At 41.6% G+C, this 141220-nt stretch overlaps 11 protein-coding genes and 1 non-coding gene across 14 annotated transcripts in view; 6 read left to right on the top strand and 6 right to left on the bottom strand.

The window, feature by feature from the left end:
- Nucleotides 1-1588, top strand: part of LOC114433709 (very long-chain acyl-CoA synthetase) — a 6060-nt gene extending 4472 nt beyond the window's left edge. Inside the window, exons 6-10 of the mRNA XM_028402363.1 lie at nucleotides 1-69; nucleotides 173-371; nucleotides 548-645; nucleotides 764-894; nucleotides 967-1588. The exon at nucleotides 1-69 is cut by the window's left edge and continues 22 nt beyond it. Of these exons, the coding sequence (XP_028258164.1) occupies nucleotides 1-69; nucleotides 173-371; nucleotides 548-645; nucleotides 764-894; nucleotides 967-1143 (674 nt within the window). The 3' untranslated portion in view covers nucleotides 1144-1588. The remainder of the gene's footprint in view (nucleotides 70-172; nucleotides 372-547; nucleotides 646-763; nucleotides 895-966) is intronic.
- A 4010-nt stretch (nucleotides 1589-5598) lies between these two features.
- On the top strand, nucleotides 5599-9458 carry LOC114433717 (very long-chain acyl-CoA synthetase-like). The gene is made up of 10 exons (XM_028402370.1): nucleotides 5599-6234; nucleotides 6471-6680; nucleotides 6792-6950; nucleotides 7173-7297; nucleotides 7386-7580; nucleotides 7956-8046; nucleotides 8135-8333; nucleotides 8548-8645; nucleotides 8820-8950; nucleotides 9034-9458. The coding sequence occupies exons 1-10, from the start codon at nucleotides 5769-5771 to the stop codon at nucleotides 9205-9207; spliced, it is 1848 nt and encodes a 615-aa protein (XP_028258171.1). The 5' UTR covers nucleotides 5599-5768; the 3' UTR covers nucleotides 9208-9458.
- On the bottom strand, nucleotides 9356-13695 carry hdc (histidine decarboxylase). The gene is made up of 12 exons (XM_028402369.1): nucleotides 13612-13695; nucleotides 13318-13490; nucleotides 12451-12564; nucleotides 12240-12362; nucleotides 12015-12152; nucleotides 11788-11931; nucleotides 11205-11271; nucleotides 10962-11124; nucleotides 10784-10874; nucleotides 10610-10708; nucleotides 10424-10525; nucleotides 9356-10250 (listed from the first exon to the last, which is right to left on the bottom strand). Exons 1-12 carry the CDS (start codon nucleotides 13637-13639, stop codon nucleotides 9495-9497), a joined length of 1998 nt encoding a protein of 665 aa, XP_028258170.1. The 5' UTR covers nucleotides 13640-13695; the 3' UTR covers nucleotides 9356-9494.
- Nucleotides 13696-16140: 2445 nt separating this feature from the next.
- On the top strand, nucleotides 16141-25279 carry usp8 (ubiquitin specific peptidase 8). 2 transcript variants are annotated; one of them, XM_028401992.1, is made up of 19 exons: nucleotides 16141-16245; nucleotides 16888-17061; nucleotides 17159-17303; nucleotides 17427-17512; nucleotides 17608-17749; nucleotides 17945-17987; nucleotides 18144-18315; nucleotides 18487-18649; nucleotides 18728-18869; nucleotides 18961-19247; nucleotides 19344-19856; nucleotides 20620-20694; nucleotides 20797-21095; nucleotides 21245-21466; nucleotides 21558-21771; nucleotides 22824-23060; nucleotides 23274-23416; nucleotides 23505-23637; nucleotides 23799-25279. In XM_028401992.1, exons 2-19 carry the CDS (start codon nucleotides 16958-16960, stop codon nucleotides 23955-23957), a joined length of 3279 nt encoding a protein of 1092 aa, XP_028257793.1. In that variant the 5' UTR covers nucleotides 16141-16245; nucleotides 16888-16957; the 3' UTR covers nucleotides 23958-25279. The 2 variants fall into 2 exon arrangements, with proteins under 2 accessions (XP_028257793.1, XP_028257794.1); XM_028401993.1 differs by having other exon boundaries at nucleotides 21558-21768; nucleotides 23799-23957.
- Nucleotides 25280-25515: 236 nt separating this feature from the next.
- LOC114433605 (putative ubiquitin carboxyl-terminal hydrolase 50) lies at nucleotides 25516-28062 on the bottom strand. Its single transcript, XM_028402249.1, has 7 exons — nucleotides 27479-28062; nucleotides 27179-27376; nucleotides 26912-27107; nucleotides 26607-26807; nucleotides 26367-26509; nucleotides 25779-25914; nucleotides 25516-25704 (listed from the first exon to the last, which is right to left on the bottom strand). Exons 1-7 carry the CDS (start codon nucleotides 28060-28062, stop codon nucleotides 25516-25518), a joined length of 1647 nt encoding a protein of 548 aa, XP_028258050.1.
- Nucleotides 28063-37760: 9698 nt separating this feature from the next.
- Nucleotides 37761-50259, bottom strand: mapk6 (mitogen-activated protein kinase 6). Of its 2 annotated transcripts, none has more exons than XM_028401528.1 (8): nucleotides 50067-50259; nucleotides 46129-46991; nucleotides 45723-46040; nucleotides 41412-41556; nucleotides 40903-41067; nucleotides 40620-40815; nucleotides 40287-40404; nucleotides 37761-40174 (listed from the first exon to the last, which is right to left on the bottom strand). In XM_028401528.1, exons 2-8 carry the CDS (start codon nucleotides 46363-46365, stop codon nucleotides 39080-39082), a joined length of 2274 nt encoding a protein of 757 aa, XP_028257329.1. In that variant the 5' UTR covers nucleotides 46366-46991; nucleotides 50067-50259; the 3' UTR covers nucleotides 37761-39079. The 2 variants fall into 2 exon arrangements, with proteins under 2 accessions (XP_028257329.1, XP_028257328.1); XM_028401527.1 differs by lacking the exon at nucleotides 50067-50259 and adding an exon at nucleotides 47697-47820.
- A 17739-nt stretch (nucleotides 50260-67998) lies between these two features.
- On the bottom strand, nucleotides 67999-74737 carry leo1 (LEO1 homolog, Paf1/RNA polymerase II complex component). The gene is made up of 14 exons (XM_028401783.1): nucleotides 74635-74737; nucleotides 73906-74054; nucleotides 73531-73814; nucleotides 72963-73171; nucleotides 72563-72667; nucleotides 72384-72478; nucleotides 72060-72208; nucleotides 71876-71960; nucleotides 71682-71776; nucleotides 71460-71594; nucleotides 69745-69880; nucleotides 68728-68920; nucleotides 68539-68636; nucleotides 67999-68283 (listed from the first exon to the last, which is right to left on the bottom strand). The coding sequence occupies exons 1-14, from the start codon at nucleotides 74690-74692 to the stop codon at nucleotides 68170-68172; spliced, it is 1905 nt and encodes a 634-aa protein (XP_028257584.1). The 5' UTR covers nucleotides 74693-74737; the 3' UTR covers nucleotides 67999-68169.
- A 771-nt stretch (nucleotides 74738-75508) lies between these two features.
- On the top strand, nucleotides 75509-75581 carry trnar-ccu (transfer RNA arginine (anticodon CCU)). Its single transcript has one exon. It is a non-coding gene; the product is annotated as a tRNA-Arg (tRNA).
- A 5163-nt stretch (nucleotides 75582-80744) lies between these two features.
- tmod2 (tropomodulin 2) lies at nucleotides 80745-93237 on the top strand. The gene is made up of 10 exons (XM_028402344.1): nucleotides 80745-80864; nucleotides 84993-85212; nucleotides 86035-86191; nucleotides 89319-89441; nucleotides 89709-89783; nucleotides 89858-89988; nucleotides 90073-90180; nucleotides 90269-90412; nucleotides 90574-90718; nucleotides 91245-93237. Exons 2-10 carry the CDS (start codon nucleotides 85087-85089, stop codon nucleotides 91274-91276), a joined length of 1041 nt encoding a protein of 346 aa, XP_028258145.1. The 5' UTR covers nucleotides 80745-80864; nucleotides 84993-85086; the 3' UTR covers nucleotides 91277-93237.
- A 5226-nt stretch (nucleotides 93238-98463) lies between these two features.
- lysmd2 (LysM, putative peptidoglycan-binding, domain containing 2) lies at nucleotides 98464-103586 on the top strand. The gene is made up of 3 exons (XM_028401899.1): nucleotides 98464-98919; nucleotides 99611-99951; nucleotides 102883-103586. The coding sequence occupies exons 1-3, from the start codon at nucleotides 98674-98676 to the stop codon at nucleotides 102932-102934; spliced, it is 639 nt and encodes a 212-aa protein (XP_028257700.1). The 5' UTR covers nucleotides 98464-98673; the 3' UTR covers nucleotides 102935-103586.
- Nucleotides 103587-103683: 97 nt separating this feature from the next.
- scg3 (secretogranin III) lies at nucleotides 103684-114166 on the bottom strand. The gene is made up of 12 exons (XM_028401913.1): nucleotides 113739-114166; nucleotides 113192-113244; nucleotides 112987-113029; nucleotides 112614-112829; nucleotides 111622-111764; nucleotides 111018-111176; nucleotides 110729-110951; nucleotides 110284-110400; nucleotides 107829-107912; nucleotides 107362-107472; nucleotides 106358-106447; nucleotides 103684-104459 (listed from the first exon to the last, which is right to left on the bottom strand). The coding sequence occupies exons 1-12, from the start codon at nucleotides 113839-113841 to the stop codon at nucleotides 104341-104343; spliced, it is 1461 nt and encodes a 486-aa protein (XP_028257714.1). The 5' UTR covers nucleotides 113842-114166; the 3' UTR covers nucleotides 103684-104340.
- Nucleotides 114167-119852: 5686 nt separating this feature from the next.
- tnfaip8l3 (tumor necrosis factor, alpha-induced protein 8-like 3) lies at nucleotides 119853-137989 on the bottom strand. Its single transcript, XM_028402838.1, has 2 exons — nucleotides 137681-137989; nucleotides 119853-120863 (listed from the first exon to the last, which is right to left on the bottom strand). Exons 1-2 carry the CDS (start codon nucleotides 137724-137726, stop codon nucleotides 120301-120303), a joined length of 609 nt encoding a protein of 202 aa, XP_028258639.1. The 5' UTR covers nucleotides 137727-137989; the 3' UTR covers nucleotides 119853-120300.
- Between the last annotated feature and the right edge of the window lie 3231 nt (nucleotides 137990-141220).

Here is a 141220-nt window from a genome sequence, read left to right as displayed (position 1 = left end):
TCAAATACGACACGGAGCGAGACGAACCCATTCGAGATGCTAACGGCCTGTGCGTGGAGGCACTCAAAGGTGAAGGCTGACGCCAGCTGTCATATGAATGACGCACTCGTATAGATGACTTTAATTCTTGACTATGAGAGTTTCAGGCTTTGTTTTTTTTTGTCTTTTGTAGGTGAGACAGGACTGTTGGTGTCAAAGATCACAGACATAGCTCCTTTTGTCGGCTACGCCCAAAACGAAGAGCAAACAGAGAGGAAAAGACTTCGCAATGTTCTCAAGAAAGGAGATCTTTACTTCAACACTGGAGACCTCATGAGGATCGATAAAGACAATTTTATTTATTTTCAGGATCGTGTAGGTGACACATTCAGGTATAGGACTAAAAAAAAAAAAAAAAAAAAATAAAAAAAATCACACATGAATGAATGACTATTGGCTGAAATATGTCCTTGAACTGATGAAACTTTAAAATTAACTCATTTATTTGCCTTATATTTGTTTTATATATAGCAGTTGACATAAAGTTGGAACTTGTTCATGCCCACAGGTGGAAGGGTGAGAACGTGGCCACGACTGAAGTCTCCGACATCCTGACCATCAGTGATTGTCTCGAAGAAGCCAACGTTTACGGTGTCCAAGTGCCAGGTGACTGTTATTTCCTGTATATTATTATACTGTGAAGTGTTTTTCATCTGGCTTCATTAAAGAGAGGCATTGAGTTTGTGAGGAATTAATCAATCTGCTTCTGTCTGCTGTTGCACAGGGCATGAAGGACGTATTGGCATGGCAGCTGTCACTGTGAAGAAAGGCCTTCAGTTTGATGGCAGTAAATTATACAAACATGTGGCGAGCTACCTGCCTTCATATGCACGGCCTCGCTTTATAAGGATACAGGTAATTTCACCCACACTTGCACTTCACCAATGACTGAAACCTAAACAGTAAGCGGGCTGTTCTTCTGCCTAGAATGCTGTGGAGGTGACAGGAACTTTTAAACAGATGAAGATGAAGTTGGTGGAGGAGAGTTTTGATACGGGACGCATCCAGGACCCTCTTTACATCCTTGACGACAGTGTGAAGAGCTACACACCACTGACCGCTCAGGTCCACAGCTCCATCATAACCGGAAACCTCAAACTGTGAGCAGAGTGTTCACCAGCTGTGCAGCATTATTGAAGAACTTCCAGCTCAGGGACAGAACTCTCATGAAATTAGCTGAGTATTATCTTTGTAAACTTATCAACTCATATTAGAGGCGGAAGTAGAGAAGGTGTTAATCAAAATATATGTTTACTAACAGATGGTGACATAAAATGAATATTTACTAGCATGATGACTGCTTTACATTATTCTATATAGGTAATAATGTTGTAAAAAAGGAGCAGTAGAGGTCATCTCATTGCAACAAAGTATGGATAAATGTGATGCGTACAGTGTTCATGGAGAACTATTTGCTTTTAGGAAAGATGTGAGTAGCATGTGATGCTTTGGGACTAAAGGGGCCTCATAGGAGTTTTACATTTTTTTTGCCAGTATCTGTAAATATAAATGATATTCTAAAAGATTAAAATGATTTACTGTAAAGTTAGAACCTGTTTTCATACTGTAAGTTTGGCGCTGCAAAGATCAGTTTCACATGACATGCACAGTATAATCACAAGAGGGAGACAAACCCTCATGCCAGAGCCTCCATCCTCTGTGTTTCATATGCACACCGGAGACAAAAGCCTAGAAATTACATCCATGTGTGGGTCCTGTTCTATGCATTAACTTGACTTGCTGCATCAGCTCCCTGCTTTCTACTAAAGTTTGTGGAGTCATGTGGCCATGAGGATTTGTTCACATTCGGTCACGGATCATGGTGACCTCCAAAACTGAAGTGGAGCAGTGAGCCCTGGCTTTAAGTCGGCATTCCAGTACATCCCAAAGGTAAAATACTCATGTACGCAGAAGGAGGCAGAAAAACAGCACCAAATGAAAAGCAGAAGTGTCTGTATATGTGTCTCCCTCATTTCTAATCAGCCTTTGGGAAAAGTACATTGCAACGGAATGCCTGTAGTGTTAGGCATGTTGTGTCTTTTATTCTTTTAGGACCAGCTTGCTGCTTTGGGATGGAAATAGATGGAGACTCACAGGAAGTTAATCTTTGATGCGATACCTCTTAAATGTTAACAAGCTTCTACTAAATGTTACTGCCAGTGACCTTAGACTTAGGGTCAAAAGTATATTTTATTTACTTACTTGTACAATACAGATAGGAGTGTTAACCTGGTTTCAAGAGAAAACAAGTTGTGCAATCCAACGTAACCAACAACAAAAAAAATACATGAAAGAACTACAAATGAAAACAACATTAAGATGAGCTGATGTTAATTGTTATTAATAACAATTATCCATATTCTCTATATTTACTTTCACGTGTAATAAACACATTTAACACATTTCCAAACATTTTATCTATGAAGCTTATATTATTCTACCTCGTACACAGAGATTAATTTATTTCCCAAAACTAGTTAAAAAGGTAAATAATAAGGTGAAACATATTGATGCTAAAAGGCAGTTGTGTCTCCTTAAGTCACTTGGTGTACTTTTTCAGCAACTTTAAGGCACATCTCCTGAGGAAGCCTAGCTTCATATTATTTGGAGAATCTCCAGATTTTCAATCAGAGGACATGAAACATTGACTGTAGTTAGCAGATACATTTAAAGGAGGAGTTATCCATCTAAAAAATATTCACAAGTTCAACTCTGTTAGTGAGGCAGGGTTAAAATAACCAGACTGCACTGACACTTTTATCAACATGTACAGTGCCATCCTGTTGAGTCACTGCGTTGGTTGGTGTGGAAGTCATACAGTAGCTGGTATAGGCTGACCAGCAATGACAACAGTGACAAGGTAAAAAAAAATTATACAAGGGAGGTCATGTTTGTACTGCCTGGATTGACATTCCCCAGTGTTGACAAGAGTCTCAGTTCCAGAAGATCCACAACATCATACCGCTACTACCATGTTCATGTGGGACAGACTTGCAATCTAGACAGTCCTCTAGCTCGTAGTGCTTTTTTTAATCTCATTATTCCTTTCTGTTGCAAACGTTTTACCAGACACCGTGACTCCTCATACCCTTTGTTCCCTTTATTTTATGACTTTGTCAAAAGCTTCCTAAACCTGGCCTGTGAAGAGCAGACCTTTGCATTTCTTCAACATTTGACCCAAATACAGGCTACAATTCTGAGACCAAACAGCTCTAGTTTTGTTTCATCTGACCAAATGACACACTTCCAGTATGTGTAATCTGTCTCCAGGTTGTTCCTATAGCATTCTTAAGTCTGGCTTGGCTCAAAGGTTTACTAGGTCAGTTCAAACATGAACTACATCTTATCATTGCATAACAGGCATGGTAGGCAGGTACTATGGCCAAACAAAGATGACATTCCTCAAAGGGGCTAGTTATATTGGCCCAGGTAGTTGTGGATTTGTGTTGAAAAAAATCTCTTACTTGCCGTTAGAAAGCACCACCAGCACCGTGAAACAAACTACACTACAGTCTCACACATGTACAAGATAAACAACACGATGCACTCATACATGCCAAACTCTCATTGCATAAAGATATAAACAATTAAACCATCTATAATTACCTCATGCTGCTTCCAGAGGGCGCTAGCTTCAACAACAACTCTTTAACTCTATGTTAACTCGTTTCTTTTCTTCTACTCAAGGCATGCCTGATACAGAGCAAAGTTGAGACAAGCTGAACCACATATTTTCTCACCTAAAAGTATTCTTTTTAATCAGACCAGTGTTGTGTGTTTTTTACCTTGACATGTTTCGACTGCTTCCTGTAGTGTTCTTCAGAAGGTTATAAAAAGGTGAAGACCAAATGAACCTTGTTGAAACATATTTTTTTCCTTACAGTATGTACAAGTAAAATAACTGATGTCATCTGCGTTTGTCTTACTGTGCAGGAGAAACCATACGAAATGCTATGAGGGTGGGGAAGCGAACGCCACATTAAACTGTTACCAAAGCTCACCACTGGGTATTGTTTTTGTTTGTAGATCCAAAGCAACCTAGAAATATACAGGATATCACACATGTGCAGCAGAGTAGCTACTCCAGCCATGGTGCAGTACCAGGCAGGACTGAATGAACATGATGTAGCACCAAATGCATGTTTAGATAGCTAGCTAATAATGGCTGAGATGCTGTCGAACTCCATTCAAGTTGTTAATTAGCAATGCTAGCAGTGCTGTTTATGCTATATTCATTATGTTGGTTCTATGTGTAATTCTATAAATTGAAGATATATTGATAATGTATTAATAAGAAAGCCTGTTCTGCTCTGTATATTATGGTTAATGTGAAGTGTTTCCAGTATAGCTTGGGAATATGATGATTTATTATTTACTTTTATTAAAGCTTTGTGCAAATGGGAGAATTATTTATTTTTAACTTACAGTGCCTGGTGGGTATTTGACTGTAGTAAATATTAGGCTACTTAAAGGAATATGTTTAGCTTTAAACTAATGTTTGTTCTCTTCTAGACCACATCCTCCCACCTACCTAAGTAAAGAGACTCCAGAGAACCCATCCCTGTGTCCTCTTTGTCCTTTTGTGGCCTTAAGTTGTGTTTCTGGCCATGAACCAAGTGACAAACCTTCCACCATGTGACACATTGGAGCAGAACCTCCATTACAAATCCAGTATGGCTGCCAGAGCTGTATGGCTCTGCAGCTGATTTTAAACTGGTTTGGTGGAGCTGGCTTAAACACTTCTACTTGAGTATGGTGCTTAAAGAAGACTTGTACTTCTACTCAAGTCATTCTTTGGTAGAGTATCTGTACTTTTACTTAAGTCTGGGTCTCTGGAACTTACATATCTGGGTGGAGCTGGTGCAGTCAGCAGAGGGACATGCTGTACAGCAGTGGGTGATACACTGGGAGCACGTGGTTCCTGTACAGATTATTAAAGGAGTGTAGTATATAGTGCCGCGCACTGATATATAGGTTAGGTGAGTGAGGTGTGCGCAGTGATAGCATCGATAAGGGGCCTAGGTGAAGCGTCGAGCGTAGTGCGTTGCTATGGTGATAAGATGTCGGGATATGTGAAATAAAGGACCCCGACAGGTGCAGCACAGACCGAAGAGACTTGTCCGCTACTCAAAGGCGTTCGACAGTAAACGTGTGGAGCGGCTACGTGAAGCAACACAATACAAACACAACCTCATACTGACTGCCAGGTCTTGTGTGGTATCACGTAAGAGGGGGGCTGTAGGCTGCCCACCTAATCACCAATAAGAAACGATGCTGGTGTGGTCTGTTCTATTTTCCGATTGGATAAACGCCCCCCCCCCCCCCAGCTTTTATTGGGTGGAAAAGAAACAAACAAACAAACAAACAAAAACAATCGGTTTAATGAAAATAAATCATGTAACAGTCCTTCCAGCATATTTCTGTTTACAAATGTGTGTCCATAATTTCACTGCTGCTGAGTGAATTGCCAAATTGCCATTATGTAACATGTGATACCAGCAGTGAAAGGCAGTCGTTGTGTTGCAGTGTTGGGGGTTTGTTGCGGTTACGTCCTCCTGACTGAGCAGGGGAGCCTTCAGGCGAATCCGGGAGTAACACAGCACAGGAGGGGGGGAATTCGTTCAAAGTTCAAGAGGCGGAAACAATGCATCTAAATGCTGCTGAAAGTTGAATCTGTCGGTATTCTCTCAGTCTAAAGCTGCAGCAGTGGGACATTTCACCTGGGTACGATGATTGCATACATCCTCTTCACCGTGTTGGCAGTTCTGCCATTAATACTTTATATGCGAAATCCCTATATTTTGAAAGATTTAATTTACGCAATAACTGCAGTCAAAATCGGGATACGCATGGGAAAAATCAAGACACATTTCTACAGCCTTTTGGATTGTTTTCTACACAAAGTGGAGAAGCATCCACATAAGAAGTTTTTAATATTCGAGGAAAGCTGCTACACTTACAGCCAAGCCGACAAAGAAAGCAACAAAGTGGCCAGAGCTCTGGCAACGCATGCCAGTCTGAAGGAGGGAGACACCGCGGCTCTTTTTCTGGGGAATGAGCCGCTGTATGTGTGGACTTGGCTGGCATTGTCCAAGCTGGGATGTACAGCGGCTCTTCTAAACTACAATATCAGATCCAAATCACTGCTGCACTGCTTCTCCTGCTGTGACGCCAAGGTCCTGATCTGCGGAGCTGGTGGGTTGGAGGGAAAAAAGAGAGGAGAGGAGATTAAATGCTTAAAGTGCTTTTAGGATTTTGTTTGTTTGTTAATCTGGAGTCTTGTGCAGAAATGTATGCATGCATTCATTTCCTAAATGCTGACAAAGGCTCATACACACGTTTTTGGAGAAGCTTTTGTTTTAAAAAGGCTCTCCACATCTGGATTTTATTTCCATTTTTAACCTCTCTGTTTGCTTCTCCGTTTCTCTCAGACTTACAGGGAGCTGTGGAGGAGGTGCTACCCAGCCTTAAGCAGCAGGGCATCCGTGTGTTTATCCTCAGCGAGCACTGCGACGTGGACGGCATAGAAAGCCTCTTAGATAAAATCAAACAGGCCTCGGATCAGCCGCTGTCACCTCAGCTGAGGGCCAACGTTAACATCAAGAGTCTTGCGCTGTACATCTACACCTCAGGAACCACAGGTATTATCTTAACCTTGACTTCTAACCATAGTTTAAGTGGAACAGGCCTTGACCAACATGGAGGAGGACAATAAAAATATCACACATTCTTATAGCAGCATTATCTTTTAGGGCTTCCCAAGGCAGCTGTGATTAACCATGAGAGGCTGTGGATGGCATCTTTCCTTCAGGCTATCGCTGGTGTGCGCTCAGATGATATCATCTACATACACCTGCCTCTGTACCACACAGCCGGGTTCGTGATGGGACTTTGTGGTGCCATAGAAAAAGGTAACTCACAAACCTGCAACAAGGAAAAAAATGATTTTCACCCTGCATACTGATGATAACACCGGTTTATTGAAGGTTAAACCAACAGGTATATGACCTCCAATAACAGGCAGTTTGACTCTGATTTTCATTGTTTGTATTTCAAAGTTCAGTCGACGAAGTTTACAACACTTGGCTCCAGTGTAAGTGTAATATTTTGAACTGTTTTTTTGTTGGTTCAAGGCATCACTGTGGTTTTAAGGCGTAAATTCTCTGCCTCCAACTTCTGGAACGACTGCAGAAAGTACAACATAACTGTCATTCAGTACATCGGAGAGATCATGCGCTACCTGTGCAACACACCGAAGGTATGATCTCAAATGAATCATCCTTCCTGTGGATATAAACATGATGTGTTTATATCTTATCTCTCCTTTCTTGCCCCCGCCTCCTTAGAAAGACAATGACAAAGATCATAAGGTCCGGGTGGCCATGGGGAATGGGATCAGGGGAGACACCTGGACTGAGTTCCTGGAGCGTTTCGGGAACATTCGTATCTGTGAATGCTACGGAGCAACAGAAGGAAATGTTGGCTTTGTCAACTATGTTGGAAAAGTTGGAGCCATTGGCAGAGAGCATATTCTCCACAAAGTAAGACACAGAATGTGCTCATTGTTTTGCTGCAGCATTATATTACAGGTTTGCATTATTTTTAGTAAAACTCTAACTAGTAACTCTAGAGTTAGAGTTATGCAGAGTTATGAGATAGATTAGTACACTGCTAAAGTGCTGTGCAGAGTTATCCACCTTAACCCACAAATGAACAAGGTGTGAGCTCGTTAAGGCCCTGGACATTTCTCTGACAGTGATGAGAGCAGAGTTCGTCTACTTCAGGCCACAAACATATCAGTAACTCCTTATGAAGTTGTACTTACATCACAACAACATGAATACATATGTAGTCTGTTAAAATGTCTAAAACAAGACCAAAATCTACAACTTTCTATGTGTTTTGTTCTCAACTAGACTATGTGTCCATATGCCCTCATAAGATACGACACAGAGAAAGAGGAGCCGGTCCGAGACTCCAGAGGTTTTTGTATTGAAGTACCAAAAGGTGAGGAGAGGACGGTCTCCACTGAAACTCTCCCTTGACCTTGTCATCCCTAACTGAAACAAACCCTGTTTGTTGCTCTTGTATGCAGGAGAAACCGGTTTGTTGGTGGGAAAGATTGGAGTAAAAGCACCTTTCAGCGGCTATGCAAAGAACAAGCAGCAGACAGAGAAGAAGAAGCTGAAGGATGTGTTTGAGAAGGGAGACATCTACTTTAACAGTGGAGACCTTCTAAGGATAGACCATGATGGGTTTGTCTACTTTCAAGACCGCATCGGCGACACATTCAGGTCTGTGGGGGAAACTGATTAGAACTAATATAACAAGCTTGGATGTGGTCTCTGGAGATGAAAGTCATGAATGTAGTTTGATTAAATTAAATTCATTTTGTGTCAGGTATTTTAAAAATAGCAAATATTTTTGACATACTTGCTATTCAAATATAATTTCTTTAAATACTTTATCACCTGTATTTATACACATTTGTATTGTCATCTGATACAGGTGGAAAGGAGAAAATGTGGCAACCACTGAGGTGGCTGACCATTTGCTGATGGTAGACTTTGTGGAGGAGGCTAATGTATATGGTGTGAAGGTGCCAGGTAATGATTACACTATCAGTTATTTATCAACGGTATAAAATGAAAGTAAAATAAAAGTGAAAGCCTTGCATTTGACCACTTCAAGTTCAATACATGAAAACGGACAAGCTTTGCCACAAAAAGAGTTGTTTATACTGATGTCGCTGATTTTTTACTTTGACCTTGACTGATTAGGACACGAGGGGAGAATAGGCATGGCAGCTCTGAAGCTGAAAGAAAACATGGACTTTGATGGCAAAGCTGCATATCAGCATGTGAAAAACACCATGCCCAGCTACGCAAGACCGCGCTTCATTCGCATACAGGTTAACAAAGTCTGCAGGGCTTATAACAGCAGAATTATAACACTAAAAACTCTTATTAAATAAGCATTTGTTTTCCCTGATAGGATGCAGTGGCGGTGACCGGGACATTTAAGCAATTGAAGATGAAGCTTGCGGAGGAAGGCTTCGACCCAGCCGCCACCTCGGATCCTTTATTCTACCTGGAAGACAATAAGGGCTACACACCCATGACTCAGGAGCTATTCAACTCCATCAGAGACGGAACACTCAGACTCTGAATGACTTCATCTTTTATTATTATATCATCAACCCCAAATAGTCTCAGATAATCATAACTGACCTGTACATTTAATTTATTCTATGTAAAACACATTTTATTAGGCATAGATTTTCTAATTGTAACTTAATTCAGTTTATATATGTTTTTCATATATTTCACATATCACGTTTTTAAATCATAATCATAAATGAGGAGAACACCAGCAACAGCTAGTGCTATCAGTAAACTGATAAAATTTTAATAATCAAATCCCTGTGTGGGTGTTATACATCAAATTTGGGATGTTCACAGGAGCTTTGGTGCAGCAGCAGTTTCCAGTGGAGGTGGTGATGGAGCTGTGTTGTCTACAGGTGAATTCATGCAGTTAATTCTTCTGCAGGTGGAGGCCAAGTTCTTTTGAGCTGTCTGCGAAACCTTGACAGAGCAGCACAGCTGGTGGCGGCCGCACTGCACCCACTGGTTGCAGAAGCTGGGCACGCTGTAGAACTTTGTCAGCTTTTTTACCACCTGCTTGCCCAGAATATTTGAAGGGATCTCTGTAATCTTAAACATGGGCCCAGATCCTGTCGGCATAGGGAGGCTGCCTGCAGCATCTCTGAGATTTGGTTTTGATTGAAAGTCGTAGCCAGACAGTGGTCCAATGTAAGTGTAATGCACAGGTGCGCTGTTGCAGCTGAGAGAGCGCATGGGTTTCCTTGGTCGATTCCAAGCTTTGTCAATCCACAGCTCTACTTCGGATTGGTCCAAACTGGTGGCGGCATCCCCGTTCTCAACTGACCTGATGTTGAGGTCTCGGTTCTCTTCAACTCCTATGACTTCATCTTCTGCAGACTTTGGCTGGTCTGCCTGTGTCTCAGCCAGAAGAGTGGATGCAGTGTTAGAGATAATGGTCCAGTCCTTCAGGATGTCATCTGCAGTAGTGAACTGTGAGGTCACTGTGAAGCGGATGATGCGTTTGTTGTAAATCTCTGCAGGAATGAGGTACATGGTGCCAGAACAGGTCAGCCTCCTCAGAAGCTCCTGGGTCAAAGCATTTCCCCCCTGTGTAAGGAGATATTCAAGTGTTGAATAAAGATAGAAGAAAGACGCTGACCTGATTTAAGCAGCTCACCTTTGAACATGGTGTAACCAGAACATGATAAGCAAACGAAAAAAGTGTTGCTTCACAAGATAACACACACTTTTATTGTTTAATGCTTGATTCAAATGCCTACCTTCAGACAGAAAACCACCAGGCCAAGGTGCCTCTGAGCCGGAACCTCAAAATTAGGGTCACTCCTTATGTGAGACTCTAAAAGCTTTGCCATCTCAATCCCCTAAAAACATTTTTAAAAAACACACACACAGTTTAACATCTGATAACATGTGATATTTACTCCCAAAAGAGATCTGCCACCTACATGTCTGATATGAGCCTGGAGGTTCTTCAGTCCAAAAGAGCGCATGACAAACCAGAGTTTGAGAGATCGGAACCGTCGGCTGAGGGGAATTTGCCAGTGCTGCAGCAGAAAAAAAAAGTTATTGAATCAAATGAGCTGCCAAGATAATGGGATTTTAGATTCAGGCAGACATACCATGAAGTCAGTGGCTGCCTGTGAGTTTTCATGCCTGAGATAAACAGGATCAACACTGAAGGTCTGTTGGAGCTTGTATTTATCCTTCACCCTGAGAAGAAGAACAAAAGCCTTTAAAGCATATCTCACATTAACCCTGTCTTTAAATACAAGGTATGTATTCATAGAGTGTAATCACCAGAAAGCTGTGCAGTCAAAATGGACCATCATCCACTTGGAAGGGTTAAAAACAAAAGAGTGTGCAAATTCAATGCCCTCCAGTGACCAGCGGAGCTCCGGACAGAAGTAAGCAGAGCCAGCATATGCAGCGTCAACGTGGTGCCAGAGACCTTCTTCCTCGCCTGTAAGAAGGTTTAAATGAAAGTAAAGTAAGGCATTTTAACAGAACAACACAATATGTCAATACACAAAAAACACATACAGACTGGTCCCAGTTCAGACAGCTTGTCGAAGGCACACACTCCTGTAGTTCCCAGAGTGGAACACAGCTGAGCAGGAGAGAAACAGAACCAGCCATGAGATTCAGTATCTGTGCATTTCCATAGAGTTTTAAAGCTACCTCGCCATGAAATATACACCAGACCATGTATACTAATCTTTTGGTTTTGCATATTTGAGTTACTCCACGTTTAAGGCTTACACAACAAGTTTGGAAGTCAACAACATTACACAGCTGGGAAAGCATTGATCCCAAGAAAGGGACATTTTCATTTCATAACAATAGATCCAGCTCATTGTTCAGACACAGCCAACAATGAGGCATGGGTCATTAATAAATACTTTATTTTTTTTAATTTTTATATAATGTCTGTTTATAAGTGTCTGTTTTAACAGAGTTTAATATACCTTATATTAAACTCTGAACAGACACTTTTTAAATGAGAAACCCCAAAATACTTGACTAATTTAAAAATGAGGAGAAACGCCTAAGAGGTAGCTTTCTGCACTGTAAAACACATTACAGCCTACTGTATGTAATATTAGTGTATGTTTTGCATACATACCATGAAAGGAACCAGTCCCCTCCTCCTGTCCTCCTGTATGGCTTTCTTAAGCGTGTCTCCTCTCAGAGACAGCTGCTCATCAGTGGGCAGAAACCTGATCTTCACCAGAGAGATCAGACCTGCCTTCTCAACTGAGGAGTGAGCCTGGAAACACACATTAAGTCAGTGCTTATCATACTGATGAGAAATCTTTGTATAATAAATACAGTAAATAAAGTAACACTGACCTGGTCTGAAGCGTAGGCCACCAGCCGTGAATTTAGGACCGAGTCATCCACCTCCTGCTCCAGCTCTGCCCTCAGCTGTAGTATCTTGTCTTTCCTGGCTGCCAGCAGAGCAACCAGTGTGCTCTCACTGACTGTACTCTGAAGAGATTTACCCAACACAGAAAAACAGTAAGGTTATAATTATCACAAAGTATACTTCATAAAGTTTAAAATAAACAGCCGCACCTGCAGAATTCCTCCACCCCTGCTGTCAGGATGGTGATGCAGGAAGAAGGAGGGGAGGCCCAGAGCCTTACACAGCCAGTCCATCACATTCATTTCCAGCTCTGTGCATGCTGGGCTGGAGGCCTGAAGGGAGAGTGTTAGTTATCTTAATCATTGTTGTGAACACACACATTCTGTGTGTTTGTGTGTGTGTGTGTGTGTATCCTCTTACCCAGGTGAATCCAACACAGTTGATGGCATCAGCCAGCATGTCCCCGAGCATCGAGGGCCATGAAGTGAGACTGGGGTAGTAGGCATGCATGTGAGGGCTCTGCCAGTGAACCACCTGGTCAGACAGATAAACATTATTCGTACTGTAACTGCAGTCTATGACGATATTAGTAAACAAAAAAGCAAAGACGTAAAAAAAGTAACGACGTAGGAATACTTCACTGTGTGAAGTATGTGAGGATGTACTTCCAGTTAAACAGTTTATTACTAATATGTTTGTTGTTCTTTTATAAATATTAGAGCTTTGTGCAAAAGGCAGAATTACCTATTTTTAACTCACAGTGCCTGGTGGGTATTTGACTGTAGTCAAAAAAAAAGCAAACCATGAATGAACCGGGGGGGGGGGGGGGGGGGGGGGGGGGGGGATAATGATGAGGACCAACCCATCTATGTCACAGCTTATCGCTGCCTTTTAAACTCTCACAAAGGCTGGAGCAGCAGCTGGGCTGTTCACACACTGGGCTTTGTCCTGAACATGTGATAGCTCTCATGGTCACACTATTCAACTGGATTAGAATCTGACCACAAGTCAAACTGCCTGTGCACACATCAGTATAAAGACAACAATGAGAAGACACTAACTTATGGATACTAATACAGCACCAGATGATGTTTATCCAAACCATTTGCTTTCTTACTTTATTATGTCTAATGGATTCAGTGTCAACCATCATTAAAGTTTTTTACTTCAACACTTACTGAAGTCATTATTTTGGTAGAGTATTTGTAGTTTTACTCAAGTCTCTGGTAGTTTACACATCTCTGCAAAAAAAAAAAAAAAAAAGAATTTCAACTTGCTGCTACTTACTCCCGGCATGATGACTTTCTCGATGTCTGTGAAGATATTGTCCCAGTCCTCCGGATCTGTAGGCGCAGCATCAGGAAGAAGCCCCCTCATGTATCCCGGTTTCACATCAGGAATGACCCTCCTCTCCCTGATGGAGCCCAGGTACTGTGTGATGTAGTCCACCAGCTCCTTACCTGATGGTAAACATACATTTAATACCTGGAACCGTATTCTTGTTATTTGGTTTCTTTGTTGTTTTTTATAATTTGCAGTAAAATATCACTCAAAATGCAGTGAAATGGATCCTGTCATTACCTCTGCGATTGTATTCCTCTGCCTGCATGTCTGAAGATGAGTCCTCTTAGAGTTGATTTGTTGTGTGTCACAAGTATCTGCAATGATGCTTTGTGTATTCAGTAAAGATCACAGAACTATATACACCCTGTCGTGAAAAACACGCCCTACATGGCTGACGCAGTTCAGCCGTCAAACATTGTTCTTTTCACCCATTGCCTCTACTAAACATTTTCCTTCCTCTCCTTATAATTAACTATTTGCTCATATCTCTGTGTTAATACACAGAATGTTACGTGATTATGAGATAAATTTGAGGATTCGTGGGATGATGGAACACAGAACCTCAATCAGGGGATTCAGTTTGATTGTGCCATGAAAGCCAGAGAGAAAAAATATCATTTAGCAAGTTGTTGTTTGTGCAAAGTAGCATTTTGTTTTGTGTGCTAACAATCTGACCTTATTCTGAGCCTTCCTTCATCTATATCACTTTGTGATCTGTTCCTTCAGCTCATGGATGAAACGTTCTGTCATTCCTGATCTCACAGTTTTAGGAGTCACTTGCCAGTTCTCTGAAAGACTGGAAACAGGGTCAAACATTGACTGTGACACTTTTTAAAGTCAAGGTTTGGTGGAGCTGGCTCGTCATTGGATGATCAAGCTGCCTCAAGTGTCGTTCAGTTTGCTCGCGCCCTGCCTCTGTTTGCTGCAAGGACAGATCCACTGAACCATACGGACAGAAGTTTGGACTGCTTTCTTTATTAATAAAATATTTAAAAACAGACTACTTTTAATGCTTAAAAACAAAAACACTGAATACTTTAATACTTCTACTTGCTTAAAGAAGACTTGTACTTCTACCCAAGTCTGGGTCTCTGTTACCTTATACACCTCTGCCTAATAATATAAAATCTTTTTTGTAATAACAGTTATTGACCTGTGGTGACTGAATTTAGTCAGTGAAATAAACATTTCATAATAACTGGCATTAGACCATTAAAAATGATACAATTGACAGTCACAGCTGTTTCCTCTTTTCTTGACAGCAAAGCAATATTTGCATTAGATGATGACTCTTCAGAAAGCAGTCGAAAGGTGAAATACAGGAGGCATTATGAAGAAAAAAGCAAACCATGAATGAACACAGAGGGAAAAGATAATGACGAGGACCAACCCATCTATGTCACAGCTTATCGCTGCCTTTTAAACTCTCACAAAGGCTGGAGCAGCAGCTGGGCTGTTCACACACTGGGCTTTGTCCTGAACATGTGATAGCTCTCATGGTCAAACTATTCAACTGGATTAGAATCTGACCACAAGTCAAACTGCCTGTGCACACATCAGTATAAAGACAACAATGAGAAGACACTAACTTATGGATTCTAATACAGCACCAGATGATGTTTATCCAAACCATTTGCTTTCTTACTTTTTATGACTTAAAGCTGTATGTATGGTATTCGGTGTCACCCAACATCAAAGTGTTTTGGGCCTTCTTTCTATATGTATATATAGTTTTTTGTATACATTGGCCAGATACAATTGACTTCTGATTTATGATTTATTACATAGGTTAAACTCAGGTTTGCTTTGAATCTAGCCAAACAGCTTATTTTAAATCTAAAGAGACTTTTGATCCCTGAGAGTATTACACCCAGCAGTATGCAATGTCTAATGGCATGGGTGTGTGTGTGTGTGTGGTATAATACAGAAATAAGTGTTATGCGATACTGAGCGTAGCACAGTGTGACTATTGTGCTCTGTGTGTGCCTTTACATCTCTGGGCCTCTGAGTCTGAGCCTGATGAAAGCAAGTTTTAACCATAATTGATCAATTGAAACCTGATCGTTGCCTTGTGACATCAAAGTCAGAGTGCTTCATTTTCTATTCTGTGTGCTTCTGTTTCAAATTAGCCGAAAATATTGTTGTGACATCATCAAACCAAAAGTCAAAAGCAGTTCATAGGAAGAAGAATCGCTCTGATGAATTATGTTAATGAAGGTGAAACGTACGATTTCCATGGTGGTAGTAATTTTATATTGAAGGAAATAACACACAAGCCTTTTTATTTCCCTTAGCTCAGTCATTGTTAATTTTAAACCCGAACTACGAGGATGAATCAGACAAGTGTCCACACAGGTTTACCAGTCAACAATCCATACATCATTTACAGTCTTCTTGATGTAAATGATGTAGTTTTTTTTAGTTTATATATATATATATATATATATATATATATATATATATATATATATATATATATATATATATATATATATATGTGTGTGTGTGTGTGTGTTTTTATTATTTTAATATACATTTACATGTGCTGGTATCCTTGCTAACATAAATATATTTTTTCATACAATATTACATATTATTTACATACAGACTTCATAACATATTACATATTATTTTTTAAAACAGACTACAGGGCAATATTCATTAAAAGAGGAGACAGCAAAGGATACAGACACAAATGCGCCAATAAGAGATGGCAGTATTGTAACAATAAAGGATGTCAGCTGTTGCAAAAACTTGAGGAACAGACGAAAGGCGGCGAAGAAGAAGAAGAAGGGAAAGCGGAAGCGGAAGAAGAAATCAGGAATCAGCTGTCAAAAAGTAGCTAAAGTGTAAGCAACGGATCAGAAAGAGGTAAATATGTAATCCACTTGTTTTTTATCAAAGGATCTACTATTATATTTAGCGAGGCGTTATTATTCTATTATATATCTTAGTGTTGAATGCTGACATAGCCATGACTGCTTCAACAGTTAAATGGTTCACAGGAGCTAACCTATCTGCGTGTGCGCAGAGCATAGCTTGCTAACTAGCATAACTCGCTGGCTAGCCAGGAAGGTATCAAAGCTAAGTTAAGTTTACTCGGCTAAACTGTCTATACTTAGCCTTTCACTGGTTGATTCGTAATGACAGTTTAGCACCCCATTGGCTTTCTGTAAAGGCAGATTGTCACGAATAACGTTAGCTAGGGAACTATATATTGTTGTTGTCGTCATTGTTGACATGTCTTGCGCTAGCTAACTACAGCTACTAGCTAATGTTGGCCAACAGATACAGCAGCACTAAGCGACAGCTAGAATCAAATTACCTTCGAGTTTATTTTATGTTTATAAGCCTAAGACATCTTAAATGCTGCGTGAAAGTGTAATAGAAAGTGAAACCATTTGGTTAAACCTTAAATAACTGATTGAGAAGCTAACGCTAACCTATATGTTAGGGACAGGAAGAGAGTGTTTGCTGTCACATAAGCGGTGTGTGTTTGTTTTGTTTTTCCAGAGATGTCCAGAGCTTGTGTACAGCACTGACTGGTTCTGTCTGTGAGCTCTGACTGAACACATCCGCGAAGATGCCTGCTGTATCCACAGGGGTCAAAGAGCTGTATTTGTCAACATCCCTGGGTGAACTCAACAAGAAAGCTGAAATCAAGCCTGACAAGACCAGCACCAGGAGGTAGTTTCACACGAATATGGGTGGAGCTTAAATACAACAGTATCCCACAGTTACACGTAATTTGATCATGTTATATTTATTATTTGCTGTGTTGCAGCTATGTTCAGAGTGCCTGCAAAATCTTCAAGGCGGCAGAAGAGTGTCGCCTGGACAGAGATGAGGAGAAGGCTTACGTGCTGTACATGAAGTATTTAACAGTATATGATATCATCAAGAAGAGACCAGACTTCAAACAGCAGCCGGTATAGTTAATGATTATAAGTTTTAATCTTTGTTTCAACTAAAGGTGTTTCAGAGTTTCTTATGTGACCAGTGGAAATGTACTGTATCAAGTTAATAATTCTTTTTAATTTGAATGTATACAGGAGTATTACATGACTATGCTTGGACCAACCAGCTTCAAAAAAGCCATTGAAGAAGCCGAGAAGCTGTCTGAAAGCCTTAAACTCAGGTGATTGTACACACTTTTTTAAATTCCTGATAAGCAAAATAGGGCATCGCAATCTGTGTGCTGCTTAATTCAGCTAGTATTTGCATTTCAAACAGGTATGAGGAAGTCGAGGTTCGCAAAAAACTTGAGGAGAAGGAGAGACAAGAGGAGAAGAAGAGGAGAGAGGAAATAACAGAGAAAGACAGTGGTCGGAGCTCCCCAAAAACATCATCTGCAAACAACAAGGATAGCAAGAAGGTGGGAGGAGTCGCCTGATAGTTATACTGACATGATATCTCCCTATTAAAACAGAGTCTTCTGTGTAGGTGGTTAAAATGAATCAAAGTCATGTACAAGGATTAATATGCTGCTTTTAATAGAGGCACTGTACCAGTCCAGTCACATTAAAATTGTTCATATATTTATAAGCTTTTTTATTTGTTTATATGTCAGGTGAAAGGAGAGCAGAATGAACTGAAGAATGTAATATCCAAAGGTAAGCTTCAGAGATATTAGTAAAGTTATATGGACTGCATTTGTCCACTTGTGAAACTCTTTGTCATTTAGTTTTGTCCCATAAAGTCTGTGAATTTGATAAGACTTTATATTTTGAGGTAGAATCTTTGTTGATTTAATGACTTTTTACTGATAGCTGCAGTGTCAGCTGGTGGGATCACAGCTGAGAAACTTTTCCAAATGATGAAGGACCAGACGATCACAATCGTTGTCATGGATACACGCAGCCACAAAGACTTTGAGGAGTCTCACATTCTGGTCCCAGCCCAGACCTGCATCAGCGTGCCTGAGGAGGCCATTAGCCCAGGGTGAGAGATAACTTCATACCATAGTGGAAAAGATTTTAATGAATCGTAATTGTGTGCTTTCTTTGTTTTCATTTGAGTTTAACTCACTTAAAAAGAGGTAGTTAATTAAAATGACGAAAGAAAAAAGTTTACATTTCTAAGCCTGAACCAGAATGTTTTGACTTTTTTCAGAATCACTGTGAATCAGATTGAAGCAAAGCTGCCAGAAGTGTCCAAAGAGCATTGGAGGCGGCGGGGATTTGTGGATTATATTGTCTTGCTGGACTGGTTCAGTTCTGTCACCGATCTTAAATTGGGCACCATACTGCAGAGCCTCAAAGATGCCCTCTATAAGGTAATAGTGCACTGACATGTGTGGGAATAACATTTGCTTGTCCAGTAATGTACAGTAATCTGTATGCACACACTGCAGTGGGACAGTATGACCATCCTGCGCAGTGAGCCACTAGTGCTGGAGGGTGGCTACGAGAACTGGCTGTTGTTTTACCCCATGTACACTACCAACGCTAAGGTTCGCCCCCCAAGGCAGACCTTTATCAACACATTCCCTCAGCGTGAGTATCCCTGGTACAATATACAGCAATTATCATTTTTCTTGGATTCTGTTGTGTGGCGCTATGAAATATTTCTGTATGTCTTGAACAGTGAACTTTAGCTACCCATCTTTAGAGGAACCAAAGCCTCCTACACCAACTCAACCAGAGCCTGTGGTTTCACCTGAGCCTCAGGAACCCTCAGCTCCTGGGCTAGTGAACGGGGTTGCACCAGCAGAACCCCCCACATCGAAAACGTACATAGTTGCTGATAAATTGCCGGATATTGTTGATTCTAATGTCACCGTCTCCACAAATTCTGGACTTGACCTGAGTAAGAAGGGCTCCTCAACAGGTTCAGCCAATGAATCACCTGCCACAGCCAAGGTCTTTCCACAGGTATGGTATCCACCTTGAAAACTGTTGAACTTAAATATTAAGAATGATCAGCAAGTGTATAGTTGTATCATTTTGTTTTTATCTTGTTTGTTCTAGTTTGACCGTACTAAGAAACCCTCAGGCTGGGTGTCAGATGAAGCTAAGCCCAGCCAGAATGGGTCAGCAAAGGACTCCACCCAGAATGGCCCGTATGTCCCAGACCGCTCCACCAAGCCACCTTTCGTCTCCAACTCTGCTCTGTCTAAAGAAGAACAAAGTCAGATACACTCTGAAGCAGTGGCAGTGATGGAGAAAGCAAGGCAAGAGCAGGAAAAACGTCTGCAGGAGCGTCGCTTGGAGGAGGAGAGGAATGCAAAGGAACAGAAAGAGAAGGAGTTAAAGGAGAGACTAGAAGGCGAGGAGAGTGAGAAGAGGAAGAAGGAAGAAGAGGAAAAGAAGCATCAGGAAAAAAAGAGACTGGAAAGACAGAAGGCAGAAGAAGAGGAAGACAAAGAGAACAAGATGTGGAACGAAAAAGAGAAGAAGGGGAAAGAGCAGAACTCTGAAGCACCCTCAAAGAGTATGTCTCTGGATTCACCTGCTCCAAACCATATTGTTAGTGAAATAAAGGTGAGTCCTCTTCATCCATTAGTGTCAGTCTGATGTTTCATTTCAGTCCTGTGTCTGTAAGCCCATTTTGTTTCCTATGTTCCACTCAGTGAATGCTGCTCATCTGCAGTTTCTACACACTTCTTGTGAACTATATAATTAACCAGAATTACACTACAGAACTGCCAACTAAAGTTCAGTTTCCCTTTCAATAGCTTGCTGTCTTATGCTCACCCACCACTGTCACTGTCTCAATCTCTCCTGAGTCAGTGATATTGAAAACATAACAGTATTTCCATTTCCATTCCAAGTTTCCATCGCTTATTTAGATGGCCACTGTCTGTGGCAGCCACTAAATTTATAATGTCATTGTTAAATTTAAAGTGATACTGTAGGCCTAAGTTAGAATGTTTTTAACACTGTGTTAAAATGCAGTTAGAATGTTTTTAACAGTGTTAAAAACGCAGCGTATCTTCAGCATACATTGACCGATTTTCAAAAAATTATAATTTTTTAGTTATTAAGCAATTTCTGCGTCATTAGTTTGATTGCTGCTGGGCAATCACACAACATGGGAGTCTATGGAGGAGCCTTCAAAACCCACCTTCAACTTTGACATGTAACTAGTTCCACATGCTTTCAGCTACGCAAACCGTTGCAGCGATCAAACTTGCATTTTCTTCAGGAAATGCCTTTTCTAGTTTCTTTTCTTATTAGAGGTGACTTAACTTCTACTTCTCATAAACAAGAATATTTGGTAAAATAATCATGTTTATCTTCATAGAGGGAGCCTCTAACCAGGGCAAGGAGTGAGGAGATGGGGAGGAGTGTGCCAGGCCTGCCAGATGGTTGGATGAAGGTAAGAGTTAATGAAGATAAAAGTCAACTAAAGCAGTTTTAGAGATGAGAATTATTTTCCTATTCTTAATGTCTTTTTCTCTTCTCCTTCATTTTCTGTTAGTTCCTTGACACGGTGACTGGAACTTACCGATACTACCACTCCCCGACCAATCGTGTCCACCTGTACCCTCCTGAGGTCACCGTTCCCCAGACCCCGCCCTCCACACCGCCGACAGTCAAACAGAAACCGCCACAACCAGCAGAGCCAGATACCAACCGTGAACGAGAGCGGGAGCAGTCCAAACTTAAACGCTCTTACTCCTCTCCTGACATCAGCCAGGACCTGAGGGAGGAGGCCCAGAAGAAGGTTACCGCCCCTACCACCACCGCTGTCATACCCACCATCAACAGAGAAAACAAGTACGACCCACAGATGCTTTGATTCACCACACAAATGTACACTTGTTTTGTTTGTGCCAAAGTTAGGAATAAACTGCACTAAATTTCTGTTACATGTTTTTATATATATTTGCTTTTGTGCAGAAAACTAACTGTATTCTTCCTTTCAGACCTGTTACTGCTAAAGTCTATTCTAAAGTGGATATTGTGCGACCTTCAGCAGCTAAACTTCGCAACCTAAATCCCACATTCGGAGGTCTGGGTGCGTCACTGACAGGCCTTCGTAACCTGGGCAACACATGCTACATGAACTCTATATTACAGTGTCTTTGCAACACTCCTGTCATGGCTGATTACTTCAACAAAAACAACTACCTAGAGGACATTAACAGGTACGGTCCTAAATAAATGTAACTATTCACCATAAAGCTATGAGGGGAATGTATGACACCTACATACTGTGTGTGTATTTCTCTTCTGCAGGTACAACATTCTTGGCCATAAAGGGGAAGTAGCAGAGGAGTTCGGTGTGATCATGAAGGCCCTGTGGGCTGGATTGTACAAGTGCATTAGCCCACGTGATTTCAAGATCACCATAGGAAAGATCAATGAACAGTTTGCTGGCTATGACCAACAGGACTCACAGGAGCTGCTGCTATTCCTCATGGATGGGCTCCACGAAGACCTCAACAAGGTAGTGCTGACACTTTTTATTCAAAACATCACCGCCAGTGTGGCAAAAAAGTCTTTTTAAAGGTTTCAGTAAAACAGAAATGCATTAAATATGCTCACTCTGAGGTAAATCCCCTGTATGTTGATGCACATTTGCCTGTGAATACAAAAAACTTAGTCTTTTTATCATTTCCTTTCTTTCTGTTTTTTCACTGGGTTTCATTTTGATGGCAAATTAGAGAGTAAGTAAATAGCTGTGTGTCCTTGGTCCTCCTGCAGCGGTGTGAGTGTGGTGTTTCTGCATCTGTCTGGTCTGATGCTCTGTCAGAACCTCTGTGCATGTTGACCCAAGACATGCTCATTGCCTGTATCAACTGATCTTTATTGGCCTCATGTGCATCTGAACTGGGGAAAGGAGAGAGAAAAATATTTTTTTTAAATATATGTGTATATAATATACATTTTACAATTTTAAAATGTTGTTTTTTTTAATGTGCTAGACCTCAAATACATTGCTTTTAAAATGCATGTTCTTAGTAAAGGTTTTTAGAACCAGCATCTCAGCTACTGTGACAGTGTCTCCACCTGGGGATAAGTTGTAGAATTGCATCCACACCAATTTACTTTCACTTTTAAAGCTATTTAATCTTTCAAATTGAGATGATTAGTAAGTAATTAGGTTGTGCATTTTTCATGACACACTCCATCTCATCACGTCCCTTCTGTGTGATGTTCAGACCTGTCTGCCATCAGGCTGGCTGTGGCCACTTTTATCCAGGATACTTAATAATGATGAATAATAATGAATAATAATGAGATATTAATTAGCAAGTGTTGATCTGCCACTCATATCTTCCTGCCTATCATATTGAGAGTGAACTGGCTGAGCTGCATGCTGAAAAAGCTGAAAGATATTTGATAGATTTTTTTTCCACTGCAAATGCAAAATAGCCAGTTTATACTGTTTATACTAAGCTCTAGCTGGATCATGAGGGCTGGTTTTATTAACAACAAAGCTGGTGTAGTTCCCGTCATGCTATGATGTTGATGTTTTTTTTTTTCCATCTCTGCTGTCAGGCGGACAACAGAAAACGGTACAAGGAAGAGGAAAATGACCATCTGGATGATCAGACGGCGGCTGACTTGGCCTGGAGCAAACACAAACTGCTGAACGAGTCCATCATTGTAGCGCTGTTCCAGGGCCAGTTCAAGTCCACCGTGCAGTGTCTGACCTGCCATCGCAAGTCACGGACATTTGAGACCTTCATGTATCTGTCGCTGCCTCTTGCCTCCACCAGCAAGTGCTCCCTGCAGGTTAGTCAGATGTGTTCCGGAAGTTTTTATTTAACAGTTTCTAAAGCTTAAAAGGCCAGAAGGTTCGCACTTAAACAAACATTATTGAGGTTTTGACATTTGCCCTTTCAGGTGTTAGTTTTCTTTGCAGTATTTGGATTTGTTGTTGATGGTTGTGCTGTCCATCAAAATCCTCAGAATTCATTCGTCAACCATTATCTGTATTCTTGACAGGATTGTCTGCGGCTCTTCTCCAAAGAGGAAAAGCTGACTGACAACAACAAGGTGTTCTGCAGGCACTGCAAGGCTCACAGAGATTCCACCAAGAAACTGGAGATCTGGAAGGTCCCGCCCATTGTCCTGGTGCACTTAAAACGGTCTGTAGTATTGTTTGCAGTGATGTAGATGTTTATTCTTTACTGCACAGTTGGAATTGATTTTCTTTATGTTGTCTGTTTACTGCAGGTTCTCCTATGAAGGTAGATGGAAGCAAAAGCTGCAGACATCTGTAGACTTCCCTCTAGACTCTTTAGACCTGTCGCAGTATGTCATTGGACCCAAGCAGGGCCTGAAGAGATACAACCTTTATGGAGTTTCTGTAAGTTGAATATATTGCTACGAAGTGTATTTTTGAAATCGCTAAATGCACTTTATCGTACTATGTTTTCATTTTTGTTCGACATTATATTATAGACAATATAGCGCCTGTGTGTCTACTGCAGTTTAAATGAGTTTAACTATCTTTTTTTCAACTACCAGAACCACTACGGGGGTTTAGATGGCGGCCATTACACAGCCTACTGTAAGAACGCCCTCAAACAGCGCTGGTACAAGTTCGATGATCACGAGGTGACAGAAATCTCCACCTCCTCCGTCAAGTCCTCTGCAGCCTACATCCTGTTTTACTCCACCCTGTGATGGTGCTGGTGGAAAGCGAAGAGATAACACTACATCAGAGCAGCAGCAGCAGCGCTCAAGCCTAGAGGTTGTTTTTTTTGCCCTTATTAAAATCACAGCTCTGAGGAACCGGGTGCACGTAGTGCCTGGTTGATGTGATCGCGTATGTGCATCGGAGGACGTACTCGAGCGGGTGGCTGTGAGACCCTGTCAGATGGGAGAATGGTGCAGGCACACTGTGCAACGCTTCAGCTACTAGAGGACCCTATAGCTGTTAAAACATGCCATCACTTCATATTACTGCTCATCTAGAGACTAACCAGATGCTCCTTCTAACCTTACAGCTACACCATGGTTTTCTTGTAGGGCTGACAGCTGGTTCACTCTCATTTCTGTTGCATTCGGTGTGGATGGCTGAACTGACTTTCAGCTTTCTTGCACTGTGTATACACAGGATGGCATGTACCGATGCTGATGTTGCACATTCAAACAATGTAAATACTTGAGGTCAAGGTGTTTATCTGTTAAGTGACCAAATTATTATTATTATTTTTTAAAAGTAGCAGCCATTAAATATCACCATAATCATACAGACAAGCATTTGTTTTAGGGGATTAACTGTATAGCCCTGTGATGTTATGATGAGGAGGGGGGCGAATGGATGAGTGATTTTTGCATTCTTCCCAATGAGAGACGGGACTTTAGATTGTCGCTTGTTCATAATAGCCACATTCTCGCACTTACACAATATGCAATCAGTTTAAGTTGTTCATGTATTAACAGCAGGCGTTAATGCTGAACATAGATCACTTTACAGCAGTACCGATGCTGAGATCTTGTCTGCCTTGCTCAGTTCAGCCAGCAACAGAAAAACCTACCTGCTTCTATAAAGTTTATTCTCAGTTAACTCTTCACATTATTATACTCCAACACTATTTAGAAGACTGGGTTCTGCTTTGCTTGTAATTTTGATTTTACAGATTCATGTTTGTGTTCAGAACTGAGCCCGATAATATGAAGACTTAAGAATTTGACTGTTAGCGTTGACTTTTGCTGCCTGCCTGACCGACCGACCGACCGACTGACCGATCAACTGACTGACAAGAGCAAGCACAAAGTGAAACTGTTTTCTTTTTCTTAATGGACCAGAGAGCTGAAGTATCAGGACGGGACTCTGCTTCCTGAGTTCACTTTTATTGCCTAGCATGAGATCATTTTCTGTTTTCTTTTCACTTCACATTTTATTTCTTAATGCTCTAAAACAAAAAAATTCTTTCAGATATAACGGATTATATTAACCTCAAACAACTCGTACGACTATTTATTAAAACCGCTTCAAATGAGTGTCTGTCTGTGTGATTTTTAGGGAATGTGTTGTCACGACCCTGTCTGATTGTCTTGTTTCTTGAGATAAACACAAACACTGATGTAATAAAAAGCACAGACGTTAATGCTAAATTGATTTATGTACAGAGCGGCAAACCACACCAGAGATGTTGCCTGCATTTGGGTCAACTGATGCACACAGTGTAGGATTAGCATAAATCCCCTCATGAGTTTGGCTCGGTCATTAGTGAACTCAGAGTCCCTGAATCGTTGGCTTCTGGAAGGGTTTGCGGCTGTAGAGCAGCATGTAGGCGTTGGGAGACTGCACCAGGCTGTCCTGAACCTCTTTCACAATCGAGTCGTCAAAGCAGTGCCAGATCCTAGTGGGGGCGCTGTGGCACAGAGCTGTGTAGTGACCCATGTTTAGATGACCTGTGTGGTTCTGGAGAAGGAAACGGCAGATTTAAATTAGGAATCAACGTGCAGGCAGAAAGGACAGAAACTCTGTTCACTCACCACAACCGCGTACAGGTGGTATGAGGAGTATGATGTGTTCCGTGCTGAGCTGGACAGAAAGGGGGTGAGGTCGAGCTTCATGGAGAACGCAACATTAGTCCTGAGCTTTACCTGGTTCTTCCCCTTACAGCCGAACCTGCAGAAGAGATAAACATACTCACACTTAAAATACGTTATTGAATTACAGCTACTATAACAGTGTCTGCAGGCTGTTTGGATGTAGTATTTCATAATAGAATACATAACTCATGTCTTGGATGGATCTATTCATATATACATTAATACATTTTTTAAAGTAATGGTCTGTTACTCGGTGGTAATACAGGCCTGAGGCAGAGTTAGTTTTGTACCTAGCTTTTTAAAGGCCATCCCTTGAGTCACGCCTACATACAGCAGCTTTCTTCACTGTGCTATTTATCCAGAGAGGTTATTTTGACTGACTGGATGTAAACACTGATGGGTTTCTTCTCAGTTGAGCCATAATGTCCGTCATGCTGCTTTCTGTACAGTGATTCTGTTGTTCCAGGTAATGGAAAACCACATAACTATTGAGTTTTTTGAGTCTTTTTTGTTGATTTGTCTACCCACCGCTTCAGGTGTAACATGAGGATCTCTGGAGGTTTATCCAAACAGGTGAGGACTGCAGTTTCTCTTCTCAGTCCACACACTGAACACAGCATCTGCTCTCCCCCAGTCAGGATAGTCTGCTCAAAGAACAGTGACAGGCAGTCCTGCACAGACAGAGGGGAGGTGAGGAAGCACAGAACAGCCTGCACAGCCTGTGTGGTGCTTTAAAATCTGAGCTCTGAAGGGACCTGTGAAATGTACCTGAATGGAGCACTTGGTGATGCCTGCTGGGATGGGCAGAGAGAGGACAGTGAAGGTTTGAGTGCTTTGTGCCTGGTGGTCGCAGTGCATGCAGAGGGTTACGTAGCTCAGCTGACCCTCAAACAGATGTGAGACAATGGTGCACTCAGGGGCGCCGCTTCTGTTCTGTTCCTGTCTTGCCTGTCGTACTGAGGAGCGCAGCTGGCGCTTTGCAACCTTGTGAACACACAAACACAAAATGATTCCTCCTGGTACAGAGTTTCAGATAAAATGATGGTGCAGGTGTGATCCAGATGTTGCTGCACCTTTTTGAGATCATCATGGAGAGCATTAATGAGAAACAGCAGCAGCTCCTGGGCGTCTTGCTGGGAGTAGTTGTTGAACTGGGGTAGAATGGTGCACAGCACAGACCTGGCCTCCACTGGGGCACAGCTGGAGCTACTGCCCAGCCACATCTCTTCCAGGAGGCGGACAAACACCTCAGCAACCCGGCACTTAGACCTGCATGAATAGATGTTTTAATATCTGGACTGTTCAAGTGAGTCAGACACAGAGATGGTTAGTGGTCTTACTTTGCCATTTCTTTGCGCGTGTCATGATGAAGGAGGTGCTCCACGAGCGGCACAGTGGAACACAGACACTGAAGCACGGCGTTTAAGTAGCAGGAGTTGCCAGAGTTGTCTAAACCACACACTCCTGGTTTGTTCCACCTGCTCGGCACCCTGCGCTTCTCATGTTTCCTGACATAACTACTGCTGTCAGTTTTTGTCCTACATGAAGGAAAGATAGAACCATCCAAAGATAAAAACATTTATCATCACACCATTTTCTAAAATTGTCAAGGCTGAAGTGTTGTAACTGACAAAACTAACCTCTGCTTGAAAGTATTTGTTGAGCTTGTCTCTTGGTATGAGCAGCTGTTTAGTCGAGGCAGGACGGGCACAGTGACACTGCAGTCTGGGGCCAGGTGTGAGGCCACACTCCTGGTGAACTCTGTCAGATTGACCTGCTTGCCTGAGCCTTTCCTCTGCAGAGTGTGGAGCACAAACGTGTTGATGCAGATGATATGTAGTGCCACCCAGAGGCCTGGCAGAAACACATCCCTGGCTGATTCTTTCAGGTCTGACAGAGGAAACAGAGCCGGTCCCGTCCAGCCCTGCAGGTGGGACATGAACTGAGATTTCGAATGCTCAGATGAACGTTGATGTTTGTGTGGCCTGACTGAAGGAGATGAAGATGATGCTGGGCACATCTTTGGCCTTTTAACAGCTGGAACAAAATGAATATCCACTCCTAATCCTGAGATGCCTGTGAGTCTGCCCTCCATCCACGCAGAGCTGTCCAGCTGAACCAGGAGTCTGTGGTTGCAGAAAGGTCTCAGCAGGTGTCTGACCACCTGCTCGACTACAGGTTTCCTATTCTGCTTCTGCAGCTGCAGCGGACAATACACATACATGTTGCAGATGAAACCCGAGCTTAGGTCACAGAGGAGGGCAAGATGGAGAGAGCAGGGACCATGCTGATTGGAGAGTCTGTATTTCTTCACAGCCAGGTTAGGACCTGGTGTGTGTAGGGCTTGGTAGCGCCGAGTTAAGTGGCTACAGAAAGCAGAGAGAGCTTCCAGCTTGTCTCCATCCTCCAGCCTGGACAGAGACAAGAGGCTGGTCTGGATGCTGTTTCTCTTCAAGACACCCTGCCACCTGTCCAGATTTAGGGTGATATCAGAGCCAAAGCTGCTATTCTCACCCACAGACAGACCACTTTGCAGGACTATAGAAAACCATGTTAACGCCTCGCCGTACTCCACCTCAGACAGGTCTGTGTTCTGCTCCCTGCTCTGGCTGTGTGAAAAACGGTTAGCTCCAGCCTTCGCACCAGCAGCTCTCCTGATCAGCTCTCGGACGGCTTCTCTGTCCAACACTTCCAGAAGAAGTTCTTTGGCTGTGTAGTAAACCTGGATGGTGGGGCAGGTCTGAACCTTGACGATCGGCTTCACTTTTTTGGACCTGAAGATGTTTGGCAAACAAAGGTTGTCTCTCTGTGTACCTCTGTGCAGCTCGTCCATGAGGTGGCACTCCTCCGACATCCAGGTGCACTCCTTCACTGACAAAGCCTTGGCCTTCATCCTAGCATCTAAGAAAAAGCCATCTCAGATTACTGATGATTTTCTGTCACAGCAGAGACACATTACAAGAAGTAAGTCACACAAAAAAGCACAGAACTGAAAGTCCTCCCTGCAGGAGACAAAGCCTGAATGCTGTGTGTGTGTACTGTATGTACTGTACAGCACGTGTGTGATCATCTGCTCTGGGCTGAAACAGACACACTTGAGAATCTGCTGTCAAGGTAAATTACTAGGGACCCATAGTAGCCAGACAACCGTGTCATGACAACCTATAAACATAAAACTTTGACCTAAATGTAGCTCTCATGACATGTTTTTGTCCTCCTGCGTGTGACTGCAGGGATTACCTTGACATTTAGCAAGCCAGTTAGAAGCTATCGGGAACCTTTTCAGTGCAGTCTAGTGCTAAGTACTGCTGTAGTTTTTTAAATGAGTCTTGTTGCAACATCATAAAGCATTAGTTTTTTAAATTATTTCACTTTAAAATCTACCTGCCTATAGCAATTTTAACCATGTTATAATCATGCTGTCAGTCAGTGGTGTCTTCAGTCATGCAGGGTTTCAGGAAATAGCAGGTGCTACTGAAACAACATTATGAGCTCCTTACTGACTTTGCACACACACGCAGTGGCAAAAGTGTGTTTGGGAAATGTTAAGTCTATCACAAATAATCATAATAAAAACATGCTTTAGAAGCTGCACCACAGGAAAAACTAAAAATACTTTTTGTTGAAAAAAGAAAGAGCTCAGTAAGTAACAGAGATAGAAATCCCTTTTCAAGGATGCATAGAAATGATGTTTATGATGTGTGTACAGACAATATAAAATATAAACAACAACAACTAACTGTAGCGTTCAGTCTTAGCAGTCTGTAGAAACAGATATGGAAGCTGATCAGTGCACATGCAGCTTCATCAGCAGCATGAAGGAAGCTGTACAAGTGCTGCCTGATTCATCATCAGGAAGGACACACGTACAGCAGCAGCATCTACATTTTAGACCTGTGGATATAAAGACAGGTGAAAAAAACATCACACTTTACCTGAATGCTGAATTGGAAACTCTGCAGAAACAAATGTCAATCATTAATTATTGATTTCTCTGAAACAAGTTTTCAGTGAAATGTGTTCCACTTAAAGGAGCATTCCCAGGTTTAAATTTTAACATGCTATCCCCAAAACACTTACGTAGACACAAACTCACTAACAATACTGAAACACAATGGTCAGTTGTAGAAGCTTTACCTCCCTGTAGGTGATGCTGCTCAGACTGGACAGTACAGTGAAGATGTGCAGGTGTGATACTTTGACCTTAAAATGTAGGATTTCAGGAAGTGGACGAGGGTGGGGTTGTTTTTTGGAGCTCCATGCATCATCGGTTTAACAAATAAAGTCGTTCTGAGAAAACGTGTATTTCACACATCACACATTCTGTGTAATGTCAGCAGAAGTATGAAAAAAATTCAATATTAAACATCACAGCAGAATGATTCTGACACCAACACTGTACATTTGTCATGCAGCAGACAAACGCTCACATCCTCTCAGTTGCTGCCTTTTATTTGTGCTGTGTTTTTCCACAGTAAATCTCCAGTCTCTGCTGCAGCACGAGGTTGTCGTGATAATACCCTGCCTTCTGTCATCGGGGGTGGAAGGATCACACAATTACCTCAAGGGCTCTGGAAGCTCTCTTGCATAAATCAAATCCACTTTCAAGCTGAAAATATGTTAATCCATTAAAATCAAAGGACATCTTCCCTCCTCCAGTATGCCCTGTGAGCTTTGTGTAATTTCTAATCTTAGAACCTTTTTTCATTTACCCACAGAAGCACAATCAGGTTGCTTCTGTTACAGGACGTTTGTTCAGCCCGAAGTGGCCGATGCACATCTCCCACACAATGAGTAAGAAGGTGCAAAGGTGGTGATTTTATTTCATGTAGGAGGCTGAAGTAAGACACAAGTAGGCGATGCACTCAAATTATCCTCATTATTCCAGCATTCAAGCTGATTCAATGTTCTTTCTTTTGATGAAGTGTTTGTGAAACATGATTGAAAATCGGAAAACAGAAGCGGATGGAGATGACATCCATCCTTCCATCTGTCCATCTATCATCCATCCATCCATCAGCCATCCATCCATCGAACAATCATCCATCCATCCATCTTGCAGCCACCCATCCATCTATCACCCATCCATCCATACATCCACCCATCCATCCATCTGTCCATCTATCATCCATCCATCCACCCATCCATCATCCATCCATTCATCTGTCCATCTATCATCCAATCCATCCATCATCCATCGAACAATCATCCACCCATCCATCATCCATCCATTCATCTGTCCATCTATCATCCAATCCATCCATCATCCATCCATCCATCCATCGAACAATCATCCATCCATCCATTCATCTGTCCATCTATCATCCAATCCATCCATCATCCATCCATCCATTCATCTGTCCATCTATCATCCAATCCATCCATCATCCATCCATTCATCCATCATCCATCCATCGAACAATCATCCATCCATCCATCCATTCATCATCCATCCATCTATCATCCATCCATCCATCCATCATCCATCCACTCATCCATCCATCCATCCATCATCCATCATCCATCCATCCATCATCCATCCATTCATCTGTCCATCTATCATCCATCCATCCATCATCCATCCATCCATCCATTCATCATCCATCCATCTATCATCCATCCATCCATCCATCATCTATCCATCATCCATCATCCATCATCCATTCATCCATCCATCTATCATCCATCCATCCATCCATCCACTCATCCATCTATCATCCATCCATCCATCCATCATCCATCCATCATCCATCATCCATCCATCCATCCATCCATCCATCCATCATCCATCCATCCATCCATCCATCCATTCATCTGTCCATCTATCATCCATCCATCCATCATCCATCCATCGAACAATCATCCATCCATCCATCCATCCATCCATCTATCATCCATCCATCCATCCATCCATCCATCCATCTTCCATCAGAATCAAGAATGATTCAGTCAAAAATAATGCACAATAACTGCAGACATTAGTAAGTTACACTAAGTTTTTTGTGAAATAAAAAAGGACTAGCTGTATATTCTTTAATGGAAAAGTGCAGTAAAGTTACAGTGAAGATGACATATTTTTTGCTGACATTCCCTCATTTCTTCTGTTAATAACCTGTGAAAAATCACGAGGCAACCTGACAGGCAAACACACCACAGGGACTTGTCATAATGACATCTTGTCACACTGTGGTGCACACTGACAAGTCTTTATACAACCATTGATTATATGTATTTAGCTCACAAGTAGCTATTTCCAAATTTTGTTCAGAAGAACACTGAGTCACTGAATGTTGTTGTACAAATAAGGGCCGATGGTACACCACACTGCCGTCTGTTAGATTCAGCAACATGCACGCACACACACCTGCCTGCTGCTGTATTCTGGATTCAGCATATCTACTAATTCACAAGCAGAGGCTAAGTAAACCAGTGTGAATACACAGTACTGACTGTGTGAAACTGCATGTCTGTTTATAGTCGTGCTGTCTCCTGGGAGTTCTGTGAATAAATACACAGCTCCATAGTGTCTTTGGCAGTTTGCTCTCTAGACATCGCCTCACACTGAAGAGACGGACAGTGACACGCTGCAGTGGAAAAGTCTGCTCTGTGAGAAAATCAAGGTTGTTTTGGTAAACACAGAATTGTTAGTTAGACAGGAATGTATGCATGTTTTTATTGTGTGGAAAACTGGTCAACAGCACGGAAAACAAGAACTGATCTGAACTGTCTGACTTTTTTTTTAGGCCAGCTCAAGCAAACACGTGAGCACAGTAAAGTGACAACAAATGCTCATCAACCAAATATTAATAAGACTTCTATCAATATTTCAACATCAACAATTCCAATATGACGGAATCACAATATATGATTGTGGCTAATCATCTTATTAAAATACAGCACAACACACAAAAAAATCTCAACAACAGAGGTGATACCCATCTATCCCATTTGTAGAAAAGTTGGGATGCCATGTATGGAAATACAAAAAGAGGCTTTCAGAAGCAGGAAGTGATAACCATTACGTGAAAAACATTCCACACATATCTAAATATAGAATCCATGTTTTCACTGGAATATCCAGAGAATCTCTGAATTATTCTGACACATTTTCTGTGGATGCTCTCATTCATCAAAGGTCACGTTATGTCCAAAATGTTTAAATCTCTTGGACATTCATGGACACATTTTTTTTTCAGAAATCACTGTCTGGAACACTTCCGGAAACCTCTGACTTACAAACCAACACCAAAAACCCAGAAATAACCGATGTCAGTTCAAAAACAGTAACACAAACACTGCAGTCAGACACAGACACAACTTAACTTTCCTACATTTGAGCTCAGAAGCTAATCATTGTCTTTGTAAAATGCCTCCCTCAGACTATAACTGTTTGTGAGTGGGGTCAGCTGACTCAGCCTGTCTAGCAGCAGTGTGTCCAGCACACGTCAGATGAGGAGAAACTTTGTTTACTTTTTGCCTTTGACGTAACATTTGTGCGCACACCATGAGCAAGCTGCACAGTGAGGACAATCAGAGTTAATTTATAACAAATCATGTTTTGATTTCACAAACCAGTAACATGATATTTTGAGGCTTCCGCTTTGGCATTCACACAAAAGAGAGAAAAACTAATTTTTAGCTGAACAGCATGAGTCAGTCAGTGTCTGCTTCCCCAGAACCAGCTGCTGCTCCTCTGCTGGCTCAGGGAACATCGTGTTATGAGGACACTGTTAATATTAACAAGCTTTTAGGCTGATTTTCTTTCAATGAGGGCATAAATTGATGTGTTGTTCATCATGTTAGCTCCAAAGTCCTTTCGCCTGATTGAGGGCTGATGCACCTTAATCTGATCACCGTAATTCATTCAATAGTTCTGGTTTTGACTAACCTCTTTACGGAAATGATGTACTGTAGTCACAGTGAACTTTATACTTAGTTATATAAGCTTACTTATGCACTGCTAAAAGACTGGATGTTCTAATCATTTGTGGTTTTGTGACGTTTCTTCTCATCAGAAACCAGAAATACCTGCTTGTGTCAACTCATCACACAATTGTTGATTCATCAATCACTAGAGAAACATCTGTTAAACTGAAAAAAAGAGAATAAAATAATCAAATCTCCACATAAATGATCAATAATTGAATTATCTGCTGTGACACTGTGTGATATAAATAATCTGCATTTGAATTCTTAAATTCTTTCTGGAGCCAAAGCTTCTGACCTTTGGCTGCCACATTCTGATGAGTTCATCTATTAACTGAAACGTTTGTACCATGTTTTAAGACGGGCATTCACACATACAGAACAGATAGACAGACAATATTTGGAACATAAGCTCTTCTTCATCCTCATAACAGCTAAACTCTGCTGTTTTTAGTTTGGACTAGCTGACCTGACTCCAGGCATTGAAGAGATTTATTCTGGGCCTAAACCATTCAGTGGTTTATAGACTAGTAGCAGCACTTTAAAATCCAATCCGTAGCTAATTGGAAGTCAGGGTACAGATTTAAGAGCTGCAGTAACACAAACTGTTTTCCTGGTAACTGGATTAAACTCCAGCAGCAGCTTTGTTTAAGGGCTACAGCTGCTTTTTGCAGGTTTGTATTTGACATGACCAGTCGAATGTGCTGGAGGGTAAAACATGGGTTAACTTCTCTGGCTCGTTCACTGGTAATGCCAGCTGTATTTGGCTGTTAAAGGTTAGGTGTATAGACCTATACCTATATATGTGTGTGTGTGTGTGTGTGTGTTATGGCCTACGGACAGCAGGCAAAGCTCAAACAGTAGATGTCTAAGCACTGATCCTTGGGGGACTCTGCAGATTTTTGCTTTTATAATGACACGCCGCTGTATGAAGTGATACTTTGATCTGCTCTCAGGGGTCAGGACACTCTGTTACTTTGGCAGGACTTAAATCTTTCGATGTGCAGGTCCCTGAGAGGTGATGTCTATTTACGAAGGCACTTTGTGTTCTAACTTTAGTCCTCTGCACAACTCTGGGCTGAATATGGACACACATTCTGACACTGAGTAGCCATAATATGCGGCCTCGAGTTGTAGCAGACTGGAGGCTTTGTCTTTGCAACAATATTCAACTGCGCTGCATCATACAAGTAAGAGGAATTTCCTAAAAAAAAAAATTAATTGGTCGACCAGAGCAGAGAATAGGACTCATGACCTTGAATTAGGAAGGCGAAGCTACCGTCAGCTGATGGGTGGTGAGTTGAGCTGCTTATCTCGGTGCGGCTGGATTTTATTTTTAACCTGACAGCACCTGACAGGCCGAGGACACAGGGAAGACCTCAGAGGGCGGCAGATGAGTGGCAGTTAGAGAAAGGAAAGGCGCTAACATAGAAAAAGTGAGTGAGGCAGCTGTAATTTACAGGAGATAAAGAAAGAAGTCTGGCTGAGGCCTGACAATTAACTCTGAAGCAAAAGTGACACGAAGAGAAAAAGGAAGCTGCACAAACAGATTTGAAACGTGGACACGTGAGGCGGTGGGACACGAGACAATGAAAATATCTTGACATTTGGATTTGAGGTACTTCCTCTTATTATGTCACTTGACACAGGTGATCAGGTGCCACAGCTTTCACCTGAGTATTCCTGCAGGCTTTAATCACCGCAGCTGAGAGTCGTTGCCAGGAAGGCAGAGAAAACAACACATAGCTGGCCTAATTTTTTCCCAGCAGGAAGCAGCAGCAGCAGAGAGAAAAAAAACACCCCAAGTGCAGCTGTAGCTGATTACAGTGAGACACAACCAGTTCCAACCTTTCCCTCCCTGTAAGGTTAGATTTAAATTACAGCCTCTACTCTGGTCAGAGAATAACAAGTAAAACAGCATCCAATCAGTTTGGCTTCTGTGGAGAAACACGTGGCTTATATGGAGAAAAAAAAACAAATCTGTAAGCATATACACTAAAACATCACAATGTTCATAGTTCAGTATCTAATCTCCTAATCTCTGGGATTAGGAGTGTGCTTTGTCTGTTGCACCAAAATATAAAAAGAGACCATTAAATAAAAAACAGACACTTAAAATGTGGTGTGACTAGACCTGATTTGTCTACAGGAAATTCTGATAAACGTACTAATGCTTTTGTATTTTTTAGATTATTATAGTTCACACACAGGTTGAGCCGCCTTGGACCGACCTTGGAGCCTTACACAGCAGTCAGTGTCACTGCATCAGTCACTCAGTGTTGACAAGCTGACTAAAAGTCAGTCATTAAGTTTGCCCACTAACAAAAACAAAGATCAGTCTATAATTTCAATGGTAGGTTTATTTAACAGTGAGAGACAGCAAACATTTTCATCAATGAAATAAGTATTTTATCTCCTATCAGTCAGCAGGATCTCTGCTTCCAGGTGTATTTTTACAGGTAATGAGCTGACACTGGGAGCCCTCTCAGCTTGTTACCTGTATAATAGACACCTGTCCACAGAAGCTATCAATCAATCCAGATTCCAAACTCTGCACCATGGCCAGGACCAAAGAGCTTTCCAAGGATGTCAGGGACAAGACTGTGGACCTACACAAGGCTGGAATGGGCTGCAAGACCATCACCAAGCAGCTGGGTGAGAAGGTGACGACAGCTGGTGGGATTATTCACAAATGGAAGAAACATGAAATAACTGCCAGTCTGCCTCGGTCTGGAGCTCCAGGCAAGATCTCCCCTTGTGGAGTTTCAATGATACTGATACAGTGAGGAATCAGCCCTGGGACCATAGTCACCAAGAAAACAGTTGGTAACGCACTACACTGTGAAGGACTGAAATCTGCTGTGCCTGCAAGATCCCCCTGCCCAAGAAAGCACAGGTACAGGCCGATGCACCGCATCAAAGGGAGGACGGATGGGGCCATGTAAAGTCAAATCTTGGGTGTGAACCTCCTCCCCTTAGCCAGGGTATTGAAAATGGGCCGTGGCACACGGCCAAGGCAACAAAGGATTGGTTCAAGCAGGAGCATATTAAGGTCTTGGAGTGGCCTAGTCAGTCTCCAGTCCAGACCTTAATCCCATAGAAAACCTGTTGAGGGAGCTGAAGGTTCGAGTTGCCAATCATCAGCCACCAAACATTAATGACTTGGAGAGGATCTGCAAAGAGGAGTGCAACAAAATCCCCCTTGTGGGCAACTACAAGAAACGTCTGACCTCTGATTACCAACAAAGGTTTTGCCACCAAGTACACATAAAGCACATATTTCATCCATGAACTTTTCTGAAATGCATCTGTTGTTGTTCTCTCTCTCACTGTTCAAATAAACATACCATTGAAATTATTGACCTATAAAATCAGCAGGATTACATCTGAATACCACAATTTAGTAAATTATAATTCCCATGGATGATTTCACAACAACACAGAATGTCAGGGTGTCTAACCACATCCTCCAAAAACCAATTATTTCCACATCATCTGATGTTACACTGCCAAGCTGCTTCAAGTGAAGCCTGTTGTATTCAGACCTGAAATGGCTTCGTGTCATCTCTGCACCCACTGCATTCAGAGAACTGCGTCACTGTTGCACAACAGACACACCAAAAAGGAAAATGTACACATTTATTGTCATGTAACCCTGCATATTTCACTGCAGTGTTTTCTACCAAAAGCAGGTGCATGTGTGTGTATATCAAGTCAACAGCTTTGAAAAAGAGTTATCTCAGCCAGAGCCACATTTAGCTGATGATTCAAAGCTCCAGTCGCCCCTAGCTCCCGTGGTGTAATTTGGTCTGCCTGCTTAGACATTAAAAGTGGAATGTAGATGTGGCTGCAAGCACCTCGGTCAGCACTTCTCCTCCACCACTGATCTTTTAGCTGCTGTCAAACAAAATTCAAGTTGCAAAAAACACCACTTAACTCAAGAGTGTGTGAGGTCAGAGTCATTTTTGAACACAATAATGATGAGGAGCAGACATGTATCTTTGCCAGTAATTTTTATTTTGAGATATTTTGTAGAACAGAGGAACCAATGATTACAAAAAAAGTCCATAAGTGTTCTACATGCTACACCTTTAACCTAATTCATCATGCTTGCCTGGAAAAAGTACATAGAAATTTAACAAAAGATGTACAATTAAAACTGACGTACATTATACTCACCATTAACTTTTTACTTTTTAACTGTACCTTTCTCTTGCCTCCATGCACACATTTTTTTTTACATTTAGATAAAAAAAATTAAGACTTTTAGGCGCTTCTTTTAACCATAAAAGGAGTTTTTCCACTAACGACAGAACGCACCTATAAATAAAAAAAAGACAAAAGAATGATATTCATTAGAACAGTATTGATGGAAAATGGAAAGCCTCAACTTCTTTTTAAAACATAACACATGAATTTGCATCCTACCGTAAAAAACGAACACTTGCACGCTCATATAGTGCCGAAATGAAACTGGAAGTCTGTCCCAACTCCTCCATCTTCAATAATCACATTGAAATAACACATTTTGATAAAATAAATATCGCACATCTGCTAGAAATAAATAATGATTACTGAAACTCCTCACTATGTTAAATGCTAAAGTGAGACAGATTTCATCTACGTGACCACTTCATTTCATGGTATGAGGATGGTCATGTGTGTAAAGCACTAGTGCGGCTTCGAGTGTCTCTCGCGGCTGTTACCTTGAGGTAGATAACACATTTACATTAACGCCTACGATAATGGTTGCTGCTGGCATCATGTGTCAGATTTACAGTATGAAAGGGTTATTTAGGAAGCTTTCTTTGGGGAAAAGAAAAAGTTAAAGAATTAAAAAAAAAATTAAAAAAAGAGAACACCCCATCCCCATTGTTTTCCTTATGAATCCCCTCCCAAGAAAGGCTGTTTGAAAGCACTTAAAAAGCCCACAGCAACTTTAGTTAGCGTCTACCATCCGTCCGTTCTTAAGTCACACCCTAAAACATCCAAATTTCTCTTCCTCTTTCTTTTAATTACTTTTCTCCTTTCATCTACAGTACGTAAGTGTGCGAGTGACATGCCAGTTGAGCAATGAGGGCGTAGACATTAACCCATGAAGGCCTGGTGATCAAGGCTCAGAGTGATGACCAAAACTCTTTAAATATAATAAGTCACCTCTCTCAACACTTAAAAAAATAATAAACAAAAACAATAATTAAAAGTAATAAAAAAGGTATGAAATGATTCAAGTACAATATATCATATTAAAAAAAAAAACTGCCTAAATTTTGCACTGTGGGGGAGGAGATATACATATTTTTATATATATTTGTTTAATTAAGATGCTTGAAGATGCTGCTGTACGTTTTGTGGGCAATTTGTGGTGAACATTTGACAGCACAGGGGGTGAGGGACGCCTGGATGGATTTTAGAGGCAAGTCATCTGTGCTGTCAAAGCCAGGCAGGGCCAGAGAGTCCAGCTGCATATTAAGCACAATCTCTGTGTTACTGTCGAGGAAGCTCTCGTCCAGCTCTCTCACCACTGAGGGCTCCGTCTCCGGACTGGCCACAGTCTCTGTGACCCCCTCATCCTTCCGGCTGAACAAGTGGTCCAGGTAGCTGGTGTAAGTGCTCTCCTTCTGCAGGTGGTCCTCTTTGCGAATGTCCCAGCATGCTTCGTCTATCAAACAGCCACTCTCCCCAACTCTCTCCCCAGAGCCAAAGCTCTCCCAGGGGTGAGCGGGCCAGACACAGTCCCCGGCAACGACTCCCAACCCTCCTCCACCTAACTGGGCGAGGTTAACCAGGCACTTCTCCTCCTTCTCCTGACTTATGGACTTGGACATGGAGCTCGAGCGAGGAGCCTCCAGCTGGGAGACGGAAGAGTTCAGCTCGTTCAGAAGGCCAACTTCGCTGAGCAGAGTCACCTCTGGGCGGGGCTCTGGCTGTAGGCTCAGTTTAATGGTGCTAGCAATGAAGGAGTCAAAGTCGAAACCTTGGTTCTGCTGGCCCTGAGGCTTCTCAATCTGATGTTTCTCCTGCATCTTGTCCTTCTCTGCTGGACTCTGGATCTTCTCAGCCTCCTTCAGTGCGATCTGTGCCTTCACTAGCCCGTTCTTCTCGCACTTGCTTTTGGCCTTGCGGTCTGCCTTCTCCTTGCTCTGTTGCTCCTTCCAGTTGGAGAGGTCAATGATGAGCTTAGGTTCATAGTAGTGATTGACTTCGCTGTCTCTCCAGATGAGGTTGTCTAGGTAGGAGGGTGACACAGCCTTGTAGTTACAGGTGTGGCTACACTGCAGGTCACAGTATTTGTTCTCATGGTGGTCCTCCTGCCAAGATCGCTCTGATGGGAACAGAGTCGTGTAGTCGAAGGACGGCTCATCCAAGAACTTCTCTCGATCTCCATCAGCATATTTACGTGGATCCACCTGAAAATACACACCAGACTGTAAGTCTTTAGCTTCACATCAGGAGTGGGACATGTTATCCTTTTACACATATTATTAATACAAGAGAGGTTTGTCAAAACAATTTATGCACCTGGACCTCCTCCTCATCAGTTACATCAGAGAGTGCCCGTGGGTCAACTTGAACTTCGTCTGGGTCATGGGTGCTGTGCAAGTGCCAGTCTGCCTCAGACAGCTGGCTCTCATGATACCTAATAAGAGAGACAGGATCGACTTTAATATACAGAACTGGAAAATGACAACGAAAATCCTAAACTACAGGGTGCAGCTTGGTATAGCAGCATTGTTAGTCCTTTACATAGAATAAAACAAACTTTTCCAAAGGAAGCCAACGAGAAAAATGTGAAGAGTATAACATTTTGGGTCTCAGCTGCTTTAGAGGCAATAAGTAAGTAAACATGCACACCTGTCCCAGGTATGGCTGTGGCTCTGATCCATGAGCAGGATATCATCTACTTCATCCTCAATGTGGAAGGGGTGCAGAGAGACGGGCTCATCCAGGGGGAAGGAGTAGTCAGCCATATAGGGGTGGGCCAGGGCCTCCTCTGCAGTCAGACGATCCATAGGGTTAAAGGTCAGGATCTTCTCCAGAAAATCTAAGGCTGCACAGGTGGAGGAAAAGAGGGACAGTTAGACCATCAAGTAAGAAATAACCCTGAATCTGTGCAAATCCATAACATGGTACTCACCCTGTGGACTGACGTCAGGCAGCAGCTTGGCCAGCGGCGTGTGAGGCTTGGACATATCGTTGCGAATGAAGACGGGGATGACGCTGTGGAGCTCCTGCCGGTCTTCCTCACGCAGTACGGGGATGGACTCCAGTATCAGCTGCATTTGCTCCAGCTCATGGGCTCCTGAAACACCAGGACGTACACACAAACCCACACTGTAGGTACTTTCTTGGAACAGTTACACAACATCCAACATCTGCATGACTGAGTTCAAGCAAGAATAAGCGTGGCAGATCATGGGAACAGAGAAGTTGTTTGCCTTGTGTTTAGCTCATGGCAATTTTAAACAGAAGAGTCAACACACCAGTTGGTGTGTCCCAGCACCAGCTGAAATAGCAAAGTCAAAGCAGACAGATTCTAGGCATATCTCCTTTGCTCTAAACAGACAGGTTGACTATAACATATGTCTAATCAGATGTATGCTTCACATTCACTGTTAAGCTTGCAGACAGGGTACCAACATTTACCTGCAAAGAGGGTTTTGCCCGTCAACATCTCAGCAAAGATGCAGCCAGCAGCCCACATGTCGATGGCTTTGGTGTAGTTGTTTGGAGAGAGCAGCAGGCGAGGAGATCGGTACCACTTTGTGACAAGACCTTCAGAGAGATGGCCCTGTGATAGAAACAAGGGGAAAAAAAATGTAATTGCAGGACAGTGCGACTTAAACTCATATTTTCCTAAAGGCAATCTCTTGCCCCTGAATGACCTTTTATACATTTCTGGTACATTTTGACACATTAAAATGCTGAAGAAGTCTGCAATACTGCAGATGTGGCCCATGCCTACTGGTCTGTGCTAAACTCCGTAAGCCATGTGCCATCTCCTTGGCAAGCCTGCTCTGTGCTGGTCACGTACGCACCATGGAGACAAAGCCCCCCGAAAGTAAAGACAGATGAAAGGGGGGAAAGGGGGGGGATCAGACACGTGCAGGCCCTGTCAGCAGTCTGAGAGAGCAGGATAATCCCACCCTGTGCCAAACACTGCCACACCAGTGACACCAACCTGCTCCACACTGTAACACAGTGGGTCGCAGGGACACTGAACACAAAGGAAACTGACCTCTGTATGAGTGTGTGTGTGTGTGTGTGTGTGTGTGTGGGGGGGGGGGGCACTGGGGGAGGGGAAGTTGTAAGATAACACTCTTGCTGCCCTCTCACCTCCACATGCAGTAGTCATTTGTGGTGAGACCAAAATGGCCAGCTTACCACTGAGCGAGGCTCCTGTTTCTGCCCTAATTTAGCCGCAGACACTTGATGTCACACTATCCTGTAGTGTATCACTGCTCTGCAAACTCTTGTTTTGATAGACCTATAAATGACACGTAATGTTGACTGCAGGCAACCATGCCCAGAGGTCAAGGGGAATTAGAAGTAGACACCTGCAAGGCAGTCCAACACACATTCTGGGAAATAGCTAATAAAATAAGTGGAAAAAAACATGCATCTACCTTAAAGTGTTGCAACAGAGATGTAAATTAGGTTAGCTTGAAAGAGTGTCGGGTCATTGCGTAAGGATATTTCTGTGGCCGATGGACTCTGAACTCAAAGGAGCAGATTAAACTTTGCCGACCAGCTGAAGGCATAAAGTGCATTAGGTGAACATTCCAGCTTGCCTCTTTCACTGATTTCTAAATGGGCCACAGACAGACAGGCATTAAAAGCATCAACCATCTCATTACCTTAGGGCAACAGTTGGTGAATAACTTGGCCACCTGATCTAGATAAAATCAGGCTGACATTTAATAAGAGGCTCACTAGCGTGTCAGGCTGTGGTTAGCAACCTCAGGCAGGTCTGACCAGATATCTGTAAAGGTGTAGAATTAGGACGATCATCCTCTGCCTGGCCTCCATTTCCAGGATGAATGCCAACACAAAAGATTTCCTTGCTACCACTGAATGTATTTTAGTCTTAGCCACCCACATGAATCACTTCACCATTTAACAACCAGACTATAAAAAAGGGGATAAACAGAGCTTCACAGCATTCCCTGACACACACGGTTGCTACAGACCAAACTACTACAAGCTACAACAAAATACAGGATCTTACAGATGTGGGAAAACATGTGAAACCCCCTCTCTGAAATTAATCAGAGCCTGTATTCAACTCTCTGACATTTTTCTCCGTAGATCCCTGAAGTCTGGGCCCAGACAGCCTTGTTGCTGGCTTAATAACTGGGTCAAATGTGTGCGTGTGTTACTGCAGTTGCGGTTTGGAGCTGTGTATTGTGCAGGATGCTTGTGTGACAGAAAGGACCTCTATGAACCTTTATAACATTCCTGAAAACCTCAGTTTTCCCATCTCAAATTACTGAAGTTTACAGCAAACCACGGGCAGGCTCAGGCTCTTACAGTTTACTTCAGTGCAACTACTTTCAACAACACTTACAGAAGAATGAATGCAGTTCTATGTATCTGTATCTGTTTAATTGTCGTTTAAAACTTTGATGCAGTATTTTTTTAAAGCAAATGAAGTCTCTTTAAAGTAGTATATAAAAACTAAGCTAAATTTCACCACTATGCAACATGAACACTGAGCAGATGTGACATGTCTTGACTTAGACACACGTTAAGTCTGCTGCTCTTATGAGTAACAGATCTTTCCAAGAACAATCAAAGTGGTTGCTGTATCCATATATCTACTTTCTCCTGCCATAGGGCAGGCCACAACTGGAAATGAGCACAGGCTTTAGATTAGCTTCAAATAACGCCCTGAGCAAGGCTCCCACAACGAGACAAAGAACCGGCTGGGAAAAGGAGGGGAGCAGGGGTTGGAGAAGTTGGATGGGTGCACGTGAATTCCTGTCATTCTTAAGCACGAACACCACTACTGATCTTAAAGTTCACACAGGCAGAAATGTCAATAGTACAGATACAAAGGTACGTGTACTTAAAACAAAACTACGCATGGTTAATGAAAGTCTATAGTGAACTACAGTGTCTTTTGTTAACACAAGTATTAGAAGAAAAAAAAGATATGAATGTGGGAGTGAAAGGTTAAACAAAAGCCCTTCACCACTGATGCATGAATTCAGATACTACATTACTGAAACTATGCCAGAAACTGAGGCTCACTGGAAAAGAGCCCTTCTTTATTTAGAAACGACGTTATTCAAATAACATGCACTCAGTCACCCAGCTGCTCTGTCTCACTCTACTCCTACTAGAAGGGGAGAGTGGTCGTGAAAGAATATTGGACCCTAATGCTTCTATTATAATGTCTGGCCAACATTAATACCTACTGTTTTTTAACACTACCACACTTCAGTGGGCTCCACAGTGTCATGCAGGGGTGATGGGTTCATTTTTAAACAAGGCTCATTTAGTCTGCAACATCAGAGGACTACTGGAGCAAGAGCTGAGCAAGAGTTATCAGGTCTACCTCACCCCAACATGCCACTATTGTTATCACAGAGGAGACAGACCACACACACAACAGAAAGAGAGCACTAAAGCCTGTTAAAGTCAGCAAGTACAACTCTATAGTGTTTGTATCCTTGACAAAAACTCAGTACAAGCAATACAATAGACACACACCAGAGCTGACCTCAGGCAAGCTCATTTTCTGCACATTTGCCTGTGTGTTTCCCATCAGGAAAAACTGCCTATGCAGAAGGAAACACCCACATGAAAACCCAGTTAAAAACAGGGTGGCTGGCTACAGTCATTTTACTGTGCAAGAAACTCTGTCTGGTTCTCGGCAACTATGAGACCTCACCTTCCACTTCCTATTGCATAGTGATCTACTATCTCCACTAAAGGCATGACTCATAGGAGAACACAACACTTAAATTGTGCTGCTGAAATGTGAAACAGCAGTGTATGAAACAAGCAGTTACAGTAAACAAGTGTGTCTCACAGTGATGAATGATGAGGCAGGATCCTGGCTGTGTAGGGGATATGAATTAGTCTGTGCTAGCCAGAGGGATCACATCACGTGAGCCCACTTCAGCCCCTCCACTGACTAATCTGAGACACGTGTCAGCATCTGACTGCTTCTGTGCTCAAAGGAGATCCAGCAACTACAGTAAAGGAGAGGGGGGAGGTATAGACTTCCCAGCCTACATTTCATTACTTCACTCCACCATATGGCCTTCGAATGGAATTTCCTCATCCCTTTAGAAGGTGACAGCAAGACACCAAGGGCAACACAGACCTTACACCTGGCTACAATTAGACAGGGTAATCCATACTCTAATACTAGACCTACTTTATTGCTGCTATTATACTGCCTTTCAAAACGCAATACAGGTTTTACAGAGAGCCTTAAAATATGTGCATTCAACATATGGTGTGTCAATTTTAAAGCCCATGTTCACAATGGACAACAAATGAGAAAAAAGTCTGAAAACAGCTCTTTAGACCCAATTCTACAACCTCTCTCCCTGATTCTATAACTTGTGTATAAAAATGTTCTATATTTTAATGTAGCATATTCATATTAGATTGACTGCAGCCTCTAACTCTCAACATCACCATTAGACACCACCCACTCATTTATATATTTAGACCTGAGATTAAAGTCATTTTCTTATTGTCTGACACAAAAAGGAGGAAAACTAGTTCCCAGGGTTCTGTTTTTCCACCCTGACTGACTCCTGAGAAGGGAAACAGAGGCGTTACCTCAAGGACCACATCCTGTCTTGTTTACTTCCTGCTGTGAAAACTGCGTCACTCTGGGGAGCACCACATTACTGGGCAACAGAATGTTCACACTAATCGTGAAAAATCCTTCTTCCCAGAACTGACACGGGGCAGCTACACAACACACTTGCCTACCTTGTGGGAGTAGTGGGGGTCCATGATGCGGGCCAGCCCAAAGTCTCCGATCTTTAGTACAAGGTCCTCTGTGTTGACAAACAGGTTGGCCGGCTTGAGGTCACGATGCAGAACATTGGCGGAGTGGATGTACTTAAGGCCCCGTAGGAGCTGGTACATGAAGAGTCTGGCGTGGCCCTCAGACAAGAGGCCCCGCTCCAGCAGTTGACACAGGTCCGTCTCCATGTACTCCTGCACAATGTAGACCGAGTTGACCTCTGTCAGGGACACCACATCCTCTGTTAGCCTGCGCCCATTGGGGCCCAAGGTCTCAAACACCTGGTGAGAGGCAAAACAAAGGGGTTAGTACTGAAGGCCTGATTTCAACTTGACAATAAGATCTTTGTCTTTGAGTTTCAAAACTTACCTTAACAATGTTGTCATGGTCAAGGCGTCTGATGATCTTGATTTCCCGCAGGGCATGCTTCACACTCTGGGGGTCGGTCAAGATAATTTTCTTCACAGCTACACGCTTGTCACAGTCTGTGTCAACTGCTGAGAACACCAGACCATTTCCTCCGTAGCCCAGAGGCTTCAAGTCCATGTAGCGAGAACCCAGGTCAAAGCCATGGATGTTCATCAGGGACTCAAACTTCTCTGCCATGATGACTGTCTACACCAAGCTGCTGCTACGCCTGCCGTTTGTTCTCTGGCCTGCTTCAAGCCTGACTTTCACACCGATGGAGGAATTTACCTGAAAATTCCTCCCACTCAGCTTTAGAGGCTGCGCTAACTAACCCCTGTACAGATGACTACCAAGTCCCCCCTGGCTAGCCGTCACTGTCAGATGCGGGGCACTAATATGTTGTCAAACTTTCTTTCCATCTTGAAGGAGAAGAAAAAAAAACTTAAGAGTGGAACTCCTCCGGCTCCAAACTAATAAATGTATTGTTTTAATGTAAACTAGTGTTTATAGGCTGCAACTTAATTAACTCTAATGCCAATTAAAAAGCACTGGGATTATGTTGAACTATAAAAGCATGTAGTTGCATCCTCACAGTGCAGATACATTCAGTGTATGACTGGTCCTGAGCAGCTTCATGTGAAATGTGCCTAATGCACCTTGTATATGTATGTTTATCTTTTCCTGTCGATATAAACCTGATCTATAAAACTGAAAATGAGTCTGGCCTAAAAGTCTTTAAAGTAACTGTTCACCCTCAATGATCAGGTGGCTCAAGCTCGCCACAATCACAATCAAAACTATCCTCCATTTTAGTTGGGTATAACCTGAAAGACAAGAGAGAAAAAAAAACAAATTAAGAATGAGAAAAATCTACATAGACCTGACAGTCATTCCTCCCACCCGTTATGAGTGAGACATGTTGGGGATTTCACCAAAGCAACGAACCGTCAGCTCTGGTTAAAACGCGGTGTCGTTGTGAGAAACAAACCCCTCCCCCGCCCGGTTTAGGCGCTTGCAGGTCCGGTTTCTGAGTATCGATAGAATTAGAAGAACCCCTCACAAAGGATTTACACAGATTAACAGCCACAAGAGTCTATTAACAGCATACACAGAGACAAGGGGCATATTTTACTCCCGAGTCAGACCGTCTGTTTTTGGCCTCCACCGGCTGACTGGCGGAAAAAAAGCCAGAAATGGAAGCACAACGGCGGCTACTGACAGTCCTCTTAAATTATCCCATAACCACATCCACAAGGAAACACACACATAAAACAGACTACATACAAAAACAGTTATCTTAACAGACAGATGATTTCTGAAAAAAATAAACATAACGTTTAAGAAAAATTAGCCGACAGCGCGAACAAAGGAGCTGTTGTTGGCGGAGGCTATTGACTACGTGGTACAGCTTTCCTAAGCGCAAAGCGGCACAAAGCCGACGTCGGTAAAACCGCTCGAAACGACCGCAAATCGGCGGAGAAAGACGGAAAATAATACCAGTGGACATCCACGCATTACACGCTACTTACAGTCTTTATTCGTCGCATTAGTTCGGTTATGTTTCGGATCAAACCCGGACAAGGTTTGAGTGTGCTCCGCTCCCCGAGCACAGCAGATCTGTTGCAATCGCCATTAAGCCTGGGCGGAGCTAAGACAGACAGTGTGACGTCACATGTCGCCTTCACAGGCTGCCGGAAACAACCTCTACTACAGTAGAAAGCCCGTCACAGACTTTTTGTCTATCCTAATTTTGATCCCATTACAATTATTATTTTTAATTAACTAATGTATGTAATGTTCTGAAGTTTGTGTTTACTATTCAGAGAAAAACAATAATTCGATTGTAATTTTTATACTGTAAACTAGTCATGAATGTTTTTTACAAGTAGTATTATGTTCCATGGATACATTTGTTCACTTTATGGTCTGTTTGATATTTAAATATGCCAGTACTGAAAATTAATCATCGGTATGTATACTGCATAATAATATAGAGTTAAAACAACGGAACGTTCGTGGCACTTATTAAATTATAACACACCACCTGTGAAATTAAGAGCTCCGAGCATCACCTGAAAGCAGCAGGAGTCATTCAAAATATTTGTTTAAAACTGGAGATCACGCGACAGCGGTAGATTCAAAATGCAGCACAGTGTTTACAGGTTTGTGGAGCGAATGATAACAACATTATATCAATTATGGCAACAATGACTGTATCGTATTAAATCAAAATAATCTGGCTTACATACAAGTCTTTTAAGGATAGGCTACTAGGATCAATATAAAACACAACATAAAACGTAGGAACATTCTGTGCCCTACCTATCCTATGCATGCTACAGAAAACTACAGACCAGACAGCTTGATTTCATCTCTGAAAAAAAACAAGCCTGTTGTTGTTATAATTGCAACCATTACAGGCCATTTACTATCTCTGTTTTTCTATTCCAGCCTTTGATGGGAATTAACGCTGTTTTCAGATTATTGCACGCAGCTGTACGCATTAGTCGTATCAGTGAGAAAAATCCCCCGTCAACACTCACTGCGGCTTGCGGATTTAGAAAGTCCATCTGGCACCTATATGGTCGCGCTGCGCAGGCTGCTTGTCTTTTTAGCGGCCCGTCCTCAAATCACATCTCGAAAAACAAAACCAAAACACAAACATAATCAAAGCGATCAGAGCAGCGGGATGTGCTATGTTTTTGTCAGATCCCTCATTCAGACTGCGGCTGGTGTCCTCCCTCACTGTGGATGCTGTGAATGGATAAAGGGATGGGTGGGCGGGCAGGCAGGCAGCATCACAGCCGCAGCAGCCTACATCAGCATCCGCAGGCAGACCATGTGAAAACCCATGTGTCCGAGAATGCAGATGCCTCTCACAAGCTGGGATGGGCTCTGCGATGGAGGCTGCATGCGGACTGACCGGGGATGCGACAGAGGTGGAGAGAGACTTTCTGTCTCGGGTAATAGAGCATGGGGGGTAAATTGTTCAGACATGATGTAGCTACATTTTCTTTATTTTAGGGAGTTTGAGTTTGTCCCTCACATCAGTGCCCCCATAGACACAGACCTAGTTATGTAATAATTTTTATATCATCCAATTTAAAGAGAGGCAGTGCAGACATAGCAGAGCTTTTGGGTCCTATTATGTGAAAGACCCATTTTTATTTTTCACATGGGAATGAATGAATTTTATTTAGTTATAGGCCTATAACACTGTTGCAGCTACTAAAAGGCTAATATTTATTCCCAACCCTTTTCCTGCAAGGTCAGAGGTCAAGGCAGTAGCTTGATAGTCTTTGCTATGATGTGTTTTAGGTGAGCAGATGTTTTATGGTGGACATTGTGGACTCTTGCATCCTCTACAAATAACTGTTTTCTGTCACTGGCTGCTGGACCTTAACGGCTGTAATTGAGAATAAGAAAGAAGCATGAGTAATAACGTGCTCTCTTGCTCCATTTGCTCTTTGCTCTGAGCTGTAGATTCATGAATGGAGGTCATAAAGTTCACACTGTACCTTATTTTGGAGAAGAAATGAAAATATTCCTCATATTCTGCTTTAAATTTAAATCATTAATGATGTCCTCCTTGACATCTAGTCTCATTTTGGTACATCAACTTTACAGGTTAGTTTCTACCAGCTTCATGAATCTATGTCCCAGCACTGTAGTGTCGTAATCTGAGAATCTTGTCTGTTGGGCACAGAGTGTCTCGTGTGTGAAAACTAAAGTTCACATGGTGTAACTGACATCTGAGTGTGTCTCAACCCCCATTGTAACCTCAGACTCACTATAGTGCTACAGTATCTCTACCACATCTTCTTGCCTAAATCCTAAGCATAAATATCTCCTTTTTTCACATCTGCTTGCTCCTGTTTGAAAGTCTTATCATCACTTACCATGGCTGAAATTCTCCTGAATCCACTGCAGTAACATGGTGCAGAAATTAATAGCCAATTCAGAAGAAAAATAAATATATATCCAACAGTGCTATAGTCCGAAACAGGTGGACAGATCTGGGACGGCCCAGCCTCTGTGTGGCTTCAGTGTGTGAACGTATTCTCAGAGCCTTGGCAGTGTGTTATCCTACTCCATGTGCCTCTGGTTGTGAGGTGGAGCTCCATGGAAAGTTAATATAGGCCAGGCCACCGGAGGGGAGGAGACTGCTCTGTGTATGGTTTGGCCTGTCAGTGTGTCAGACAAGCTAGAGCCCACTGCCACCACCTCTCCCTCTCTCCCTCTCTCCCTCTCTCCCCCTCTCTCTTTCTTGCACTGCTACTCTCTCACTTTTTCATATCCTTTCCTTGTTTTCAGATCTGCTTTTTATTCTGTGCGGTGTTTTGCAAGAAGGAAAATCTTGTGCAGCCTGTGCTGAAGCAGATTTTTGTTCCTGGCTTAGACGGTCATCTCTCTTATGTCATGTCATGTCATGTCAACTTAAAAGTAAAAGATGAATTTTGTGCAATTTAGAAGCCCCCTTAAAATATAACAGAGTAAATCACATGCACACTGTACAATCTGTCTGCACAGGATGACACTCAGTTTGTCCTCAGAGGGTTTTTTATTGCTTGCTTTAATGGTCACTATCAGTAGGGGGGTGATGAAATTGTGATCTTACAAATGCCACACTCAGTGTGGCATTTGACAGTGTCTGTTCCTCTGGGGACAAAGTGTTGCCCATTTTGCTCTTTACCCACAAGTCTGATCCCTTCGCCTTGAAACCCAGTCTCTCTCAAACATGCTCTGCCTGCCAGACTGATCCAGCACTCCTTCGTCTCTTTTGATGTGCCTGTTATTGACAGACTGGCACGTGAGAGCTGTAAGGAGACGTGTTATTTGTTTGATGTTTAAACCAGACTGCTGTATGGTCGGAATCAGCTGTATGTTATCACAATATTTGGACATATGAGGGCAAGCTGTGGGTTTTACGGCTGCTTTTTTATGAGATTCATTGATGATCCGTGGTGGGTGCAGTGTAAACATGTGGCCAGAGGTGGGTAGTAACCCGCTACATTTACTCCGTTACATTTACTTGAGTAACTTTTGAGTACTTTTTACTTTTACTTGAGTACATTTGTGAGCAAATAACGCTACTCTTACTCCACTACATTGGCCAAATGTGGACTCGCTACTCCTTACATGCTTCTTTCTGCGATAAAGTTTATCTCCACTGTGGCATTAATTGTGGCATTTAGCCGATAACGATTAATTTGACGATTCATTGATGACAATTGCACTTACATGTTTTTGACTCTAAATCACCAACTTATAATAACACCTATCTTTCTTCGGCTTTCTACGTGCTCCGGTTTATGTTGACAGATGTTGAACCTCGAGAGTACGTCGCACACAAAAATGCGTCATCATGACGAGACACTAATCGCCATAATCGATAAGTGGCAAATATTAATCGGTGAGTTTTTCTGATGATTAATTGCACACGATAAGATTTTGCACAAGATAAACACACAAAAAATGGCAGAAGCAAACGCCAGGACAGAATATAATATATATATATAATATATGATAATCTCTTAATGTTTTCAAACTTTAAAATCTCATTGATATTTTTCTTTATACAGAGAGTTAAAAGATGTAATATTATTTTTGCTCATTATTTAAGTTTTGATACAAAATGACTCTTACTTGAGTAAATATTTGGAGGTCTACTTTTTACTTTTACTTAAGTAAAATTATTTTAAAGTAACTAAAATACCCTTACTTTAGTAAAACATTTGGCTACTCTACCCACCTCTGCAAGCAGCTGCAAAAACCTTTAGTTAACATTACCGATGATCATAAACAAGTCCAGTAAACAACCATTGCATAACTCACCTTAAGGAAGCGAAGTCGATATGATCAGCAGACTAGTACTGATCTGTGAAGCTACTGCTTTTGTCCTCTTAGTGTCTGCTGTTATATAACAGTCTGTCTATCTGGACCTAAAGCCAAGGTGCAGAATGGACTCATTTCTTACACCCTTGTGAATGGCCATTTGACCTGCAAAGGAGGTACATTATCCATACACACCCTGTCCACGTTAGATACTCAGGTATTTCACAGCATTATGAAAGAGGCCTGCACAGTGTTGGTGCAACATCCCTCAGCTGTGATTGTGTGCAAACATATTTGTGCAATTACATCCTTCTGCACTGACAGACAATCTTTCAGCGTTTCTCTTTTCATTGAAATTTTTGAGAAAACTTCCTCCTCGAACTCATTAACTCAGAGTTAACTGGGTGTTACACCCCATTGCTTTGTCTCTCTCTCTCTCTCTCTCTGCATCAGTACGTGCAAGATGACTACACACACCGCTGCTCAAAGGTAAGTCAAGACAAATGTGCATTCCAGCCACGACTGTCACATCCATAAGCAGGACAGATGGATGTTTTTCAGCCGTTTGAATTGATGTATTACCGGTGGAGTGTGTTAGTGTGATGAGACAGTACAATTACGCAATGCACAATAGTACCAGCCTGGCCGGCTGTTTGTTTGGTTTGTTGGGTGATGTGTGCTTTGTTTCGGCTATGAGACTCCATTGAGGTTAATATGCCTATCAGTCATACATATTGATGCACACAGATGTGAAAGCAGCATCAAGCCTCCCTCTGTGCATCAATCACCTTTTCAACCTCTCAGACATGGCTGCTTTGTAGTGACGGGCTTATGAAAGGATACAGGATATTGTACGCAAAGGCTAATAATCATATTAATCACATGACCAAAATGTATGTCAGGATGTTGGAGAGGAGAGGAGAGGAGAGGAGAGGACCATCTGCCTTTGCCTGCCTCTCGCCATCTGTGAGTGCAGCATCCTAAAACCTACAGGGCTCTGTGTGTGGTTCGTGTGTGTGTGTGGGAGCCATCTTTTCTGTGGTGTGATGTAACCTGCTTTGTCCTGTCATCACCCGCAGACGAATGATGAATTCTTGGGATATTCCAAAGAGACCTGATTAAATAATCGTGTAGGTACATTGTGGTTGTGTGTCTGTGTCTGTGTGTTTTTGATGTGATTGAATTTGTTTGTATGGGGTTAGAGATAAAACTGTTTGGTGGTGATGTAAGAGGATCAGAAGCTTTGGAATCTGGAGGTTTCTTAAGCGGACTAACACAAAAAAACCTTTCACTGTTCAATATATCCATCACGTTCAAATACCAAACACATTTTCACATGTTTGCAGAGTCAGTGTTTTAGCTCAGATTTGGTGACAGGATGTATCGTACAAATTAAATGATCACATACATTGGCAAATTGATCCCTGACTTCTGTTGATGGGCAGTCAAATGGTCAGCAGCATTAAACATGGATTCAATGCTGATTTAGTGTTGGTCCACTGACTTAGTTGCAATACTTATTACCATTAAATGAACTGCAAACTAATGCCAGATCAAGTACATAGTTACACTTGGCTGGCCAACAGCCACTGCCTCACTCTTCACCTTTACCTTTGCATCATGGATCACACTGGTGGAGGTTTCTGGCTTCCCAATATAGCAAAACAGAGCTCCAAACTGTTTTTTTTACTTATCTATGAATGTGTTTATTTTTGTTGGGCATTTTAACATAGATGTCTGTAAAGATGGACTTACTTTTAAAGCTAGCCTCAAGTGGCCATTTGAGGAACTGCAGTGTTTTCTAGCCATTGGCATAAACTCCACAAGCACCATCTTAAAATCTTTGAAATCAATCCACATGTTAGTGCCTAAGAAGGTCAAGGGAAATAAAAAATATGTCTTAAATATGACACTTTTGAATAAATGTTAAAAATCCTCTAATATATGGTGCAAAAAAGTCCTCCTCTGTTCACAATATGTCAATTGACTGGAAACTTTTATTTCTTTTTATGACAATAAAACAATAAAGATTAAAAACAAGGTCAAGGATTTGTTTTTCCAAAGGAGTGACGGAATATATGTTTGAAAAAGGGCCATAAAACTAGAACTGTCCACTGCAATACACATTAAAAATGCTGTGTATGCTATCTAGATGTGTAGTAATATTACAACTGCACCTCTGTCCTCTCACTCTCTTTTCATTGTCCACAAGGCCTTATTACTCATAATATTTGGGATTCAAATAAGATCAAGGACATCTTGTATCATAGTTATCAGCACTGCGCTGTCGGAACATATTTCACAAGTCCTGCTTTTGTCTCTCTTTGTCTGCTTTTTGCATGTTTTTGGTCCTGTATCAGATGTTTATCTACATGTGTGTTATATCAGTAAATGAATGTGTTTGCAAGTAACACAAACCATGTCTGCGCTCTACTTATCCAAGCACAGGTAATGACACTGTTCTGATGTAGGAGACTTGTCACTTTCAAACTGTTGCATAAGATTTTTTTTTTAATCTTACATTTTAATTCACTGACTCTCCAGCAGTCACAGCAGCACACCTCTTATCTCACACGGGGTCAGTGTGTAAAGGATGGATTGGCCTCTTCTCTCAGACAGTGTGTGTCACGGGAGCTGAACATCAGCACTCTCCATTAATCACAGATTAATCACAGCTGGACCTGAAACTCACACAGATTGCTCGGCATGCTGGCCTCCATCCCTCTTCAGTTTCCCATCAGCTACACTCAGGAGGACAGCAGTGGTTGGTCTGTGTCAGTGGTTCTCTGATGAGCAGCATTAATGGGCTTGCCAGCCTGCAGTGTTAAAATTACCAGCATGGGATTGTGAATGTGGCAGAAGTCAGAGGATGCTGCTGCATCTGCTCTTACTACCCTGCTTTCTTTTGCCTCTGTGTGTCTGTCACTGCAGATCGATGCAGCACTATAGAGCAGGGGAAAAGCACACAGTGTTCACATCTACAGGCAGGTCTAATGGGGAGCCTGTCTGACCAATCTTGATCAGTCCTACCCAGACTGTCACTGGCATCAACCCACCCTTTCATTCAAATTATTGGATAAAACGGTTCCACAGTACACTGTTTGGATTGGCTCTCACCATCTCTGGCTGTGACATCACTGACCAGCTGGTTCCTTATCTGAGACAAATCGTCTGAAGGTATGCCAGGGTTTGAAAGTCACGGTCACCTCTCCAGTGACCATAAACACAGATTTGAAAGTGGTATTTCCAGGTCTGTGACATCTATCGACCACCCCTCGTAAAGTATCAATCATTAACCTGTGCTACTGTGGCATGATGTGATAGGAAGGTGGAAAAAACACCTCACTGCTCTGCAGCCTTCCTCTATCGAGAGGACACTGAACTCAAGTTTGTTTTGCAATAACATGTAACCCTGTACCATGGAATGCTACAGCTCGTGGACCAACTGGTGTGTGTTTGGTTGTTGGGTAATCTGGAGACCTGTGTGTTTATGTGCGTATGTATTTTCCCAGCTGCACTACATGCTCCACAGTACACCCTAGTGTGGGCTGACTGCAAACTTTTGCAGTGGGTAGGTCATTGCAGTTCACTTCATCTCCACTCCTCTGCAGTGCTGAGGAATATATTGCATAATATGAATATAAAAATGCAAATGAACAGGATTAGGGTTATTCTTTGCATCTGTTCAACCCTTCTTTGCAGCCTGCATAACTCCTATCAGGGAGGATTAGATTGACCGATTGGAGCAGATTGAAGCAATGCAGAGGTCACCCAAAAATCCCTTTAAGAGCACATCAGAATTTGGGATACAGTGACGATCATTCTCTGGCGGTTACATAACAAGAGGGCCTGACTGCCACTCTCCCCTTTATATCCCCTCCAACATCGTGCTGTAACATTTCTCTTTCTGTCTAACTGAACACACCTCCTGTGATGTCAGAGCCTAAATAGTCCAGTAATGACGAGGCAGATCAATAGAAAGGGTCATGAGTATGTGTGTGGTACAGCTATGTGTGCATGTTTAATAATAGCAGCTAATGAACGGGTGACCCTGTTCCACAGACAAACCAAAGCGGTGACAAGTCAGGACAGATTGTATCAGCACTGGTAAATCTCGACATAAAAATAAAAAGACATTGCACATCATTTTCCACTTCTATTTATATGAAACATTTGTCTTTTGATCACATGTTTGGAAGTATATTCATTTCACCTCTTTAAGATCATACTTAGACATTTTTTTTTTAAATAAATACGTCAATATTGCTTCATTGTAGTCCTAGCAGATGCCTTTAAAGTCTTGTTTAAAGGTTTCTAAAACGAGCTGTTGAAAGCTGTTGTATGTCACACCTGTAGATTATGTTACAATATTCAACTTACTCAGTGGTCAATGCAGCACTGAATAATAATTCCTATAAATAAATCATACAAATGTAAAAAAGTGTGCTGACAGCTGAGCTTTTTTTGCTTCCTTGCACCACAGAGAACACTTTGCACCTCCCTCTCCAATGTACCCCAGGCAACATCACTTTTTCCTCCAACGTATCCTTCAAACAGTGTTAATGTTACTACAGTGTTGATTGTGCAACACCGACTCCCATGATAGAAGTAATAGACTTGATAAAGTAATCAAAATTCATTACTAACCTTAGTGCATCAGGACAGATAAGGGAGGCTGTTTTGTTTAATTGCATAACTCGTGTTAATCATGCATGGGTAACTAAACTCAGTAGGCCGTGTTCCCTTTTGAACTCCAGCATCACGAGTGTCTAATGTGAAGAAGAGCAGAAACCACAAACAGACAGAGGAAAACAGCGTCGGGATGATAGGTCTCACCTAAATGTGCAGGTGTGTGTTTTATTTTGGTACATATCTCTGAAACAGAAACAAGCACGCTCTTTTGCTGTGTGTGTAAATGCCGGAGGCTTTGTTAGCACGCCTTCTGCTTCTGTCCTCGCAGACTGTTCATCAACAAATATTACCCTGCTATAATCCCAGCAAGAGAGAGGAGAGCCAGAGTGTCTGTGGCCTGAAGACAGACTTAATGAATACATATAAGCAGATAATGGGAAAAGTGTCCATGAAAGATGAAAAATGCAAATCTGTGCTTCACAAAAACAAATGACAGCAAAAAAGTATGAAAGCTGAATTTATTTACCTCTAACTCTGCATTATCCCTCAACTCTACTGAGAAGTTTAGTATCTTTCAGCAAGTTGCTTTGGTTTGTGCAATATTTATAAAGGTACACAGTAAATGTGCAGGTAAAAAAGAAAGGTTTGTGGAAACCTATCCAAAATGCATGTATGGAACATGGACTCCTAGTGGACTAGGAGTAGTAGTATAATAGGAACATTTAATGTCTGTGGTGTCCTGGGCTGCTTTATGGATACAGAAAGTATAAATATGGCTTAAAAGTGTGACACTCCCAGGCCTCAGATCCAAGTTGGTTTTTGTGGCGTGCCTGTGGGACCTGGAAGTGGTCTACCAGGAGGATTGGCTGACACCTGGTTCACCTGATGGTTGCACTACATGTAGATGCCTGAGCTGTCAGACACGCTCTCCTTCCTTTTCCCCTGGATTTTAGGTTTTTGAGTTTGAGAGTTTTGTTTCGCAGGTCACACACACACACACACACACACAAACACACTTCCAACACTACTGATGAACTGGTTTGCCTATAATGTATTTTCTTAAATACATTTCTTGGTTAGGAACTGGGTTAGGTCTTGTGTGGTCTCTGAGTTTGTCCTTCCTATGAGCCAGGTCGTGACAAAAGTCAAACTAGTTAGTGTTATACTGTGGAAATTTCTCACCCTCAGTGGTCACCATATTGACTATGTTGCAGGAGAGAAGGGACCACTAACAAACTTGTGATAATCCTGTTAATGTATTACGACAACCTCACATTCACATGTTACACATCGTACACCTAGTAAAAAGTAGGCTATAGAAATCATAACCTGAAATGAGCATTAAGTAGCTGAACCGTCTTTCCCTCAGAGTGTTGAACAGAGCAAACAGCAGAAGACAGAGACTAAAGTACAGCTGGTTGCTGAGACACTGTACAGGTAGACACATTAGCAGTGAAGTGGTGCACATGGCGTACTCACTGATAAAGGAACAGAGCCAAAAGGTGTGCAGCAGTGGTTTTACAGCATCTAAGCCCGCTGCATCCTCTCAGCGTATCAGGCTGGTGAGTGTTCAACCAAGCAGAACTCCCATATCTCTCACATGTTACTCATCTATAGTGAAGCGTGCTTACAGATGTGACGGACTGAACAGTACTGTATGTACTATGTGCACATGCCTACACAGTGACCTTTACAGAGACACCACTGATCACAACACGCCACACAGAGGAAAAAAAAAACACATTAATTCAAACAGGCACACAGAGGAGTCCTGAAGCTGCACTGAAGGCCTCAGTGTTAGAGTCAGTGCTCTGTGTGATCTAATCTAATCTAGTCCTCATGACATATTATATCTGACACCAGACATAAGACATTTCCAGTCTAGAGCTATTCATATTAGTTCAAAGAAGTGTTGTAAAAGTAACATCAGTATTCACTGCCCTACAATGACTTTAGGTACATCTTCTTGGAAACCCACTGACGCTTTATGGTGCTCTGATAAAATGAGCTCCACAGGAGTGTCTTAAGTGGTACTGTATTGCAGTAAAATTCATTTCTCAGAATATTCAACTTAATCCAATTTCACAAGTGCATCTTTATCAGCCTCTCCTCATGACGTTAACTGTGGAATCATTATTGTTTTATTGGTGCACCACTGTTAATGTGGCACCTTCAAGGTAGACACTTCTTCTGGCATTCTGTAAGCATCAGGTGCTCTATGCAGCTCTTATTCCACTGTAACCTCAACAAAGACAAGAACAAAATGACAAATAAATATGTGCAATATTTATTATAGAAAATAGAAAATAAATACAATGAGAATTGTGATTTTTCATCACATGATCATTTTTAAAACCCAAACAAAGTGGACATTTGTTGTAAATTTAAAGATCTGACGTCACAGTGAACTTCACCATTGACCTTTGACCCTCTAAATGATTTCAGGTTATCTTTAATGTTAGTACTAACTTTGAAGAAAGCTATTGTTCCCACAATAATAATGCAGATGGGCAGAAGAGAGGTATGTAATTGGAAGCTCATTGTGTAACACACCTACACATGTTTACACATTACTGTGTGGCCAACAGTTGCTGCACCTCTAATGTGTTAAACTATATATTTTTAGTTGTGCCCTTTTAATCCTTTTTCAGACCAACAATAAATCAGCAAAACAAACTGTGACAGTAAAATGCAAAGTCTCATTTCTTTCCCTCCTCTGGGTGTATATGTTCCCATGTGCTGATACAGCACTTCCATCCTGTCCCCCCAGCTCCTATAGCTTTGTCTAAACTCTCCTGGCAGACTTGAGGACCTTTAACTTGCGTACCATAAGAGTTATTCTGAGAAATAAAGTGAAGCATAATTACCAGCCAGCTGTCAGACAGATTGGTACAAAAGAGCTCCAGACAGTGAAACAGAAAAAGAAAGAAAAGGCTTGAGGAAACTAATGAGGGGCTTTCATGGGGGAGGATCGGGTGAGGGGATTTTAGCCAAGGAGACATGTCATGGCCGACAAGAATGTGGTCTATCTGATTAATTTGGTGGCCAGCCAAGAAAAGGAGTTGAGTGGCGTGTTATTGCACTCTGTCAGTGAGTAACAGCAGAAAACAGAAAGAAAAAAACTCCAAAGTGACTCCAGGATATGAATGGCAGGGCTGCTCATTTCATAACATCTTTTCTAAGAAGTAAAACCACAGCGGTAACGCCTATTTTTCAACAACTTTCCATCTGCAGCAGTGTCAGCATAGATAAGTGGGGGGTAGTGGTGGCTTGCAGCACATTATGTGCTTTCATGAATGCTATCTGTCATCCAGTGAGCGATATTTTTAAATAAGTTATACATGAAAAAAGGGCAACTTGATAAGTGGTAGAAGCTCAGTGGGTTTAGTTCAGACAATGCGGAGTCCTCTGGGCCAGGACAGGATTCAGAGTCCTCAGCCTACAGGCCTGCTATGGGGATTCCTCACAAAGACTAGACCTCCCAGCATGCAACAGAGCCTGCTGCCATTTGTCTATTCACTCACTCAGTCTTGCCTCATTCATGTGGATGGATGCAGGTTTTAAAAAATGGTGCTGCACAATGGAAAATACTCTGCTTTTATAGTAACAGAACATATGATTGTTTTGCCTGATATCATCTGATCATGGGATTGGTGATAGGGGGACACAGGAGTCCAGGTTTTGTGATAATGCGTGAGAATGAAAAAACAAATTTCTGCTTTAAAATCAGGGGTGGAGAGCTTCTTCTGCAGTTTATTCCCAGCTCTCTTCCTCATGTCATTCTGTGCAATACTTATGTTATGTTCCCAGTGAAACGCCTGCAGCATGTGTGTGACTGTCTTAATGTGTTGAGCCATGATTGCTAATATGATGTTGAAAGAGAAAATCCCTACACAAAGGTATGTAGCCTCACAGATCAATCCTCTTAACTGATTAAAGCCTGCAGAGGTTTCACTCTACAGGTCAGCTGCCTGCCGTTATGGAACAAACTGGGATCAACACCATTTAGGGCGATTATAGCAGCCACTATCTTTACAGAAATAGCGTTAAGCAAATGAGCATTAATGAGCGAAAAAGCAATAATCAGCACTGTGTGAACATTGGAGGGTTAGACTGCAAAACTCCTTTGCACGACCCATCTGATCCCAAACTTTCATTCACTTCGGCTCACAGGAAATGCAGCCATTGAGCAACAACTTTGTTTTTAGATAGAGGTAAAGATAAATAGATACTTTATTGATCCCCGAGGGGAAATTCAGGTATCCAGTAGCAATATAGGAACATACAGCATAGCATGCATAAAGGGTTTAAGGGTACTTTGAATATATAGAGTACTATAATAAAATATATAGTGTACTATAATAATAAGCACATTAGTGCATGTGCAGAGTAGACACAGGTGCATAGGTGTAGAAATACTGCTGTTGGGTGCTAGCATCAGATGTGCAAAAATATAAGAGGGATTTACTCTATGCAAGAAGGTAAGAGGTATGTGCAATCTACAGTTTATCAAGAAAAACACTATAAGTAAGAGTCCAGGTATTTAAAATGTGCAGAAAGGTAATAGTGGTGCTGTAAAGATGGTATGAGCTCAGTGTAAAGAACATAAATTACATTCAGTCTTTCAGTCTTGACCTAGTTCGGACACTTCAGTCCATTCTTTCCCTCACATATCTGCTATGTCACATTTAGGAGACTGAAAGTGGGTCAGACCAAACGTACGAGGGGCCCTGAAAAGAGGCTACCCAGCAGGCTAGACCATTCTCCCCTCACTCCAGGTATGAAGTGTGTGTGTGTGTGTGTGTGTTTAGCTTAATGCACTGGGTGTTCTCATTCATCTGATGCTCTATTTGTGGAAGTATCCATGGTGATGGTCATGATTCACAGTCATGGAAAAGTGGTGGATGGATAAGTGGATGCATCTATTTGGTGCACAGGTGAGATCTCTGCTCTCCCTGTCAGTTTATTTACCTGTTCAAACAGGAGGGGTGTGTTTGGGGGGTGGGGTCAAGCTTGATAGGCAGTTATAAGAGTAATAGACTACATGGTTCCAGGAAAAAAAAAGGTCAAGGAGAATGCAATACAAAGAAAGTACAGAAAGGGTAGGGCTGACACAGAGTTCCAGTAGGGCCCTGAGGGAAATTCAGATTAGTAGTGAGACATGTCTCTGTACATTCCCAGCATGACTACAGGTGCCGCGTTCTGCTTTCCTTGCTTTTTCTGCAGTATAGTCTGTTGCATAACTAGAAGCTTAAGGCGGGGCGATGCTGTTTACAAAACATTTACAGAGGAGGAAAAACACACTGTTAACCCAGGGAGGAAAATGTACAAAATTATGATGATTGTGCAGCAGCAGAGTCTGTAAGGTGGATTTTATGCAATCATATCAGTTCCCAGTGGCACAAAAAGGCATTTTGAGGCATATTTACTGACTCGTTTAATTTACTTTAAAAACTTCCCATATGTCGATAAGCTTACAGTATAGAGGAGGCCTACAGATGAGCTGGAGGAGGAGCCCGGGGAGAAGGAGGTCTGGGCTCGTCTCCCCGCAACCAGATGCAGGATAAGCAGAAGAAAATAGACGGATGAATGAATGAATGAACAGATGGATGGATTGACAATCTTAAGATATCAAAGAAGGAGCAGCTGAAGTCTTTCTTTTGTGATTTCTGCTTATTTTTTCATGCAGTGGTCTCCTAAGATCATCATGAACATGCTCAACCAGCCACAGGGCTGCAGACAGGTGCTGATGGTGCAGTAATTGGGCCACACATACTCAAAGATGGTCAACATAGTGTTTTTAGAGCTCTATCCCAACTCTTAAACTTAATTCTAATCTTAAAAAGTTTTAACTGAAGGAAGGGTCTCTAACTTACCTGGTCCTGATAAAGATAACAGCACACAGATACAAACACTTTAATAATAACTAGAGTTTATTATTCTGGCAGGGTAAAGACTCCAACTCATTGCAGCAGCACTCCTACTAGGGGAGATTTTATAACTGCAGTTCAGAAAAGATGAAAGAGTCAATCACCAGCCAGAGAGGCATCTAAAAAAAGGTCCCTCAAGGGGATATATATGTGCTGATGGAGAACCAACCTGTCGCTGTTTACTCTGTTACTTTATATATTTGCAGATTTGTTCCACAGGATTGAGGACATTATGCTGTTATGACTTCAAATCAAAGCCATCAAATGCTTTCTTGCCTTGTTTGCATTGCACAGAGTGCAACAGATTTGCTGCTCTGACATCAGTGACTCTAAATATCCGTGTTACTATAACAGTTATAGGAACCATGAGGCGACTCCAGCTGCAGAAAAAGTTTAGATTAAAACGTGTGCTTTTTCAAACAAGGAAGTGACGCTGGTTTCCAAGCAATACATAAAATCTGCCTACCAAAGTGTAAATGTAGAGATGGAACATCATTATGCTGCTCTGTGCTTATCTAACGAGGGTGGTAACACAGAAGGCAGATAACTGATGAGTCAAAAGGGAAAAGACAGAGGAGAGCTTGGCTTGGTGCTGGCAGGGTGGTTAGATAACTGAAGGTCAGAAGCAGTGCGTACTGTGCTGTGAGTCGCAGCGGGCTCTGAAATACCGCGGGCCGGAGATACTGGGTGAGCTCTCGGCCCACACCTGACCTCAGCGCCTTTCTCCCATCCTCCACTCTCTTCCGCAACATGCTTCTCCGCCCTCTCAGCGCCACTTCTTCACCTCCTTTTTCCTGTGACCAAGATATGCATGCTGTGGTCAGTGTGTTTGCCTAATTTGACCTCTTAACATCACCCATCTGCTAATGGACTGGTAAACAGAACAATCTTAGCATATTCAAGTTGTGCAACAAAGTTATAAAGAACAATATCGATAAAGCATGAAAATGTTGTGACAGTCTGTTGATCACATTCCTCTGTGAAAGCCCACTTCATTCCTTTATAGAACAGACAGTCAGCTGTCCTAGTAACCAGTGCACACTTTCAAAGGATACAAAGTGCCAATGTCTAAGAGACAATCAGATCATGCTCCAAAGTAGACACCTACACCCTGTCTTATGGACTATCCAGTCAGTGTAAAATGATACATCTTCAGTATCACTATGTGATGCAGAATATGACACCGTCAGACTCTCCACCCATATTTGGCAGAGGGCAGAGGTTGTCAGGGCCAAACGAATAAGCAACAATGCCCCCTTTTTTAACATGTATTTATTACATGAATTTGACCTAGTTATCCTCCCTTAATGCCAAACGTGATGTCCCGATTAGTGATTAGCCCGTATGTATGTGCAGCTGCAGTGCAGCACAAGGCCAGACACCGGGTCAGACACTGTCACTTTATTGTGTACTGACAGATCAGAGATCATTTAAATTCTTACTTACTGAATGAAAGTAGAACGCTGAACGTGAATGATTGAAGTTAGCGGTAATTTACAATATTAAGACCAACGGATTACATAAAGAGATTACTGTTAAAATATTCATGCTGATATTTCAAAGTAAGTTTTTTAAACTTTTAAACTTAGCATAGTAGCTTACTAGCATCTGAAGCACATCTAGCTAAACAGCATTACACACTGTATAAAGTTCAGTTTGGTTTCCAACTTTGGTCATGAGATGTCACAAAATTATAAATGGTGCAACAATAACGTGTTCTTTGGGCTTTTCTCTGCTATTTTATGTTGTGAAAATATCAGAAGCAGATTTAGATGTCAAACTATTGAAATAAATCCACATGAGAGGGAAGAACAACCAGCTTATAGACACTTGAAGCACAAAAATAACATTTTTCATGAGGTCAACACTTATCAATCGGTGAAATCTTTGATTGTACTAGTCAGAGAAACAGGTATTGCTGTTAAACACTTGTTGACGAATATCATAAAACTGAAATAACATCATTACATTTTTATTTAATTCTGTTACTTTACTACGACTTAAGCGACCTGGCTCTGTACTTAATGCTGCAGTTATTAGTGCTGCATGTGAGACACAGAACACTGTTTGTGTTTAATGAGGGTTGAAGATTGGCCCTGGCCCTGGATGGAGGCTTTCAGACACAAAGGGTCACCTTGCTTATTTTTTTTTTTTTTTTTTGGTGTGTTTTTTGGGGAGAGAGCTTGAGTATAATCTGTGTGCGGAGCAGCTCACAGTTGAAGGTAACCCGTTGTTTACAGATTAAGCTCTGTTCCTTCTGCAGAACAGGCTGACCCAAATCGCTGAGGTCAGGAGCAGAAAACAGATGATACTGAATTGTTACAGTCGTGTTTGTGTGTGTGTGTGTGTGAATAACACACACCTGCTTGTGCGTAAGGGAAAATATTCCTGCTAAGACCCTTGCGGCAGTCTCTGGGCCAGTGTCATGTGTGAGTGTTTGAGGATCCTGTTGTGAGAGTAGAGTATTGTGTTTCTATTTTATTTATTAGCCTCTTATATAAGCACCAGCAGGGGGATAGGACACAGTGAGACAGGGGTAAAGGGCACCAAGCTATGAAATACAATCAGGGCAGACAGTTAGACTGTTATTGGGGTAGTGTAAAATTGTTTAGAACTAAGTCAACAAAATACATAACAGGTAGAAAAACTGAAAATAAGTAGATTTGTGTTGTCTGGAAATAACGTGACTAACTTTATGTAATCAAATGTCAACTTGTGTCATTATTTTGTAATTGCACTGGAGATTTTTTTCCAATAATTATATATAATTTTAAATGATCACCAATTTACTTCTATCTGCAGGGACCTAAACTTTAGGTCAGACTATTTTTAAATGTACAATGCTGTGAGAAGGAGCGCCCTCCTGCTACATAATCAGATTAAATGTGCTGATTTTTCCTAATAGGACAGAAGGCATTAAACTCATACCAGGAAACAAAGACAGAAAGGAAGAAAAAAGAAAGATGAGAAACATGTAGAAGATGACCTTCTACATGTTTCTCATCTTTCTTTTTTCTTCCTTTCTGCTTTGTGTCTGAGTGCTGAGGGGATCCAGGGGCATCAGTGCAGTAATGAAAACACATCAGTGTTTTGTTCGAGTAGCCCCTGTCCTTATACTGACCCAGCTGTATCCTCTCAGCCCTAATTGACAGAGCAGTGGCCAATTTAGCCTTCAGTTACATCCTCCAAGTGAGTCAGCCATGTTCCTCCTTTCTGCTCTTTGCTGCTTTCCTTACAGAAAATGTGATGTTAAAGGTTCAGGCTGGATGGTGGGAAGACTGTACCCACTGTACCCAGAGAAAAAGAGGTGATACGGCTGGAAAAAAAAGGCACGAGAAAGGAGGAGGAAAGGAAAAAGAGAGGGTGAAATGCTGCAGCCCTCCCCTCTGTCTCATCCCCCTTCAGTCAGTGCTGACTGTGTAGCAGTGCCTCTCGCCTCTCCCCTCTTCCCCCCCACCTCCCCATCCCATCCTCCCGTCCCCTCTCCTTACTGTGTGGAATTGGGTTTACATAACCTGCTGCAGTCTGAGATAACGCAGCACACCAGTATGGACGACACCTTCTCTTTAAAGGGCAACAAAGACACGCACAATGTTTGCATTAAACATTCATAGCAAGACCTATATATAGCATCAACATGCATGCACAGGCGTCTGCACACACGGGCCTTTTCTGAGTGAATGATGGAAAAGCTAAACTCGCCCAGAGCAGCGAGTGGCTCAGTCACACAAAAACCTCATTTGATTCAGGGACTGGGCACTGCTGTCCTGACTGAACCTCCCTCCTACACAGGCCTGTGAACGGCACTCAAGGTCCCTCATACTTCTTCTTGTTCTGACAGTAGTCTGTGGCTCCATCAAAACAGTGTATATGTGTGTGAGGCACAGAGAGGCTGTTGTCAAGACAGAGAATGCAGCCATTTTATGTAACTCTTATTTAATCACTAAGTTAGTGTTTTATAGTTTTGTATTCTGGTTGGCTACAGCCGGTTCTCTCTGGGCAGGGCTTCTGTCGGGGGGGTTATCTACCTCTGGGAACCCAGTTAAATGCTTCTGAGTGCGACCCTGTGCGTCATCCTGCCTGATGAACTTGAATCTGTAACCTGGACTGTTGTTCTCCACATTCTCCTCTTACTTGTGTGGCTCAAAGGGGATCAAGTCACAATACCTCAACGAATCCCATTTGCTTTCTCACAGCTGGAGCACTGACGTACCTAACTGTACTGAAAGTCCTACTACAGTTTCAGGATTTAAATTACACACACACGGGATGTTTATTTTAAAGTATAAGGTTCAAACTGTTGAGTAAACAAATAATCCCAGCATTAGGGTTAAAGATTTTACCAAGTCGAAGTGTAAGAAAAGTGATATTCACAAGCAAGCAGCAGTGGCTCAGTGGTAGAGCAGGGTTGTCCAATAACCGGAAGGTTGGTGGTTCGATCCCAACTCCTCCCTAGTCATTGTTATGTATCCTTGGGCAAGGCACTTCACCCGCATTGCCTCCAGTGCACTCACAGGTGTGTGGTGCTCTTTGCTTGGCAGTCTTAAGCAATTTTCCTGATGGGATTATTAAAGTATTTAAAAAAAAACTGTAAGTATGCTTACATTACCCATTTTGTTCCAGACTAAAATATCTTATTGGATAAATCTCCAGAGGTCCATAATGTGCCAATAACGTAAACCATGTTTAACCATGTATAACCACATATAAACCATGTTTCCCCACCAAACAGAACTGTTAAAGCTGCTTGGATGAGCAGCGAAACGTCTTCAAGAAAACTCTACAAGTCCAGACGCCTTGCAATGCTAACTCACTGGTGAGATATCACCAGTTTACTGACTAGCATACACATTTGATGGCAATTACCAATTACAACTTCAGTTGCTAATCTAAAAAAGCAACATGCACAGCATTCAGTCTTGTTTGGTGATATATTATGATATAAAAGCATAAGATCATATAGTCAAGCATCAGTGTAAAGCTTCTGCTTATATATGCCTGTACAATAAGAAGGGTCATCCCATGTTTAATGTAGGCAAATGAAGCGGTTTTAGACTATTTGAAGTTTACAAAGGATTAAAGGTTTCTTTTGTGGTTTTCCATTTCAAAACTAAAGCTGTAGTATAAATGTTGTTAAGGAGAAAGTGCAATATTTTTGTAATAATCCTTAGAGGTGGAATAATACTGTTTGAGTCAAGAAATGTGGGGCTACTGCTACAGAGCCAGACCTACACACAGGTAAACCCAAGATGTGTTGTTGTACCAGTGAAAAGAGAGATAAGAACCTAATTTAATCTTTTATCAGGTCACACACTCCCGTTAATGTTCTTTATTTGTTGAGGGACTAAACAGTATGTTTCATAATATCACAACACTGTGATTCACGCATACAGTATGATTCATATTGTTAAAAGAATACAGAGCCTTGGGAAGCTTTGGTTACATAACACAACCAATTCTTTATTTCTCACCTCTGCTGTACACAAATACACACACACACACACACCCACACACTGCTCATACTAAAATATACAAAACAAAATATGGCTGTTATATGCCATGTGGGCTGAGCACTGATAATACAGTGGAATGATAGAAAAGTGAATTATTCGTCATCATCATCCTCCTCCTCTTCATCACTGATGACATATTTCTTAGCTTTTTTGGTGGACATTTCCTCATCATCTTCTGCTTTTCTCTTCCCTGATCCCTCGCCCTCCTGTCATGATAAACATGATGTGGTGAGATGAGGTGTCAGCCATGTTGACAGCAGCAAATGCTGTTGCTGTCAACATTTTTCACTTTTGTCAACCATCAATCATTTTGGACAGTCAGTGCAGAGGTAAAACCATGTCCTCTGAAACGACTAGTACTCCCTGTCCTGGGTGCCTCACATGAAAAGTCAGCTTTTAAACCATCCATAGTGTCCTGCCTCACATTGCCCCCTGTCTGTCCATAAGAGTGCTGCACTTACCTCATCACTGTCCAACTTCTTGGCCTTCATCAGCCTCTGAGCTTTATCATCATCAGATCCTTCGTCACTGTCCGACGAGTAGATCCTCGCTCGCTCCTCTGGATAGGGAACAGAAAAGGATGACCTCAGTAACAATATCCAAAATAATTTAAAGTGACCACATCAGATGCGATATCGCTTCATCCTCACCTCTCAGGCCTCCACCTCCCTTGTACTTGCTCTTAATGGCTGCCAGGCTGATGGCTTCCTCGCCCTCCTCCTCATCATCATAGCGGTCAGGCTCCAGGTAGCTGCTGCTCAGGCCTCTCTGGTGCTGCTTCTCCCTCATCCTCCTCTGCTGAGACTCTCTGCGGATGGACGCTCGCAGCCTCTCCTCCTCTTTCTGCCATGACATTTAGAAATGATTTTAAGCATAGCGTATTCTATGTAACTGCTTAGTAATTATTATCTATACTTTTAGATATTTTAAGTATACTTTTTTCTAATATGACAATGGTTACACATAACATTATTTAGATTCCCAGGCACATTTAAAATAGTACTTTCAGTCTTTTTGACTTTCACCTATCTACTCCTTATTTGTTGTACTCTGATTCCTATTTAACTTCTTGTGTATTCATGTCCTGTGGTAACCACACAGTGAGATAAATAAGGTGCATTAAAAGGATAACTCAAGGCAAAGTAAGACCGCAAAGGAAAAAGGGGAATTGTTCAATATTGGCCATCCTGCACCTGTCAAAGTTGGCTGACAGCTACTGCTAGTTAGCCAAAATCCTTTCCAGGCATTCCTCCCCTACATAAGCTGTACTTCTGAAGAAAAGCTGCTTTTGTTGGCTCTGTCCAAGTATTAATTATAATGTTCACTGAAAAACAAACAACTGGCAAGAGTAGGTGATGGGAAAACCCCCCAAAAAATGTAATGCGCATGTGAGCGGCTTTAATATCAAGAATCTTTGTTACATCAGGCAAATCTATAAGCAATGACGACAGCGCTGCTTGTTTGGGTTGAAAGTGAACCAACAACAACCATCCCAGACTTGCTGACACTGTTTCCATACCACTACCCACTGCATGACCCTGTTATGTAAGCCCGTCAGGTTGTGTCTTTATATAACAGGACATGATGCTTGTCAACAACTAGCCTCGTGCAATGTTTTTAGCCTCTGTGGTAACAAAGGAATGAGGAAAAACAAAAGTATGCGTCACCTTGATCATCTCGTTACGATGAGACTCTGGATCCCGTCCTGCCATGGGGAGGATTCTGATCTTCTGTGTCTTGGAGCAGCGGTCAGCCAGAGATAAGGTCATCTTCCTGTGGGTGGCGCTGTCTGTGGAGTGGGGTCTGGAAATGCACATAAATCCAATGTCAGATTTAAAGTGAACAATCTCCCCATTACTTTTTTATGTGTAAACAAGTGAGGTGGTTGAGTGGGAGGTTTTCACACTTTTTAAATGTTTTTTGGTATCTTAACACCTTATTAAGACAAATACAAAATATTAGCATTGTTAAAAACAAAAAACAGTGCATCCTGCCAAACCAGCTTTAATCCACCCTCATTAAAGCTACCCTGTTAATATCTGCATGGAAAATGTTCTCATGACAAAATGTTGTGCATGCACATTGCACACGGGCCATGTGATGCATACTTCTGCCAACAGCTTCATACTAGAACTCTGATTGTCAGTTGTTTGCATTTAACACACCAAGAAATGAAAGCAGTGAGCCAACAAAGGTAAATTAAACTGCTGTTATACTTGACTGACACGTTCTGCTTTAGAGTCAAATATCAGCCTTAACCTCATGTCCTGATTTAAATTCCCTCAGTGTTTACACTCATAAGCTCAGCACATTGAGATGAATAGGACTTAAGGTTCATGTAGTAACACTGATGTTTTATTCTGTGGTGGCTGCCGAGTGGTGAGACCTGACTGTGAGGACTTTGTCGTGTTGAAGCTTTTAAAATATTAATGAAGGTGTAAACACAGCGTAGCCTGGTATTAAAAAAGAATCTGCTTTGTACATGTTTTATGATGTAGTAATAGTATGTGCATGTTAGCTCAATAATTCACACCCTGCTGAGAAATACCAAACGCAAACATAACTGTGTTTGACCTGACACAAAACATGTGTTTTACTCGCTGTCCAAAAACATTAGACTGTTTGTGAAAATGTCTGTTTCGTACTGCAGTGCATACAGCAGAATCAGCATTTTTTGTCTGCAGAATACCTGATAAGAATCAGCATCAACTCATTTGGCAACATATTTGATTAAAAAGTGTTATAATTTAACAGTAAATTTAAAATGTTGCTGTTAATGAAGGTATGCTTTTCTCATTATCTTCTGTGTGTCCTTCAATCATTGTAATAATGTAGGAAAAACTAACCCTTCGTTCACATTGACCGCTTCCCTTCTCCATTTATTTTTCAAAGTAGTTTTAAGCTCCTTTTAAAAGGCAAACAACACAATGTCCCAACCATGTGTGCGCTGAGCAGCTTCAGCCCTTAATCCTAATCAAAACTCAGATGATAATACTCAATCTGAACAAACTGGAGAGCTGTGCTGTACAGTCAGTCAGTTCTGGCTCGAGTCCTACTAGACGCATGTGGTCTGAGAAGACAGAACACTCAGGTGGACTTTGGGGGCAGTAAGAGGCTTACACAATTGTTACTGGGAGAAAACTGGGCAGCTTGCACAAGGTGATCCAGGGACTTACAGCATACAGTACATTTCTGAATGAAGGGTGCCTTTGTCGTTGTTTGGAATTAGAGCTAACCCAGAGCTTGTTTAGTGCATGTTTTGCTGTCTGGCAGCCAGAGAGATGGAGTATCCCGAGCAACTCATAGTTTATGCCTCAAGTGCCAATCTCTAATATTAATAGCAGCCCGTCACCAGCACAACAATGGCATGGCAGCACGTTACCTGAATGTGAGTTTGGTTTTGAAAACGGCCTGCCCCTGCAGTCCAGTGCCCTGACGGATGAACAGGTGGTTGTGGTCTCCTTGGAGAGGAGCTTTGTAAACATCAAACACTTCGTTCCCCAGGTGGAGGGACATGCTGCGGCAAAGGACAGGAAACTTTAAAATTGTGCCAAGCACAGAGCACGTCCTGTTTATGGTGACAAAAAACCGACATAATACACACCTGCCGTCAGACCATTTGACAATGCGTGCGTTGCTTTCTCGCGTTTCATTCCCCTCCTCGTCTCTCTTGGCTCTCCACCGGATTGTGTTCTCCACCTATGGGGCAAAAGCAGAATATGAGTCCCTTTAAAATGCTCAGCCTGAAGCTTTTAAAGATTTATTTAATTTTCTGCGCACACAACTACTGGTACACACCTTCAGTTTGAGCCTAGTGCGTCCCTCTTCATCCAACATTTCTTCATCCTCAAATTCATCCTCGTAGTACTGAGGATCGAAGGGTCTATAAAGGCAGATGATTGAAGATTAAAATCACTTTCATGGTCATCAAGTCCCTTTTGGTTACTGGTAGTTTTCTTGTCTACAGTGACATCTCTCTGACCTGGGTTCCACAGACAGGAAGTTGGGAAGCTTGACAAAATAAAGGTCAGATCCCAGGTCTGTGCTGACTTTTGGGATCTCTACTTCAATACGTGTTTCAGGTGCAGGCTCCTCTTCTGCCTGCTCCCCATCCAGCCCATCCTCTGTATCCTGAACACACACACACACAAAGAGAACGTGAAACTCAGTATGATTCAATGACCCATAATAATGGGGATCAGCTCAGAGAGGCTTAGTAGGGAGCTCTGAGAAAAAGAGATTTGGGAATTGCAATTAAAGAAAGGCTTCATGATGAGGGCAGGAAAGAGACAGAGAGGACAGATACCAGAGGCTGTCCCGGGGTCGGAGGCTTCTCTGCATCGCTGTCTGAAGAGATGTCATCAGCCTCTCCAAACAGGTCATCTGCTGCTGTCTTCGTTGCTGCAGAAGAGAATAAAGTACTTTGAAGCGGAATACGATAAACATGTCTTATTCAGCTTCACCTGATAGAACTGAAAGTCTTACTTTTCTGTATTCCGACATCACTGTCTGAATCAGAATCAGAGGTAGCTTTTGCTTTTGTTTTTTGCCTGAGGAAATCATCCTCACTGTCACTGCCCTTTGCAGACTCTGAAAGAAAGGGTCACAACAGGTGATTAAAAAAAAAGACATCCTTATGATGTTTAAACTACCAATACAGGAGAGATGAACACCTCACAACTGTAAAGAAAAACACTTCATTAGCACATGGAGAAAATCTGAGCAATAAAACTAATCTCATATTAACCTCAGAGCTCAGGATAAACAGTTCACATATGGCCCTAATCCACTAAAATCTAAGGTGTAAAGATTAACACAAGAAGCTGGCTCATGATCCAGCTCACATGCAGGGTTTCTTCTATCTTTAACACAAGGCACAGTTTACCTGACTTTCTGTTTCTTGGCCCCTCATCATCAGAATTCTCCCTTTCTTCCTCAGAGTAATGACGTTTCTCCTCCTCATCCTCTGATTGGTCGCTCTTGGCTCCTCTTTCCCACTTCTCATCATCTGATTGGTTCTCCCTGCCAGAGCCTTCCCCATCAGAATGAGGGGTGCCCGGCCCTGACTGAGGAGTGCCAGGATCACTGCGAGCGCTGGGTCAAAACCAAAAGTATCAGTACCAGTTCTCTGACAGTGAAGGGAAGTTTCTTATCATAACATTACAAGTTACTTCCAGTGAAGCAGCTTTCAGCTTCTATGCAGTTCAGCTTTGGAAACAACTCTCAGAAGATATAAAAAAATGCACCTACTGTTCGCAGTTTCAAGTCTAGACTTAAAACCACGCAGTTCTCAGCCTTTGTGTTCTTACTTTTAAAACTCATTTTCTGTATTGTGCTTTTATTTTTGTACAGCATACTGAACTACCTTTGTGTATGAAACACGCTATATAAATAAACTTGCTTTGCTTTTTTGCTTCCAAGATAAAAAACACAAGTAAACATTGCGCACATACCTTCTGTCTGAACGAATACTGCCCCTCTCAGAATGACGGCTTCCAGCACCAGACATCCCACTGCCAGCTGGACTTCCTCCATCTGACCGGTGGCCACCATCCTCCTCGTCTTCATCCTCATCTCGATGGCCACGCTCTGAACCGCTGTGCTGCTCTGCATCAGAGTAATCTCCTTGGTCGGAGTGCATGCTAGCATCTGACTGGTTCCCTGATCGTTCAGACTGGTTGTCACTGCCGCTGTGTTGACTGTGCTGCTCATCCTCACTGTCGTCTCCAAACAGCTCCTATTAGGTGCAGAAGAGGCGGGTGAGATAATTGACTGGTTAAGAGATACTTGGTTCAGGGACATGTAGACTTAAAAACAAAAGAACCCACCTTATTCATACTGGGTTTCCCTGCCTCCTGGCCTTCGTCATCATCATCATCATCTCGTTCCCTCTCACTGTCACTCCCGCTGCCTGAAGCATTGCTGGCAGAACGAGGTCTCTCCTGATCTGAGTCTGAACCAGAGCCAGACCCAGACTCTGCAAAACGCAGACAGTTTTCCTTCATATATACAGTTCATCAGGCACAGGAAGTGCAAAAGTACAAAATACACATAGGCTGTCAAAAAACAAGTACAACTCATGTTTTCTGTATACAAGTCATATATTCAAATTTGTAACATGGGAATGATCATATATTAAAGTTTTCAAAATAGGTTAGGAGGATCAAAAATATACAAAAAGAGATGTGCCACTGTCTTTACTGAGGATTTTATAGTACGCGAATGACATTTTCTGTCATACAAACTGTAAATCATAAACACTATCATAGCTTAGCAATTTTGTAGTTATTAGTATGAATCCAACGTAACACAAACTAAAATACAAAAAACAAGCACAATAAAGAATAGAGGGCAGGTCGGTTGAACACATCAAAAATATACTATCTATGAAAACTTGAAGAAAATAAACGTTTTTATCCTTTGCATGCAGATCCGTGCGACGTTCAGTTTCACTGCGGAATTCTAACATCTGTTCCCCAGCTTGGAAAAAACGGATACCGCTAACAAGTTAAATTTATACTCAAACACGATAATCAGTCGCTGAAACACATCGATACCTCTCTGATCATTGTCGCTGTCCCCATCACTGCCGAACAATTCATCCATGTCCGCCATTTCTTCCAAACTGTGCTACACCGCGACCGTACCGGAAGTGATTCTCCAACCTTTGAAGAAATGTTTCACTTCCGGGTCAAATTTTGCGTGTGGTGACTAACACTGGACACAGGGGGCGTTAAACCATGCTCGAAACATTTTGGAACCAACAAGTCGTTTTTTTTTCGTTCTGTCAATGGTGGCAGAAAACAATAGCAGCGTTCAACCGCACACGTTTGAATAATCAAACAGTTTACTCAGTTAGTCAGAATGAGAAATAGTTACTCAAGCGTGCTTACAGTTTTTTTTAGTCAAAATACAAATTATATATTTTTTCAAGTTCAGTTCTAGTTCAAGTTTTTGGCCACAAGATGGCAGCGTTTCCCGTTATTCTGAAATTCAATTTATATATCCACCACTGGAAAAAAGTGAATGGGTGCTGTGAAAACAATGTGGGATGAGGGAAAAAAGGAAATAAGCAAAGCTGTAGTGATGGTGCTTTATCTTTAGCAACCGTAAACTATAAACAATACACTGATATTATTTTCCAGTCAGTATTCTGTGCAGTAAAACATGGTGATGATGGTGGTACAGTATGTGATCATAGCTGCCTTCTAAACAGTTGATCTGAGTTTGATATATCAAGTACAATGAAAATCTTTAGAGGCAGAAGCTCCGCTGTGCCATGGCGTCACCTGTGTCTCCTGCAGTGGTCAACTTCTACATGGAGGCTGAGGACAAATGATGAACAATGCAGAGATAACAAAGGATAAAAATGGGGATCACCCTGGGGAAACACACAAGCTGCACAAGGACTGGTGAAAAACATATTGTGAAGCCCCAGTGGCCTAATGGATAAGGCACTGGCCTCCTAAGCCAGGGATTGTGGGTTCGAGTCCCATCTGGGGTGTGTGGAATCGACCATCTCTGCTAGAGAGCTCACACTTTAGCATCACTGACTTTGCCTCTCATAAAACAATACACTTATGGAGACAGTTGTTTCTCCACCAACTCAGGAAGCTGCCTGGAGGAGAAGTGGAATGTCTCCAGAAAAAACGCACATGTCCAGTTCCCTCACTTCAAAATATGTCTTTGTGCATTTTATTGATATTGACACATTAATGACTGCTCTTGAACTGATCTGTTTACTTTTTCAATTTGATTTGAAGCAGGATGAGGAAACCTTTTCTGTCTGATAATGTTTCATTTATGCTTCATCAGTTTATGTCTCAGTGTCATCACAGGGTTAAAGTGGCCCAGGATGGTGGTTATTTAAGATCTTCTGGAGCTTTCTGACACTGACACTGTTTTCTTCGCAGGTTGCCGCCCTGCTTCCTGTCAGTCGTGTGTCTTTTTATGGTTTTGACATGTTTTAAGTGCTTTGTTGATGTGTTGTTCCCTCTGTTCCGAATAAGACTCAAAAGCGGTTGGCTGCTCTCCAGAGTATTCCTCAGAGTATTTCTCACTGCATTGAACTGCAGAGGTTACATTACTCTGGTGTTTTGTGCTTAGGGTGAACAAGTCTCTGTCTCAGTGTGAATCCAGGTTTAAAGTGTGGTGTTTATCTTTTACCTCCTCATTGCTCATCATTTGTCCTCAGAATACTATGTTTATAGATCAATTTAAAAATCACACTTTACCCTGTTTTTGTTGAGCTGTTTAATGTGTCAGCAGAACTAATAAATACATTAAATGATACATGGTACAGAAGGAGTATATGAAATGAATAAAATTAACACTGTAGATGAATATAGATTAAAACTTAAAACATGATGAAAAATATGTGATAAAGTCAATGAATTTAATCTGTAGCAGCAACCTCAGCATAGCAATTTACGTTGAGTGTACAGGTTATGACACAATTCAAAACAATCATCCACAATAACAAATCATAGGCAAATAAAATTGCATCAAAACTTTTTGTTTTTGTTTTTACATGCTTGTATGAGCTCAGTAGTGGAACCCACAGAGGTGTCAGTCCAATCTCACGGTGACGATCCTTCAGTTTGCCAGTCACATCACTGGATTCAAAAAGTAAGTCTCCTCTTATGTTATATAAACAGGGGCAGTGTTCGGCGTACACCTCAGGTGATTCTCCTATTCTGGTCAGATAGCAGATGTCAGAATGTTCATGTTTTGCAAAGATTGAGACACACATGGAGTATTACAGAGATACAGTTCTGTTTACAGTAAATGAACCTATCAGAGTTTTCACAAAAACACTAAAGGTCTCAGAAATTACACAACTGTTTCACAAATATTTTTTAGTCTCTGTCTAGCATGACTTATCTCATAATTTCTTTCATTAGCAAACCTAGAATAATATGAATGTTAGAACTATTGTTGATAGATCAGTGATGTTTTACATTTCTCCCCTTTAAGTGTATTAAGAGGACTTTCTTTGTTTTTTTGTCACATATTTATTTGTATCAGGGTGTGATCTGCTGTTATTTTAATAGCCTACTAAACCTTTCCTACATCACAGTTAGTTTTTTTACAGTCCAAGTTTAAGATTAAACTTAAACTTAAAATAGGACTGGATAATCCACAGTGGGGAGAGCTGACAGCTTTGACTATGCTGTCATTTGCCACATCATTTGGAGATCCTTGGAGATGTTTGTTGCATGGTCCTGACACACGCATGTGGACTCCGCATTGCACAGTGGGACAGGATGCTCTGCCAAAGATTGTCAAAAGCTTTGTGTAATGATACAGATCAGATTTACTGTAAGTTACTGGGCTGTGTATGTTTTGGGTGGGATGGGAAATAGAACCCTGCAACACACATCTCTGTTACGCTCTCACTTCTGCTGGTCTGATGACAGAAATGTTTTTATCTTGGCAGGTAAAGGAAAATGCACCACAGCCGCAGGACCATGGCAGACGTTCTGTGGTCACTTTAATGTTGCTGATTAGTGCAGTCAACAGTAAGAGTGATGCTGTCAATAGGATAAGGAGAGGACAGAGGAGTTCTTGATGTAGCTTGTCACTTCAAGGTGACAACCACAGTGGGGACAGCTTTCTGAACTATGAAATAAACAACGGAAACATTAGAAAGTGAACACTGTCTCTCCTAACATATCTCCTCTCTCTATGTTTACAGTTCAGTGGTGTGTCGATGGTTTTAGTTGGAGTTGACAACTGTGTCTCCAGCAGAGCTTATTTACCAGCACTGGTGCCCAGGTATTTAGGTGGTAGAGCCATAATTGTCAACAGCTATACCAGAATCCAGAGTAAGGAGGGCTTTATGAAAATTGTTAGATGGCATCTTTGAATGTTTTCTATAGCAGGAAAGATGTCCTCACTATGACATCCACAGAGCTTCTTCCTCATCATGGAGTGATGTTATTGTGGTGTAGTGCTCTACCATGTAAAACCACCTCTCTATCTTGGGTAAAGATGTTTATTTAACCTAAAAATATGTCTCATGTTTTGTTTGTCTGCCTCCCCTGCCCTTCAGCTATCCATCAGACTAGGAGAAGATCTGCCCTGATAAAAAAAAATCTCCATCTTAGGAATTAAAACCTTCACTTCAGGAAAGGCAAAAAGTTAGTGCAGCTAGAAAAAGTATTGTATGGTGCACTCTCTCATCCATTAACACTTTCTTCACAGTGGCTACAGTTAGCTTTAGTTATCTATAATCAGCTGCTCTAACCTGAACCTGTTGGTTTTCTGGGTCCTTTTAGTGAAGTTTTATCAACATAGTGAAGTTATGCTTGGCTGCCTCCTTGTGGCTATAATAAGTTACTACAGAAATCACCATACTGACACAGGCCTGTAAACTAAACCCTAACTCTTTAACCTTTTTTCACAGCAACCCTGAAAACAGTATTCGAGTTAAATGGAGGAAGCAACATTAAGGTGACAAAGAGGAGCCCAGTCAAAGTGAGTCTGGTATCTCCTTTGTCTCATGGAGCACTGGCGCTTTCAGTCTGTTTGAATTTGTTCTTTTTGTGAAGCTAGTTTCTGAGCTCCATAAGTGTATTTACTGGTTGACTTGCCTGCAGCCTTTAATACATGTTCTTATTGAAAACTCAATTTTCCAAATATATTTTTTCACATTTCTGTATGTTTGTTTTTCTTTGCAGTGACTGCTGCCCCCTACTTCCTGGTAGCTGAGGGCTGTGAGTATGGCCATATCAAATTAAAGCTGTGTAAAACGTGTGTCATTTGTGCCAGAGGAAAGAACATATTGTCAGACATTCAGGCATCTCTTATTGTTGACCATAAAACTTTAGTGAACTCATATTGTGCTGCTTCTTGCTGAAGCCCCACTTTATTAGACCATCCACCCCTGTCTGGGCTCACTTAGTGCCTCAAGTTAGTGCTGTGGTTTGATTGACAGCTGTGCCACTCTATGAGGGCATCCCAAATGTAGGTGTGAGTACATTAAATTAGCTTCTAATACTACTTTGAAAATTAAAAACAAACAACTAACCTTTGCATTAAAGAACTTTCTTCGTGCAAGTTAGCTTGGATGCCGGTCAGTGTTGGTTGAGCGGTCTTGAAGCGGATGTGGACAGTGTTATACAGGCCTTGAAGGTAATGAAGCAGCTCTCTGTGTGTAGGAGATCAGAAGGTGTCTCATCTGTGCTTTGATCAACACACCCGTTTTAATGGCTTGAAGACTTCACCTGACCACTCAAATGCTGGGCTATATTTGATTCATAAATTGAATGAATTTGTTTTGCATTTATACGAAAATATTTTATTATTCATCAATCTTTTAAACCAAATTCTTTTAGAAAATACAAAATGAATGAAAAAATATTCATATACACATCATTAATGCATATAGCTTTTTTTTTTAGGAATGATGATTCACAAGGAAACCTGCAGACGTTTCCAAACTGCAATTGATTAGCCTTTCAATGCACATTTTAACAACTGCTGCTTCATTTAACACAACTTCCTTTCTACCTATGCATAATCTGGTCCAGTGTGAGTGTCAGCTCACTGACTGCATGTAAAGCTTTATTTGTTATTTTTTCTGATTCGGCCTTTCTTCCCAAAGCCTGTGCTACAAAAAAACCCTTTCACACAGACAATAAAGCTGCATGATAGAAGCAAAGCAAACCTGACTGCCATGTGTTCTTTCAATCTGCAGTAAACAGTTTCTCTACCTTCAGGCAAAGACAAATATCAGCTACATGTAACTGTATTTCTGGTTTAAACCTGGTTTAATATTGCTTTAAATTAGCCTTCCTTTCATTTAAGACGTATGGCTGATTACTGTCATTCATCATAATCCAGCAGGAGGCCACTGTTGTACATTTCAGCACTCTCATCTCATCCAAGGTTTCTGTGTTCCGTGTGTGTGCAGGCAAGGCATCTTGTTACAGCGCACATATTGTGTCAACCGAGAGGCTACATGAAATTCTATATGCACTATTGTGTAGCACAGTGTAGTAAAGAAAAGGATGATGTGCCTTCCATTATTGTTATATTTAATTAGTAAGAAGAGGCTTTTTGTACATCCGTGTATTTGAAAGAGACAGGCAGATCCAGATTTGTTGTATTATATATGGAGACAGATAATGTAAAGATTTCTCGCAGGTGCAGCCAGACACACAAGACTGACTGTACATGTGATGTCTCAGTTTGAGTTTGAGTATGCTGTTTTTGTATTGTTTTATGTTTATCCTTCTTTCCAGCCAATTTATTTTCCAGTTATTTAGCTCTAAAGATTGATATATATATATATATATATATATATATATATATATATATATATATATATATATATATATATATATATATATAAATATAAATGACAATATATATATAAAAGATATATATATATATATATATATATATATATATTATATATTACATATATATATTTTATAAATATAATATTATATATACACACACATATATATACATATACAAAAATAAGATAATATATATATAATCTTATTTTTGTATATATCATTTTATTCTATTTTATTTCCTAGCTCTCATTTGATTGGCTTTTGTAGATAAAAGGGCGGGATGATTTATGCTATTGGCTCACGCCTGAAATGCTCGCATTCTATTGGTTGAATCAGACGTCACTCAGAGTGTGCTTCGTTTCCCTTTTCCTGTGTTACCGCCCTTGGGCTGAGTGAGAAATCAGGCACAGGAGACATCGCATTCATTGGGAGGACTGGTGTTATTTGGAGATTCCTTTGCCGGGTTTCATTAGCCTCAGGTAAGGAAACATAACGAGGCTTGAAATAAGCAGGCCAATCGGCTGGCATGGCCACTCGTGCAGTTTACACACTGTCACTTGTTTGTTTTCTCCGCTTTAGCTAAACGGCTAGCAACTTGAGTCACAGGTTAGCGTGTTAGCTTCTACATCCCATCGGGCTCTTTCGCATGGTGTACTGCATCCGTCAAATGCAGTTAAGTTTCTAAGGTTCGTGTCACATACACGGCGTGGTCTGTTTCTGGAAGCGGTAGTTTCGTACCTAAGGCGTGGTTCCTTTCGCTAGACTGCGGTATTTACGATCAACATGTTCACTGTCATCATAAACATGTCATAGCTAGCGCTTCTCTGTAACGTAGCCCGCTATGTCTACTGGTGATCTAAGTTATCAACAAAGTAAATACGATCAGTATGAGTCTTAACTGTGCCTTTGTGGCTGTATTAAGTTTCCTCTGATTACTCTGATTATTTGCTCAGTACATGATTCATGCTTTCTTATGCATGACTGTGGCTAGTTGTATGCATAGTGGAGAACTGATTAAATCTAAGCTGCCCATCCCTGTCAGCTAGACAATGCATTTCACAGACAGGGCAGTGAATACCCTCCTTGTGTTTGTTTGACTAAGACAAGAGTTTCGGTGTTTTAAGGACATACTTTGGGTGTGATGACTCACACCAGTGTGGACAGTTAGGGAAAGACTGTGGCTTTAGCAGCTGCACTACTTGTTAGTGACGTGCAAGGTCATTGTACCTGTGTGAGAATGTACTGACACACTCCTTGTGCAAGAGTTGATAATATGAGGGTTTATATGGTAGTTTGACCTACAGGGCTCAATGGTGAATGAAGGGTGTGGTCTGAAGTCTTCAGAGGGTGCATGCTTATAGGGAAGTGCTGTTCTCCCCCTTTAAGTCTGAAGGCAGGTGGCCTTTTTGAAGCAGGTATTATAACCAAGAGGAATGCTCAGGTGACTGCTGACATGTCAGTTTGGTTATACTGGCTACCGTATCACTTACTGCACTACAGCACTGCAGATAAATGGGCTCCTGTGATAAGCTGTGTTTCACCCGCATACCTGTCAGTGGAGAGTGAAACCTGGCTTTGAGCCACTATAGCAAATAATGGATAATTTTTGCAGAGTGCCAGTTATTATTTATACTCTAACCCTAGCAGGACCCTGTTGAGCTGAAGGGTAGGGCACTCTTTGAAGTCTGCTCTCATTATATAATAATATAGTGTGTGTGCAGAACAGGAAAACATACAAATCATGCATTTGTTTGAGAAACACCCTACTTCCTGTTAGATCCTTGCCAGGTTTGTACAGCTAGAGGACAGACATGAATGACGAAAGGAGCTAATGAGTTAATCATCTGTACCCTAACTATTAAATACACTTTCTTGTGCTTTTACCTATATCATCTAATTGTTGTGAACATATATATATATGGCCAGGCTTTCTGTCTCCTTCCATTTTTTTCTAACACTTATAGGCACCACACAAAAAAGGAGGGAGTAGAGAGAGATGAAGTGTAGATAATAAAACTGGAGGAGAGTAGGTGGGAGGAGGAAGTACAGAGAGTCTCCCATGGGTAACATAGCTGGGTCAGCCTAACTATAGTCTTTTTGTGCGGTGTTCTATAATAATGTAATACCAGATTGTACTTCCTGTTCATCTCCTAGCTGCAAATTAGTATGGTTTCTGCCTCTGAGGCCTCCATTTGGCCTCATATTTGACCTGGTCATACATGTCATGTTAGAGGTAGTAGAACAAAGATTTTTTTTAAAAGTAAACAAGCCACTGATTAAGTCCATCTAAAGTATTTTTTGTGGTCATAGTATGCTTCATGTAGCCATAAACTTAAAAATCCAATATTATGAAGTGTTTACAAGTCAGTAAGGGAAAGCTCAAGGTGAGCGCAGCGTGCAGACAGGTTTTCAGTATTATTGGCTTTGAGCCATCTGTTGTTGTCTTCAAGGATTAACAGAGAGGAGAAGGAGAAAGGAATCAATCGGACTGGACTAATGCATCCTCTCAGCGTCTCCACCTCGGACTGAGCCCACCCATTGCCATCATTATCCCTATCTGCATGCTCCATTACTCTTCTGTTTGCGTACTCAAAAATACAGGGCCTCACTGTAGATTGGCTGTTGTTTTAAATGTAGTGAATGGTCTGTCATTAAAGTGAAAAGTAAGAGAAAGTTGGAAACAGTGGTAAACAGTGTTATTTTACGCAGATCTTGTCAAAAGCATCTGCTTGTGTGCATGTGTATGTGCACCTGCATTTGTTCCAGACTGTAGGTTTTTCAAGATGCGTACATGCCAGAAATGACTTTCTGTGTATTTTGGAACTTGTTTGGTATTGTAAACTAGGATAAATCATCCTTAAAGATGCCAGAATAATCCTTCTGTAAGCTCAAAGAGTACAGGTTTAGGTCTTGACGTGAGCCTTTGTTGGCAGTCTTCCCTTTTAAACATTTTTCTGGGATTCTGGAAACCTAATAAGCGGCAATGGTAGAATATTTTCTTGATTACAGCAAAGACCTTATATACTTGTTCATGCTTCCTCCAAAACTCTTGTTTTCTAGAAACAAACAAGCAAAGGCTTGTGATGGTTATCACGAGAAACCAAAATGCCAGTGTTGTCCTATAAACAAAGGTTATGTTTCCAGCCTGAAAAACCATTTTAATGTGATTTTGTTTTCAGGATATTTATTATTTGCTGTGTGTCTGTGTGTATTACACTTTATTCAATGAATGGGTGCCGTTACTGTAATAAGTGTTTTTCACTGTTGCAGCTTTCCTGGCTGTGTGCTTAATTAAACAACAAAGCAAGACAAAGAACAATGGTGCAGCAAGAAAAATGCAGGGTTTGTTGACTTATTAGGCAACAAATATCCAAAGAAATTGTATCATGCCCTCATGGTAAATTAGACGGATCGTTCACCACCTTGTCAGACAAAGGTTCAACGGGTTGAAATCCCTCCGTCATTTTCTTGCAGTGGAAAAACACCTACTCACGCTGTTTTCCAAATTTGATTTAGTGCCTCTACAAGAGGGGGAGAATATCACTTTACATCATCACGTTCATGCACTTTGTCATTATTAACTCATCATCATTGACATTTGAGCTCAAGCTTTATATGCTGACACTCAGCCTCACAAACGACCGCACTATGACTTTCATAATCACTTTAGAAACAAATGTGTGTACTTGGAGATGGCTAATGGAGGAGGAGAGGGGAAGGATTAGCCCAGGACAGAGCTTGGATTGTGGAGACAAGGAACTGAACAGTATGAGAGACTCAGGCTCTGTGGGGAATTCTCTGGACTGGAGAAATCACAGCAAAGGGAAAACTGCATGTTAAAAGGACCAAAAGCACCATATTTTTCTGTTGTCTATTGTGTTTAGGGATGGTTTAGGGATGGAGGTGTGTTTTACTGAATGATGAAATAATGCAACTGCAGTAATGTTCCTTAACTACTATTAAACTACTAGTGCAATTAACTACCAAACACCTGGTCTGTATGCAGTTGTTTTCCCAATAAAAAATAAATTCTTTGACTGTAACACAAGTTCATTACAGTTGTGTACAGTTAACTGAGTGTGTTATTAGGAAAAAGCCCATCTGTGAAGTCCTGTAGGGAATCTGGAAATGATGAGGTCATTTTTATGTTGGGACTGTGGCGTGGGAGTGGGAACTGAAGACTGAAACCTTTTTATTTTGTTTGACATGACACACACCGAGTCCCTTTTCTCGCTTGTTAAGTCTTAACTATGATGTTACACTTAGCCCATCAGCCCTAAAATGGTCTGAGCGTAACATATGCATGTGTTTCTATTGATGAATGTGTCCTTCTGATCATGCTTTTTGAACTTGTCATCGTGGATTAAGACATGTTGGTGATCCTTGCAGGAGGGGTTACAGGATTTGTTTGAGCCTGAGAAAAAGTTCTTACTTTGTTCCAGCTGTGTGTGTGTTACGTCATTGGCAAGGTCTCATTGTACAAACCAGCTGTGATTAACTATTGTTTCACTAGAGTGAGATAAACAATGTTCATCCCTGTTAACAATATTCAGTTACATTTCAATGGTTAAAATGAACTTATATTTGTGTGTTCTGTTTGTTTTCAGGTAGCTTCTCCTTGTCTGGAGCAGTGAGCCCGTGAAGAAGCAGTGTGGCTGTGGTCTCCTGTTCAGTGTTGCTTAGCTAGCTATAGCCAGCACCATGGCGCTGTCGTACAAGAAGGATCTGGACAAGTACAAGGATCTTGATGAAGATGAGATTCTCAACAAACTGTCGGCAGAGGAGCTCAAACAGCTGGAGACAGCCCTCGAGGAGATGGACCCTGAGGTCAGAGCTCGGGAAGGGTTTGGAAAATCTCCAGGGTTATTCAGAGGGCGGATGTTGCTTTGGCAAAGGGATTTATAGGAACATAATATTTCACAAATCATTTCATCATGTAGGGGACATAAGTACAATTTAAAAGTCTTGTTAAGGTCATAGATTGTCAAGTGATTCATCGAAATGAGACATGTTGGATTCAGGAATCCCCTTTTTTTGTTTTTTTGGTGTTCTCCATTCAAACTTCCTATTTCAAATCCAAGACTAGTTTTTTCCATTAGTCCCTGCAACACCTCCCACAGTGCAGCCACTATGGTTGGGAAGAAAATTTAAAGCTGCAGCAGGCTGCCAAATGTTTGTATGTTTATTTGTGACTGGAGCTGGCTGTAATTATTATGAAATCCCTCTCAAGCCCTTCAGACTTTTCTTTAAATTCCATATAAAACAAAAAAATCTTTGTACACAGTGACCACACAGGGCCCACAGGAAACCGTAAGCAGCTGTGGGAATATATTTATCTCAGCTTCTCGTCAGTAAATAGATTAAGTGAAATTTGGTGTCCCATACTTCCCATTTAACATTAACTCTTCCTGCTTTGAATGCCTAAATCTGATGCCACCTACCAGACAACCTTGAAGATGTATTTCACTGAAGTTTGTGAACACACTAAATATTACTCAGCTTGATTAAGGCAGCACTGTCATCCTGTGCATGTCTGCTGAGAAATGGCTCTACAGTAAAACATTTACTTATCTATCATCTAGAAACTTTAATGCGGAAGTCGAAGCTTTCATCAGTTCTTATGTCAAATGTGGCTCCTTGTCTCCTCAGAATGCTCTTCTACCAGCGGGGTTGCGTCAAAAGGACCAGACGGTTAAGGAAGCCACAGGACCATTTGACAGGGATCGACTGCTCAAATACTTGGAGAAGGAAGCTATGGACCACAAGGACAGGGAGGATTTAGTGCCCTTCACAGGGGAGAAGAAAGGTATGTCTGTGTTATCCAAACAGTTTTGTAACATAATTTGAGAAAATTGGACAGTAGCTAAGTTATTTTAGTTTAGTGATTTCCCGCTCTGCTGTGCATCACTCTGCCTCCCCCTTTACTCCTGTATCTTTTCTGAATGATCTTAACGGCAGTCTGCAGCCTTAGTGTAGTGCTATCACATGTTAGTTGTCTTTTTCTCTGGGGGGCGGAGGTGTTCCTTTGTGTGTATCAGCAGTACAGACATAGCGGTAATTACCGTTCTGCTGTCTTTGCAAGTATTATTAATGCATGTCTGCTCTTATGCAACATACAGCAGTGTGGGGGAGGTGCATGTCTGTACCAGGGAATAGGAGGAGGAAGGGAGTGTCAAGGGAGGAGGCAAGTTTAGGAGTTGATGTGTTGAAGTTATATCTTTTATTAGGTAGAATATTTAAATTGATTCTAGAGATGAGTGAATTCTGTCTTGATTTGTTTAAGGTGGAGACTGCGGCAGCCTGTATGTTCTTTGTTTATTTCCAGAGGTAGCTATGCAAATCTGAGCTTAAGTCCTTATTTGAATCAGTGTGATTTCAAGACATACTATTTGTTTAGCTTTTCTCACTTACTGAAATCAACAAATATCCTTTGGCTTACCTATTAAAGATGCATTCATTTTGACACTTCACTGTAGTTGTTGCCGAGTATTTCTTCTTCTATTAGCAAGACGCCTGGTAGTTGCTGGAGATAGGATGAGCTTCCCTGCCATGATCCACTGTTGCAACATTATATTAACAGATCTTTTAGGCTGCCTTCCAGATACTGTGGATCTGTCTATCTTTGGTATTAGATGGAGCAGCAACTTAACCTGTCTTTCCTCTTCTTCTGTCACCTCAGGTTCAGCCTGTGCTGACACACAGTGATTAAAGTTTAATGGCATAAAGGTCGTGTCATTTTACACCCATTAACATTGGTTAAATGCAATATTCACAGGGTTTTTTTACCAGGCAGATGTACAAGTATTTTCTTAGACAGTAAAAAGGCATGACTTCATAGCGTCATGCTGGGACAAGAGCAAGAGGAAATAAACTTGCCAGAGAATTGTTTGTGGCAAGATTTCCCCATACTCACACACTCAAGAAGAAGAACGTTGTTTTTTTAAAACAGAGACACAGCACAATGGTTAGCAAAGCAGAAACTTTACTGGGTAGCAATTCTTCTTCACAAGAAGGAATTCCTTTTGTTGGGAACTCCAAAGAATTGAAAACTACTCCCTTGTTGGAGAGGAAATATGCAACTGACATCTTTCTCCTGACCTGCCTGTGGCCTGTTAGAAATTATACTCCATCTGTGTGTGTGTGTGTGTGTGATCCCTATGACCACATGGAAAAACTCACATCACTGTGTTGGTTCTGTGGAATGCAGCTGATTCTCTTCTCCTTGTTATACTCACCCCCTGCTGATGAATAATGTGGTCACGATTGTCTGTGTCTAGTTTCAATAACGCACATAAGTTTAGAGTAAAACAGCTCACGAAAACACCATGGCAACTGGCCCCATAAATGTATTCTATTGAAGCTCTCGTGTCTTTTTATTACTTTTTTATAATCCATCTTCTTTATTGTTTATTCTTTCTGTTTGACCTTTATTTCCCCTAGGGGATGTCAGTATTATTCAGTTCTGATGATGACTGAAGTTAATCACTTTGGAGAAAGGGAAAGCATGTTTAGTGGAGGGCAGCTGAGCAAAAAAAAAGCATTATATCTTGAATAAACATTGTGTTTGTGAAGGGCGTGGCTGTGGCAACAATGAAAAAACACAAACGCAGCAGCTTGGTTTGATAGGTATATATTATTTACCATTAGGAGGCACACAATAAAAGTAGGTAAAGCTAAAACACTTACTCCTTAACATGTTATATCAGATCATATTTGGTTAAATGTACGTTGTTCTGCTTCTAATTATTATTGTATGAGAAGAAAACAATCTGTGAAGTGTTATAGTGTTGTTATTGCAGTAGATAAACAAATACATGCCTACATTTTGCTCATTCTTCTGTCCTTCTGCAGCTGTTGTGCTAGGTAGAAGCTAACTTGCATCTATATTGGCATCGGTTAAACTGAAGATGGCTAGTTTAAGCATCATCTAACTAGCCAGATTTTATGAATGCGTGTACTACTTTTTTAGATTTCATATGCTTTTTTTTCTGTTTTCTTCAATTTTGCTGTTACAAATAGGCACTCCTCTCTCAAGTGTGTCAGTTTTCCCTTTAGGACTATTACACTGCTTTGTTTTTCCTCTTTAGTTGACGATATATGCTCCTGCTGATTATAGAAATGACAAGTCTGTAGGCTTGCCGGTTTCCTGGCTCTGTCATGTTCATTTCTGGCGGGTTAAATGTCTCTCTAGAGGGATTGGCATAGGATGCTGCCTAATGACTGTATTTACTGTTTAGTGGCATTCAGGAAGTGCCAGAGCCCCCACTAGGGACCAGTTTGGCCAATTTGAGCGGCTTGACTGACTTAGAAGGAGGGAACAGGAGGGAGGGCCCGTTCTTGGGGTGTTTTGTTTAACTGGCACATAAAGGCACCCAATAGATCGTCTTTTTCTCTCTTTTTGTCCACAGCAAGTGTCGGTTGCCCCAGCAGTGGAGTTCAGATTAGACCCAAGTCATTGTTCCGTGACTTCCTTCGCACTCTGTTTCTTTCCTCTGATAGGTTACTATGGCAATACCATACTTGTCAGACAGTCGTTGCTGGACTGAGTTCAGCGTGTCCACTGATGGCTGGGGAATGTTGTGTAAAATAGCAGGAGGGCCGGACTTATTTAAACAGCACATTTCTGTTGTTCACACGTCACCACCTCAGAAACTTGAATGTATATTTTCATGTCATACAATCCCAGTAAGATAATATTGATTTTATAACTATTAACATTGCAAGAATAAACAAATATGTGCAGGCATACCAGCCCTCTGCATGTTAACTATAGAACTGTATTATCATTTTCTTGTAGGCTGTCACACCACGCTTGGCAGTCATGTCCCTGTCCTATGGCTGTGGGATATAGCAGCAGAATTGGAAGAATAACAAGTCTCATGTACCAACAATTAATTTTTAAGTTTAATTCTGCCATCTTTCCTGCTCCTTAGGTAAAGTATTCATTCCTAAGCAGAAACCAATAGAAACACGCCAGGACGAAGTCACAACCCTTGATCCAGAACTAGAGGAAGCCCTGTCCAGCGCCACAGATACAGAGCTGTGCGATCTAGCAGGTAAGAATGAACAGTTACCCTTTGAGAAAGTTCAAAAACATGAGACTGTGAGAGTTGTTGTGTTCTGGCTGAACCCAGCCTCTGCTGCTAAAACACAGGGTCCTTTCACTCTTTGCAATGATTCTATCCCTCACTATGGTGAAATAAAAAGACCACTTGTCTCAGATGCCATCCAGATTTGGTCGCCCACGTTCACATGAGAACGCATGCATACACACCGATGCCTCATTACATCAGCTCAGTCTATGATTTTGCTTTTGTTTGCAGCAATCCTGGGTGTTCATACACTAGTCACCAGCAGTCAGACATATGATGGGACTGGAAGTAAAGAGACTTACAATAGTAAGTACAAAGAGGAATTTATATCCCAAAAAGTGTCAGCATATTGACTTATACCTTTGCTTTTTTTAACCTAGATGTGATCAAGGGAGAGAAAATGAACCCAGTGTTCGATGAGCCTCCCAATCCCACTAATGTAGAAGAAACCCTGCAGAGGATAAAAAACAATGACAGCTCTTTAACAGAGGTCAACCTCAACAACATTAAGGTATACAGAAACACACACGCTTTCAGTGTATGTAACTGCATGTGTTTGACAGTCAATGGCAGCTTGTCTTTTCTGGTTTCTCAGAACATTCCAATCCCTACACTGAAGGACTTCGCCAAAGCCATGGAAAAGAACACACACGTCAAGAAGTTCAGCATGGCAGCAACACGGAGTAATGACCCAATCGCTGTGGTGAGAGGGAGTGACTGTGGGCTTTTAACGGCTTTGTTGATGCCTAACAGCTCCACATTTTAATGCCTTTGTGTCCTCCTGCTTCCAGGTGTTCAGCGAAATGCTGCGGGAGAACAAGACGTTGCGAAGTTTGAACTTGGAGTCAAACTTTATCACTGGGACAGGGGTGCAGGCTTTGGTTGATGCCTTGAGAGACAATGACACACTCACAGAGGTCAAGATAGACAACCAGGTAAGATTTTGTTTGTGCCTGTGAACACAAACACTTGCCTAAATGGAACAACTGTATTTGTGAAAAATAAGTCAAAGTCCTTAAGTCTCAGTGTTTTCTGCCACATATCAGTTCTGATTCTGATGTACAGCGCTTGCACTCTGTATCTGTGTGTTCTTCAGAGGCAGCAGCTGGGAACCACTGTAGAGATGGAGATAGCTAAAATGTTGGAAGAGAACCACAGCATAGTGAAGTTTGGCTACCACTTCAACCATCAAGGACCTCGGTCCAGAGCTGCTGCAGCTATCACCAAGAACAATGACTTGGGTATGACTCACACACACAAACACACACAGCAATTAAAGGTTTGTTTCAACTTGATAAAGCTGTGGGAGATGTTGCCCATGGCGTTGTCTTAGACCTGACATACCCATGTTGAACATCTGTTCAGTTTCCACTAGACGTCATTTCACAGTGACGACCTCTGCTCTCTCTTTTAGCTCCTCCTCCTGTCAGAGCCTCGGTAGCACAGGTCTGATGCATGGGTGTGGCTCCCAAGTGTGTTGATGATAACAGCGATTTCTTTCACAGTGTTTGAATGGCGCGTTCACTGCATTAACAGAGCAAAATACTGACATTGTGTGATCTTACAGTTTTGAGGATGATGACATCTTACTTCTTGTTTTCTCTACACACTGACACACGCTGTTGAAATAGGTGTAAACTTTGACCACATAGCTGTTGATGAGTCACATAATGAACTAACCGACCTGTGTAGATTGAAGGTTGTGTTACATGTTTATAGTCAGGCTTTTGCCCTTTTTATTGATTCTGAAGTTGTCTCTCATTCTAGTTCGCAGGAAGCGAGTGGAAGGGGACCTGTAGGGACAGAGCCCAGCCAAGCCTGTTTTTTCATCTCATCGTGTGGAATAATTTCAGCCAATGCCCTGGTCTCATCTCACTGTGTGGAAACTTTAGTCTTGTGCCAAACTGCGGGGCAAGGCATGCTCAACCAGAACATACATCAGAGAAGAAGGGAAATAACTGGAACTGCCCTCTCCCATACACATGTTCATACTTATGTTTGTTATTATGTTGTTTTGAAGGTGTAAATCTCATTAGTTTTTTTTTAGTCATTTCATTTCAGCTGATCCTTTTTTTGAGCCTTTATATTATCTGTCCAGACTTTTTACTTGCTTTTTTTCCTTTTATACGATGCTATAATAACTAATCATGATCAATACCAAGTAACGACCAAGAAACAATAACAACTTTGTAAATGCAGTAGCTAACAATGAGAAACTCCCTTATGTCTTCTGTTCTGATAGTTTAGTATTGAAGTTGAGTTGAAGTGAGAGGGCTATTTTGGAAGTTGAGGCTTGGATTCACCTGAACTCTTACATCATAACATGGTGCCATTGAGCTGATGGGGATAGAACGGTTAAAGCGTAGCCATGACTCGGCCGCAGACCTTGTGTGGCTGGACAGCTGTGTGCAGCCCTCCACTCTGATTCTTAGCCTGTATGATCAGGATGGTTTGCAGGTGCTGCCTTGTAAAGTCTGTTCGACTGGTGCTGGTGTTATACTGTAGATGGCACAAGAAAAGCTGGTTTACTGTTTTCTCTTCTCTTCGTGTAAATGATATCCTGAGATTATCAGTGCATATTACCTTTGCTTACGCTTTGAAATTTTAAGATTTTGTTTTGATACGGTTCAAATTTTGATCACTTTAGTCTTTAGACCAGATTTATAACCAGATTCTGATTTTGGAAGTGGACCTGCACTGTTAAAAAACATCATATTAACTCAGTCTAGACTGAAAAGGCTTGACCTGTTACAAATGTTGCATTCAAAACACTGGCGCTCTATGATGCTTAACCATGCCAAAGACTAACAGTGCTTGAATACTGGACTTGATGGTTCAGGTTTTGGCTTTGTCATAGCACAAATCTGGGACTAAGGAGTTTCTCTTGTTTTTTTTTTATGTGGGCCGTTTATAACAAAATGGTTAGTGTGTAGTTCAGTAGGGTGTGAAGAGGAGTTGGCAGACAGTTTGTGTGTAAACGTTTCAGTTTTACCTCTCAGGTTGCAACTGCTTGTGAAACATTTCTTTGAACTACATCTCCCAGATAAATGTAACTTTTCATACTCGCTCTCTATACTTTGATGTGTCTCTCTCAGCAGTAGCATGTCATTCATTGCATAACAGATGACAACATGCTATGTGCACATCAACACGTGCACATCAACATTAGCTGCACTAACCTGCTTGAGTTTGGAGATAACAGGACTAATTTAGGAGCTACTTGAAACTTGTACATACTGTTTATGTGTAATAGGAACAATATGCTGGCATGAAGTCATCACCTGTGAACATCATGTTTTTATTGACCAAAAATGTTCTTTCATCAGACACACACATTCCTGGGACTTACAATTTTTATATCTGTGTACCTTTTCCACCATCATATCTGCAACTATTCCTTCTTTAAACTTTGTTGTTATGTTACTGTGTTTTTGTTTTTCTGGTGGACAGTCAGCTTAAAGCAGCTAAAACTGCTTCTCTGCTTGGGGCTTGTTATTATCCTGTAATTCATAATATGTCTTTTAACTGTAAAATTCCATCTCAAATTCAAAGTGCACACACACACACACACACACACACACAGTAATGTGTGTACCACATACATACATACACAAGTCACTGTTGAGTTGTTTTATACCTTCAATCAAAGCCCAGGTATTAACACAAAGAATATCTATTATCATAACAAACACAATACTGGTAAAAAAAAAAGGCACTGCTGAATATATAAGACATCGTCAACAATAAATGTTTTTACATACTGTGTGCCCACACTTTAATTATGGCATGAGTAATAGACCACAGACGTGCTGAAAACTTGAACAATGAAACATCAAGCGTACACACATACCAGATGTGTAGTCACAGTTCTGCCTGCTGTTTTGGCCTGAGTGTTTCTGACTATCAAGTTCCTGATTAAGGCTGCAGCCAGTTATAGAGTGACCTCACAGTGTTTCCCTCCAGCTGAAAAGAATTTTGATGAGATCACACAAGAACAGAGAAAATACATCAGAATGTTGTTATCTTGATTGTAGAATATTTGGTTTGGATAACTCCACCAGAGAAAATCTGCCACTCAAAATATATTTATACAATTACACTAACCTTATATAAATTATATAATGTGATAATAATACAGTAATGGTAATGATTAGCATATGCTTTTGGTTATTTCATTATAAGGCAATGAAGATGTGGAAGGTGAACACAAGTCAGACGCAAACACAGCCATAACCTTATGATTTAATGAGGTTATTAATAAGTTGTATTGTTAATGAATGACAACTATTTTTTTTATCATTTTCTGTTGTTTATTTTCCAACTAGGTATGTTTAAAGCTTTTTCACAATCGTGACCTCACTGAATCCATCAAATTGTTATCAACAAATGTCACTGCTTCATATCCTTTCATGACTTTTCCTCTAAATGGATATTCTGTGAGCTGTGAGGCCTCTGTAATCAAGAGGCCTAAAGGGCAGGTCAGTAGATCACCTAAGTTATCCAACGGTTGTCCTCTGGGGAACAGACTAATCAAACAATAGCCCTGAAGCACTTCTGATTTCAGAAAGCTGCAGCCTACATATGCAGCCTTTAATCAGATCCAGTTTTTGCAATTATTTGCACATGCCTGAGAGATGATGTAATGTATATGACTCCCTCTCTCTCTCCCTCTCTCTCTCTCTCTCTCTCTGGGTTTCCTGTGCCAGAGTGTTGTGGTGAGCTGCTGTCAGAGAAAACTCTGCACTGCTGGCAGTGAACTGTGGTCGGAGGAGGGGAGGAAGATGAACAGAATGACTCAAGTGTTTCCACTCTATGAGTGTATATAGAGAGAACGGGAACAGCAGGTTTATGTCATGTCTGTTTAATCATAGCAGAGGGCATCTTTTCAAAGGAAAAATCCCAACCTAGATTCACAAACTGTGAGTAAAATATACAGGCCAGCTCTTACGTAAGTACAGTTTAAGTGTTCCCTCAGCCCATGACTATTAATAAGTAGCTACTGCCTCCACATGTGGAAAAACTACATTCTGAATGCCATGGTTTTGCTTGAGGTTGGTGTTCAGAGAGCACACTCGGGAATAGGCAGCTATGTTTAGTTTTAAGTAATAGGTGGGAGTATCTGGAGGTCCAAAGAGAAGAACCCTTAAAAATCTTCACTAAAGCTGAGCTCGCAGGCTGACTGCAGTGCACACATCCCGTAATATCAGAAACGTGACATCAGACAACAAGGCTTGTAAAGCAGAGGCTTGTCTCCACAAGAACAGGAGTGATGGAAAAAAGTAGATGCTTACACAAACGCATTCATGTGCAAACGCTGAGATCAGAACAAAGCTCTCAGGAGTCTGTCTCTATCATGACCTCATGCGCTTAGTAAACAAAGACTCACAGATTACAAGTGGGACCAGAGAAAGGGAACGGCACTGTACTGTGCTGTATTCACAAACCAATGTAATGAAAGGAGCCGAGCACTTGTTAAATAAAGCTGTTTATTTTAGAGGAAAGTAGGCGACAAATTAAACATACAAACTGAATTTTAGGTAAGAACGAATTAACAGTGCACTAACTAAACTCACTGGAGCATTCAATTCCCCTGCTGAAGCCCTCAGGGTTAGAGCTGACATGTTATGAGGACAATGAGGGCATTGACAGTGTCCTCCAAACACTGCCTCATACCTGACAGGGTTATGTAATAACTAAGAAACAGTGGGAAGAAATAAGCGATATCCGTGTGCATGTGTTTGATCTTACAAGTCTTTGAGCAGACAGTATGCAGCTGTTTGAAGAGTAAGATTTTATTGTAGGAAGTGATGCTGGATTGTTTTTTTCTCTGGGTCCATGGAAGAGTAGCTGTAATGAATAAAATGTCCTATTTGTCAGCTTTAACAGGAATAAGAGCCATCTCTGTTACAAGGCAGCTGCAGTCTAGTATTCCTTTTCCACTGCTCTGTGTTAAAAATAGTAAATTATCTCAGCCTCAAGCACATTGTGCTGAGTGAAACAATTCCTGTTTAATTTAGACATGTAAGAAAATACTGCACTATTATATGATATTGTTAATAATGACCCTAGTAATTTTTTATTTATTTTTTTGGGATAAAAACACCTGATTGTCTAAAATATGAAGATGCTTTATCAGCAGGATTGACTGCTGGTTTAGTTGCGCCATCTGCTGGTTGAAAATATGATGGTATTTGGTACAGCTGTAGTACCACATAATGTCGAGTAGGGGTCAGAAAACACTGACTTATAACGGGAAAAGATGCACGCACACATGTGATTTCATAGTAATCTATAGTGGAGCATGTGGATTGGATTTGGCAGTGATTATCAGATGTAAACAAGCTCAGATGGGCTTCACCGGCCTTCTTTATGTATTTTGAGCAGTAAAATAAACCTACATGGTGTCTAACTTCTTAGAGATGACAAACCTACAGAGTGATGTGATACCACACTGACTGCAATATCTTCCTTCCTTGTAGCTGCAGTTGGATCAGGAGACAGCTGGAGAGATTGTTGTCATGGTTACACCGTGACAGGTGATTCTTCTCCTTTTTTTTTATCTTGTCTTTTTGTTTCCTTTGTTTTTGACTGTAAAAAGAGAAAAAGAAGGGCGAGGCAGTGCAAAGGAAGTAACCTAATCCAAATTGCTATTGAACACAACAGATCAATGCTATTAGTGTCAAAGCAAAGATCCAGAAGATTCTGTGTGGGAAGCTGACAAAAGGAGAGCTCTTCCACCAAGAAAAAAAAAGCCTCCAGCCCACAAGTCCACAGTGTACATGGCTGCAATCCAGGAATGTGGATTTAAACTTATCTAACACCTGCCTTATTCGACTTCTTAAGTAGACCTGCAATGAATAAGACAAGACACCAACAAGCCTAAACTGTGGAGCAAATACCACATGAATAATGGACTGATGATCTGCAGTTCAATCTAAAAAGTGTCATCTCATATTGAGAACATCATGTATAATTAATGCATCAAGCTCCCTTTTCCTTGTCTTTGTACTCTTACGTAAGTTTAATGACCTGATTTCCATAAGAAAATGTCAGGCATTGATAATACTGCAGCATCATTTAAACCCAAGAGAGACTACCGTAATTGATTAAATGAATCATTCAGAGGTCATGAATCCACTTAATGCTTCCCACCATTCGGTTCTCAGTGAATTAGATACAATGGAGGTACATCCTGTGCGTCTTGAAGTAGCACCTGCAGCCTTTGTATACCTCTTCTCTTCCATTAACATTTGAATAATATTTGTACCATCAGCACTTGCACTGCCGGCACACATTTGTAAACTAACTAACACAAAAAGGACAAACAACTTTTGATAATTCACAGACAATCTGAATAAGCATGGGCCACAGACAGTGCACAGACGGCAGGGACAGGAGGCAGTGAAATTCTCCACCAGTGACCATTCAATAATGAATACATGATGAGAGGAGCACTGTCCTTGACACGTTTACAGATTGGCTATCACATAGCTGCAGTGTTTAACTGGGATTTATCTTGTTGTTCCTTTATGGTCTTTGATTTTCCAATCTGAAAATGATTAACTGACCTGCAGCAATCTCACAGGATAGAGAGTTTGCACGCAGGCAGCAGGTGAATATCTCATAATAATAACACAAGATAAACAGGTTTGCATCACAATGGAAAATTTGATTGCATGTTAAGCCTCAAAAACACTGGAAAAGGTTAAAGTGAAAGTTTCATTCAATTGGTGCAAACTAATTTGTTGCATATAAACCGATTCAGGTGATTTGTAACAAGTGTAACCTGAAGAAGACCTCCAATGAATTATGTCAAATGCCTTATTCCTTATAATGCAGGCAGTGTTCAGGCAGATAAAGTTGCTTGATTTTCATTAGCTTCACTGTCTCCATTGCCTTACTACCAATAAAGGAGAGTAAGTTGTGGATGGCGAAATGCAGATAAGAAAATTAGCCTGGTGTGTATAATTCCCTTTTTTTGGAGATAATGGAAAACATGCACGGTTAATAATGGGACTGTTAACCAGGTTTCTCCTGCAGACAGAACTAGCTCCACATGTCACATGCTGCCGTGTTTGGTGACAGAGACCTGCTGAATGTTTCCTCCCAATGTGAAAACATTACCTTGGTTTTTGTGTTGTGTGCACATCACATATACACATGGACAATTTTCAAATGTAGGTGTAGTGGAATCAGCTGCAGTCTGCCTTTAACTAGATATAAATATCTGCTTAAACTAACTTGATTACAGACAATTTAATTTGGTAAAATGCACCATGTACAAGTGAACTGAAGCAAATAAGACCTGATAACTTGGGATCACAATGTGATGATAAGGCCTCCTATTACCAAGTCTATTTCTTCACAGTGAACCTAATTATTCAGGGCATCTGAGGATATGAAGCCCAAACTTCAGAATTTAGGTATAAATGTGTTACCATATTTGACATAAACTGCCCTTGGTTGACTTTAAAGTGCTGTGAATGTCTGGCTTTTTTGCATGAGTAATTAATAGTTTTGTTATTTCTTGTTTCTATAGACAGGGGGCAGGTAGTTCAGTGCTAAAATGAGCTATTTTAGCTCACATAACGCTAGCTCAGGTACTATATACTATCATGTGTGTAGCTTCTATATTATTACTAGTACAAATCATACAGATCAGTAAATTCGTGTCGTTTATCTCCTAATTCATTTTAGTTGTAGCAGTAGTGATATGTTTTGTAAAAACTTAGCTAACGTGCCAGGAAGTTATTAACCGGAAGTTAGCAAATTTCTGTTACTGTCATAAAAATAAGGTGATTAACCAGGCCTGTGTAGTATCATTAGTCACAAGATATAAATAAAAGTTTTGCTTAGTGCATTTCAAGTATTTTTTGCTTCAAAATTTTTCATTCACCATTCGTAATTATCGCGTTAGTCTGTGAATTATTTTGAAAGCGTAACCGGAAATGGTATTATTGTTGTTCCTCTCTGACGTTCCGTACGTTACTACGTCAACGTAACGGATAGATGACAAAAGCCAGCAGTGAGGTGGTGGACCCCTAAACATGTCGCTTATCCCTGGGGTTGACGGGCTCAACATGACCCGGGATAGGAATCTTCCTGCCGCTTAAATCGGCGACTGACTTTACAGCAACAGGCCAACCGGAGCGTTAAAACAAACGGAGGCCACCGGGCTTTATTTATTCAAAAGAAGATGGCGGAGTTCTCACCCGTCCTGCCGATGCGGGATGGAGGAGGACGATTTGCCCAGCCCATCTTTCCTCGGTCCAGGTCCGGTTCCGAGTCAGAGAGCGAACTGTCCCAGAGTCTGGCTCGAACCAAGATCCGGTCGTACGGAAGCACAGCCAGCGTCACGGCCTCTCTGGGGGAGAAATACATAGAGCATCGGGTTACAGACAGTGATACCCTGCAAGGGATTGCTCTCAAGTACGGTGTCACGGTAAGGTTGTTCCTCAACCACGGGAGTGATAGTTTGTGATGGTTAGCTCAGCATTAAATTCTAATTGAAAGTGGGTATAATTCATTTCATCTGCAACGAGCCACCCACAGCATCGTGACAGGTCCATTGATTGAATGTTCATTGATATGACACCACAACACTGTTTGATTACCCTGGTTAACACAGGTGATGTAGGCTACTTAGAAACCTGAGTGATGTGGGCACCTGGTAGGCCTATACAGGAACTACTTCTAAGACTGTTTCCTCTTATGTACTTACTTCTCAAACTGAAGTAATACCATTTTGAGAAGTAATGCCAGAGCAAACAAAATGCGACACAGACATTATATTTTTCCTACGAATAAGTGTGCGATGGAGGACATATTCCAATAGAAGATTTCCAATCTTGTCTTTGAGCAGACAAAGCAGAAAAGTGAGTGAAAGTGAAGAGTTTGTCAATTAGTAACACGTTTGTGAAAATATTAGCACCAATATTTGCCCCACTGCTCCTCCCGCTTGTGGCAAGGAACAGACCTGATAAAAGAAAGTTCTCTATCCACTTAAATCTTTTCTTTTCTTGTTGACCTCTTGCCTGCAGTCAGTCACAAAGTTATATACGATTTCTAATGCAATGCAATCTTTATGATTGAATACCCTACATACCCTCAATGTCTTTTCTGCTGTCCCCCAGATGGAGCAAATTAAGAGAGCCAATAAGCTATTCAGCAACGACTGCATCTTCTTGAGACACAGCCTGAACATCCCTGTGGTGTCGGAGAAGCGCTTCATATTTAATGGACTGTCTTTGGAGTCTCCAGATGGGGACAGTGAAACCTCATGCCAGGAGGCAGATACACCCTGCGTTGTGACACAGGATATTGAGGGACCCTCGCCGCCCTCTTCCCCACCCCCTGAGGAATCCAAACCCCCTCAGCCAGAGGAGCTTTCAGCCAAAGACTTCTTACATAGACTGGACTTGCAAATTAAACAGTCAAAGCAGGCTGCACGCAGGCTGAAAGAAGAGGAAGTCAGGTGAGGTGTGCTGATGAGTGTGTTGATGAGCACAGGCTTTCAGACCAGACTGTGAAAACTCATGGTCAGCTGAAGCGGCCATGTTTTCCTTTGTCCCTCTTAGACTTCTATTTGTTGAGTATGGTATTCCTTGGTTTGATAGTGGTCAGGCATTATCATAATCTTAAACACAGTGCTGTATATTGAGTTAGCTGACAGGATACATTAAAGGTAGGGTAGGAGATTTTGAAAACTCAGAGTCAGCCAGAATTTGAAAGTAAACACACACCCCTTTCTCTCGGAGCTCACCCCGAAGCCACGCCTCCCAATCACATGGACGCGCATTACCTGAAGACGAGCTGTGGTCTGTGACTTTGGCCATCATGCACGTACCTCTCTGGTGCGTGCAGAGCAGGAAGAGAGTAACAACCAGCCAATACTCCACGCAGGGTCCACCCGGATGATTGGCTGATGTTTTTAGCGTTATATAGCTTCCACAAATGATTAATATTCTTCGTTTTAATGTGAAAAACTGCATCAGAATGAAATCTCCTACCCTACCTTTAATAGCGTGGGTCCCTCAGATCCAGCCTGCATGCACAGATGCCTGCACACCTTAGCTCCACTAGCAATACATTGGTGCCTCTTACACTGACTTATGTTCAAAACCTGCTCTGCTGAAAACATGTAAATAAGGTCCCAGAAGGTCCATCCATCTTTATTTAAACTATATGGTTTGCATTATTTAAATCCACACAGGTCCAACTGACACACCAGATATTTTGTGACACACATCCATCTGGGAAGTTGTTTTTAAAAATTTGGAAACTTGAAAACTTTTGACACCATATCACTATAATCCTCCATTGCACTAAAACAGTGCCTGTAGTGGCCACAGGCACACAACGCGTGGCCAGGCAAGCCTGCTGTGACACTTGCAGTGGGGTCATTTAGTTTGTGGAAATGTTTTTGCAGTGCAAGAATTAATGATAGAAATCAGGGTTCTGCTGTACCGGTTAGATGCCAGTCAGGTATTTAGCAGAAGACTGGGTTGCTGAATCAGGCCTGTGCATTCCTGCCTGACACTGCATGCTGAGACAGAGAACTCTCTCATCTGCTGCTTAGTAGTGAAGTAGTAGTGGAAGCCTGTCACACCCCCATTCATGGAAAAACAGACCTTGCTGGTCTTATGAGTTTGGTGAGGACTGAGTCACACTACTTATTTAGGTCTGACACACATACACAGTTTTTCCACTCCGGGCTCTATAAAGTGTTTTGCTCATATACCATTATTATGTTTATTATACCAATATATTTTCAGAATCATGATGTGGCCTTAGGATAACTCTCTCTATTATAGAATTTTATCTAACTGATGAGTCAGAGACATGAGATAGGGCTTTATGTCATCACAGCCATCTACTGATAATACAGTATCATAGTTAATTTGGCCACAGAATGATACAACAGGGTTAGCTGAATCATGTCAACCTTTTACTACCTAAATGAATCGAATAGCTGTTGTGTAAATGGTAATGTAAAGGTTCGCTCTCATCTCTTCGAACCTTCCTGCAAAATTTCCTACAAAGGTTGTAAACCTTTTATTTCCATCCTCTTATGTGTATAGATCTTCCTTATGTCTATTCTTAAATTCCAGGTTCTCAGGTTTTTTATCACTAACATACTGTTACCAACAGTTAATATATTGTCTGTCACAGTATGCCATTACATGCTTTTTTATGCAGTTAACACACAGCCCACACTATTTCTTGTTGTAATCATGTGCTAGTAGACTCGTTTTACAGCGATACAAGCCTTGATTGCACAAACCTTTTTTTACTTTAAATGTTTACCTACCACTGCAGGCAAAGCTAAGCTTTGTGCTAAGTCCTGTCTCTGACTCCAGCCACATAAAAGGGCTGGCCCGGAGCTGCATTGTGTTTAGACAAACAGAATGCACTTTACAGCGCAAACACAGACAGCATGCCTGCTTGAGGGGGAAGCAAACCACAAACAATTTAAGCCAAACATTTTTGTCCTTGTAAGTTTTTATTGTGTGTGATTACAAACTCCTGATATATTATACTATGCTGCAGTATGCTTCCTGGTTCAGAGACATCCTTCCGATTATTTAAAATGACTGTAATCATAATTTTATTGATTAAGCACTTTAAAGTAAATTTTAAAAGTAATTCAAATATTTAAATATCTAAGGATGATTTAGAAAAAAATGTAAAGACAGGTAGTAGCTAATCCTGTTTCGCAATCTATCTCAATTGTTTCTTGGACCATGACCTCACTGACGGCAGAAACATGTTTGTTGATAATGTCCTTTTATTGCTTGGCTTATATGTAAAAGATGAAGTAAAAAGAGTAGCATAATGTGAGATTGGGCAACTTCACTGTGTGCTTAAATAACTTTGGAAACTTAATTGGTTTTACATTTTACACAAGACTATATACTTCACTAAATATTTCAAAATATTGTCCCTTAAGATGCTTTTGTTCCAGTCAGGGAAATATTGGTGAAAATCTATTACCCTACACCAGCATTCTTTCTGCCTTATTGCCTTTAAATTTATGATGTGAATCCATCCTTTTCATTCTCTATCTTCCGGTTTGATTTTTCTATAATAAATGCGCTCATTAATGCAGCTACATGGCTTCCAAGAGGAATCTAATGAAAGGCTTTGTGATATCTGATATCTATTTCTGAAGAAGTGGTTGAAGTTGATTACAAAAATATTAAGCTCTTAATGCATGGTGGGATATTGGCGTTTTGTACTGACAGATGAGATGCTGCAGACTGAGAACAACACAGCTACGTGGTTAGCTTCATCCATTATTCACTTGCCCACCTAGACACTGTGAAGCAGATGGAGAGAGAGTGTGTGTCTGTGAGCACACAAATGGAATGCAACTTCACTAAATGTGTTTTTATGTCATTTGCAGGAGCAATGAAGATAACTACACGCCCCCCGCGACATCATACCAGGACATATAAATGACCAGTCAGTTTACCTGAAGCCGCTTCTTGGACACACACACACACACAAAGATACCACAACCTTACTGTTTTCTTTTCCTTTTTGTGTTTACCTAATCATGTGAAATGTGTCATGTTTTGCCTTTTTATTTATTGATAGGAGATGTAAATTATTATTGTTTTATACAGTTTTACCAGGCAACCTACAGCGGATATAAATAAGCACACGTGCCCATCCACTCATCATATGCTTGTGAAGCTGCTGTACAGAACCCACCTGCTGCATATGTTCACACACGTTGTCACACACATGGCGCTAAGCAATTCAAGAAGGATTAGCTTGTTAAGACTTGCTAACTGCCTCTGATGTTCTAAATCTCCACCTAGAATAGGCTCATTGGGAAGTGTATTCAGGCCTTCCTCATAAGTGTTTACCCCGGTATGAGCTCACATCCGAATCGGAGGCGGTGGGTGGACTCAAGCCTTCGAATATTTGCCTCATACAAGGTTTTTTGTTTTGTTTTTTCCTTTGGAAACAGAAGGGACTGCTCTATTTTTGAAGTGTGAATGCATTATTTATGTGTGTGGACAACTGTCTGTAACAGCAGTTTTATTGTGCTTTTAAGTTGTATTGTTTTTGTTTGGGGAGAATAAATATGTATTTAAGCCAGATGTGAACATCTTTTTTTTTTTTTTTTTTTTTACATAATGCAGGCTTGTTTGAGCATGTGCAAATGTGCCACCATCATCAGAGTTGAGTACACAGGTAAAGAAAAGGCAATGTTTTAATTGCTTTTACAACTTTAGGAAAAAAATCACAAATATTTACAGTTAAAAATACTTCTTAATCTGTTGCCTCTACAGAGATGGAACTCGATGAGACATGCAGAGAGAATTGATGATGATGTCAGATGTTGCCCCCTAGTGGGCTTCAGAGGAGTTACAGCAGAACAGATAGCACAAACTGACATGATTAAAAACAACAAATATATTTTCCAGTAAAATAAAAAGCAAAGAACACGTTACATACACACTGAGGGAGGAAAAAAGAAATATAACTGGCCAAGACAGGTAACATAATGAGTACAATTTGCTGCCAAAATATTATTGGACTCATGACAGAAGCTACAGCATCATACTCTCATAACATTCATTTCCCACTGGAATCAGGTTGGAGTAAATGCTAGAATCATGTTCGGTGAGTCTGTTACATAAAATAATCTGATTTATGACTAATGATTATTACTCTGCAATTTTTGCGTGCAAATAGAATCAGTTACATCTTGGGAATGTCAGAGGGTAAGCGAGTTCCCCTAAGCAGGTAGTTTTGAATACACAGTATATACTTTACCATGCCATGGAGAATAACTGTAAAGGGTCAGATTGAGTCCTGTGTTTTAGGGCCAGAGGTTGGATGATAAGTATTACAGGCTGCTGTAGATCCTCTTGATGGTGTCCCCTTCATCTTTGGCGATAATGCCCTTCTCGATGTACGAATCAACCTGCTGGTCCATGAAATCCTTCAGCTTGGACAGGTCATAATCTGGAGAGACAGGGATGGTAAATGATTCATAATCTGAGGCTCACACAGGAAAGGAAGATCACGAAGATCAGACATTAAACTCTGGAAGCAACGTGTCCTTAAGATGGGACACCCAAACAAGCTTCAGGGAGGATTAAGGTCAATGCATGTTTGTCTGTCTGAGGCTAAGAAGAAACCACAGTCTGAAGTGAGAATTTACCTGTTTTTGGAGCACAGTCTGTGATCACCTTGCTCTAAACAAGTCATTATCATTTGCACCATGAGGCTGCTATATTTAGAGATGACAGCCAGACCCAGAACATGTATTATCCATCACAATAACAAATGAGAGCAGGCAGCTGCAGCGCCACTTCATCTCAAGTCTGTCTCTCTGAATGATGTGGCAACAGAAGGATAGCGGGCATCCAAAAGTCCCACCTCTGCTGCTTCCTAATGACATCTCCAGAGGAAGAAATTTATTGCATTTCTTAGAGATACAGTTGCTGCTGATGGCAAGCATGACGTGCGTGAGGGATTAACAGAATGTGATTAGGCGCACCGCAGCGCTTCCTTCAATCTTGGCTGTGAGGAGACAAGATCCAAAACCAGGATGTCGCCTCTACGTCCATCTGCTCCTCTGGCTAATCTCTGTGGTGTGTAGGCGTAGATACACATACACCCATTATGACACACACATGGAGTCTGCTGAGATGGTCCTAATGGGTGCTTCTGGTAGAGTAAACACAATAAATGGCACGTCTCCCTCTCTGTTTCTATGACGCTGCTAAAAGGGCTTTTGTTCTCCTCCAGCTGTACACTAGCCAAAGACAGAAAGAGGATGGGAGCAGTGGAACAAGGTGTGTTAGAAATGTGGATCATTTACTGTCTGAGAGTTCCACTCTGGGAAAACTGGTTGTGTCTGTGTGTGAGTCTTTTCTTGTACCATTATCTGTCTGTGCCCTCTGCTCACTTCACTGACAGGCAGGCAGGCAGGGAGGCCCCTGTTGTCCAGGACAACCACTCCACACACTTGAATATTAATGAGGTGGTCTATATAGAGTGAGGTCAGAGATGAGCTCCCAACAAATAGTTCCCTGCTGCTCCTGGTCCTCAGCTTCCCTTTACTCTTCTTTATTTCTTCTGTGTTAAAGATGCTCACAAGAATCTGGGTCAAACTTTTCTTTTGTCTGGATTCACTTACTGGTAATCTTAGATTAGGTCAGGGGTAAATCTCACTGAGCTAGAAGTTTTTTTTTGTTTGCCTAAGACATCCTACTGAGATGATCACCAGTGGGTATATGGCCTGAATAGTGAGAACTCATTAACATTTCATTCTCCTCTGCTTAATTAAGCACCACTGGGGCATTGATTTTACACTGTGGAGAGCCCAACAGCAGGCTCCTGATAGATGAATATGCTGCTGCTGCTGTGTGTGTGTGTTTTTACAGTTTTCACAGCTCAGTTGCTGCAGTTAACTCTAGGTCATATGCTGCTTCTACTAGCAGTTACAGCATGGGTAAAAGCAGTGAAATACACACACACGTGCCACAAATGATGAGGAACAGGTAGGAGGGGATACATGAATACATTTTTGTTTCTGAACAAGGCAGCTGTAATCAAAAGTAATTAGGACAGGCTTATTAAGAAGCATCCATATTCATGAGATCTGGAGAGAAGCGTCTAGCATCCTGGTATCCCACACTCTTTTAAATTGCAAATAGAGGCTGACAAAAGGAGGCTTCAAATAGTCTGTTCTTTAGTGCGTCACCTCCCTGACCTGACACTGTTCAGTGAAGAGGAAGGGGTTTTTGCAATTGATGTTTTCTAAGAAGGGTCGATTTAATGGAAGCGTGAGTGTTATTCGGATCTGTTTGCGGTTTTTCTCGTCAATATTTCCCAGTAAAGGGAACATGTCTCACCATCTTTGCCTTCGTCTTTGTTGTGTTTTTTCAGCCACTCGATGTTCTTCCTGATGGCCTCCAGATAAGTCTCTGATTTTCCAGGCTGGCCTGAAAAGAGAGACAGAATGAGGGGGCTGAAAAGATGCTGTGACAAATGCTGTGACAAAAAAGTACTTGTTCTCTAATGCTCAGAAGAGACATGTTTTTCTCCAAAGAGTAAAACTTATTAATTATTTAACAGCACAGAAAATTCCTAAAGCAAAAACCTTGCTTCATTTTTTTGTATATCTGTAGCAGAGGAAACATAAAAGTCTGCTTTTTTAATTTATTAAACTACCAGTAGTGCTGCTGGGTTTAATAACGAGAAGGAAAAAAAAAAGATCTGCAGTTTCAGATTTAATGTTGTGACTGCTAAACCCCAGATTAAATGTGCCTGCCCTAAATTTTCATAAACATCGTGTTATGCAACTCAGCACGCACTCAGTGTTTCCTTCATTTCCTGATAAAAACGAATGTCCCAGTGGTAATCCCGCTCTATGTTTCAGTTTGATGTGCGCTTTTTATGCATCTGCGTGGATTAGATTGATGAGGGGGTACAGGGACACAGAATAATGGTCGCTGCGACAAGCTTTTCCCGCGAGTGATATTGGACTGGCCTAGTTCAGAGACATCAGGGACTTCATTATTATTGGCCCAGACTACACTGTGCTGTTGTTTATTTCCTGTCAGTGAGGCAGAGTGAAAGTATGATCAGCCATTTACTTCATCAAAGTGATGTGGTGGGAATTTGCTGTGTGGGTGAATTATGTGTTTATTTGAGACCTTTGTGAGGCACAAAACAAAAATATGAAAACATGATGCATCAAAAAAAGAACATACAAAAATGAGCTGTGCAGTTTACAAGGGATGATTGGTGATGGGCACAAATGTAATCTAAATGTTTACGCTATTTTATCAAATAAAAACAAAACTAAAAGCTAATCATGTTTCATTGGGTTATCAGGATTTCAGGGAAGACTGACTGGTCTCAGTTGACGGCTGCTCCTCCTTGGTTGAGTCCTTCAGGTTTTCGTATTCCTTCTGCATTTTGGCAGCTTCGGCTTTGGTGTTGTCATCTTCATCCATGTTTTTCCCTACAAACAAGCAAAGTATACATGCAGTACTATGAGCTGTTGCTCACAAGCTGGTAGAGATACCTACTGTAGCAGTACTATACACTTTTAACACAATATTCTGTATATTTTGTTTTTTTTTCCTGTATAAATGTGCAGTATAAAGATGTACTTTCATACAGAGTGATGTGTTCATGATTAATTCTTGGCTCTCTTTTCTCCTGCCCACTGCTACCCACTCAGGAAAATACACTGGCACAAAACTCAATAAACAATAAACCCAATAAACACAATATTTATATTATATATATTATTTAGTGCTGCTTCAAGCCATGGTTACAGACAATGTTTGAACAATCGCTTGTGAGTCTGTTTACCGTTGGGTCCGGTGAAGTCAGAAGGAACGAGAGACTTGCCCAGTTTGTTCTTGGTCTGCATGGCTATCATAGCATCCAGGTTCTCTGCAGGCGGGGGTGACACAGGGCAAACATTTACTTTAGATTTCATCAGCATCGTGTCGTCAGTTCATGCTGCAGGCGCTGAATGCAGGCTGACCCGACAGTGTTCTCGTGTGACTCAGAGCCTGATTATCATTACAAATAGGGTTTCATCTAATTAATGAAAATAAGATACAATTGTATAATGATAGGAAAGAGCATAAGCTTGTGTTTTTCCATCAACAGCCTATGTACATTAGAGATAACAAATTACACAAATATATAGTTTATTCTCCCTGGCTTCATTTGTTGTATACGCAAGACTAAAAAAAATAAATAAAAATGCTAAATTTAGACTAAACAGGACGACTCTTATTTGTAGAACTTGTTAAATAATCCTCAGTGTGTTATCACAACTATTAAAAGGGGTTAGATTATCATGTTTTCCCAAAGGGATTAGAACATGTAGAGAGACACAAACACATCATATGGCTAGTCCTGTCTGGATTAACAACAGGGCAAACATAATGTTGGAAAAATAAAGGTAGCAGATGTTCTGGACACACACACATCAGAGATCAGCTAAAATTACATCCTCTTTATCAAGATTGACCCCACAGTGTGACATTTAGAAGCACTATAACACTCTACAATGTCATAAAAGCAGCTGTAATGAGTGTCTTTTACTATATTGTTACTCATTATCTGTTTATAGTCCAGCCTTTAACTGTAGGTTATCAAAATAATAATAAAAAGCTGAGAAAATATGACTGCAGATTAAACCGGAGGAGCTGTGTGTTTATCTGGACATTAGATAAGAAGAAGAACAAAGAGAAGGCTCAAATTCATCATCGTAACCTTTCAGCTTCATCTCTGTCTTCACTCCAAACTCCTTCTTGTATTTCACGTTATCTAATCATCTCATTCTCCCTTTCACTTTCTACACCTCCCACCTGTAGCACAGTGGAAGCCCATTATTTCTTCCAGTCCCCCTGCCGACCCCCACCAACCCACCCACACACACACATTTCCTTCCCTTCCCCTGCATCTCTCTCTCCATCTTGAAGCCCTGCTTCACCCACAGGCAGATTAGAATTGACGGACAGCTGTGTGTATTCACTTGTGTACCTGGATGACTCATTGGAGCATCACAGCATGACAGGAGGCGGAGGTGGGGAGGAGGGGCATTCATGTGTTGCTAGGCGATGGTGGAATTCCACTCCATTATCCCCTTACAACGTATACTACTACAACATTAAACCAGTGGGGGTTGCCATGGAAACTCACATCTCGTGTAATGGTATAGGCTTGTTTTGTTCTGGAGAGTAACGTCAGCAGTGGTCAGTGGCTTTCCTCTAAGAGACAACAATGGCCAGCTGCTGCTGGGGGTCATGTGAAGGGGAATTGATTAATCCCTCTACAGCCTGCTTGGATGCACTTAAACACGTTGGTTGTTTTTGTTTGTATAACTTTTAACATTTTTTAACACCTTATCATGAGATTTGGAAAACATATGATGAGCTTGAAACACAACATTGTAATCATAATTATAATTTAATATATATATTTAATATAATCTAATTATTAGTGCTATTTTGTTCTTCTGGAACTAAATGTTATTTAAATAAGAAATGTTGTGCCTGGATTTCCCCAGCCTCTCTCACACACACAAACACACACACAGATGACAGCTGTCCCTTACAGGTGGGCTGACCTTACCACTAGCTACAGCTGTAATGACCAGCCATAAAAACAACAGCCTGGTCATACAGAGTGCCCCTGACACTAATATGTCTTCTTCAGGCTTCACACTTCACTGCATTGCCTGACAGCGAACATCAACCAGCACAAATAGACCAGGGACCGAGAAAGGCGAGTGCACTAGAGGATAATGCAAAGGCTCTTGCATTTATATATACAAGGATGTTTCTGGGTTGTTTGCAATTAATACTACAACTATATATATCTGTATATAAATGTATTGATTGTATTTAATGGCACTAAATAAACCTTACATTTCTCAGTCATCTTAATTCTATGCACTGATTTGAATATAAATGATGTTTATGCTCACTCCTTGCTAAAGCTTAGTTACCTAATATAGCAACACATCTGTTTTCAGTGAATTCATCCGAACTCTTTGGGCTTGCTAAGATATGATAGTAGCTGCTTCTGCTGCAAATGTAATCCATGCAAAAAAAAAAAAAGGTGGCGATTACTTTCTGATAGCCAAGAACAATGCAAGGCAGGGGGCAAGCTTGGTGCCACTAAGTGAGTCAGAGAATGTATCTGGCACCGGGTCCTTCATGAGTCACAGATATACATACAATGTGAGTTTAATACCTCACATTCAGGCACTGTATGCCTCAAACACATAGAGCTAATCATGTCTCACCCAGATAGGACACTCCCTCCTCTGGTGTAATGGTGCCGTATTTCACCATCATCTTCACGAAATCAATCAGCGTCTTCATGATGGTTATCAACGTCTCTCTTTCCTGAGTGTCTTGTTCTGTAACAGCATAGGGGAGGACAAATTCATTCCCAGAGTCTGGCAGTGGTAACTGGTTACCATGGTGTTACTGTTTCCACATAGTGTTTCACTACAGGGGTCAGGGTGACTGGATTATAAATAATTAGTCCTCTCTGTGTGAGCGTGTCTGAGCGGGATGTGAAGGGTAACCAAAGGTAGACAACAGCAATGACTCATGTTTGAGAACCATATCGCCATGACAACGGCTATCTCATCCTGTTGTCGATCTAAAGATCTGATATCTTTGGATTTAAATGGCTGCGGCTCGGATGGAAAATGTCACAGTGACCTCGGTGTGTGTTCGTACCTGAGTCGAGGCTTCTGAGGAGACGGTAGAAGTTTGGGAAGTACTGCAGGTCCTGGAGCCCATCTCGAGGGCTCACCTCATTGCCCCCCTCTGTGTCCTTGTCCCAGGTGTTGCCTGCAGTGTCTTCGACATCCCTATCAGTCTCGTCCCCTGTCTCGTCATCATCTTCCTCTTCGTCCTCCTCGTCATCACTGTAGCGCCGCCTGAGTGGCTCCCATGAGTCCTGGAAAGAAATTTTTTGTTGTTATTTTGGTCGGCTCCATCATTGCATCATTTATCATTGTCTTACCGTGTTTGTGTCCGAACCCTGGTCGTCCTGCTCTCCTCTGGTTTGTTGGTCATTGCTCTCAACGTCCTCAATTTCATTGTTTTTAGCATTTTTGGTGATGAGATCCTGGAGAGCCTCAGCCACCTGGTACTCTAGAGTATCTGCCTGATTTTCTGTGATCTGAAGACAAAGAGATGGATCAGGATCAAATGTGTGTGCTGCAAGACGTGATGGAACAACGTGTCCTGTTCTTTTGCATAACTGACAGAATGGGATGATAACCAACCATATTACAATATAACATATGTGATTGAAGGATGCATAGCAGTGTAAACACTTGACTTGAATTCACTTTTTTAAAACTCTTTAAAAGCTTTATTGTTGTTTTTCTGGTGAGGACGGGCTGGTCTACAAACTTCTATGTACCACATATTGATCAGAGTGCAAGCGCTCTATCTGAGTGAGCAATTAGAGCACTGCAACACTGCTTATTGAGTGTGAAAAAAGTAATTCACAGCTGAGAGGAGCTCCCAATGAGGAAACAGAGAGACACAGAGAGAGAGATCCTGTTGAGAGAATACCATGCAGCATGCTGGGATGAAATGAATGCCGCGCTGCAACTTACCAGCCCCAGTTTAAGCAGCTTGGAGACGATTCTGTCAAAGACTCCTCTGTCGTCTTCCTCGTAGATCTTGTTGGCAATCTTCTGGACGATGTCTTCAGCCGTCAGTGGAGTGCCATCCACCTGACGGAAGCTCTCAGTATCATCTAAAAAAAGAACACGGCATTTATTTTTCATCTTTATGACCAGTACACACTGTCACACATTCACCTCTACTCTTTCTCTGTATGTTTATGAGCTGAAAATAAAGCATTTCTTTATTAGACACCTCTGCATTACTAAGAAAGTGTACAACATCTTCACACTTACATAACAACCTGCTTTCCAAGGCCCAAATGCACAAAAAAAGCTGTGCCAGAGATTTTTTTTTTGCCTGCACAGGCAGATTGAATCATCAGAGATGCACTTCACCTCCAAACAGTGGTCCTATTTTTGCCTCACTCTACTGTTGAAAACCAGAAATTTAATCTAAACTGCGCTTGCCAAATTTAGACGCAGCGTAATGTGAAGAGCTGCTTGTCATTGCCGGACTGACCGCATGAATCGATGACGTGCGGCACTCAGTGCTTTGTGTGCAAGTCGCCTCGCCTCACAGAATGCTTTATGCTGAAGATTCAAATTACACGCTAACAAACTGAAAAGGCAATTAATTCAAGGACTGGGTCAAATAGAGCTTTAAATGTTTATTTGTATTTGACTGATATGAAGCTGTGCCTCCTGTGAAAAGATAAAAGTGAAGCTGAGTTCTCACTTTTGCGGAGCCAGAGGATAATCTTTCTCTCCTCCCTTCACGTGTTCTGCTTTGACTCCGTCTATCTGTGTCTGCTTATCCCCTTCAACCACACACGTGTCTTCTCTGCCTTCTCTCTCTCTTAAAATGTCCGCCTGGTTGCTTGCCAGTGACTGAGACGAGGCATAAGGCCAGCCCTAGGGTGATGGGGTCAAAGGTCACCAAGGAGGGAGTGCATGGTGGCGATTCATACCCCGATACTTACCATAGTCCATGCCGTTTTTGGTGGAATCGTAATCCTCAACGAGACGTCGGCTCTTGGTGGAATCGGATTCATCAGGGACGTACTGGTCCTTCTTCTTAACGGGCACCTCAGCGGCCTCCTTTGGTTTCTGGCCATCGGCCAGTGACTTGAGCATCGTGAAATCATCGTGGTCCTGCTCTGACTCGGCGTCCTTGGAGGCGGTGGGAAGTTTGCTCTCTGTCAGGCCACAAAAAACAAGAGACACACAAACACTGAGGACGAGCTCATCTCTGATTTCTGATGAAGTCTCTTTTACTGGAAATGCTGCAACATGAATCCACTCAGCAAGCGGACATTAAGTCATTCATTGATTGGCCATGAGGTTTCTTCTTACCAGCTGACTGAACTGCAGCCTTCACACTGTCTGCCTCAGCAATCTGGGGGAGATGACAAATATTAAACAAAATTTCCACTCAGGATATTAGCTCTGATTAATACTGTTTGCTGGGTTATTAAGGAGGTTGTTTGACAAGTGGCCATAAAGCACATGTGTCCGGATATTGGAAGGGAAAAAAATCATCCATGAGGCATGAGTTTACCTGCTCTTGTAGGGGTCTCTCTTCTGTCAGCTGTCTATTATACACACTCTTATCTGCAACAGAAAGAAATAATATTGCCATTTATTGGACTGGTGAAACTTTCTTGTCATTTAACTTTCATGAAATGTGATGTGATGTGTCTCTGCTCTCTCAACTCCCCACCGCAGAGGCCGAGCTTAATCGGATTATCAAACAAAAGATTAAACTGCAGCGAAAATAGACCTCAAGCGGCCTTAACCACAAAACCAGGCGTCGGTAGAAACACCAGCGGTCACACTGCTGAGCCTGACCGCAACTTTAAGAGCTCTGATTTTTGTTCTGTATTACAAGTCAACAGGTTCATATCAGAATTCAAACTGGAGCTCCTCAAACAACATACAAATATAGAAAACATGCATAAATTGCTATTATTTATTTGTACATTTTAGGTGGTAAATAAGGAGATATTTATTGCTTTATTCTAGCCTACTTTGTGGGATTCTTCTGCTCTAAATTCTCTATAGTAGTGTTGCAATACAACAAGCGCGCCACAGTTCATTTTACTCACCATCCGTGGAGGCTGTAGGTGTGGGAAAGGCAGATATCTGATTCACTACATTCAGGGTTAGAAGCTGGAAAAGGACAAAAAGGCCAATATATCTTGACGCCATGCTGCACTGAGCTGTCTCTCTCAGGATGAGAGGTTCCTCCGGGCTGCCTTTCTGGTCTTCGCTCCCTGCTTCTGAGGAAAGGTGCTGAACGCGTGGACAGCTCCGACCGCCGGCCAATGGTGCTGAAACTGCCGCGGAGGAACGGCTTCCCAGGGCACCCGCTCTGTCAGACGCACCGGGCGGGGAGGGGCAGGCTGCAAATCTCCGCTGTACTCTGGAGCTGTTGACGAGCTGCAGTGCTGAAACCAGGTCACCTCCCTATTATTATAACCAGATAAGCAGAGAGGCTCTTCAAGCCCCGTGTGAGCTACAGCATCACCGTACCAGAGCAGTAATACAGCCCGCTCCAACAAGTCCTGCCCCCTTCTGTCTTTACAGAGGAGGAGGAGGAGGGAGGAAGAGGAGGTGAACACTGCAAAAAGTGTTCAAAAACTCTGCAGCAGTCATAGATTATTATTTCTTCATTTATAATTTGGGCAAAACTACATTTATTAGAACAGTCAAAAGATTTTGTAGAAACATTTTTGAGAGGACATTTTCCAACTTTCATTTTACTCATGTTCTGCTAAAAAATCTGAAAAACAAGATATTGTGCTAGAAGGATTGAAATATTTTTAAATGTTAAGTGTTCATCTGTTAATCCACGACAGTAGGGATTTGCAGAAAACTGAACAAAATGCTGAGCCGAACATTTTTTGCAGCGTTTTAGCAAGAGAAAAAAACGCCCATTTCGTGCGTCACAACAACCTGCGTCATGGTTGTAGATCTTCCTGGCCGGTCAATAGCAACCAATATTAAAAGAGCAATTAAACACATAAAGGGAAGATATATTATGTCAGTTTTATGACTGCTTTGCTTTCACAAGCTCATTTCATGTTGCTCATTAGGCTTACAGTGGAGGGTTCAGCCCCCAGAGTGAAGCTCAACACAAAGTTAAGTGGTTTGATGATTGTCCCCTTAAACATGTTTTTCTTAAACAATAAGGTGAACTCAGATGGTGGAAAATTAATATTTAATCTTTCACTCCTCCACAGCAGGCTGTCTGGATGCAACAAGCAAGTCATTAGTGGCATTAATGATTTGGATAATGTGGCATGTCAGTGATAATCCTCTGCTTTATGAAGGCTTTGTGGGAGATTAAACTGCATCCTCCTCGATAATTGGACAATTGGACACCATTTATGTTTCTTTGTCATTTTTATAAATTGTAGAAATGTATTTGAAAGCATTTATTTTCTTCTTTGGCTGGAGCTGGTTATGTTATTATCTTCTCAGGTTACAGTTCAGCTTGTTTTATCTACATTATAAACAGCAATACACCCTGGAGATATGGGCACATTGGACATCATTAAATATTAAACATAAGGGCCCAGCATAGGAAATGAAATCTATTTAAAAAATCTAAAGCAGTTTAAATCCTCTGGCCTCATAAATGATCTCATTTTCTTTTGCCTCTCATTATGCTGCTCAACACAGCATGGATGCCTTGAAATCGCAGCGCCCTGTGCAGTGCAGGATGGGATGTTTGCCACCCTCTGTGGGATGGATGTACTTCCTGTCCTCTGCCTGCCTCAGCAGTCTGAAAGCAGGAGCGCTGCCAACAGCAGACTCGTCAGACACTCAGTCCAGAACAGAACAGCAAAGGACACCTTCAAAAAAAAATATATATCATGTGACCATCCAGATATGAGAAGATTCACAGGAAGAGTTTTAGATTAGATTCACTTTGTTTAACACCAATTCCTTAAATGGGATCTCCTACTGATCTTTTTCCGTTTGTTTCCATGTGCAAAAAGTTGTACACTACTGACACCTTGTGTACAGTAGGTGTAATTGTATTCACATTTTCTGGATTTCTCTGTCTTCATACCTTTAATATAAACAATACCTGTTGTTAATGTAGTCAGTATACTGACACCATTTGATTGAGAGTAGAACACGTTGATGTGCTGTAGAAGACTATTAAAAAGTAAATTACAATTTATGTTATAATACACATACGTATTAATGTAAATAATCCATAGGCAATGTGCGCACCAACTCAGCAGGTGGCGCTATTGTACTTTAACACCAGTCGCTACCTGTCGAGAATTTAGAAGAAGAAGAAGATGAAGAAGAAGAAGAAGAAGAAGAAGAAGAAGAAGGTGTTGATGGATGAGATGCACTACAGGAAGTTCGTCACTTTGGGTTTTTAATCTGTGGACATGTTATAATCCTCCGCCTCCAGCCTCCACGGTGTCACCAACCTGTTCACCACCTGCACGTTTCATCCCAGCAAAGAAAGTGAGCTGCATTTTGTTTGCTTACCCTAAATGTTACATTAAGTCCTCTATTGTCTTGTGTAAGCAAAGTTATTATGTTGCTCTCATTATGTCAGTGTTTTAGTCAGTAATACCTTTAAATTAATATGACAGATTGAAGGGTTATATGACTAAAACAGCCATGTTAAATACAGGTAAATGAAGCTGTAGAATATATATGACTCAAAGTGAGGTTAATCAGTTTATTGTTTTTATTGTAAATTTTATAAGAGACACAGAAGTGCTGATCATCTGTTACAATCAAAGTCAGAGCCTTGACCAGGACCTTAAGGGGGGGGGGACCCAACACTTTACAGGACAAACAGGCAGGATACAGATGATTGTTCTTAGTTTTGTATTTGTTTATATTAATGCTACAGAGAGAAGCACAAAACTATAGTGAGAGAGGAAAATGAGAGTTGGCCTGTGAAGGGGGTGCTTAGTAGATGCTCCAGCAGCGGAGCCTGATGGTTAGTCGAGCCGGCTCCAGCTGTGGTTTTAACCAAACCTGCAGAATGACTGTTGGCCTGGTACTCTATGGTTCAGACTAACTGTAAGCTTTGTCACACAGGAGTTGAAGTTGAATCAAGTTGAAAATAAGGACAAAATATATTAAAATATTATGCCATAAAGAAATATATTTATGTTTTTTTCCCAGTGTGGTTTGGAGAAACTTGACTTTCACAGTTATAACCTCAACCACATCCATTTTTGTGGGTTGAACTGCCAGGCCTTATCATCTGTGGCAAGCCTCAATAGTACTCTCTGAAATCCATGCAGCCAGTCTCTAAACCGTACGCTGTTGGAAAAGACATGTTGTCTCAGTGTAACTAGTTTGACTTTATGACACAGTTCCCTCGTATGTAAAATCAAAGCTGGTATAATTATAGACTAAAATATCTTGCAAACAGATCATGTTTATTTTATTTTGTATCCAGAGTTTCTTCTCTTATCACAGCCACAAATGTCAGTGACCCAATATCAAATCTTTTTGAAAGCATTTGTTATGTTGACAGTTGATTTTCATGCTTGTGACCTGCTTGACCTGATCAGCCAGCTGTGATCTGGAATAAGTAAAGCTGCGTGAACTGTTTCTGCTGGTTTTGTGTGTACACTCTGAGTGTGTGTTTGGGCGGAGAGAGGTGATGAGGCGGACTATTGCCATGTTGTTTATTCGTCTCTTTGTGCTGTTTGTAAATGCCCTCTGACTCCCTTTTTGCCACTGTCTCGACACTTTCTCTTGGGAGCAAGGCATAGATGGAAGCTTGAATTTTCTCTTTATGTGTCAGACCTGGGGGAAAACTTCAAAGATTGTCCATGGTTGGTGCTTTTGATGTGTCATCTATTTGCAGCCTTCTTCAAATCGTGTACAGAGAAAAGCCTGTGGATGTTTGGGACAAACAGCTGATTGTGAGGAGATGAATAATTCTCCTTCTCAGATTGCTATCTGTGGTCAGCAGGCCTGTGTAAATAGCTCCCGTCTGAAGCGCCGTCTTTGTCTCATTTGAGCAGCAGCCTCGATAGAGAAAACAGTAAAAAAATCCAGCTGATAATTTTGATATAAGAATCATAGCTTTGTTGGTGTGTGACAGGCAGCTGCCTCAGTCAGGTGTCAATCCATGTACGGGCCACTAGAGGTCTCCTTCTGTCCACTTTTATTTCCACTGCAGAGATAATGTAAGTGACTTTGCCAAATTGTTGTTTATAATTAGCCTTTTTTTCAGCTGTACCACCTTCAGGCACTTTCAGTAAATGAGCTGCTAGCTCCCTGTGTTCCCTAAGATCAGTTTTGAACGATCACATGTTCTGCGGTAGAGATCGAGCATGTGACCTTTGCCAGCAGTGTTGTCAACAGATGGGCCTCTCTTTCACCAACTTACAGTACATTATGATGCTGCCAACTTCTTCTTTGTCCTCTCGTTTTTATAGGGGCGCTGCTTTGGAAGTTCATTAAGCTACTCTGCATTTCTTAGTCCTCAGGAGTGTGAGTTTGTTTAAATGCTCTTCTAAATACCATCTGAAGTTTCCCTTCTTGAGTGAGGAAATATTTGATTAGACATTTTTTATATACACAATGCTTTCTGTAGCTCTGAGGAACTTTGTCAAGTCTGAGAAAATTACCCCTAATGATGTCTCTGTGGTTATTTTTGTCTGAGCCCGTAGACTTTCTTACAGACTTGAAGCATGGAATGTATGTGGGCAGGCTGGTATATGGTATAAAAATAGATAAGGATATTTATGTAGCTTAGGTTTACTATTCATATGTTGAAACAGAAACGAAGTATGAACACTGATTAATAAATGGCCACTTCAAGATCCAAATGTTGAAGTCTAAATGTGTCCTAATGTCTCATCTACACACTGACATTGACATAAGTGTGAGACTGCAGACACTTGTAGAGTAAAGATCCAGCAACCAGCTTGCCTTAAAACCTGCAATATAAGCTCTGTTATCACAGCTTGATGTGGGCAGCAGGCCTCCAGTCCTCACTGATGTGCGATGACTGAAGGATAGAGTGTCGTAATAAGATGTGTGGATAACAAGCTTTTAATCTTAGAGATCTACAGTCATTTATACGTTGATTGTTTCATTCTTTCACTACCTGTCTGTTTATTTAATCATTAAATTGGACTGAGGGCAGACTAGGTGCTTTTGACCCCATCCTGTGGTAGAAAGTGGTATTACACTTGCACATGTATTTTTCACATCATGGCTGTTGACATCATGAATAAACGTGTGTTGCTAAAACTACACAAAAAATTAATGTTAATAATCTATGAACTTTAATAGAGTTAGTAGGGGGAGTTATTTTATACTGAGTCATCCAGCTGTTTCCCTGTTTTTCTGCTTTGAAGTGTAATTATTGTTTATCAGTGTTAACACTATAGAAATTACTCCCAGTCCAAATTTGTGGATGACTTATTGCTGCTTGTGTTTGTACAAGACAAACCAACATATCAGCCTCCCATGCAGTTGAATCCACAGTGTGTGTGTGTGTGGTCTACCCCTCCTCCTCCCCTTTAATTAGAACTTATCAACATTATACATTACACAGCTGGAGATTTTTCTGTAGAACAGACTCTAATGACACAAATGTCCCTGTTACATAACATTTACACATTCTGCTCAATGTGTGCATGACAGTAAGTACGTGAGCACAAATGGGCGCTCAGTAGGTGGGTGGTCTGTCTGTTTTGTGTTTCTAAGAGGAGACAGGACGCATAAAAACTGGACTTCTTCTCAGCTGTCTGCCAAATTTATTCATCTGGAGTCGCACCAAGCCACCACTAATATGTTTTCCTGGACTGGGAAGCAGCAGCAGCAGCAGAGCAGAGGGCATCTAATGAACCTGAAATGACAAATCACTCATTTTGCTGCTCAAAAATATCCACAGGAAAATTTATGCCTGTGGGTCAAACGAGCAGGGAAGTAGTCGCTTAATACGTCGTTTTGTGACTTATTTTCCTGATCTGGAGTTCCCATACTTTTTCTGTCATGGTTATTATGGTTATATCTTTAATCATTTTCACTAACTTTGAAGATTACTAGAAGTATAAGTGCCAATCTTTTCCAAGATGTATGATTAGAAGAACTGCAAAATTATGTTTTAAAGAAATCTTTAATAAAAGACAAGTGTTACACTCTTGTAGAGAAGATTGACACAGGTACATAATACACACACAGCATGTCATAGTTGGTCTTATGTACAAACACTAAACATTATTCAAGCAAATCCCATACAAACAGACACACACACTCACACACACAGAGACAACAGAGACCGATTACTACTACTGATTATCTTCCATGTATACCTACTGTATGTTTTTGGCCATTTGGTACAGTACACTTTTTGCACACAAAGAGGATGTATAATGCATACGACGTGAAACGGGCTGTCCTAGTGTGCAGCAATGATCCACTGAGTGGAAAGACAGTCTAAAAAAAATCCCTCATTGAACCACAGCAGCAGGATTTTACAACAACCTCTGTGGAAATGGATGCAGGAGGAAACAGGAACAGAGCGGTAAGAAGGCAGAGGCTGGAGCGGTCAGGGGTGAGCGAGTGAAAGGGAAATAGAAGGAGGCAGGAGAGGCCAGCGAGAAGATGAACAAGAGGAGAAAGAGCTAAGAGGTGAAAGAGGTCAGGTGCAGGAGGTTAAAGCGTTCCTTCGTCCAGCAGTTTGTTGATGCCGTTGCAGATCTTTCTCAGAGAGAGTCTGTACTCCTCTCCGTCCCCGTACAGCTCGGCCAGGAACTCCCCATGGGCAAAATGGTTGAAAACGTGATCAATGCGTGCATGTGAGCGTGCGGTCAGGTGCTGCTCGACCAGGGTGTGAAGCAGGTCCCTGCACTCCAGCAGGAGCTCTGACAGAATATTCCTGTCAAAGGTGTACTCCACCTCATAGAACGACACCGCCGTCATGGCCGCCTGGTTCATCTTCTTCTTGAAGCGCTCCACCGTGTCCAGCTCGTCCGGGCTGAACTGGTGGTTGCGGTACAAGATGCCAATCTTCAGGGCAATCTTGATGACGTCCTTGATGATCTTGTGGGCCTCCTTCTTGCTCTTGGTGAACTCCCGGCTTGTTTTGTAGAGCTCGTCTAAGATCTCACTGCTGGTGTCATCGGTCAGCATGTTCGCTACCACCATGGTCGCCATCTTACTCAGGATCTTCTTCTGGGCCTGCATGGCCAGTGAGCGGGAATTGAAGCTCTCCTGTCCTGAAAGAAGAGAAAAAAAGTATTTGAAGTTAGTCTAATTCCTTTTAAAGGGACACTAGAACAAATATGTATATTACTACAATCCAATCTATACAAATCTGTAACAGATTAGTGTGGTTTAATTTAATCGCACAACCCAAAATGGCAAAAATAGGCAAATTTAAGAGGCCAAACTGAAAACAAATGTTAATGTTGGTTTACAACATTTAGGTCATGATGATGGTATAGACCTCATCCAACCTTTGACACTGCAAGTTTCTAATTCTGTGTTTTTACTGCAGGTTTATGACAGAGAGCCTCTTTTAAACTGTCAAACATGGGTTCACTGCACAGCTCTGTACATGTTAATAGGCTCTTAAAGCACATACTCTGGTATGTTTGCAGGTAACAGCTGAACTCCATCTGGACAAACAGGCTTTTTAAACACTGTTGACTTATTGTAATATAAATACAAGTGTTTCCTTTCTCTATCACTGAGCATACTTTGTCTATGCATAAAGAACTTTGTGTACTAAAAAAGTTTGTTTTTATGTTATCCATACTTTTTAGTGTAGCCTTTTAATTAATCCAGTTACATGATTCAGTTTTTTGGCACAAACAAAGGCCAAGTCTATTTTGAGCTTATAAAAGGATAAAATACATATAATAAATTAGGAGGTAAAACAGGTTTGAATAAGCTGTTGCAGATGAGTAGATGAAGTGACGTGCAGCCACATTCTACGGCAGGGCGGGGGCCTTCCTGGAGCTGGCAGTGGTTTAGTGGCTGGCGGTGCAGGAGGAATGACTATTTGCTCTGGATAACATCAAACAGCTGTACTCTGATAAGAACCCCTTTGCACACAGAGCCTCTACTAGCCCAGATTGATCACAGTTTTATGTTGTGTCCCGCTGCCGTCACAATTTATCACAGAGGAGGACATCAAAGGGGCCCCTGTGTCCTCATGCAGCAGCCGAACACGAGTCTGTGTGAATCTGAGGAGTGGGAGGATGGAAAGGGGTTTTATTTAGGTGCCACCCAGCTTCAAATTACACACAAGATAACTCCTATTATGATTAAAGCCAAGGAAAAAAAGGCTTCACTTTTCCCTTTCGCTCCCTGGGCACATCGTCAGCCTCCTCCTCCTCCTCCACATGTACGTCCAAAGAAAAAGGACAGAGGGGGAGTTGGAGGAAAGAGGCAGTCATTGCCCAGTGGGCTTAACACAGAGCAGCAGATTAGTCCAGATTCAAAGAGGAACACCTGCTTTGTTGTCATTATAATTTTATTAAAACAGACAGCTATGCGACTGTTCACACCATCGTCACATTGTGTGTGCGTGTGAAATACACACATATTTAGAAAATAGGTTGAGTGCTGCACAACAGTTGGTAGAAACCTGATCCGTGGCATTTCATGTGAACATACAGAAGTGACATTTCATGTGTTGGTCTGAAGCTAAATGGCATTTTGTGCACATATAATTAGCCCAGCATGACATTTAACAGTCTATTCCCAAACTCATGAAATCTGATGTTTTCGTTCCGTTGTAGAGCGCCATGAGAGCAGCACTCAGGCCTGTTAGACAAAAGGGTGCTGGGTGAAGATGTCAAAATTAAGCACGTATTTTATAAAAGACACATTATTAGCCTACAAAGTAGAAAACTGTTAAGGAAGCAGTAGTAAAATTAACATTAGTTTCAGTCATGTCTCTGCTTTGCTTCCCAGTAATCACTGAGACAACTTTGGCTTATTAAAAACTACTGATAATGCTCCACATTTTCTACAGTCACTCACTTTTATACCCCCTGGAAACTTTTGCCTGCTGTGGCTGTAACAGTGATGATAGTGGTGAGACTGTTGTTGGCCTCAGTGCTCACAGGAGCTTAACTGAATTAAGGCAGATTCACAGCTCTGTGTTGGTGCCTGTTTGTGTAACTTTCAGTCTGCATTGCATGAAGGACCATGAAAAAACAGAGTCCACAGTGATAACACTTTGTGTATGTTCAACGTCAGTTCTGTTGAAAAGTACACTTACATTTGAATTGGGCTGGTTAGTTTGCAATGTAAAGAACTAGGGGAAAAAACTCCAGATAAGTATTTTGTGCAACAGGATCAAAAGTAAACACTGGCTTCATATTACTGCTACAAACCTTTAGAACTATCACAACATACAGTGTGAATAAATGTACAGTACTTTAGAAGACAGTTGTATTTGTGCACTCTGTGGTGACCTTGTATATGCCATCTTTAATTTGTTGCCAAGAATGGTTGCCGAGTCAGATGCTTTTATTTTGAAAGACTGATGTCGGAGATGCTGTGAAACAACCTTGAGATCTGTGCATATGTAATTATAACCGGGCTATAAGGAAGCACAGTCAGGTTGTTTGGAGCTGGCTGGCAGCATTTTGTTTGTTTTTCACTGCTCAGAGTTTATATTTATAAAACCACCAGTATTTGCTTATATTATAACTATTTGTAAGCTCTCAGCTGAAGAGTTAGAGAGTCATTCATGCCACATTTTGCATTTTTAAGGATGCTTATCTGTGCTTTTCTACAATATAATGTGACCCCAGCCAACACAGAGCACAAGGAGTATGCTTCCTCCTACTACATTTAATAGCAGTCTGTGAGAAATGAGCCCCTGCAGGCTACAGCACCAAATGGAAGCCATAAAGCTGGGAGTGATGAGTAGATAACGCACATAAGTGTTAAAAAACAACAACACGGTCATTGCTTGATATTTGAATATCATCCGTAGAATGCAGAACTGCTTTTCATTAGGCAGATCTGTGGCTCTCATCAACAGGCTCTCTTTGTCACTGTCATTTCCTGTTTCTCTGAAGCAGCTCTTTGTTCCAGTGAGCCTCTGATATTCAGAAACCCAACTGGATAGATTTCTGAAACCCTGGCACACTGATAAAGGTGACAGCCTGCTCCATAAAGCCAGCCTTGTCAGACTAATGATTCTGAGTTTGGGTCCTACAAATATGTGTGACCACTGCACATTTCTGTGCCCAGCTTACTGCATGCAGTAAGGTCTTTTCTGCTTTTAGTTCAGGTCTATATGCGGACTAATTATTCCTTTCCAACCACCCCTTAACACACTGCCTGGAGCCTGTTTCTGAGGACCAGCAGGTGGCTATCCACTCACTTGCATTGACCCCTGTCTCAAGTCTGTTTGCACATCCCAGATTGATGAAGAATGTAAGCAAAAATGAAGGAGTGTGGGGGGAAAAGAAATGCTGCGAGGAATGGACACGAGGCTGCCCGAGGTGTGAGTCAGACTGCTGGTAAAGGAGGTGTGTGATTCAGAGACTGGCTGGAGATTTTAGCACATAGAGTAAGCGAGGGTAGAAGATTATGGGAGTGCACATGAAGACACCGAGGAGCTCTCTCACATACAGCCTGTCACCCTGAGGCTGCAGTGAGTGACATGCATGAGCCAGAGTGTCAGAGTGAGTTAGAGAAGAGTCCAAGCTGTCAGGAGAGAGACGGCCAGGAAACTGTCTGTCCTACTGTATCTCCTCCTCTCTTCCTCTACCTGCTCATTATTTCAGCATTGTGAAGTTTGTCGGGGGGGGAGTGAGGACTCTGTACAGCGTGTGGGAATAAGTTACTGAAAACAAGTCTGTCACACAAGCCATTGGTCAATCACAGTGCTTACATAAGTGTTTTGAGAGTTGGTGAAGTTTACTTTTAACATCAGGATTAGTAAGGTGCTTGCTGCTCTCTGGCCGTGGCTGTTGACTAGACAGTCTCTCTTTGTTCCGCCTGATGTTTTCAGAGGCCTGAGTCAACAGTTTCTGCTGCGCTGCATCAGAACATACATCCAATGTGGAACATGGAGACCAGCCAAACCTGCCATGCTGAAGGTGGCACGGTGCAAACCACCTCCCCCCAAAAAACTCCATCTGGATGGGCTGATTTTTAGCTCAGTCACAGACACTTATGTCAAGGAAGTGACTTTTTATATAGTAAATGGTTATACAGCTGAACAAATGAGAAGCATCAGGGATTCTGGTTAAAAATAATCTGTGATTTGTCACTTATTTACATGTTTTCATTGGTTAATTGGACTTATGCTAAGCTAAGCTTTGTAGACATATAAAGAACTATAATAAAATCAAAATGTGGAACTAATGATCAGCCCATCCTCATCAGGACACCACAAAAAGAAGCAGATCACCCCAGGCCCCTGGAAACTATAGGTGTTTACATATCTGATGCCCTTTGGTGGTCATATGTCAGATGTGTTGTCCAGGGTGGGATTTGTCACCATGGTAGCCAAAGAATTTTTGCCTTGTTTTGCCGGCCAAATAGTCATCTGGTGAATGAGCAGTGAAAGTGTAGCATGAATGAAATTCTTTGCTTGAACTAATGCTTTGTGGGAAAATTAAGGTAAAAAAGTATTGAAAAGTCTTAATCCCCATTTCATGAGGTATTAAATTTTATTGTGATTCAAGCTTTGACTCCAGAAAGTATCCATGAATATTTATTTTCCTCTTCGCGATGTGACAGTGGCGTACTTGTCGCATCAGGGCTGTGCGCTTACGGGTGCGACGTCACCCGACGGCGAATGTTTTGGCATTTTCTTGCACACTTTGCAAGACAAACAATAAGCGTAGCATGGGCATAAATACTGTAAAATTGAGCAGTAGTATGGCGACACACCAATGCCCATACTAGGCACATGTCCAAAATTTTGATCATGATGTAATAAGTTCTTGTTCCCCTAAAAAGGACACAAACTCCCCTGAAAGCCTACTTTGAGACATTTGGGGGGGCTCTGAAATATTGTCGATTTTTGGGTCACAGGTTACAGACTGGATTTTCTGTAGAGTCGGGTTCCAGAAATAAATATAGTGAAACATGCCAGTGTGTGTTTATTCACTCTTTCCATCTAATAACCACAATGCAGTGTCTATTCTGTTGCCAACCATGAGAGGCGAGCCTACTTAATTAACTATGTTTTTAGGGTTACGTTGCCTCTTGAATTTCTCTTCAAGGCTCACGCATTGATAGTGAGACCCACACAATTCAACAGGCTCACACGCCACACATGGCTTTACCGCACATAAATTCCTATAAATTATCCTATAAACGAGTCAAAGGCAGACTACTGTGCGCTTCCAATAGCTGTCTGGATTTAGCGACCTATTAATTACTTATTTACTTAATTATAATTTTTTTTTAAAAAGTCTTAAAAAGGTATTGAAATTATTCTCAGGATTCCTGCATATACCCTGACCATGTTACAGCCTTAGAATGAGAATGCTTGCTCACTAAACCCTCATATCAATCTTACTGTATTTTCAAAAACATTAATCAAAAAGCCTTTGTGGGTATTAAGTAAATAGATTCTGGCCCTTTCACATAGTGACACAGCTCAACATTATGTCTCATCTGGACTTTTTCTTTAACATAATCAGTGACAGATTCTGTATGTTGGTACTGTTCCAGAAAAAGTAGAGGACTGAGCCATTAGAAGGAGCAGCAGGGAAAACTGACGAGGGCCGACTGGCCTTTACATCGCTGGAGGCACCGACTCTGCAGAACACACACTGAGGCAACTGTCTGCTAGGCTTCATGCCCTGACAGCAGAAGTGAAGAGCATATTGAATATTGTTATCGCAGTGTAAAAGCCATGCCAAATATATACAGTGATGTTAGTAAATATTTGTGTATTTACAAGATCACATAATAATCCATCTTGTGACAGTGAAGACAGTTCAGCAGAAGTTAGTGATTATGATAGATAGATAGATGGAAAGATAGATGACTCATCTAACCACCCACCAAGGATTTTAAAGAGCGCCTGTCCTTTACAAACTGCTTCCAAGGACAGCCTCCAGAATGGTTTTGTCTAATAAGCCATATGGTGCATCAATTTAAAATGAAATTAATTCTTCTTGCTGTTTTTCAGAAGTATTTGGATGCTTTTAAATAGCTTTGAATCCTGCAGCTATGTAGTGTTCTTGCTTTGAACTGTTCAGCGCTGCTGCAAAGGATGAGGATTGTCTGAGCTCATCCAAACAGACACTGGGTCAGGTCCCCTTGTTGAACATGCAGGGTAGTCTGATAGAATCTTCAAGAGCTGCTATGAAACAGCAGCCGACAACTGTGCCTTTTTTCTAACCCTAACCAAGTACTTACTAGGGTAAAGGAAGAAGAAACGCACACAGCCACCTGAAAGGATTCTGCATGTTTAATACTGATGCTTAATCTACCTGCCGTGCTATAATTTGATGGGAATAATGTATCAATAGTGAGGAGTTTGGAGAGAGAATATAACAGTATCAGATCCTCTTTAAACGACTGAAACACTACAGTAGACCATCATAGTCGATTCTTAACCTAACACTAACACAGTTATCTCTTTGTTCCCACACAAAACACACACTCGCACACACACACACACAAGGAAACGCAATACTTGATAAGTGCTTCCCTGTTTGGGGTTGCTAATGACAACATGAGGGTGTTTAGTTTGGACAAAACCAGGTCACACTCTCAGCACAGGTGCAGGGGTTTTTTTCCAGGCAGATAAACACTGATACATAACACCATACATGATTTTATGCTTACACAACAGACGCAGGTGCGAATACACGTTTGTTCTAGCAGGGTTGAATATTAGCACATGATGAATGTGTGAAAGAAGAAGAAAAAAAGATGCTCTCAGCACTAAACATTATTAGTTCAGACAGCACAGGTTGCTGATGTGCAAACTTCTCAAAGGTAGGAGAAAAAAACTGTTGAGCCCATTAACAGCATCACAAGCAGTCCCTAAAATGTGCTTACTTTCCATTTTTTCCATTCATAGGTAGCCATGTATTGTACATGCATGCCTCTGAAAAATGAGTGGTTGCCAGGCCATTCTTTGCACCCAGTAAATACCACCACAGCAATAATTTTCCAGACATTTTCCTTGTCAGATACTTTCTTTTTTTAAGTGTAGCAGCAGCAGCAACGCAGTGCTTTTTTTGCCTCATGTGTGCTGTAAAAAGCTAGACTTCTGCAGGAGTTGCACATATTTCAGGTACAACAGACTGGCTTGTGTGCTCATGCTGTGGCATGAAAGTCCAGGAAAAGCCTTCAGAAATAACGTCTGCCATCCATCTGCAATGCCATTTCAAAGAGCACAAACACAGCTTCAAAACAATGTATCAATACCAAGAAAATGTCAGGCAAAATGGTCTTCACACAAGAGAAATAAACAAGGGTGACAGCTTGACTTCCTCTTCTTTTTGCCTTGGCCTTTTCGTTCGCTTTTGGTTTCCAGTGAGGAATTGCAGCAGACTCTCTCTGGCTGCGTTTACAAGCCTTCAGGAAAACAATGCGGCGGGTCATTCAGCTGTAGTAAAGGGGGGTTTAATAGCCTGCAGGGTTAGTGTTAAGCAAGCCTAAGAGGCCAGTGGACTGGAGTGGGGAGCGGAGTAGGTGTGCTGTGCCAGCTGGTACCTCGACCGGCGGAGTTAGTTGTTATTAAGTGTCTCTCTCTCAAAGCTGTGGACTTGTTTATGTACCGTGTTTGTCAGTTTCAGTATTTTGCTGCTACATGTGCACACACAGAGTAAAGATGCATCACGACACAGGTCTTCACACACAAGGAAGGAGCTGTAGAAGTACTCAGGCAATGGAACAATACACGTTTCTTGTCATTTCATGTCTCTCCTCCACTCTGCAAAAAAGCCGTATTTTTGACTCCCACAATGCAACTCAGATGATGACTCAACCTTACCGCCCCTGCACACTCTCTGTCTGTTGTAACGTGTGCGTGTGTGTCGGCGATGAAAAAGGATAGGAGGGAAGAAACTCTGTGATACACAGTAATGCACTGATGTGCATTATTCATGACAATCTGACTGTGAACCACTTCTCAAAGGTCGGTGTGGTGCTCAAAGAGGTCATTCACCGTGCCATTAACAGCTGCTCAGGAAGCCTTCAGACCTTTAAGGTTAATAAATAACTCAGTTTTAATATCTTAACAACTTCTAGTCGTGCAAAGTGGGGTTGCAGGGTTTAAAGTTCATTTTCTTTTGTAGATGTGGAACATTTAGTGCCTCTGGCTGAATCTGAATCGTACAGGTACCTGCTCTGCTAGATCAGCCTGATGATGGCAGGAAATGCAGATTTATCCTTCACAGCTTCCTAAGGCTTGTAAAAAGACATACTGCTGTTTGGAATTCGTCTCTGCTGCTATTTTTCTTAGGGAACATGGAAGCACAAAGCCATGTCATCATAAATGTACAAAGTTATAATAGATGCACAGTATGTAAACATAATAAAGTACAAAAACAATAGATTCATGTCTCTTCTCTACAGCAGTGTCAATATTTATTTTAACTGTAAACTATCCTGACCATGTAAATATTTAGGCTTGAATCTCAAAGGGAAGATTATTATCTTTTTATTGGAGGAGTGATTTATACACAGCTTGATAAATCAGTGTGTGCTCTGTGGCCAAGTAGACTCAGAGCTGCTCATACTGTAAGTACCAAAAAAACAAAGGAATCATGGGATCAGGGTGTTAAAATCAACCCCCCCAAAACACAACATTTCAGCTCATTTTTAATAAAGCAGCAGATCAGATCAATCCCTTTATTTGCTGCTATTTTCTGTTTCTCTAGCTGCTGTTTGCAGTGATGCCTGTTTACTTTTCAACAGTTAATTAAAACAATGAAAGCTAAGGATACTTATCTATATCTATAAACATGACACTCAGTACATGTTCTGTGATATCCAAATTCTCTATTGATGTCTGTCTTAGCCCTGGTTAATGTTCTTAAAGCCACTATACTGTATTGAGCAACAATAATTTTCTCTGTGGGCTAAAAAAACCAAGCACACACTCAACTATTCTGCTTTAGATGTGATCTATATTGATGTATATCTTGTTTTAAATTAAACGACAGATAGATTTAATGGAATTGGAGAGTCAAAGCTATGCGGGCTGCATGACAATCAGTCTGAATTAAATTAAATGTGGTATAATCTGGCCTGATGCATTGGTTTGACTCTTGGCATTAGTGGAAAATCGATAATAAATGGAAATCACGCATGCAAACCTGTTGGTGGTTTCTCAATAAAAACATCAGTGATGTATGTTAATGTAGCTGTAATGAAGAGCTCCAATACACAGTATGAGGCAGTGTTTGAAATTGTAAGTGTGTTTATCCTGGGACTGGTCTGAGTGTCTCTACTGTGGCGAACAGTCCGGGGAAAAGCACTTAGGAGCCTGTGTGAGTCAGGAGGGACACAAGAACAGATTGCCTTTGGCTGCCGCTCAGCCTTATTTAATGCTCCATCCCTCATCTCTTTCTTTGTCTCTCAGTTTAATGGCCATGTCCCTGTAGAGCTGAACCAGATGAGGCAAAAGGAGGCAGTGGCAGGAGACATTTGATTGATTAATGTGCCACTGGCTTGATCGCCTGTCACAAGAAAAGGGAGGGAGAGATAGCAGTGATTTGACCTCCACCTTTCACTCTGAACTTAGCTTTCATCATAGCTAGTTCTTCTTATGAAGACCAGAGGAGACACTGGTCCACAGAGGATGAGACGTGGTATCCAGGACATCCTGCCAGGACACAACAGGGTCCTGTGAGATTCCTGCCCTTTAACCTTTCCTCTGCTGTAAAGCTAATGTCTTCACCAGCTGTGTCTTCCTTGTGTATGCCATTGTTTAGCTGCAGTAAAGAGCTAGCTGGTTATCTGGGCATGGGAACTGGCTGGAGGTTTTCTCTCTTCTCTTCTTCCCTCCTCTGGGAGCTTCTCTGGAAAACTACTCCGCCACCATCCTCAGCTGACAAATCCTGTTATGTGGGTGTTGGTTGAGAGCAAAAATACTGAACGGCAGACGGGAGCGCCAACTACAGACAAACTTCACTGACCACAAATGCAAGGGCATGTGAGACGGTGCAGAAAATTTGACTGACGCAAAAATGCAACTAAGCAAACAAATCTATCTATCTGACTCATATAACGGTGGCATCCTATTTATAGAAAACAGCTTACAAATGTGTGGGTGTGTGTGCTCGTGTGTTAACTATAATGACAGACTGTGAGACCGAGACCTAATAAAATACAGAGGGGGGATAATATATTCAGGCTATGCTTACTTTATCTGGCCTGGACTCCAGACACAAAGTTCCCTTTAACATTTTTCCATCTGAAATAAAGAAACTATGTCGTTTATGGAGAGAGTTGGTGAAGGAAGAAAAAAGGGAAGGGATGGTCGGACCTGGTAGTGTGTACATTTTCATTTCACACCTTTCAGTCAAGATTAATAGCTGAAGAAAGTATGTCAGGGAACTGAGAAAAGGAGGACATCTTTGGTTGAAAATGCTCAAAATGAGTACAGAGCTAAATGATATGTCACGTAGGAGTGATTGGAAGAAGGATGGTGGAGGTGGGCATGTTAAAAAAAGAAAAAGTCAAATCATATGTCCACAGTTTGATGTTCTCTTCAGTCAAAATCCATTAACATCAGACCCACGCGACACCGAGAACATCTCAACCTTATTCTCTTTTGCATCATCTACAGCTGTTTAGTGTTTGTGCCTCTCGAAGCGCTCGTCTCTTTTTGTCTTATCTCTTCCTCTCCCTCCATTTCTCACCAGATCTACAGCACTGAGCGTGAGTGGCAAGGAAGTAAGTGTTTTCCGGCCCTGGGTGAGTTGCTCCTCTCATAGGCCTCAGCCAAGTCTCAGCATGCCGTGGCATCGCTTACAAAGAGGCACGCACGTGCACGCAAAAGACACACACACACACAAACACATGAATACTACATGCACAATTAACCAGGGCTTGCCAGCTTTCCCCAAAACTTTGGCCTCCTTGGTTTGTTTACTAGTTCGCCCACTCTAACTGAGTTTACGTGGAAGTGAGGCACTAAGAAGACTCAAATGACTTACAGAGAGGCTCAGCCTGTCATTGGCCTTATATAGAGCTGAAACTCAGCCTCCTGTCCTCCATCCTACCAACATCTCTCACTCAGTTGCTGCAAAGCTGCAAGTTTCTGCAATGCTCTCTCTACAAATCTAAAATGTTTAGACATTTATTGGACTGCAAAGCCTGAGCACCATTAACACAACTTACTTCTATTGTTTTTAATTAGATAACTTTTATTAAGCTGCCTTAATACTAACCAAATAGTAGTTCCTGTGTTTTAGACAGCATAAATCAAGGATGAAGATATACTGCACATCATAATGATCTCACATGTCCTGGTACATTTTAGCCACATGTGAAGGCTGAGAGTGAAGCAGCACCATGGCAGTAAAGTAAGTTGACAGACAAAATACCCATTCATACAGTGACAAACATGATAGCAAAATAGCTGCTAAGAGTTCTTAAAACTTGATGTATAAACAAAATAAAAGTCTGAGAGCAATACATCCTTGCAAAACTGCAAAACCCATGTTGGGACATGGCCAGCAGCTGCCTCAGTAGCTTCAAAAGCAGTCAGATTTTCCACAAATCCTACAGTGAGGAAATAAAATGGTTCTACAGTCTGTGTTCCTTGCACGTCCTAGTCAGTCAGACCCCCTTGTGTAGTAGATTGTAAGGTATGAAGCTTCTATTCTAGACAAGCTGCCTTTAAAACCAACTCAAAGGAAGAGTGTGCGTCTCATATAGCCTACAGCAATTTGTGGTGTTTCCCAGGGTTGCAGTCAACCAGTAACACTCACACTCACACCTATGGCCCCAGGTAACCTAACATGCATGTCTTTAGAATGAGGGAGGAAGCCCGAGTACCCAGAGAAAATCCATGCAGGCTCAGGGAAAATATGCAAACTCCACACAGCCAAACCAGGAACCTTTTTGCTGTGAGGTGACAGTGCTAATCCGTGCCTCCAGCTGCAACATGATCACATCAGTTTCAGTCATCATTAGCTAAACTCATAGCATCAAAAAAACTCCACCTTCCTCTAGGATTTGGCTGCTGCATTAACAGAGCATTAGCTTTAAGCATCAGCTGTTTCAGAAAAGCAAACCAATCCTGTATGAGAAAATAACATGGGAGTCAGAAGTGTTACAGGGTCACAGGTTAACCAGGAAGTGGGTCAGTGTTTCAGTCCCGCCTCAATTAAAAGGCTCCTCCTGCTTTGATTAGAGTGATAAAACTGGATAGACTTTGAGCTTTGGCCTGGGAGGCCCTCGCTGTGCATGACACACTTTTAGTGTAAAGCCCAAGTGCTTCTGCTCCCCTGGCTGCCAAAACCACCACTAACTAATGACCAGGAAATAACTGTGGTTCGCACACTCTCACGTAAAAAACACACATTTGTAGATTGTATTTCAGTGACTGCGTTCTCTCTTTCTTCCCTAACCTGCCTATACCTAATCATGCTATGAGTTTATTTAAATCCCAGGCTGTCTTTCTGTAGCCGTTATTGAATAGACTAAACCCACATCATTCTTGCCACGTGTTCTTAATGCTATTATCAGCATCAGCGGTTCAGTTGTGCTGGAGTTAAGTGTGAAAAGCTCTGTGTGTAATTGCCTCCCACTCTACTTTGTTTTCTGATATCTTTTTTTTCCCTGTAGTTATAGTGGGAGGGGAGAAGTGTCTTCATCTGCGGGGGTGAGGTTATTTTAGGGGAAGGTAGGTAAGACAAACCCAGACTGCAGCAGCTTACCACAAACAGACTAATGAAAAAAATAAAATGTCAGAAAACTTTTTATGAACATTTTGGATCAATATAAGTGACAGAATCTTGAAGCTTGTATGTACAAGATTCAGTCATCTGTAAAGCCCTCTTATAATACTCTCCCTCACAGTACTCGCCTCTCACATCAGGCGCCACTAGTGACTGTTTGCTTTGCTTCGAATGGCCCTCCAGTGAAACCGCAGCTTTCTCCTCCTGCTGAATGTGAGTGTATGAGGCCTTTGACCAGAATGCTTGTCAAAGTGCCTCTGCGGTCTGACTCCATGTTTCAGTAATGGCTTAGCTGTGGGGAGACAATTCTCTTTCCAAATGTCCCACAAACACTATGAAATGCCACAGTATTATTGTGTGCATGGACATACAAGGGAAAGCACAGGGACCTGGGAGCATTTACGGATTCATCTTCTGCTGCAGCTATAGGAAAAAAAACACCTTCTCCTGAGTCGTCTTTTCCACTTACAGCTTCGCTCTTGATTCTTTTTTTTCTCAGTTACAATTTTCCAGAACCAGCTCCTGGTGTCCCAAGTGTGTGTGTGTGTAGGGTTGGGTGTAGTGCAGTGAGCACCACTCTCCATCTGTGGGCCAGATTAAAGGCAGAGGAGGGGAAAAAAAATCAGGGATTCGTGTGTTGGGAGAGTGAGACGGGTGCGGGCAGTTTTTTCAGTATGTGCATTTGTCGGTTGTATGTGAGGGTTACAGTGTGTACGCCGGGCTCTCTCATGTGAAAAGCATGTGGCATGGCTGCCAACATAGCAAGCAGAAGCTCTCCTGCTCTGATTGCTTCTGGCCCGGTCTGGTGCAGCAGTGATGAGATCTTTTAAAGTGTTTGTGTAAGTGTGGATTAGTGGCAATTAACAGGGGGCTGCTGGAGTTTGTTGGTATGAATGAAAAGTGAAAAGGATCAACGGACTGAGGATGAAATTTCAGTTGTGTCATCAAACAACATCTGTAGTTTTTGTGTTTGTAATAGAAGCACAGCGACAGCCCTCATGCCCTCATGAATCCCACAGCTGTCATTACAACGAGCCTGCTCTCCCTAGAAAATTTCAACCCGACACAAACGGCTGGAAATAGATCCGCAGATGGCTGATTGGGTTGCGGTGTTAAGAGTGAGTCGCTTCACCAGGATGAATCAGCCAAAAAGTAGACCGTGGGCTGATTATTAACTGTCCTCAGACTAATAACTAAAAAAAACATCTCAGAGCAGAAAGCAGAGCCATCTGAAAAGTTTTATCAAATACACTTTCTAGTCTCTGGAGAACAGGTGTGCCGACAGTCAGCCACTCTGACTCAGCCACTCCACCACAGGAAGGAAAGACAGGATTGTGGGGTGAATCAGGTGGTGAGCATGGTCAGAGGCATGCTCACTGCATGCTGGAATGATTATAGGTAGAAGTTATTGTGTGTTTGTTCTGTGTGGTTACAGCAGTGCATTATCTTTGTGCTTTAACGCAACAAAAGCTACAGAGCGCAGATAAATAAAAAAAAAAACACAATGGAGGAAAATATAGCTTCCTGTAATGATGCTCTGACCTACCTCTCACACGATCAGCTGCCATACAGGCACAGTTGTTTCTTTCTCTTTTAAAAAGATTTGTTTTTGATGCATTCAGATTTTTTTGGAACCTACAGAATATGTTGGGCCTTTGTTTTAATTTTTTGTGGCTGATTGAAAACATGGTTTGAGTCAAAACGGGTCCTTTGAATGTCACGAACCATAGGCTGAGAAGTATCAAAATCTTCACTTCCACTTGTGGCCTCTGAGGTCTGGCTTTAAAAGCGAGTCAGTTTCCTTTGAACTCCAAGTTTACAGCGGAAATAAACATGTTTACAGCCAGGTCCAAAAACTAGTTTCCTGCTCCAGTGAATACCTCTCCACGTCTTTGCCTGTATTTGGATTAACCAGGAGTTTAGATCAGATTAACTTCAACATGGCGACAGACAGAGCTGTGTTCTTAGCAACCTATGGGTCATGGAGGATTTTATCATACCACAGGAGGGCTCAGGGCTACATTAGCATACATAGACTGAATTTAGTACAGCATAACTGTTTGGCATCTTGCTACTTCCCACAAGAGATGTACTAGCTCATCTACAGACAAAGAATAAGGATGGACAGACTGCATCATGTCACCCATTCAGTTCCTAAAAAGCAGTTGACAGCTCAGTTTGGATGCTCCAGCTGTCATTTGACCCAGGATTGTGTTCTTAGTTAGACTGGGCAGCCGTACATCTTGGATTTTCAAGTTTTTATAGCAAAAGCAACAACAGTCATTGACCAGACGCAGTTTATAGTGCATCCGTTTGTACTGTCCCCTGGAAATCCATGTTAAATCCACAGGGACCAGACTAATCCTTTGTATAGACTAGAAAAAAAAAAGGACGGCTTGCCGCTTAGTAGGTTTTGAGTATAAAAAGGAAGTAGGACTCAGGTGAGCAGTAGCTCAGGAATCAAACAGCAGCATAACCTGTGGGTTGTAGTGTGTGCAAGCATGCAGCAAAAGAATGAGTCCTGAGTGTCTGAGTGCACTTCCATGTTGTGTTGGGTATGTGTTTCAGTGAGAGCAGTGCGTCATGTGAGTCACCTGGCTCATGGGCTTTTACGTCATTTATTATCGTTGATTTACACACTTTACAATAACAAAATGAAAAACACTGTCTTTATGTTTGTTCTTGGTATTAACAATGTTATCTTTATGTCTGTCACCTAGCAACAGTGACCACGTGAAATCTACTGATATTATTATACTTTTATTTGTTTGTGACCTCCCATGTTTAGAACTTATGAGTTTCACTTGAAGGCAGCATAACCAAGAATAAGGCAGCACAGGATTTCAAATGTCAAACCCACTCTCTAACAAACACTAACAGCTCAAGGGCAGAGAAGAAGGCTGGAGGGCCAAAGCCACCAGAAACAAAATATACTTCAATATTTACACTGCTAGGTTTTGTGCCAGAATGCACATACATACATGAAAGCATGGATCAATCACACATCCCTCATCCTCGAATCCTGGAATAGGGGCCATGTTTGTGTGCAGCAGTCCTTCCAAAATAGACCTGTTTTCAAAATATGTTTTCCCAGTGTCATTGGGACTTTTGACCTTATAAAAGGAGTCATACCAGTTTATTTTTCTGCATCACATCAGCTCTTGCTCTTATCGGCAGAGTATAACTATGTGTCCGTGCCTCCTATTCAACATCATTTTAAATCTTTGGATGTTATTCCTCTTACATGAAAAAGACTTGGCCCCGTTACACTGATAAAAGCTGCTGACAAAAAAAATGACAAATGTTTGCATCACTGGCCCAGTCTCTGGAAAACTATGTACGTACAGCACTGTACAAGACAGTAAATCTGTCTGTCCTTGGCTCAAGTTGTACAGATATGTCATCACTCACATTACATGTATGAAGCTCTCCGGCTCTCATACTAGACAGACAGACAGACAGACAGACAGCGTCCAGATGGACAGACAGATGGTCAGAATTCAACAGAGCATCATTAACATACAAGGCTCTAAAAGTAGTGCTCAGGGATGAGAGTTACTGCGAGTGTATGAAGAAGCAAAGAAGAAACTTTCACGGCTTGATGACAAACTCTTTCAGTATGCCGTGGTGTGTTATGAAAAACCTCCCACAGACACATTTGATTCACAATCTTTGAACTCAGCCACATCTCCGAGAGGCCGTTTCATCTCCTGGCTTGAATTCCTCACAGAATCTCAGTTCAATAAATTGCCCACATGCAGGGAATTCTGGGAAATATCTAATAAGCGAGTTAACTGTAAAGGAGTGTTTGTATCTTGCATGTTTAATGTATAACTTTCATCATAGCAATAAATCTCTGCCCTGTAGTCTGACGCCATAAACTCTTGTATTTTTTTTTTTCCGCGTTCGGGGAGTCTGTGCTCTCTCTGTACAGCTGGACGTGTTGATGAACAGACTGGCTGCACGTGTCGGAGCTTGCCTGTTCCTGGTGGTGCCTGTGCCGGCTTTTCATCCACACACCAGTCAGTCAGAGTACATCAGAATGTGAGAAAGAATTTAAGGAAGAAGGTGGTATAAAAATGCTAAATGTTGGTAATAACAGAAAACTCACTGATCTTCTGGACTGAGTTGAAGTTAGCACAGAGTGTCAGAGGCTCATGACTGTCTGGTCTTACCTGGAGAGAGGTCTCCGTCACTTTGCTCTCCAGAGTCTGAATCCATCTTCCCCTGCTGGACACGCGGAGGCTGCAGAAGCTCTCTGGTTCCTCTGTGTTCTTGTTCCCTTTCCTCTTTTTTAGGCAAGCTTCAGGTTTCTTAAACCAGAGAAAATAAAATAAAAAAGCTCTTAAGTGTTTGTGAGCTGAACTTCCCCTCCCGGCGTGAATCTCTGCAGCTGTGAGAGGAATGCTACTGGGCTGATTTGCTGAGCTGTCCTCCTTTTTTTCCCCCTCTCTCCTCCTGACTCCCTCACTTTCCCTCTTCACTTCTCCCTCTCATCTACTTTCCTGATGCTCCCTCCCCTCACTCACTCTCAGCCCGTCCCCCTTTTCCCTGCCGCTCGGTCCCTCCTCCTTCTCCTCCTCCTCCTCCTCCTCTTCTCATTCGGCGCTGTCACACTCAGCCTCTTCACGCTCTCTCCACTCTAACTCTTTCTCTACCTCTTTCTGTATGCTGTAAGTGCCGTCTCTTCCTCTGTCTCTCTTCCTCTCTCCCTCCCTCTCTCTGTCTCTGGGTAAGAGTGCTGCCTGTGTTTTAGCTGAGACTCATTCATGGCGACTTGAAATTCATCTCCACCAGCAAAAATCCCATGACCCCTTGTTACTGGCTGCTATAAAATCAGAGTTTAATTATCTTTCATGGTCACATCAAGTCAATTGGATCTTGAAAGTTTTGCATTTATGCTTCACAAAGTGATGACTCACGGGAAAGTCAGTTCGTGTGCATGCCATCGATCGCTTCTATCAAAAGCAAAGCTTGTATTTAAATTGTATTTCCACTGTCGGCAGCTCTGGCATGCAATGTCAGATGATTCTCCACATCTGTTTTTTTGCCTTCTAATCTTAGCTTATGTGCTCCATGTCTGCCATTTAGAATGTGAGTGTTTCCTTGAATGCATCACTATTCAAAATGCTTTGAAAAGAATTATAAGAATCTAAGAGTCTTTAGGCACAGTTTAGTCTGAAGGGTTGGAGTCTGGAAACATGGGTGATGATGCAACTTTACATTCTGTTATTTATAAAGTATTCAATAAACCAAACAAATGGTGCTTTAATGCTTTTAGCTGCAAGCGACAACGCACAAGGAACTGCAGTTCCTCCAGTGTCCACCTGAGGCTGGTTTCAAAAGTGAGTCAATTCCCATAGATGTCCATGTTAAAATATCCAACAGCATGTTTACACACTTGCAGTTAATGACAACAGTATTATTTTTAAATCATATTTAGCTTAATTTGCACCAAATTTTTCCTATATTTGGATAAACCGAGAGAAAGGTCGATACTCGATGATGAAAACCAGTCAGTCCAGTCTTTATTGCTCTCATCTACAGGGTAAAACTTCTGTATGCAAAGTGTGTGCACCAAACGGCAGACAGACGTGGTTAATGGCTAAATAGCTGACGAACATAATGCAGGATTTGGCAGCTAAACCCGAACTAAAAAGAGATGGCTGCCAAAGACACACAGCTTCATAATCAAGTACACACATGCTCCATTAAAGTCCATTAAAGTTGATTTTGCTCTGTGTTTGCGGGATGTATAAACACGGAACAGGTTGCTTACACAACAGTGTGAAAGATGAAAGTATATCTGCGGAATTTTGAGGCTTTTCTGCAGAAAAACACTTCCAAAATATTCACCAAAGATAGAAGGCAGACAGCCTGCAGGTATTTCTGGCACCAAAATTAAAGTCTAACAGCTTTTCTTATATATTGTAGGGTAGTAAAGCAGCACACACTGTGTTAGTGTGAAGGAAAAGGTTTATGACTTCACCTAGAAACCTCACCTATTCATCCCTCCTTTAGTTTTACAGCTTGAATGCAAGAAAACAAATAGATGCATTCTGGGAAATACTGTCTGAAGACTGCAGATCCCTTAATAACAAAATATCTCCGAGAAATTGAACATGACAGGCTGTGACGTCAGAACGTGTAAAATTATCTCAGGGTGGGATTCAATTTTAATCAAGTGGAATTGCTTTTTTTTGTGAGAGAAAGCTGTGTGGTGTGTGGGGGCAGGTGTGTGTGCAGTTGGTGGTCCGACATCCCAGGTGTGTCGCTCACTGCTGCTCAGCATGAACCCTGGGCAGCAGATGGCATTGGCCTGCCTTTCCACTGCCCAAGGCGTGCTTATCTACGACACTGTGTGTGTTTGGTTGTGTTTGTGTGTGCGCTCAGTGTCGACTTTGTTTTGCAATATTGCAGTGACAAAAAGATATGTCAGTAATAACAACAAGCTGAGCTACTTTGATCCTGCCAATAAAGCAGTGTACTTCTTTGACCCGGTGCTTGTGTGTGTGTGTTTGTGTGTGTGTGTGTGGGCTGTGCGAGCATGAATAGAAACATATTGCCTTGAGACAGAAAGCCATAAAAGTGAGTATCTTTAGTTTGCTCTGACTTCTCTACAAGAACCCAAAATATGAAACAGAATATTATTCTCCAGCACAGTCTGCCCTCTCAGACCGTTGCATGTGAGCTCTTGGCTGAACTTCAGGAATTCAGCTTTGATATAATCACCATCATCTTCAGTATCTCCATAAATGTGCCCTCAGTGATGTGGGGCCATTTCGTTTGCAAGTTCCTTTTGTGGTTGTAACTACAAGCTACTGTCAAATCAACTGTGTCTGCTGGAAAGGACGAACCACAAAACACTAAACGGAGATGATGAATAGTAGAAGAGTTTATTCATGACTACAATGTGAAAATAAAAGTAAAAGAACTTAAATATTAACACTCGTCAGGCAGAGAGTTTGTTTTTTTGGTCATATTTTCTGTTTTCCATCATGTCAGGTGCTTTGTTTCCTGCCTTTGGAATTGTTAGCCCCTTATTTGGATCCTAGTGCTCGTCCTCCTTCATTTAGCCCGTGGCTGAACTGTTATAGCTCTGATCAGCTCTCATATTTAGCGTGCCAGAACAAAATGTCACTATGCATCAATGCATCACATGCCAAAAAGTAAAGTCTAAATTACATGCTTTTCTGGCTTTTGAACTCTCTTGCATGTCTTTAGCTAGTTTGGTAAAATCTCAGAGAAGAGAAAGAAGCAACTATCCAAGTTTGTGAGCGGTCTACCTCTGACAGATTTTTATGTGATTTCCGTGATTAAAATCTCAAACAAATTGATCTTGCCAGACTCTGCAGTTAAACCAAATGTGGTTTGGACCAATCAGTGTGCTTTGAGGAAGTATTGACAAGTTTGGGCTTTGTTGTAAAAAAGTGACTGGTCACCATTTGATGCACATGTTTTCCAAAGATGCTAACTTGCTAATCTTACAGATTTCGATTGGCTTGTTTCTTTATTTGGTGATTTGCTAATCTGATTGGCTGAAATTATCCCAGGCTACATGGCGACAGATGTGTCATCGGCTTAGGATTCTGTTGAAAGAACTTAATTAAACATGTTCCCAGTGAAGCCGACTGGGCTTCACAGTGTATTTGTGAGGGTCTACTGTCTGTCAGACTCTTTTTGAGCCTTATCACTAGATTTTTTTTCCCCCTGCA

Source organism: Parambassis ranga, chromosome 3 (genome assembly GCF_900634625.1).
Source record: "Parambassis ranga chromosome 3, fParRan2.1, whole genome shotgun sequence".
NCBI classification, from domain to species: Eukaryota; Metazoa; Chordata; class Actinopteri; family Ambassidae; genus Parambassis; species Parambassis ranga.
The sequence above is the reverse complement of the archived record's forward strand: the minus strand, read 5'-3'. Positions and strand labels throughout refer to the sequence as shown.

Coding starts and splice junctions, on each gene's coding strand:
- LOC114433717 (XM_028402370.1), top strand. CDS start 5,769: ATGATTGCATACATCCTCTTCACCGTGTTGGCAGTTCTGCCATTAATA. Junction 7,581..7,955: donor GAGAGCATATTCTCCACAAA/GTAAGACACAGA, acceptor GTTCTCAACTAG/ACTATGTGTCCATATGCCCT. Junction 8,646..8,819: donor ATATGGTGTGAAGGTGCCAG/GTAATGATTACA, acceptor TTGACTGATTAG/GACACGAGGGGAGAATAGGC.
- hdc (XM_028402369.1), bottom strand. CDS start 13,639: ATGCAGGCAGAGGAATACAATCGCAGAG. Junction 12,363..12,450: donor ACTGTGTTGGATTCACCTGG/GTAAGAGGATAC, acceptor CTCTCCCTTCAG/GCCTCCAGCCCAGCATGCAC. Junction 11,932..12,014: donor TGGCCTACGCTTCAGACCAG/GTCAGTGTTACT, acceptor GTGTGTTTCCAG/GCTCACTCCTCAGTTGAGAA.
- usp8 (XM_028401992.1), top strand. CDS start 16,958: ATGCCTGCTGTATCCACAGGGGTCAAAGAGCTGTATTTGTCAACATCC. Junction 17,513..17,607: donor TCTGAAAGCCTTAAACTCAG/GTGATTGTACAC, acceptor CATTTCAAACAG/GTATGAGGAAGTCGAGGTTC. Junction 18,316..18,486: donor GAGGAGGCCATTAGCCCAGG/GTGAGAGATAAC, acceptor GACTTTTTTCAG/AATCACTGTGAATCAGATTG.
- LOC114433605 (XM_028402249.1), bottom strand. CDS start 28,062: ATGTATGTGTATTGTCCGCTGCAGCTGCAGAAGCAGAATAGGAAACCT. Junction 26,510..26,606: donor TCACCAAGTGCTCCATTCAG/GTACATTTCACA, acceptor CTGTCTGTGCAG/GACTGCCTGTCACTGTTCTT. Junction 25,915..26,366: donor CTCATGTTACACCTGAAGCG/GTGGGTAGACAA, acceptor TCTCTTCTGCAG/GTTCGGCTGTAAGGGGAAGA.
- mapk6 (XM_028401528.1), bottom strand. CDS start 46,365: ATGGCAGAGAAGTTTGAGTCCCTGATGAACATCCATGGCTTTGACCTG. Junction 46,041..46,128: donor ACCATGACAACATTGTTAAG/GTAAGTTTTGAA, acceptor GCCTCTCACCAG/GTGTTTGAGACCTTGGGCCC. Junction 40,175..40,286: donor CTGATGAGGAGGAGGTCCAG/GTGCATAAATTG, acceptor GTGTATTTTCAG/GTGGATCCACGTAAATATGC.
- leo1 (XM_028401783.1), bottom strand. CDS start 74,692: ATGGCGGACATGGATGAATTGTTCGGCAGTGATGGGGACAGCGACAAT. Junction 74,055..74,634: donor CAGCGACAATGATCAGAGAG/GTATCGATGTGT, acceptor TGCGTTTTGCAG/AGTCTGGGTCTGGCTCTGGT. Junction 71,595..71,681: donor GTCAAATGGTCTGACGGCAG/GTGTGTATTATG, acceptor CCTTTGCCGCAG/CATGTCCCTCCACCTGGGGA.
- tmod2 (XM_028402344.1), top strand. CDS start 85,087: ATGGCGCTGTCGTACAAGAAGGATCTGGACAAGTACAAGGATCTTGAT. Junction 85,213..86,034: donor TCGAGGAGATGGACCCTGAG/GTCAGAGCTCGG, acceptor TTGTCTCCTCAG/AATGCTCTTCTACCAGCGGG. Junction 90,719..91,244: donor CACCAAGAACAATGACTTGG/GTATGACTCACA, acceptor CTCTCATTCTAG/TTCGCAGGAAGCGAGTGGAA.
- lysmd2 (XM_028401899.1), top strand. CDS start 98,674: ATGGCGGAGTTCTCACCCGTCCTGCCGATGCGGGATGGAGGAGGACGA. Junction 98,920..99,610: donor CTCTCAAGTACGGTGTCACG/GTAAGGTTGTTC, acceptor GCTGTCCCCCAG/ATGGAGCAAATTAAGAGAGC. Junction 99,952..102,882: donor CTGAAAGAAGAGGAAGTCAG/GTGAGGTGTGCT, acceptor TGTCATTTGCAG/GAGCAATGAAGATAACTACA.
- scg3 (XM_028401913.1), bottom strand. CDS start 113,841: ATGGCGTCAAGATATATTGGCCTTTTTGTCCTTTTCCAGCTTCTAACC. Junction 112,830..112,986: donor GGCTGCAGTTCAGTCAGCTG/GTAAGAAGAAAC, acceptor GTGGCCTGACAG/AGAGCAAACTTCCCACCGCC. Junction 106,448..107,361: donor GCAGCCGTCAACTGAGACCA/GTCAGTCTTCCC, acceptor CTCTCTTTTCAG/GCCAGCCTGGAAAATCAGAG.
- tnfaip8l3 (XM_028402838.1), bottom strand. CDS start 137,726: ATGGATTCAGACTCTGGAGAGCAAAGTGACGGAGACCTCTCTCCAG. Junction 120,864..137,680: donor TGACGGAGACCTCTCTCCAG/GTAAGACCAGAC, acceptor CTCTTCTTTCAG/GACAGGAGAGCTTCAATTCC.